The sequence below is a fragment of the Wyeomyia smithii genome, chromosome 1 (genome assembly GCF_029784165.1).
Source record: "Wyeomyia smithii strain HCP4-BCI-WySm-NY-G18 chromosome 1, ASM2978416v1, whole genome shotgun sequence".
In the NCBI taxonomy this organism is placed as follows: Eukaryota; Metazoa; Arthropoda; class Insecta; order Diptera; family Culicidae; genus Wyeomyia; species Wyeomyia smithii.
In genome coordinates this window covers 163,097,950-163,242,128 of record NC_073694.1, presented here as the reverse complement: position 1 = coordinate 163,242,128, position 144,179 = coordinate 163,097,950, and the positions used below count along the sequence as shown (strand labels likewise).

The 144,179-nt window shown below is 38.1% G+C and overlaps 5 protein-coding genes and 1 non-coding gene across 7 annotated transcripts in view; 3 read left to right on the top strand and 3 right to left on the bottom strand.

Moving 5' to 3' along the window:
- LOC129717624 (neprilysin-4) overlaps nucleotides 1-1,797 on the top strand; it is a 3,628-nt gene extending 1,831 nt beyond the window's left edge. Inside the window, exon 1 of the mRNA XM_055667655.1 lies at nucleotides 1-1,797. This exon is cut by the window's left edge and continues 1,831 nt beyond it. Coding sequence (XP_055523630.1) covers nucleotides 1-1,635 — 1,635 coding nt within the window. The 3' untranslated portion in view covers nucleotides 1,636-1,797.
- Nucleotides 1,798-9,547: 7,750 nt separating this feature from the next.
- On the bottom strand, nucleotides 9,548-10,443 carry LOC129730918 (uncharacterized). The gene is made up of 2 exons (XM_055690539.1): nucleotides 10,397-10,443; nucleotides 9,548-10,311 (listed from the first exon to the last, which is right to left on the bottom strand). The coding sequence occupies exon 2, from the start codon at nucleotides 10,277-10,279 to the stop codon at nucleotides 9,548-9,550; it is 732 nt and encodes a 243-aa protein (XP_055546514.1). The 5' UTR covers nucleotides 10,280-10,311; nucleotides 10,397-10,443.
- Nucleotides 10,444-16,536: 6,093 nt separating this feature from the next.
- On the bottom strand, nucleotides 16,537-16,609 carry Trnaf-gaa (transfer RNA phenylalanine (anticodon GAA)). The gene has a single exon. It is a non-coding gene; the product is annotated as a tRNA-Phe (tRNA).
- A 24,957-nt stretch (nucleotides 16,610-41,566) lies between these two features.
- LOC129734094 (chymotrypsin-2-like) lies at nucleotides 41,567-42,608 on the top strand. The gene is made up of 3 exons (XM_055695821.1): nucleotides 41,567-41,707; nucleotides 41,763-42,187; nucleotides 42,244-42,608. The coding sequence occupies exons 1-3, from the start codon at nucleotides 41,635-41,637 to the stop codon at nucleotides 42,541-42,543; spliced, it is 798 nt and encodes a 265-aa protein (XP_055551796.1). The 5' UTR covers nucleotides 41,567-41,634; the 3' UTR covers nucleotides 42,544-42,608.
- Nucleotides 42,609-65,817: 23,209 nt separating this feature from the next.
- Nucleotides 65,818-143,805, top strand: LOC129733870 (fibroblast growth factor receptor homolog 1-like). 2 transcript variants are annotated; one of them, XM_055695445.1, is made up of 11 exons: nucleotides 65,818-66,433; nucleotides 88,457-88,782; nucleotides 130,602-130,728; nucleotides 139,074-140,185; nucleotides 140,276-140,460; nucleotides 140,988-141,368; nucleotides 141,616-141,856; nucleotides 141,918-142,219; nucleotides 142,282-142,475; nucleotides 142,539-142,679; nucleotides 142,742-143,805. In XM_055695445.1, exons 2-11 carry the CDS (start codon nucleotides 88,653-88,655, stop codon nucleotides 142,989-142,991), a joined length of 3,063 nt encoding a protein of 1,020 aa, XP_055551420.1. In that variant the 5' UTR covers nucleotides 65,818-66,433; nucleotides 88,457-88,652; the 3' UTR covers nucleotides 142,992-143,805. The 2 variants fall into 2 exon arrangements, with proteins under 2 accessions (XP_055551420.1, XP_055551421.1); XM_055695446.1 differs by lacking the exon at nucleotides 140,276-140,460 and adding an exon at nucleotides 140,608-140,777 and having other exon boundaries at nucleotides 65,819-66,433.
- Nucleotides 114,074-117,211, bottom strand: LOC129733871 (zinc finger BED domain-containing protein 4-like). Its single transcript, XM_055695447.1, has 5 exons — nucleotides 117,052-117,211; nucleotides 115,495-115,791; nucleotides 114,926-115,439; nucleotides 114,554-114,871; nucleotides 114,074-114,493 (listed from the first exon to the last, which is right to left on the bottom strand). Exons 3-5 carry the CDS (start codon nucleotides 115,361-115,363, stop codon nucleotides 114,173-114,175), a joined length of 1,077 nt encoding a protein of 358 aa, XP_055551422.1. The 5' UTR covers nucleotides 115,364-115,439; nucleotides 115,495-115,791; nucleotides 117,052-117,211; the 3' UTR covers nucleotides 114,074-114,172.
- Nucleotides 143,806-144,179: the final 374 nt, after the last annotated feature.

Below are 144,179 nucleotides of genomic sequence, written 5' to 3'. Positions count from 1 at the left end.
AGGTACAACAATGACATATTGATAGTTGAATGGGTCGGTCCGGATATCAAGAATTCGGATGAAAATATTATTCAATTCGATCAAACATCTCTGGGTTTGCCAACACGTGACTACTTTCTTCAAGCAAGTAATAAAAAATATCTGGATGGATATAAACAGTTCATGGTTGACATTCTTATTTTATTGAACGTTCACCCCGATGTCGCCAATGAAACTGCCAATGATACTATAGAGTTCGAGGTGCAACTAGCGAATATTACAAGCTCGGTGGAGGAACGCAACAATGTGTCCGTTTTGTACAAAAAGATTATCCTTGAGAATCTCCACGATGAAGTCCCCGAGATAGATTGGACGCGTTATCTAACGATTGTAATGAACCGACCCATGAACAGCTCGGAATTTGTGGTGATGTTTGCGCTCAACTATATGAAAGATTTGGTTCAACTAATCGCTCAGACCGAACCGCGAACGGTTGCCAATTACATTCTGTGGCGGTTTGTGAGGCATCGCATCAATAATCTGGATGATAGATTTTTGCAAGCGAAGCAAAAGTTTTCCAATGTACTATTTGGACGGGAGAAAAATCCTCCACGTTGGAAAAACTGTGTGAATCAGGTTAACGCCAACATGGGAATGGCCGTCGGTGCGATGTTTGTTCGGAAGTACTTCGATGAGAACAGTAAACGTGATACGCTAGCAATGACACATGAATTGCAGCAGGCATTTCGAGAAATTCTGAATGAAACGAAATGGTTGGATGGACAGACAAAGCGTCTAGCTGAAATGAAGGTGAATGCAATGTCTCTAAGGATTGGATATCCAGATTTTATCCTATCCCATAAGGAGCTGAATGATAAATATTCCGATCTGCAAATTCGTCCAGATAAATACTTTGAGAATACACTGAATGTTTTGAGCCACATCCGACGAACCGATCAGGATAAAATCGGTCAAACGGTAAACAAAACAGCTTGGAATACAGCGCCAGCGGTCGTGAATGCGTATTACAGTCGAAACAAAAATCAGATAATGTTTCCCGCTGGGATACTGCAGCCTCCTTTCTATCATCGATACTTTCCCAAGTCGATGAATTATGGTGGAATTGGTGTCGTTATAGGGCATGAGCTGACGCATGGTTTCGACGATAAAGGACGACTATTTGATAGGGAAGGAAATTTGTATCGATGGTGGAGTGATCATGCAATTGAAGCATTCCATGAACGTGCCTCCTGTTTAGTACAGCAGTACGGAAAATACACAATCGACGAAGTAGGTGTTCAGATTGATGGTGAAAGTACTCAGGGCGAGAACATTGCTGACAATGGAGGTATAAAGCAAGCATTTCGAGCCTACACCAAGTGGTTATCAGAGCAAACAAGTACAGAAGTGCTGGAGAACGAAACTCTACCGGGATTGAATGTTACTAACAAGCAATTGTTTTTCCTCAATTTTGCACAAGTTTGGTGTGGAGCAATGCGACCAGAAGCCACTAGAAATAAACTCAAAACTGCCGTTCACAGTCCCGGGAAGTTCCGAGTCATCGGAACACTGTCCAACTCGGAGGATTTTGCGCGGGTTTACGATTGCGCTCCGGGAACACCCATGAATCCGGCTGACAAATGTAGCGTTTGGTAGGATCAACCCTCAAGGAACCCAATCAGGAGACTGCTATGTGTTATGTAATGTTAGATGATAACTCTAGTTCACACAAAACCATCAAACTGTTCCAGTAAAAGTCATTCCACACCGTGTATGAACGTTATAGCTGCAATAAATATATGTTATTACTAGTCGTAACCGCATGCCTAGTTTCTGCTTCGAACAAGACAAATTCCCGGTTTGTGGTTTTCTAATTAGCTGCTATAAATAGGTTCGTGTATCATAACAATCGTCGTTATGTTCGTCCTTGGGGGAGAATTGAATGTTCAATGTGTAATTCGATCTTCATTAGTCTATGCAGTGCATTAGACAGAAACCTTGAATCATCTGTTTGCGGATGCGTTTCAATAAAATTTGTTCTTGCACTTAGTACTATTGTTTTTGTAAGAACTGTCTATCGTCACTCTTTGATAGAGATTCTACTTTATGTTCCGTAGTAAATGAAAAGTCTTACTAGTTGAAACACTTTTGCTTATTTTTCAGATCATTTTGAATGTTTTGGTTTGTAATAATTTCCATTCATCATTGAACATCTTTCAAAGTCACGGAAAAATAAAAAAATACCATGCAAAATATTACGTGTTGGTTGACAACGTTAAGGTCTCGATTCGACAAAACTCTTTTGCTTTTTACAGTAGGTACCTATTAGCAGACATGTTGACGTCAATTATTAAACAAGTTGGAATTGATTCAAGATTAAGCACAATTTTTAAATTTATACGTTATATGCTTTATATTGTTATCAATCACGATCTAAATTTTTTTAAATCATTCTGGAGTCTTTTTAAAGTAAAAATTGAAAAATAGATTTAGGCAATTAGGGTATGTGATTTTTTGAGAATGCGGAAAATGAAGACGGACTGAGGATGTGATTTAGACTTGCAAAAAAAATTCCTCGTTCCGTCTACAATTTAAAATATAAGTCATAGGGCAAAAAATGTAATTAGTTCATGAAGAGGAAAATAGAGTATATATAATTTTATTTTTCAATTTGTTCAAAAGCTTTTTTTGAAACATCACTGGAAACTTATTGAATGATATTTAAAACCCCTCTAAATGAAGCAAATTATTTTTCTTCGAAATCACAATCGAAATGACGTATGTAAGAAAAAAATTCAAATTTTCGTCAAAGTACTAAATTTTTTCTTCACTAAATCATCAAAAACACATCTAGGGATCTAGTAGCATTATTAAAATCTTCAAAAATTCCATAATGTAAATTTCAAATTAACGACAACACTTTTCTATAAGCCAGGGAAGTCCAAATAAAATATAATTTTGAATTGTGTTCATAAAATTGCTTTTTGAAGCCCTAAAAAACCAAAGTAGTAAGTTACCCCAAGTTGAAATGGAGCTTGAAATGGAGAAAAAAATCTTTCGAAAGCCATTGGAAGAATCAAAAAAAGATGATAGAAAACTATGAAACTGTTTTTAAGGTTGAAAATAAAACTCCCGAATTTACCGCAAAATGACGAAGAAATACACTTCTAAAGTCAGCCGAAAAAGAAAATTATCCAAAATTTAGCTCAGGTTTGAGAAAAATTGTCAAATTTATTGGGGGTTAAATCGCATTTTTCAGCAGAATCCTCTAAGATATTTTTTGAAAAAGAAGTCGATTTAATGCTACAATTTCATTTTTAATCATGATCCCGAACTGAGTTTATATTGGCAAGAAAACAGTTTTTAAACAAACGGCAACAGAAAACAAACTTGAATTTCGCGCAGAATATTTTAAATAAATTTGATTTGATTTTAAAATAAGCTCAGAAAAAATGCTTTTTAGGGCCAAATAGGCAAAAAAATCTCAAATTGAGTTCACATTGATGAAATGACGGTTCAAAAGGTCATAAAAGGCCAAAACAGGAAATGATTATGAATTGTGCTCAGAATTGCGAATTAACGCTTTTAAAAACGTTAAAGTTTTTTTATTCATTTATTTGTTTATTAGCATAGCATAGCATATTTTATCGTCCGTGTGTTGCCCGCGATTGACCAGAATCAGCTGAAATTGCACAAAGAACCGTCAAAATGGTGCTTAGGAGTAGCAAGCTATTTTGGTGTACAATTTCTGGTGATCTTTCTTTTCACTGGCCAATTACGTAGCTGACCACGCTACTAGAGACCGAGAAATTCTCTGCATCATCCACATCCACACTAATTCGCGCACGATATGGTTACTTTTCGGTCTCTGGGCAACTGGTCACCAATAGACAAGACAGTAGATGAATAATGCGCTCAAATAACCGATAGAGCGAGCAAGGAAAAAAAAACTGCGAGCGGAGTTTCTGATCAGAGAGCCACCACGAGGTACACTCGAGCATTATACGATGTAATGGTCATTGATGCGTGGTCATTTAACTTCGAAACGGCTGTATTAGGATAGTCACACTAAACGCAGTTAAAATACCGCGCGCGAAACTGTGCTGCTCTCTCTTCGTTTATTTATTTATTGTATTTTAACTGACAAATGTCTGGTTAAATGTTGTGCTGCCAAAATTATAAAATAGAGGTGTTATTTAGTCTTCTTATAATGATGATGGTTCACCAAATTGAAGGAGAAGAAGAGAAGGTAAGAATACATGCAGTCATTGGTCCTTTGCACTCAAATGTAGTACGATGAAAGTTTCGTTGCAGCAGTCCATAAGAGCAAAGTGTTCGTTGTGGAGCCCGAAAGTTTAATAAAGACAGCGGTTTTGGAGAGTCAATTTCGTTATTTATTTTCTTGGCGATAAATACAGCCTGATAAATTTTCCTTTGACGTTCCAGAGTGTTTCAAGGCCGAGTAGACGACAGCGATCAGGATACGGTGAAAGATTTACAGGATCCCGCCAAGGTAAATTTCTCAGTGCAAATCGTAGAAAACTTTTCTGCAGACGTTCGATACGTAAACTTCATACTAGCAGATGAGGGCACCAAATTAGAGAAACTTTCTCGTTTAGAGCCCTTACCAACGAGCAATAAAGCGATTTCAAACAGTAGGGATCTTTGAATCAAAGCCGAAGAGTAGCTTTCGAGATAACAACCGAACGATGTTGATTAGAACATGAGCTTAGCATCAAGTAAAATGCCAAGGTCGTTAACATGGTCTACTCTCCTGCCACAATTGGAAACATTAAGAACAAGCCAATTTCGTCGACACCAATCAACAGACGTCCAACAGTGCTTATAAATATATAAATGTGTCGTTAACAGACTGAACTACTAAATATAAGTTCAGATCATCGGCATATACTAATTTGCAGTCAACTCTAAGCAGCAAGACAATGTCTTTGAAATATAATATGAACAGCAGAGGTCCAAAATTGCTGCCTTGAGGAACACCGGAAAAGTTTACGAACTGTGACGAGAAGCAGGACTTAATCTGCACTTAAAGAACTCTGTCGTAAGAATATGAACGGAGCCTTTTTTTGAAAAGCGCCAAGCCGTGCAAATTTTCGTTAAAGAATTTTGTGGTCAATACGGTCAAATGCAGCTTTCAAAAGACGACTTGCGCCTTCTGTTCGATTTGTCGATGTGTCCAGCGACCTGTAAACGACTCCAGTTGCCATTTTGGATTTCAAAATTGCGAAATTGCAAATTTCAAAATGGCATATGGTGTTGGTTGTTTTCTGGTCTCTAGGTATCATCCCGGTTCTAAAAACACCAATATTGGATGGTAAATCCACGATGAAATCTGTTCCAGAAGAATTATTTTGGGGACATATCACCATGATTGAATGTTCTGGTGACATGTCCCCAAAACAATTCCATAAGCCATAAAAAAGGTTGTGGAAGTAATTTTATGAACTTTGAAACAATAGTTGCAAGATTCTGTTCAAATATTCATCAAATTCTTCAGCTTTGGAACCCCTGAACCCCTGAAAAATCGGACTTCTGGTGATGGGAAAATTCTTCAGGAACATCTTTGACACTGCTTTCAAAGTAGAGAAAGTAGACAAACCTATCGCAATCGGATGAAAATTGTAAGTTACAAGAATTTTTATTTATGGGTAAAACAATTCAAGTCTCATTTAGCTCCCCCCCTCCCTTTCGCTATATAAAATGATAATATTATACATTCTACACCGTTGACAGCAAAAACCCAAAACATGAAAACATGGCCGAAGGAAAGAGAATTATGAAAACTAGCCTACATCGTGGTGAAAACTACTCAAAATGCAACTAATTTTAGCAAAAATCTAACAATGTTGGTTGCATTATTTTAAATTCGTGTTGTTAACGTTTTACGGGCCTTCAGTGGACTCGGCGCTTCATAGTTTCACTTTCAGATTGCATCCTTATCGTATTGTAAATAATGCATGAGCGCCGGGGCGGTGACATGGATGGCACCTGCAATATTTATGATCAATTGTTTTTCAAAGGGTTTGCTAGTGATGATATTGCAGTGATATACGGGGTGCTAGCGACTAGCAGGTTACACGACAGGACCACTGCAGCAGTGCAGCAGTAGCCGATCACGTTCGATTATGCTAGGCTAGGAAACAGGTACACTGAAACAGCACAAAGTAGGCGTAAAGCACATTAAGTAATCTGCACACGCAATGAGGTTGTGTTCTACTGCACATTTAATTTGCGTAAGATAGTTATCTGTGGTATGTTATGTTATGTTGTTATGTTATGTTATGTTATATTTACAAATTCCATCTGACAATTTTTATCTTAATGAATAAAATTAACAACTAGAGACGATTAACAATAAATAATTAGCGAATCCGCAGGCGACGTAAAAAAGTGTTGATGGGTTCGTTGAAGTCGAACAGTTCTGCAACCTCGTTGAACCTCGTAGACATAAACCTAATTGCATCATGCTGGCCGTACCGACTATACCTTGCCTCCAAGTTCAAAAGCTGACGTCTCCGCAGATTCCTTTCTGGAGCGTAGAGATTTAATTCTGCGAGAATAGCGGGTGAATCGATTTCATTATTCAGGACCTTCGCAACAAAGATAATTTGTGCGTTAGATCTTCTTCTCTCCAACGTCTCCATCCCCAATAACATGCAGCGGTGCTCATAGGGGGGCAACCTCGTAGCGTCATGCCAAGGAAGATGCCTTAGTGCCATACGCACGAATTTTTTCTGAACAGCTTCCATGCGATCGATCCAGACCTTGTTGAACGGACACCAAGCGACAACCGCTGATTCGAGCATCGATCTTACCAGGGCGCAGTACAAAGCTTTCATGCACAGTGGATCGCGGAATCCATCGGCAATTCTAAAAATAAATCCTAGTTGCTTGTTGGCTCTTAAAATGACATCTTCGTAGTGTGCCCGGAATGTAAGCTGACTATCCAAAATTACGCCAAGATCTTTAACTTGGCTTACTCGCTGAAGAGCTTGCCCAGACAAGCTGTATGGAAAGCTAATTGATTGAAGCTTTCTGCTGAAGGTAATCACATGACATTTTTCTACACACAGGGTAAGAAGATTACGGTTGCTCCAATCACTGAAGGCATCAAGCAACTTTTGTAGTTCCAAACAGTCTTCGAGACAGGCTATAATCCGAAAGATTTTTACATCGTCTGCGAAAAGGAGTCGTGTACCTCGCGGTAAAATTGTAGCAACGTCGTTAATAAACAGTGAGAATAAAAGTGGACCCAGGTTGCTTCCTTGCGGCACTCCAGAAGACGTTGTAAATGGCTCGGAATGTGACGACCCAAGACTGACACATACAACTCTGCCGGTCAGGTACGAACGAAACCATTTCACGAGCATAGCGGAGAGCCCCAGTTTATCCAGCTTTCGTAGAAGGATGTCATGATTAACACGATCGAACGCAGCCTTGAAGTCCGTGTACACAGCATCCACTTGCATTCCCGCGTCCATTGAGCGAGAACACAACGAAGAGAACTGCGACAGATTGGTTGTGACGGATCTCTTAGGATAAAAACCATGTTGGTCACTAGAAATATAGTTTTTGCACGATGAAAACAGCACTGATCTGACGACTATTTCGAAAACTTTGGAACAAGCACATAATGATGTAATTCCTCGGTAATTAGCTATGTTGCACTTGTCCCCTTTTTTGTGTATCGGTGTGAGCAATGAATTTTTCCAACTAGTAGGAAACAATCCTTGCTGCAGAGAAAGATTAAACATCTTTACAAGAGGCGCCACAAGGTTGTTAGAGCAGTTTTTCAACAATGATGGCGGGATCCCGTCTGGCCCAGGACAAGTGGAATGTTTTAGCTCTCGAGTTGCACTCAAAACGTGCGCTTCTGTCACTTGGAAAACTCCACAATCGAAACTCTCCTGCGTAGTATCGCGTATTGCAGCATCAATCTGATCTGGCGTAGCAACTGAAGACGAAAAAGCGGCTTTAAAATGCTCAGCAAATAATTCGCATTTAGTATAAGCTGTGCCAGCAGACAAATCACCGAGGAACATGGAAGCTGGTAATCCATTTTCCTTTCGTTTAGACCGAACAAAAGACCAGAACTTTTTTGGATGTCGACGTAAGCTTTTTTGAGTTCGCTCAATGTAACGAGAGTACAGGAATTGATTGTAAAATTTGTATGTGTTGCTTGCGAGTTTAAACCGTTGCTTTGCTAGAAACGTGCGATTTGTTTGATAGTTTCGTTGAGCAGCTCGTCTACGGCGCTTCAGCTCACGAAGATGTCGATTAGCCCAAGCAGGTTTCATCGGCGGTCGTTGCAGTGGAACATGAGCTTCAATTACTGTTCGAATCGTTGCGGTAAACATGTCGACAATGTCCGTCAGATCCTCTTGCGAATCGATGAATTGCCAGTCAATTGCTGATAACGCTTCGTTCAACACATCGTAATCAACATGCTTAAAATTTAATCCCCGATTTTGTGGAGCTAATTCAAGTGCAATAGGCACTACTTCCGTCACAGTCACATCCAGAGCGGGATGATCCGGGTCAATTCTCACCATAGGATCGTCGGCCTCCATCACAGAAAGGTTTTGAAGCGCTGGCTCGTTCACCAGCACTAGGTCGAGAGTTCTAGCACGAGCGTTTTTGACTGGATTTGTTTGCGTCAAACCGTTGAAACAGAATGCGTCGTACAGAGCACTTCCAGCTGCGGTTAAACGTGATCTACTTGTATCAACAACAAGGCCACTGCTTTCCGAAGGTACCCAATGTAGCTCTCGGTGGTTATAATCCCCAAAAAGAACAGCAATGTCGAGGGGATTCAGACGGGATAGAACGGATCCAATTGAGTTAGCATGTTTCTGAATAGCATCAAGATCATTTCGACGATCAGGGGGCAGATACAACACTCCAATGCTTACGGATGACCTATCCAGTTGGATTTTTACCCACAGTTGCTCAAGCGTGTTACTAATCGGTGCTGGGTCTATGCAGCAGCAGTGCCTGGAGGAAACGGCAATCAAGACTCCACCACCACGCGATTTTCGACTATTCACCCTACTGCGATCCATTCGAAATACAGTGAATGAACTGCCAAAAAGCTGCGGCGATAAAATGCAATCGTCCAGCCATGTTTCAGTGAGAACGATAACATCGTACTCAGAGTCGGAAGCAGCAAGAAAGAAAGTGTCGATTTTTGTCCGGAGTCCACGAACATTTTGGTAAAAGATGCGTAACTTTCGTTCGTTTCGTACATTGACCAAAGGACGTCTTAGCTCGGTCGTAACAGATAGTGGATGAGATATGGTAGGCGGTAACGAGGAAATGCTGGAAGCGATAGGCAGATCAGATCTTGTCAAGTGTGAAATAGAATCATACTTGCCTGCGTTAGATATTTGGAAGACCCCTTCACCACGCCCACACGCAGGCCTGGGACGGCTGCTGGTCGCTGGCTGGAATGGCACGACTGCGGAGGGGGGATTAGGGGCTTCCATATTACTATTATCATTGCGTCCCAGTTGTTGGAAGACAGGAAGGATGGTGTTTTGAATACAATTTATTCCGTCATTACTACTTCGTCCTGGGGTCCTAGGGAGTGAGTTGACATCGGATCCATGATTGAAGATTGTTGAGGGTCTGCATTCAGTGATCGAATAGGATTCCAAAAATTTTCAGCAGCATTATTGTCTCTAAACTCGCGGAACAACATTCCTCTAGGCCACGTTGAAGTCGAAAGTGCCTTAGATTTTAGGTCAGCACTAATGCCAACTTTAAACGAAATGAATGACAGCGATTTGATATCCTTTCCCTTGGCTACCAGCCTAACAGCTTCAACGTCATTTGTGCCCAATCTTTGCTTTGCCAACTCGCAAACTTGTTCAGCAGTGACGTCACGAGAGATACGGGACAAGTAGATCCAGAATTTTTGACTAGGAGGTGGTACGGTGAATGTTCCATCCGAAGGCGACAGCGAATTTCCAGTTCCACACATTAGATCAGATTGACGACGTTCCACAATTTCAGACTTTTGAAACAGCCTTCGGCTACGCACAGATCGCATCGGATAGATCGGCCGGGTCGATGATTTTGGCGTGTGTGAGCTAGAGTTGATCAAAGCAGTAAAATTCGAACGAATTTCATTTTTCAGCTCAACCATGATCTCTGTCTTCAAACTTTTCGCAATTTCACCATGTGCGCTGAAAGCATTATTAAGTCCAAATTCGAAAGCAGTACCAACAGCAGCCCGAAAACGAATATCGCCCATCAGTGAAGTGCAAGATTGACACATCCAGAAAAGTTGCTTATTCCGGTGTATCTCTTCTGCAATAGCAGGTGATATCTTGCAACATTTCAGGTGAAACACGGCCTTACAAAAACCACAGCATTGCACCGAAGCATCAGTTACCTCTTTTTTACAGGTGTGACAAGCTGCAGTCATGTTGTCAGTAGAGCTTTCTAATTGACGAAGCGAAATCACACTGTGGATATGCGCCTGTAGATTATGCAACAAGTGTACAGTAAACTTGCAAGCAAGGAGTAGTATCGGGAGAATCTGGTAGATGGCGCTTTGGAAAAAAAAATCGAGCGTAGCGGTAGGTAGACAGTGTGTAGCAAGATGCGAATTGCAGAATGTCACTTTAAGCTGCACAATTCACTACCGATAAACTAATCACAACACGCACATATAAATTATTCTCCAATAACAGAATGTACCGAGAGAAGTCACAAACGTAACGTAACGTGTTGAACGCGAAACGGAATCGAAATTACACGAAAAATCGAAAATTTAAAAGCACTGAAATATCAACAACCAAAACATAAGCAGTGATGCTAGTATGTAGTGGTTTCAAATTGCAATGGTGGCGAATAACAAAAACAAATTATATTTTAAGCCGTAAAAAGAAACAGCTTGAAATAATCAGTTGATATTCACAAAGCTCTCTTCTAATGCAGTTTTACTTCGTAAATCCATTCACCATTACTATGGGTGAGTGATCAGCTGTAAATAATTTTAAATGACTAAAATGTCATAGTCACACGTGTCAAAAAAATATAGATTAGATCGTGTAGTAAATATGCAGAAACTGTTTTATTTGAACTTTGATACGAGCTGAGCATCGCCTGCGGAATCGAATTGCGGAATGGTCAATCTTGCGATTCGTCAGTTTGGATTGTGCAGAGGTGTTGAAAGGTGGAAACAAATATGCGAGCTAAGTAAATATCACCCTTATATGTGGGAGATAAAAGTCACAACTCGCTATATCACTTCCATGATAAAGTGGTTACGGGTTTGCTTTCGTATGTCCTGCATAAATTTCTTCTTAATCCTTCGTCTTTGCTGTTTTCGCTTCATTATCTTTTCAAATGATAAACAATGTTAAACTGCATCGCAAGCTGACAGTGAATGTAAGGGTAATTGTTCAAACTTTTAACTATGTCTGTGTATTTTGAATACCAACTGACATTCATTAATACCAGCAGGAAAAAAACTTGTTTATTATGTAGTCAACGTTAATAGTTATTCACGATTATAAATTTTAATTTAGGCCATTACAAATTTTATTTTAATTTTATGTCACCCCCTCCCTTCAAAAATTTTGAATATTGGAAGGGGAAGAAAAAAAAAGCTCATACCGTTTTATTCATTTTATTTGTTTTCCGACAGCATTAATGCTTAATTTAGCAATGAACAAGTCCAGTGATAGAGAGAGTGTCGACAAACGGCAAGCGAAATAGATAATAATAATAATAATAATAAAGTGTCATTTTTCAACATTTATTTGAGTGCAAGTTACAAACGTCATAACTTGCACGCAAACTTTTATCAAAGATATTTCTTTTTTTTCGTCTCGGTGTTACTTATTTTTTGCCACCCCTTTGCTAAGTTTGATAACCTTGGACATACAAAGAATTCGAAATTTGTATCAGCCTTATTATGAATTGTTTGATTGATCGAACAGTTTTATCCAACAATGGTAGCAAAATTTTGAACTAAACGTTGAAACAATGAAAAGCATTACAAAAACGAAAATTAAGTACGCAGACAGGAAAGCACGTCATAGAAAAAATGTTCCATCCAAACCACGTTCAAGATTCGAAGTGATGTATTAATTAAATTTACGTGAAATTTTCTGCCAAGTCCACCATGTAATAAGAACGACACAACCTCGTTGGTTTGATAGGATCGAGGTTCTGCTATATTATGCGGCTTCGAAGCTTTTTTCAAAGGAATGAATAGATGGATTTTCTAAAAAATGGTTAACTATTTACACACTGTTCTCAATTGCAACTCATAAAACGATCTTGGGCAGTTACAAAACGGTATCTGAATAATCAGGCTGATGCACGTGTTAACTCTGTTTACAATTTCAAAAACATAGTGAAGATTGAACTCGATTATCCGGAGTATCGAAAAAAAATTCACTCCGGCTAATCGAATCACAAAAAAATTTGCTAATTTGCTAATAAAGACCCTAAAACAATGTTTTGCCTTTCTCCTAGAAAGGTATAGCAATCACTTGCAAAACCGAAAGTATAAAAGTGCTCCAAAGGCCCGAATGCCAATATCACTCAACTCGATTCTCGGATCCCGGGAATAGAAATCTTGATTCCCGGGATTCCTGAGCCCCTCGAAAAATTCCTCATACAATATTGCAATAAAACTAAATATCGTAACCAAACGCGAAACTCACGTAGTAAAAGTGTAAAGCAGCTTCAAAGTGTGCATTATACAAAGTAAATATTTGTTTGAAATGACAATCAACATTTGCTTGCCGTGTAATATTAAATTATTTGCTTGAACTATTTGTCAAAAATATACAAATGCTGTCTTATTAAGTAAACGAAAAATTAAGCAAACATTTGCTTCGTCTAATGCCTTTTTTTGCTAGTTAGGGGCCGTTCAATAATTACGAAAGCATATTTTTCCACTTTTTCAACCCCCCTCCCCCCATTGTAAGACATCGTAAGATTTTTTGATTTTTTTTCTTTGTTTATCGACAACAAATTTTGAAATCTGTAAATTGATAAATTACTTACGTAGGCATTCAAAAGCTCCAAACCCTAACACTCAGCTTTATCTTCAACAAACTAAAAGTATTAGACACTTAAGTTTCTAATGAAATGTAGCAAGAGCTGATATCGGTGATTTAGAAGTATTTTAGAAATCAGACACCAGCGATGATTCAGCGATCTTGAGCAAAGTTTTACATAAAGAAATTACATTATTTGGGCTTGACGAAAAATTGTCAGCGGATCTGAAGCGATTGTTTGACGGCATAAAAACCCTGAAACCTACTCTTCTGCTAACACTTGGGATAAAAATCTAACATGAATTTCTGAACTTGAACTTGATTAAGTTTTGTTTTGAATTCGTTTTTCATGTGAATTGATAATGAAATTGTAAACGATTGTTTGATACCTTTTTATAATAAACTTTATTTGATATCTCATTTTTTGCTAAGAATTTTTTCCTTTCCCGGTTCCCGGGAATTCCCGGGAAATCAGTTCCCGGGAATATTGCAAACCATAACTTGTACGGAAAGCGTAGCCAGAAATTATTCCCATGGGAAAAAGAGATAAAATCTTTAGAAGTAAAAAAAATGATCTAGGCATTAATTGATTTAACTTTTTTTCGGAAATGTCCCAAACATGCCGGAAGGAACAGAAATGGTAACAAATATCCTGGGAGGGATAGAAAAGGTAGAATATCAAAATCAAAATAAAGCGAGATTCTGTAGAAGCCCAAAATTTATAAGCCCAGATGTTCTAGTTTTTTTTTAATTTTGAACCATTTTTTTGGAGGTTGACATCGCTGCTGTACGATACACCGACTAGAGCAGCGGTTCTCAACCTGGGATACGCGAGAGCCTTCAGGGGATACGCGAAAGAAAAATCAGTAATGGCGGACAAAGCAATTTTTCTTGATAGTACTTCATTTGTTGTTCGAACTTGCTATAAAAACATGACCGTAGCAATCAAATAACCCATACTTTAATTTTGAACCTGAACAAGACTACCGCAACATGATCTACCAATACTCTGTCCCACTCTGCGAGAACATGCCAAGTCAGCGGGTAAAATTGATTTGGAAAATTTCGCCAAGGGGTACACGGACAAAAAAAGGTTAAGAAACGCTGGACTAGAGTTTCAACGTACAATAACACTATTCAGTGGAACTCTAGCACCGACCAGATATGGTGAATCATGCAAATTAGCACACTTAAAATTAATTGCCGAGAGCTAAACAGGTGATAAATTCAGCAAATATTTGACAGGTTTTCGGCAGAATTATCAAAACTCCGGCAAACGAAATGTCAATATTTACTGGTTTACGGTAGAACGGCATTTTTGCAGCATATTTGTTGAAATATATTGCTCACTTTTGCCGAGAGAAACTGAATGTAAGTGGAAAATGTAACCAGAAAAAAAGTTTGTTATTGATTTACTAGAATTATTTTATTCACACATTATCCGAAACAAACAATCCACAAAAGTTCTTTTGTATGAACTCATGTGTAATGAATTAAACCTCGATTTTCACATTTCAGTTCGATTTAGGTGGGTCGAAAGTTAATAATCAAAACAATCGGTAGCTTGATTTTATATTTGATACTTGAAAGTTTAGTTTATTACTCTGGCGGCTGTTTGTCCATGGAATTTATAATGCATCGCCTAAAAACAAAAACACGGATATTGCCGTCACTTATTTACCACTTTCCGGAAGATGCAGGTGGATGTTCTTTTCCATAAATCTAATGCCGTTAACATCCGGCATAATAACTTTCTTGTTTGTAAACATTGCGTGGCATCACAATGACTTCGAAAATTGATGCTCAACTTCCCATTTGCTTTTTTTGTTGCTTGACATCTAGCCCATAGATTATACAAAAATATGTCTTCTTCTCTCGTTTGGCTATACGATCATCATAAAAACCGTCATCACTACCATTCTCATTTTCTCAACATGTTTGCCGAAGCAAATAAATTAAAAATAAAACACCTTCCCATAGGTAGCTTCGTCCCTTGCGCGTACCGCTGTACTCAATGGTGATGATGAAAATCGAACTCCACTCAATAGCGCTTTCTCTTTCACGGTAAGGGATCGGTCCTGAACGATCAGCTCCTAAGAAGACATAACCTACTGCCGTGTGCAGAGCGGGTGGGGTTCTTTTCCGTGCCGTATTGTTCTATGTGACGATGCTGCTCACGCGTGATTAAGTTGTCATGTGCTACAAACGAAATTTGTCGTCAACCGAGTGATTGGTACTTCTTTTTCGGAGCTCATTCTCTCTGACGAAACGGAAAAATGAAACCGGAAATTTGGTTCGGCATTTACCGACTCAAAGAAAAAATTCACCTCGCCAGAAAACATTGACGAAGTTGCAAGGCCCTAGCATAACTAGTAAGGTATGAAGAAAAAAACGTCTCGTGTTTGGTGCAATATCCGCGCAATCGGCTGAGAAGCTAACGCCCGGGTGCCGGCTTCCGGTGCGATAGACTAAGACAGTAAAAAATGCGTCGTTGGAAACGCGGAAGCGATATCGAAACAGCGACTCAGCGACTCTCTAGACGTGGCAAATAATGAGGTGTCGAATGGTATGTTAACGGAGGTCTGGTATAATATGATAGCTTCGCTTAAATGTGTATCAAAACTTTAATTATTCAGGTTTGGGCGGAGAATTGAATTATGACATTTAAAATTGCAATTATGACATTTAAAAGCCGCACCAGCTGGCCGTGGGATTATAGTTTGTTTGTTTAATCGTGTCCTGGAGGTCAATCTTATTTGACAAACATAGGTATGTAATAAACTAAATTCTGGACTATTGCTATTTCCTTTTCAACTTTTGAAGTGAATTGTACTAGTTGGAATACATTTTCGGTTGAAATAAAAACTGGCATGTATACGATCTAACAAAGTCGTCAAATATTTCGTTTAAAATACATTTGTTTTACGTTTGACGTGTGTGCTTAAATATTAATACGGGCGGAAACATGAATTGTCTTATAGAAGTAAATTTATTGGGTGTCTCCACCTGAGAAACAATAAATCAAAAGATAAGAATCACAAGAATGGATTACAAATAAGCGAATAAGCACTTACCTGAACTATTAACACTTATCTAGAAAGAAGCTGCCACTTTTTTGGCATGAATGAAGTTTAAATACATTTAAATACATTTATTACATTATTCATAAAAAAATTAATCTTTCGTTATGTTAAACATATACGTTACATTTTTAGACCAGATGACACAATAGTTGTTTGCGACTGTCTCCGATCCGAGTGAAACTTTGCATATTGACTGCTACACATTTATTATTAATCCCATAATATTTCATTTAACTGACATCAAGTGCGAAGTAACTGAATCTGCTCTATACTCATGAAAAATTAAGCGACTTTCACGTTGACAAGAGAGATTCTATATTACAGGGCCGACAAGATTCTCATCACTGTTGCTGCTTACACTAAAGTCAAACCTGAAAGACACATCACAGAAACAAAAAAAGTCACAACTCGCTGGAGGAGGAGGAGGAGCTTGCCGAAACCCGGGATTGAACCGGGGACATTTAGATCTTCAGTCTAACGCTCTCCCAACTGAGCTATTTCGGCTGATAACTTATTAGCATCTGGATACGGACTACATAGTTTAGCTTCAAGCTGGAGCACTTCTGTTCCTGATAACCTGATAACGAATTGTTTATAATGTATGCTTGACATTTGCTTAAGCGTGTATACTTGTGTTACCTATCTTTAATACCCATTGAATTGAAAGCTATTGAATTTCAAATGAGTTTTCAATTTTTTGGTCTTAGTTTGCAGAAATGCAGAGATAACTAGAAAAATACCGGTCAAAGCTAGTAGAACAGAGAGCGGCTATGAACAGGTGATCACGTGTTCCAACTCGTGCTCAGTTCTTCTCCAACAATTTATTGGATCTTTTTGCTAGTCATATCAATCACTCCAAAGTTAAACGAAGCCTTTTTGTATTACGTTACATTGATTTGAGCGAATAAAACAATCGCTTAATCGTGAAAATCCCATACCTACCGCATTCGAAAGACGTAAATAAGCTTTATGAAACTAAATTTATTCATTTTACGCAACCGAAATCAAACGTGTTCATCTTATCATCTAACACCATCATTGTTGACGTCTTTATTCAACACTTTCAACTGATGGGAGGATGTCCGATGTCGAAATTTATTGCATCTGCTACTGAACGGCCTAAAGCTGCATTTATGTACGAACACGGTTAAGCTGATTAGGATCTAGGAACATAAATTTTCCAACGTTTTGCTCCGCCCCTGCATCCTTACTACATACTGCTCATGCTTTCTAGAGAGCTTATTCATGTTTTCGGAAATATTTCTTTCGAAGCAAAATTGATCCACGGAGAGGCGCCCTGCATGCAGCGCAATCGGTTCTTGTCGGTACCTGATCTGCGGGTAGAAATATAGCGGTAACCGCATTTAGTGTCACGTTACTTTTTAAGCCTTTCCAGCAGCTGGTGAATTCACCGCCATCTGCGAAACATTTGTCCGCCTGCCTTTGATTGGAGGACAGATGATTTTCTGCTTAAAGGTACATTTGTTAAGAAGCATCATGCTTAACAGTTAAATTGCTTTGCACCACACAGGCTAATAGATAGGTAACGAGGCAAGAACAACGGATTCGTATCAATAACGAGCTAGAAGTAAATTGTAGCTCTCGCCTTCAAGTTGTCTTCCATCATTTAAGCGACGTTCTCTGGAGCGAAGGGTCAAGTTAATCAAATTCAATTGTTTGTTTACTTGATTTGAGCAAATGGAAGAAGCGGGAGTCAATTCGAAGCAACATAACTGCACGTACTTCTTCTATGGATCAGCAGCGCAAATAATACCCCGAGAGGGAGACGCGTTTTCTTATGCTAGTAGTGCATGCGGTGCTACATGACGTATTGTAGCCGGTGGGTGAATAATCTTGTTGCATGCTCTCAATTGGAAATGATTTGTATGATGCTCGAAGTATACTGCAATGAATGCACGAATTCGTAGACTTATGTTATATTTTAGAACTGTTGTTGTGTATCACTACAAAATTCAAATCTACTATATTTTGTGAAATAGTCATAAACGTTTTAAACTCAGTAACTGGATAAGAAAAACTAAAACTAAAAGCAAAAATTCAGGGCAGGTATAATATAAACCATGCCAGTAAATGGATTTCATAAAATTTGTTTTGAGATAAGATGCATTATAAAACTGATAATTTATTTCAATTTATAAACAAAATAAATATTCACCAAAATTATACCATATATACATTTTGCGCACTATTCTCGGCTTACAGCATAGAAGACTGTTCTTCCGAGTTGCAGCTATTGTTAACGTTATAACAAGCAAATATTCAACGCAGCACTGTTTTGACTGTTTTGGATTACAGCTTATCCAGTTCATTGGTTATTAATGTTTTTCTCTTTCAATTTCTTTTAGTATTTTGATAAACACAAGTAAATCATCATTTAGATATCAAATGATCACAATTTTTTATTGATTCATCTTGTTTGGTTTTACCTTACCTTACGTTGGCTCGTGCTGTATCAAGAAATCGTCTCCATTCCACTCGGTTCTGGGCTGTATGGCGCAATGCTCCCAGGCATCTTATCACTCGTAGGTCACTTTCAATCTGATCAAGCCATCGTGCACGCAGTGTTTCTCTGTTTCTGGTGCCGAAGGGGTTACTGAATAGAACCGTTTTGACCGGGCTGTCGTCCGGCATCCTTGTGACGTAAAAATGGTATGCATGGATGCGTTGTACTCACGACATTTTTGCAAAATTTATCGGATTGAAAATATCTGGTCCGTGGTTGCACTTGGTACTGCCCCACGAACTTTCTGGTTGAAGGTGTTGGACGTTGGAATAGGATTTGAGAGAGTATTTTATAATCAGCGTTGATGAGCGTTATGCAACGACAGTTGCAACACTCCAGCTTGTTGCCCTTCTTATAGATGGGTCAGACGACTCCCTCCAACCACTCTTCCGGTAGTTTTCCTTCTTCCCAGATCTTGAAAATGACCCAGCGCAGTAATTTAGCAAGTGTTTCTTTACCATGTTTGTGAAGCTCCTCCGGCAGGCCGTCTTTGACGGTGGCTTTGTTGTTCTTGCATTCGTGGAGATCGGGGGCTGATACTCGGGCATCTACTGCTGGCACTTCCAGGTCCGTTCTAGTTTCGCTTCTGTTTGTTGCATCGCCATTCAGATGTTCATCGAAGTACTGCTTTCACCTGTCGACCACCTCGCTATCGCTCGTGATGAGATTACCTTCCACATCGTTGCAAAAGTCGGCTCGCGCCACATAACTTTGACGATATTGGTTTTCGTAGACCTTTCGCGTGTCATTAGCTTCACGGTCACGATCCTCTTGCTGATGATTTTCACGTCTCAGGATCGTGGTCATATCGTTCTTGCCTGTCTGTACTAGGTTCTCTCTCGTCCTTACCCACAGGTAACTTAACCAAGTCCGACTTTTCTCTGTCGCCGCTGCCTCGCATTCCCCATCATACCAGTCGTTTCCGCCACTCGGCGCCTCTGCTCCTAGTGCCGTCGTCGCGGATTCCCTGATGACCGTGTGGATCGTGATCCAGTCATTCTCGAGAGAAGCTGCGCCGAACTCCTCTAGCGTGGGTAGTGCCGTTTTAAGCTGTTGCGCGTAGACTTCGGCAACTTGCGGGTTCCGTAGCTGCTTGATGTTGAGCCGTGGGGATCAATTCTGCCGTGACAGATAGACAGTTGATAGTTTTGAGCGCATACAAACCGCCAGTAAGTAGTGGTCTAAGTCAATGTCCGCACCTCGGTAGATGCGTATGTTGGTGATGCCCAAGAAAACCCGTCTTTCGATGAGCACATAGTTAATTTGGTTTGTTGTTCGCCGGTCAGGTGATTTCCAAATGGTTTTGTGGATATCCTTGCGGGGGAAGAATGTACTTCGGACTACCAATCCTCGGAAAGCTGCAACGCATCTTTGACCGTTGGCTTCCCTAATCAGGGCAGTGCACATTGATAATGGAGTAATTGTAGAACCAGCCTCTAATACTCAATTTCACACATCCTGTCGCTGATCACCTGCCACTTGATCACAAGACTTTGCATCCTGCCCAACACAATAAAGCCGGTACCCCGCTCATTTGTTGTGCTGCCGCTCTACTGGGCCTAGTACTGGGCCCTGCGGCCTGTCTGTTCCTGCAGCGCTACGATGCCATAGTGACGGGGTTCCAGCTGATCCAGTAGGATCCTGTTGCCACCCGGAATGTTTAGCGATCTACAGTTCCATGTTTCGAGCTTCCAATCGGTGTCCTTTATTCGTCGCCTAGGTCGTTGCCGGTTTTTCCTATCCGTGTCTTCTTCTTGAATATTCGTAGTAAAGTGTTTTTGTCCTGTCACATTTCTAGGGTGCATGCATTACCGAGCCCCATTCTTAAGTGTGCAAAAGTTTTATTGACAATCGAGCTAGTAGTTTGGAATTATTATTAACTGAGTCAACGCAGTCCCGGTTTTCTCTAAACAATTCACGTTTAAACTGTATAAATATATAAAATAAAAACCCTTGGGCCAGTGGTACAGATTTTGGTACAGATTTTTCCCGGAAATAGTACAGATGAAAAAGATTTTTGCAGCTCCCTGTACAGATGAAAATGTGGCAACACTGCGGTGTAGCTGACGAGACACCGCATTGTTTGGGCCGCTCCTCCTGAAAAACAGGCGCACAGGGTTTTTGGGCTAAGACGCTTATGGCGGCGTTGACTCGCCTTTTAGAAGTCGTTAGGACAGATTATGTAGAGCCCACTACGCATCTCTCGGCCCTAGCTAACTTCTGCTGCTTGTTCGGGGTTACTTAGGGACCATCCATTAATGATGTCACACACGTAGGGGGGGGGGAGGGGGGAGCTTAGATTATTGTGACATTTTGTGACATATGGGGGAGGGGGGGTTGGCTTGAGTGTGACATTTCAACTCAAAAAAAAAATAGGACACTTAGCCACACCTCATATGATACTTACTTGCATTATTTATTTCTAGTTCAACGATCATTTTTTTCCTAAGATTTGCTGAAGATAAAACATGTTTAAAAAGCATAATATTCGTTAGTTCTATTTTGCCGTGCATGTTTATTTATAAATGACAGCGCAATTTCATACATTTTTAGTCTCTCTTAATCCTACAAAAATTGTGACAAAACGTGAATAAGGATGCTTGACTATTGTAACATGAGGAGAAGATTTGGATTGCGAATTGATTGAAGAAGAGGAACTAAATATGGATGATCTACCTCGGCTTTCTATGTCGTCAATTTACGACTCCATCAATAAAATACTTGGATAATTAAACGCCTTTTCTAGTTATCTTCTTTAATCTTCTCTTCCTAATTTTCTAATTTAGAAAAAATGCATTTTTTACAAATTTCTCAATTATTAATCAATTATAATCAAAGAAGGGGGAAGGGGTATAAAAACATGACGTAATTTAGGGGGTGGGGTCAAGGAAGTTGTGACAGTTTGTGACAAGGGGGAGGGTGAGTTATTTTTTTCCAAATTTTGCGTGACATCATTAATGGATGGTCCCTTATTCATTCTATCCACAACCTGCGACCCGTCCGATTCCTTCCAACTAGGCTGTGCGTATTGGAACTCATATTGAAGATGTGAGAAGTGTTTTATGTGCCCTGTGAGAATCACTACGACACGCGGATCTTTTGGTTTTATAATACTCTTATAACTATAAGACTCCTCCCAGTTGGTCCCGAGGTACAATGCTGGCCTAACAAGTCGGTCGTCGTCGATTGTCCTGTACACTTAACAGTTGGCTGTGTATAATAGAACAGAAGGTCGAGTTCCGATACGGGATGTAGCACCAAGGCTTTGCTTTGCTTTAAATATTAGGTTTGCAACTCACTGTTTGTCAATAAAGGATACGACCAGTAAGTGCTGGTCGATTTTGGCTGAGGCTGGGATACATGGAAACCAATTCGTGATCTTTTTTCTGGCGTCATGTACCATTATTTGTGTGAAATAAAAATGTCTGATTGTGCTACGAAATCGTACAAAGAAATCAACGGCTGAAGCGTATCGAGAGTTAAAAAATTTTACGGAAATCTTGTCTCAACTGAAATGTGAAGGAAGGCCAAACACCTGCGAAGATGCTGAATTGGAGAAATTACTCGATGAGGATTTATACTAAACGCGGGCACAGGGTGCTTCGGTATTAGAAGTTAGCCACCAAGAGAACATTCATAAATGACGTAGAATTTGAGGGGGGAGGGAGGGGTTTGCAGTTTTGTGACGAAATGTGGGGGTTCAAGCCAAGCTACGTAGCAAACAAGAAACTAAGAAAAAAAATTGGATTTTTTGTAATTGTTCTTTTTTATCACTGTTCTGTCTGTTTAGGGTCATTTATATAACTTCCTTGTCTTTTCTTGTTCATTTATGACTCAAGGTATGTTTTGAATATTAAAATTTGCAAAAAAATTATCATGCACGATGAGGGAAGAGGGGGTCAAAAAAACCTAAAAAGCTACGTCATTTATGGATGTTCCCCAAGCCATTATCAAGCGATTGTATGTCTTTTTTTAAATGATGTTGCATATTTATGAAAAAAGACGAGAATTTAGATGCGCACCTAATGTGTATCAATAACATTGTTAACAATAACAAGTGATGATTTTTTCTAAAACTTTTCCATTTCAGGTAGGTATGTTTTACTATGTTCCTCTTCTGTTTTTTTATTGTTTGACTTTTGGACTTTTTGGTTTTATAAATTTTAACATATTGGCACGGTGCTCCCACAGACCGTTATTATAAAAAAATGCACCAAAGAATTTGAGTGGAAAGATTTTTTTAAAAATCCCACAGTGCACAGATTCGAAAAATCGTGATCGTACTAGATTTGACTATGAAAAATTGATTTTATGTACTCAATGTCTTCAGCAAAATTATTTCATAGAACAAGGCCTTACTTTTGGCGTTTTTGGTTTTTCGATCAATCCACCTAACAGTTAAATAAAAGAAATATTTTTTTAAATTTTCAATATACCAGATTGCTTCCTTCAGCAAAGTTATGAAAAATTTCAAAAGAAAAACAATTGCTGAATACTGTGATGTCCTATCTGTACGTTGAACACGACAAAATAGAGTTTTTTGTGGAACACCTCTTCTTGAAATCAGTTTTTTGTCTTTAATTTCGTCTGTAATGGTCAAAACAATGCAGAATGTTCAAAGAATTCATGCACTCAACTAAGCATTACTCAAGAATTTGTAAAATTTATTGTTTTAACAATCACAGAAAAAATTATAGAGAAAAAATTGAAAACAAAACTCTATTTTGTCGTGTTCAACGTACAGATAGGACATCGCAGTATTCAGCAATTGTTTTTCTTTTAAAATTTTCCACAACTTTGCTAAAAAAAGCATCTGGTATATTGAAAATTGAAAAAAAAATTCTTTTATCTAACTGTTAGGTGGATTGATCTAAAAACCAAAAACGCCAAAAGTAAGGCCCTGTTCTATGAAATAATTTTGCTGAAGACATTGAGTACATAAAATCAATTTTTCATAGTCAAATCTAGGACGATCACGATTTTTCGAATTTAGACCACTGTGCACTGTGGGATTTTCAAATAAATCCTTTCACCAATTGTAAATGTCTTGAAATATTATACTTGGAATGTGTAGAAACTATTTTGGAAGTTGTTTCATAAAATGGTGGCTGAAAAACGAGCTTTACATTGAGTATTTCGTCGTTTTAATATCACTTTTTTGTAGTTTACGACCTTCAAAAGGGCATTAGTCAAAAATGTATCGTTCGATGATTTTAAAATTTTGACCAGAGATTCTGGACGTCATAACGAATCGAATGGTGTACTCAGATTCTTTGGTGCATTTTTTTTATAACGGTCTGTGGGAGCACCGTGATTGGCTCTTTGACTTTGGAACTTGGCCATTTTCATTTTTCGCCTTTCGATTTTTTTAACTTTTTAAGTTTGTACTGTTTAATTTTTCTTACTCACATCTGTCCACCAACTCCAAACCTTCAGGAGGTGCCGACCGGGATACGAGTAACCTCAGCGAAGATTGGGTAACCAACCCCCGGTGCGCAGTGGTTCAAATTGTATGGCAAGGGTATTTTTGTACAGTATCATTTTTGTACAGTATTGTTCTTGAAAACTACTGAAATCGACAGAATTTGGTATTTTTCGTCTATAACAAGCTTTTCTGAGACTGTCATTATCCAACTTCTTTTAATTTTCTGGCATTCCCATTATTATTTTAACATAATAGGGTGCCCATAGAATACGGGGAATAGTTTGACCATTGAATTTTAAAATGCGACAACTTTCAAAAGTTTTGCCTCCTTGCCTCCTTGAAAAAAGTCCCTATGCATAATGTATGCTCAATCGGTTTTCGTTAAGTGAACCCTCAAAGCGATCAAAGTTAGACTTCTCTACCCTTGAAAAAACTTCAAACAAATTTTATATTGTCTCAGAAACCTCCCGCATTTCAATCAAATATCAAATTGCGAGTATAGACAAATATTTAAGATCAAATTTCAAAAATTTGAGCTGAATGTACCACAACTCTTCTTGGGATATTATGTAAAAGCATGAAATTCAAACCACTTGGATGCAAATATATGCAACTGGAACCTTTAACAAATATTTTTTCCTAAATTGTCCTTTTGTCTTAAATCTTCGTTTGGTGGTGTTTTGATGATATTATCTCGCGCGGAACACATTTAAAAGTTAACATGATTTTTTGTATGAGTGGCGCTCTCTGGTTTTATTACTACGTTCCCTCTTACGACTAATTATGCTTACAGTTTAGCATATACCTATTCAAACAACACCACAATAACAAAACATATCTGTTTTCTGAAGGTTCATGATGAAAATGGGCAGATAAAACAATTGAACTTTTTCCACAGCGGATTTATACACAATGTAAAAAAACATGTACTGCTAAAGCTGATTTTGCAAGTATCAAACACGTTAACTTATCTCGTGCTCAAAAGTAAACTGTTCATAAAATAGTCTAACAAAAACAGCTTTTCTTCATTCTCTGGTTCATAACCGATCCATTTAATCGATAATAACCAAAAAACAAAAAAAATCCTATTTTTGGCCTATGGGCGAACCACTGTGCGGTGGAAACTTTGGTCGAATGCTGACTAGGAAGGAGGACTGTACGCGGCAGTGTCCCCATGTTAGGGGCGGCGCACGACAGCGTCTGACCTGGAGCGGGTGGCTGAGACGTGAAATGCTGTACCCCGCCAGCTAAACCTAAGAAAGCAACCCCATCAGCAGGATGTAGGCATACCGAAACTTTTTCTAACCACGAACAAGGAAATTAGAAATACAGAACGGAATAATCGAGATGCTAAACATTTCTAATTCGTTCGACCTTAAAAGTAAGTAAGTCTGTGAACCACTTATCTTAATATGTATTCATTGTTTAGTTCTGAATTTATTCAAGTTTGACAAATAACAGAAATGACATATTTTGTGACAGATAATGGGATTCGATTTTTGTTGATATTATTTTAGATCGTAAATTCTTCTCCAAGTAATATCAGCAAAAATGTGAGCAAAAACCTTTAAGGTATGTCGGTCAGAATACTTTGCATATTCTGTCAGACATACCCGAGCCCAAAACACGAACACACAACTGCAGTCCGTCGGAAATGCACATGCGATTAATTTAAACACATCTGGAAGCTGGTTTCCTATACTCGCATTCCTGTTACGTGTACACAGTCACCATCCGATTTCTTAATGAATGAAGCAATCCTCTGGATTGCAACAGAGACAGTGTAACTGCATTTTGCGTATATGTGTTCTAAATAAAAGTGGGAAATATCAAGTGAATGCAATAACGGATTTGCACCGTCACCAAGCAAACTCCGGGTCTGGACGAATTCGGAACGGCTGCACGGAAATATATGCGCTAATTATAACTCCAAAGCGTTGGTCCGTTGCGGCAAGGAACTTGCTGGCGGAATATGCCAGGCTTCCCGAAAAAGCGACAGCAAATGTCGGTTGTGCGAAAATAGCTCCTAATATGAAGTGATCGTGTTTGCTTTTTAGAAACTATCTAATAATTATCAACGTTGTCCCATCCTCAATCCTTCTAACCGGTTTGCCTTTCATGTTCAATCTCAGTCTCGGTTTAAGTACGTTTTTGCCGCGGAAGATAGATTTACGTTGCGTTTCATGAAGTCACCCGTTGGTAAACTATGAAGTTTGCGATGTTTCAGCTATGGTTTTGATGAGACTCAGATTGTTCGGTTGAGAATTCACCATAATGGACCGATAAGGTGGATATCTCGGGAAGATCGCACGATGGAGCGTAACATCAAACGGCCAGCTCCGTTCCGTTCAAGTTGATACGTCGCCGGAGGCACACGCGATCACGAGATTTTAATATTCTGTTTATATACTTAAGCCGTTTCAATCGTTTTCCGACTCGTAAGCAACCGGTATATTGACACAGCCACGGGCTGCACGTGGCCAGTCGTATGCATTACCCCTTGGGGGAGGAAATCGAGAGGTGTGAGATTTTTCCGGCTGCTTTGATCTTTCGCGAGCGGCACTCAAACGGAAAGTTGGATGGAAGCCACGCCAAAGGGAAACACTCCTACGGGTGTGGTCACAAGCGCACGCTGGTTGTTTATACAAAATGAAATTATGACAACAACCACTGGGACATAATTATGACGGATGCTGGTGTAATGACACACAAAAGGGAACTGTACTGAAGGTTATTGCTGCTCGCATATCTATCGCGAAAAAGTTTGGATCATTATTATAGCTAAGCAGAAATCTCTTTAACGCTTTTTGCCTTTCTCCTAGAAAGGTATAGCAATCACTGGAAAAACCAAAGGTATAAAAGTGGTCCCAATGGCCGAATGTCATATATCACTCGACCCCTTTCGACGAACTGAGCATTTTCTGTATGTATGTATGTATGTGTGTATGTGTGTGTGTGTATGTGCAACTTTTTTTTCTCACTCACTTTTCACAGAGATGGCTGGACCGATTTTCATAAAATTAATTGCAAATGAAAGGTCTAGTTGCGCCATAGGCTGCTATTGAATTTCATTGTAATCGGATTTTTAGTTTAGAGGTTATGTATCAAAATGTAAAAATCACGAAACATCAATATCTCAGAAACCACGCAACCGATTTCAATAAAACTGGTTTCAAATGATCGAGCTGTCTCCAAAACCTTTAATTTTAAAATTTTGTTATGATTGAACTTATGGTTCAAAAGTTATGTAAGGAAAAGTTATCTTGAGGTTGTTTAAACTCACTCATTTTTCTCAGAGATGGCTGAGCCGATTTTCACAAAATTAGTGTCAAATGAAAGGTCTAGTTGCCCCATAGGTTGCTATTCAATTTCATTGCAATCGGATTGTAACTTTGTCCGTTGTTCATAAAAATGTAAAATCATTTAATGAAAGTAAACATATTGACTTTCTCCTAACGATCACTGGCTAATTAAAAGATAGAAAAGTGATCCAAATGGCCGAATGTCATATACTACTCGACTCAGTTCAACGAATCGAGCATTTTCTGCATATATGCATGTATAGGTGTATATGTTTGTGTGTGGGTGTGTACGTGTGTATGTGCACCTTTTTTTCGCGCTCACTTTTCTCAGAGATGGTCTGACCGATTCTTTCTATCTTGGTGTCGAATGAAGGGTCTATTTGCCGCTGAGGTTGCTATTGAATTTCATTGTAATCAAACTTTTAGTTTTGGCGCTGCGTCAGAATGTGAAAATCGCTCTTATATCTCAGAAGCTATGAACATAGTTGTATTCAAATTAATAGGCTTTTCAACCCTTAAACAATGAATTTCATAATGTTTAAACATGTGGTTTGAAAGTTATAGAAAGAAACGTAACCCGCAGACTGTTTAAAACTATAGCTACGATCAAAATATGTGGCCTCAACATCATTTAAATTCGATATTGTACTATTTCAATGTTTGTGGCCTTGCTCGGGATTGAAGTTGAAATTAAAAGTCATTTCTATCATTTCACTTTTTGCCTATCTCCTAGAAAGGTATAGCAATCACTGCAAAAACTAAAGGTTTAAAAGTACTCAAAAGAGCCGAATGTCGTTAATCACTCGACTCAGTTCGACGAACTGAGCATTTTCTGCATGTGTGTGTGTAACGCTCTCCCAATCTCACTCGATTTTCTCAGAGATGGCTGAACCGATTTCAATGAAATTAATTGCAAATGAAAGGTCTAGTTGCCTATAAGACCCTATTGAATTTTATTGTAATCTGATTTCTAGTTTAGAGGTTATGTATCAAAATGTAAAAATCACGAAACATCAATATCTCAGAAACTATACAGCCGATTTGTACAAAATTAGTTTCGAGTGAACGGGCTACCTAAACAACCCTTAACTTTTGCATTTTATGGAGATTGAACATGTGGTTCAGAAGTTATGGAAAGAATCGTGTTCTGGAGACTATTTTATGAACGGGCTAGTTGAGGGTTAACTGATGAATTATGATTGAACACGTGGTTTCAAAGTTTGGCTGCCCCATACGTTACCTTTTTATTTGATTGTAATCAGACTTAAGCAACCGTTATGTTTTAATTTGTAAAACAACGAAAGTCTAATATCTCAAGTATTGCACGACTTATTTGAAGATAACTAGTGTCATACAAACGAGTCATTTCTCAAATTTACAAATAACAACTTCATAACAATTTGATATGCTGTTCAAAAGTTTTGGAAAGAAAAGAAATTCAAAGACTATTTAAAACTATACCTGCTTCGATCGATATATGTGGCTTCAACATAATTTAAATGTGGTATCGTACTATCTGATCATTCCCGGTGTCGCTCGTGATTAAATTGTTCGAGATTGAGAGTCATTTCTTTTATTTCGCTATTACTTAAGCACTAACATTACGTCAAATTTCATATTTTGTACTTCAATTACAACGTCAATATTTTAGAACCCAAAAAGTGAATATACCTTTGTAGGATTTAAGCATTCATGTAAATCTATTTGTATTAATAATAAGTTTGAATGAGAAAGGCTGAGTCTGACCGCTAGGTGGATTAATTTAGGTTTTACCTTTGTTATACTAAACAAAGGTTATAAAATCGGTCGAAAAACCCAAAATAGATCCATGATCCGGAGGGCCGAATCGTATATACCATTCGACTCAGCTCGACGAACTGAGCAATGTCAGTTCGTGTGTATGTGTGTATGTGTGTGTGTATGTGTGTATGTGTGTGTGTATGTATGTTGTCTGTATGTATGTGCCGCAAAATACTAACGCACCTTTCTTACAGAGCGCAATATCCGATTTTGTTGATCTTAGACGCAAACGAAAGCTACTGTGCTCCTCCAGAATGCTACCGAGTGGATTTTTGATTAGTGGCTTAGATTTTAAAATATTGATCAAAGAGTATTTTTTATATAAGAAATTTAACTTTTAAGGCAAAATAAATGACACGGAGAGCCATGTGTTGTGTATCAATTTACTCAGATCGACGAATTGAACAATTTATGTATGTTTGTGTATGTGTGCCTGTACGTATGTATGTGTAAATATGTTGTTTATATGTGTATACCAAAAAAGAAAAATAACAAAAAAAACTCTCTTTACAGAACGCATATTCCGATTTTGATGTTCGCATGCTCAAATGAAAGCCCCAGAGATTTTTGAAAATCATACTGAGTGCGATCTTTTATTGGTTGCTTGAACTGTAGAGTTTTGACCAAAGTATATTTTAGACATGGGATATTTTACTTTCTGGATAATTTTTCTCTCTCACTGCTCTTTCCTCTTCTCTATCCCTCTATTTTCATATCGCGATTTATTTCTCAAAGGAAATCAACAATCATGGACAACTTTTCATAATCTTTACACTCTTCGTAGTGCGTCTTAACTGGTGTAAATAAATTACCCTTAAGCTTTTTCTTGGAAATTTGAACCAGATTTTAGAAGAAACTGCAATGCTTACTTAGCTCCTTTTCTTCCGAAGCTCCCGTCCTCACTTCTTATAAAATATATACTAAATTGTATGTTTAACCTAGATTTGCGAAGAGTAAGAAACATTTACAGCTATCGGGAGCCAAGCATTGTAGTAAAATCTGATCCCACAGTTTGCACATGTAACACAATTAGCGATGCAGACATTTTGAAAAGCTTTACCAAAGATGTATAGACCTATTTACGTACGAATGTGTTAGTGCCACCCGTTGAGAAAAACACAAATAAATCGCTGTTTTGTTTGCAATGCTACGTTTTGAACAGCTGGAAAATTTTTCAGTTGAATACTTATTTTATGTATTAAATTTGTGACCAGGAATCTAAAGTAGCTGGTGAACGTTATCGGCAAAATTAGGAAAAAGTGTTGAAGCAACTCTACATACACGTTTACTAGTGTGCGCAGGTGCAAAGTCGCTTATCTCTATGAATGATGAATGAAACAATATGCTCATGTAAGATATAAATATTGCTTTTTAATTTAAGACTAGTGCAAACAGAGTATCCATGTTATTCCACTTCTCGTTATCGAAGCAAGATTTAAAAAATCTTTATTTCGGATTTTTTCATACAGCCTAGGCCTTCGAAAAGAATAATGTTCTCGCCTACACTCTGAAAATCTAAAATTTTAAACGATCGTGGAGAACCTTCATTTTCAGATAATGCATTTGAGACAATTTTCATCAATAGCTATATTTTTTTCCTGTATACTTCTAAACTATTTTTCGAGAGCAGGTTTGTAGAAGTTTGCTTCAACTCGTAAAAAAAACTTGATGCTGATTCATAAATTCAAGCGATTTCTGAAAATAAAGCGAATAAGTAGAACCGCATTAAACTAACATACATGTTTGCTGTTCTAGTGTGAAATCAGCATCATTGTTATCTATTACTGTTTCCCCACGTTCGATTATCTAAAAAAAAAAATCAATTACTTCTAGCCAGCATTCACAAATTGGTTTGTGATCGAAAAAATAAGACTCATGTACTCCAGTGATAACATTCATAATATTTGCAAAAACCACGTCAAGCTTTCATTCAATGATCGTCGTTGGTTAGCTCTCGGAAAACTATCTTTCAAATTCATTTCTTTCATTATTGAAATTGTAATTATGATGGTATACGATTTGTAAGTGACTGGCCAAATATGTTTAAAGTAATAGTTAGTATAACAAAGGTTTCTGCACCACTAGGTGGATTAATTTAGGTTTTTTAAAAACTTAACTTTTACATCGCCTTATTTGTACTTTAACATTGTGATAGTTCCTTAATGTAGAATTCTCTTCTTTTTTTCAATCAAAGCAAATAATACGTCTTCCCCAAGTATCTCTTGCCATTTGGCAGACTAGGGATTAGGTTTGTCTTATGATTAACGTGTTTCAATCAGGATACTGAGTATTCTCCGCGGGTGGGAGAATCGGTTTTCAAAGCTCATAGTGATTTTCAAAACAGGTTTTTGTATATTAAATAGGATTTTTCAATTGTGTTTCGTGTTGTACCACAAAAAAAGGCGACTATACTTAAGGATGTGTTCACTAAAAGCATATTTAATTTAAATATAGGTATCAAAAATTGGTACATATATGCTATCAAAACATATAATTTACATGAAATTATATAAATTTCGCAAACGTACAAAAATATTTTTTTCCAGAAAAGTTTTGATCCATCTTGCGACAAGTATGGCGTTTTTTTTTTCAGTTTACATTCTATTTAGAAATTAATTCTCTACAACTCGTTCATAAACAACATTTCAGAAGAGATTAATGTTATTTAAATATGTGTGGGAAAGCCCTCTAGTCTTCTAATCGCGTGGAAATGCACTATCGAGATTCAGAAATAAAACCTATCGAGGTTAGCAAAATGCACGCACCTACCGATGAAAAGATGAATCCGCAGAACGCATCGCAATGTTCAAGTAGGAAAAGAACATTAACATTCTTCGAAGTAAATTCTCCAGAGTTTTATGTCCGCAATAAATGAAAAAGTCCGTATACCGATCGAGCTACGTAGAATTGCGATCCCGAATCCAGATGGTATGCAACGGTTATGCTGACGGTGCGTAGGATGTTGCGATCTACAGGAACCAAAGTCGAAAGGTGCACGTGTTCCGCAGATCATACATTCCTTGCGAAGTATGTCTGGTAGGCACGTAGCGGAGGTTGCAAAACATAGCGGAAAAGCATCTCGTTATCCGCGAGGTACCATATTCAACTGTAGTCTATTGTTTAAAACACTAATTTGTATATGAGCTAAATAATTAGTTTCTATTCAGCTTTTTTATAAATGGTAAAATAGAGCCACATACCCTACAGTAAAAGAGAGCTGGTTTAGTTGTATTCTCTTGAAACCATGAGTGTAGCATATGAACATTATTGGATTATACGTTTATTGCGATGCGCGAGCAAATCGACGCAGGTGCAACGAGAAGCAGTAGTAGGAATAGTTGCAGCTAATGTTTAGCAGTTGATCTCCCGAGAAAGCTACATTTTTTCGAACGAGAAAATCGTTTCAAGGCTACCTCACTTGAGTGAGTTTAATATGGTAATGGCAGATCAAAGTGGTGATGGTGGCTTCTTAGTTTCTTGCGCACACGAGACGTTTGCGATGTGATGTGAGAATTACGTCAAATGGGGACTTATTTGCAATTCTCGCGGTAATCTGAAAATAACGTAAATTGGCACTGGAGTTGAACTGACCACACAAGTTTGGATGTAGATTATTTCGAAAAAAGTTTTGGTGTCGACGCGTTTAGAAAGCTTCATTTTGAGATCGCAAACTACACTGCATCGAGAAGTTTTCTGGTACAACTCAAAATCGATAGTTTTAAGAAAATCGTGTTGGAAAATTACCGCCAATTTTTTTATCATTTCGACGAAAATTTTAAGTTTCAGGATATTTGAGCTATGAAGACACATTTATTTATAACTATGGTTTTCTTGTGAATTTTGAAACGGGTCGTTGCGGGATGAAACTTAGAAATATTGAGCATCGTTTGCCATCAAAAACAAATGGCGCACTCTAATTGTTATTGCTTCACTATTGCCTCAGGATTTTGCGGATCCAATGCAGTGCTACATTTGTGTCACACGCGCATTAGACCGTTAGATCCAAAAACTTTGAATTTGTATTCTAGCCGCTTCTTCTTTTGGCAGATATAAACGGTTTCCTTCACGCAAGACAACTTCGATATTATTTAGGTTGAAGAGTTCGCTTGGATTTTTTATGGCCGAGTGTCCAAAATTTACTACACGTGAATCATCGGGTATCAACAAACCTTAACATGAGTTTATTCAATCTTGAACTAGTCTTCTCCAATCATCCATAATACCCACCGGGTGTCCTCATCAACACATACAACGAGTACGGGGTCTACCATGGAGTCGCCGACCACTGTCGGGGTCTCTGCTGAATTATATTTTTCGCTTCTCCGACATTCGTTCCACATGGCTAGCCCACTGTAGCCTGCCGTATTTTATCAGCTTGATGATATCCGCATGTTGCTATGCTTGGTACACCTCGTGGTTTATGCGCCTTTGCCACACGCCATTCTCCAGTTTTCCAACAAGTATTGAACGCCGGATCCTAGCCTCGGAGACTCAAAGTGGTCACCACTCGGCCTTCTTCTTCGACCAACACTCATGGTCGTAAAATTCCACCAGGAGAATCAGCATCTCGTATCGCGCAAATTTCGTGCAGACATGCATGCTGCAGGATCTTAGCTAGCTACGTAAACCGTAAAAGGTGTGTGAGACAGATAACATCACTTCAATTCACATCTATCACAATCTTAGTACCAAGACTTAACCCTCTAGTGCCCAAGTTAATTTTTAGACGGACTTCGTAAAAATCACTAAGAGTCTAAGTATTGATTGAAGCTTTTTAGAGGTCCAATTCTCGTTGCTTCCCTGTTACCTACTTACTATACTTGCTGGCGACAGATCGTTGAAATCCTATGCCAAATCCAGAAAACCACTCCACAAAATTCGGTCTAGGGCGGCTCCTCTCCAGTCTCTCCTCACACCTGCTGCTCTGGCATCATCATCGACAGCACACATCCAGCGCGTGCGAGGTCTGCCTCGAAGTCGTCGACCTCTATCCGGTTCGCTACTCAATATCATCTTCGGCCGGTCATTCATCCGCCATCCGTGTTACGTGGCCAGCCCACTGTAACCTGCCGTGTTTCATCAGCTCAACAATATCATCGTGATTCATGCGCCTGCGCTTAAGCTTGTTTTCTAGTTTGTCTTCGAGTATTGACATAGGATTCTACGCTCCAAGACCCCAAGCTTCATGTTTGTAGAGCGCCGCCGGGAGGATCAGAGTCCAATAGAACGCAAATTTCGTACGGATCTGTAGGCTACCGAACCTAAGCTGGCTACGCAATCCATTATAAGCCCTTTTCGCTGCCGCATTCCGTCTCTTCACCTCGTTGTCACATGTCACGAGAGTATCAAGATAAATTAATTCGTCGACCTCTTCGAAAGTATCTCCACCGCAGCACCAACACCCGCAGGACTACAACGCTCTCTACCAGCCACCATGTACTTCGTTTTGGCAGTGTTTACGGTGAGTTCGATTCTCGCAGCTTCCCTTCTGAGAGCCGTAAAGGCCTCCACAACAACTCTACGGTTAACACCAATTATATCAGTGTCGTTCGCGAAGCCCAGAAGCATGTGAGACTTCGTGATAATTGTGCCGCTCCTCGGCAAACCTGCCCTTCGTATTGCAACTCCTAGAGCAATGTTGAACAGCAAGTTCAAGAGCCTTGTTTCAGACCACCTAACGTCACAAATGCGTATTCTCCAACAAAGGCTTCCTGCAACGGCCTCAATCGCTGGAATAGGATACGGCAGAAAATTTTATAAGCGGAATTGAGGAAGTTTATGTTATGTTGGTTATGAGAAAGGTCGATAATTACTACAGTCGAGTCTCTGTCCCTTCTTGTAGATACCAACTAGTCCGTAGGTAGTGGTTCCTCAGACCATACCCTCAGGATAATCTGGTGCAATGCACTACACAGTCGCTCGCTTCCGACTTGAAAAGTTCGGCCGGTAAACCGTCCTTCCCAGCGGCTTTGTGGTTCTTCAGCTCTTTGGAAGCAATCTCCACCTCGTCCAATATTGGTGGGTCCACAGCTTGTCCGTCCTCCCTAATTTCTATCCTGTTTCTCTCGACGACTCTCTTCCTTTCTCACCATTCAACACCACTTCAAGATGTTGCTTTTAACTTGCTCTCTGATGCTGACCGCATCATGGATCGATGCTGATCGCATCATGGATCGATGCTGACCGCATCATGGATGTGCTTCCACTGCTCGTTCAGGTCCACTCCAACTGGTTCACCGATCGGTCTATCAGCTTTCCGAGTTTACTCTGACGCAACTTCTTCCGCTGATCACCTCTGGATGTTCCGATGTATCTTCCTCGCCGATCTCGATTTAAATACGTTAAACAACCGTTATCGTTGGTGGTAGAGTGAAGGCTTTCCCTACCAATAATGGGACGAAATAAATTTTCTCGTTCGAATTTTGCGTTCATATCTCCAATGACGATCTTCATGTCTTGTTGTGGGCACTCTCCATACATTTTCTCAAAGAGCTCATAGAACTCTTCCTTCACGTCGTCGATTTTATTGTTTGTCGGCACATACACGTTGAAAAGGGTGTAATTGAAGAATCTCCCCTTGATCCTCCATTGACATAGACGGTCTTTAATAGGTTTTCACCTAATGACATGCTTCATTTGGTTTTAGCAGTACGAAACCGATGCCTCGTTCCGCTCTGTCGCCGCAACTGTAGTAGATGGTACTTGAAGGAAGGTCGGTCTATACCAAATCAATCATGTCAAAAACAAACAAAATGCATATTTAGACCTATTATTCACAAACTGCACTGAAGACTTCTGTGTAGATGCATCATTGACTCCCATCTGGAAAAATGAAGCATTTCACACAGCAATTGAATATTCAATAGTAATGAACAACAGTTCGAACCCTAGCGACTGCGAGTACGAGGATGTACCGGAATACCACAAAACTGACTTCGAACAAGTCAAATGTAGAATACGCATAATAAATTGGCGTAGTATTATTTGTAAAGAAGGAAATGTCAACGAAGAAGTATTAAAATTTTATGAAATAATTAATCAAATTATATCAGAAAATGTACCACTAATAAAAAGAAGACGAACGAACACCAACAAATATCCAGTGTGGTTTAATCCACAATTGAAGAACCTAAAAAATAGAAAACAAAAAGCACATAAAATATACAAAAAAGACAACAATAGCGAAAATCTTCAAAATTACCAAGAAATTTGCCGTCATCTTGACGCAGCCATTAAAATTGCGCATGAAGAGCATAACCGTAAAGTCGAACATCAAATCAAGTCCTGCCCTAAGAACTTCTTCAATTACGTAAAAACCAAACTAAAAAGTAGCAACTTTCCATCACGAATGCATCTTGACAGTAAATTAGGACAAATTAATAATGAAATATGTAGTCTTTTTGCCACTTTTTTTCAAGAAATATACACCACATTTGAAGAAACAGATCGCGACCGCGAATATTTCTCGTATTTTCCTGAATTTTCGAATTTATCTGTCCATCAAATATCTGAATTCGAAATTCAGAACGCACTTAAAAACTTAGACGCTACGAAAGGTCCTGGACCTGACAGAATAGCTCCAACTTTTCTCAAAAACTTGGCAGAAGAACTATCTACACCTTTACTACACCTCTTTAATATGTCTCTGAAGAATGGAATTTTTCCAGAACTCTGGAAAACCTCATATTTAGTGCCAATTTTCAAATCTGGCGCTAAATCTGACATTCGTAATTATCGCGGAATTGCCATTATTTCATGCATTCCAAAATTATTTGAATCAATGATTAATGAAAAAATCTTTCAGCAAGTAAACTTCACTTTGACTGTAATGGACAACGGCAACCACGTAGAAGCTCTTTATACGGACTTTAGCAAGGCATTTGACAGAATCGACATACCTTTATTGCTCTTCAAGCTCGAAAAATACGGAATGGAAACAAAATTCTTGGAATGGCTGCAGTCATACTTAACAAAGAGAACACAAATAGTTCGCTTTCAAAATTCCTTCTCAAACCCCATAGAAGTAACTTCCGGGGTTCCTCAAGGTTCTAACCTGGGCCCTCTTCTTTTTATATTATACGTGAATGACATTTCCTTTCTTCTCTAATCAATACGTGTGCTTGTATATGCTGACGACATGAAGCTCTTTATAGAAATAATCAATGCAAAAGACCTCGAAATATTCCAGAATGAAATTAATGTATTCTACACTTGGTGCAACAAGAGTCTATTGCAACTCAACATTAAAAAATGTAATTCAATAGCATTCAGCAGAAAAACAGTAACACCACCTACAAACATTTTCTTAGGAAACCAACCAGTAGAAAAATGCAAAATCGTAAGGGACCTAGGCGTAATCTTAGACTCCAAACTTACATTCATAGAACATTGTAATACAATTATCAACAAAGCAAATAGTATGCTGGCCTTTATAAAACGCTTCGGCCACAATTTTCAAGACCCATATACAATCAAACTATTATATATTACATACGTCCGACCAATTCTGGAATACTGTAGCATTGTATGGAATCCCTATATTGTAACACATGAAGAACGCAATGAATCTGTCCAAAAACAATTTCTTTTGTACGCGCTTCGTAAGCTAAATTGGCCAACATTTCCCTTACCATCATATGAAGCACGCTGCATGCTTATAGACATACAAGCACTTGAAGAACGCCGCGAACTTTCAATGCTTTATTTTATCAATGACATTATTTTTCAACGCGTGCAATCTTCTAAATTATTATCGCAACTAAATTTTTATGCACCCAGTCGTCAATTAAGAAATCGTAAAATATTTTCGAAAAACTCTCACAGAACTAACTACTCAAAAAATAGCCCAAAAAAATCGCATGATGCGTCACTATAATCAGCACTGCGAAAATACCGACATCACTATGGGCAGAAATCAAATTAAAAAACGACTAACTACTGGAAATAATGTATAGAGTATAAGTAAACATTGTATTATTATAACATAGTCTACATTTCTTGACGAAAATAGATAAATAAATAAATAAAATGGAAGGGCCTGCGGTTGGATTAACCGCCTGGCATTCACGTTCTCCTGTTTTAGACCAATGGCTGCTATCTCCACTTTTGTCTTCAGTAGCTCTCTGGCTAAGATGCCCGCGCGTGCCGGTTCGAGCGGGGTCCTTACATTCCAGGTGCCTAGTTTCCAATCGTTGTCTTTTTTCGTTTGCCTAGGTCTATACCGATTGTTTCGATTTGTATCATCCTCTGGATTGTTCGCAGTATGTTTGTTTCAGCATGCTGCCTTACGAGGGCTGCGTTGCCTAGTCTCGCGACGGGGCTGCCATTTTGGATGTACCTGGCGAGTCATTGCATTTCATAGTTCAGCCGTCCGCTCCGGATCAGTCGCTATTTGCACCGTCCTAAGCTGGGGAATAGACGCTCGGGCAAGCTGCTGTCCAAGGAGAACATCTCCCTCTTTCCTGTCAGCATACGACAAAGTTCCACCGGTTCACCGATCTTCCTTTGGTTGCTCGTATCCCAGTTGGTACCACGTAGGTAGGGATAGAAAATTTCATTTTCAATTTCATGCCAACTAGTACGGGTGTACTGCTGGTACGCACTGCCCAGCCGTTTACCAACTGTTGCTTCCCTGTTATAAGGCACGAATGCAGACGACATCAATATCAACCGCAAAGTCAAAAGTATATGAGACTACGAGATAATGGTACCGCTTCTTAGCACGTCAGATTCGAGAACCTTGCTTTACCATCACGAATGAGTTTTGTCAAATCAATCTGCCATAACTCTTTACGCTTAACTGAATCGTATGCTGCCTTAAAGTCTATTAAGAGATGATGAGTCTGCAAATATACTTCTTTGAACTTGTCAAGGATTCGACGCAAGGTGAACATTTGATCTGTTATAGATCACCTTTTCGGGAAACTGCTCTGGTAATTCCAATAAAGGCTTTTCGCAACGGCTTTGGTCTATAAAACAGGATGCGGAAGAGAAATTGGTAGACCCACAGCTTGGCCATTCTCCTCTAGTTCTCTCCTGTATCTTTCGATGGCTCTATCCTCTCCTCTGTTCAACAAAACCTCGAAATATTGTTTCCAATGCATGGCCACCAGTATTTTATCGGTTATCAGGTTTCCTTCTCTGTCGTTGCAATTGGCAGGGATTGCCACAGTCCGGTTCCTGATTCCGTTCACCAGTTCATAGAAACTTCTCGTGTCGTACCAGGCCTCCGGAAAATATTGTTCGCAGAGCTCGCATTTCTTGCCTTGATGAAGTATCTTTTCGGCCGCTCTAGCTTCTTCTCATGAGAACACGGGCTAGGTTTTCACGTCCATCACCTCTTAACACCCCGCATCGAACCACGTGTTACGTGTGGTTCCTGTGATCATATTCAACACTTCTCTCGCAGCATTTTTGTTCGTATCGCTGATGTGCCTCCACTATTATTTCAGGTCTCCAACCGGTTCACCAATCCGCTCGTCAACTTCGCGAGTGTAATCAGCAACAACTTCGTCAGCTGAAAACCTCTGGATGTTTAACCGTATCTTCCTTGAAGTGCTGGACTTGTATATGTTGGCCAGCCGTGCGCGAATTGTTCCTACCACGAGATGGTGATCTGATTCGACGTTTTGGCATCGGAAAGACCACACATCGATAACGTCTGAGAAATGCCGACCGTCATATGGTCGATTTGAGAGCACCTCACCAGATGAACCACTAGATCTGTTTTCCTAACCTCCCTGACACCGTAATCTCATTACCTATAGTTTGACAGTACCCCCATTATGACGGACTCCTCGATGCCGAGCTCCAAACAACAATGGCCGCAATGAAGGACAGTTGACGTGCTCTTCACTCCTGTTCAGTGTTGTCTTATCTATCGATGCCGCTGTTTGCCATTTCATTCCCACGTATACAAAAGAGCAGACTACGAACGTGTGAGGGAGGTGGTTTTTCTTGTATGACGAAACCGACGCTTCGCTCACCTCCGTAAAATCGCCACTGTGGTAAATGTGGATAAAAAGTCGTGTCGCGATAGGATCTTTCGATCAGATCTCACGTTTACCCCTCCTCGGCTACCGCACTTCCTGGATGGCTGCGACCAGTGCTGATAAAAGTCATTTTCACCAGCAAAATTCTTCGAAAATTACAGCCAATCATTTTCAATTTTCACTTCCAATGATCGCAGCACTCTTTCAGATACACTAGATTTTCGTCCTAGTAACGTGCTGTTATACTCAGATGAAATAGATCGCGCGCATTGTTCACGGTTACGGAATAAAATTTGACGACAAATCCAACCAAATGATCTTTACTTCAAAGCGAAAAAGAAAAACAAACAGTCCACTCAACCAAAATAAACCTCACCGAAACACTTTTTAACTGACACTGACCGATGCTTTGACAATCTTCGTTAACTGATAAACTGATTTTGTTGTCTTGCTTTCATCGCATGAAATATAATGAGGTGTTCTGACAGTTCATTTCCATGCAAAAAGCGGGAAAGGAGAACTCTGAAAGGATTGTAAAAAAATTACGTTTATGGATGCTTTTTTTTTCACTTTCACTCAAGAGTGTCAACAAATATCAACCCTGGCTGCGACTTCCACGTTTACTTTTCGCAGTTTCCGGGCGTGCTAGTTCGAGTAAAGCTCTGACGTTCCAAATACAGAGTTTCCCATCATTATCCCTCTTCGTTCGTTTGGGTCGATACCGATTGTTTCGATTCGTGTTGACTTTTGGATTGTGAGATTGTGACCTCACTAGGGTCATTTCTGGCGATATTTCATAGTTCAGCCGTCCGCTTCGGATCAATCGCTGTTTGAGTCGGCCCTGACTAGAGGAATAGCTTGCCCTTCCCTGTCAGTACACGACCAAGCCCTCATCAGTTCACTGATATTTTCTTGGTTGCTCTTTGCTATTCCAGGCGGTACCTCGTGGAGGTTGGGATAAGAGTTGCTGGAATGGGGGAACTTTGCTGAAAGACACAGAAAAATGAATAATGTCATGAGCGTGAAAAAAATCTAACTTCCAAGTTAGCGAAACTATTTCAGGAAGGAAATTTGACAACAGTTTGTTTGCCTAATTTTCAATTCGTTAGACGTTATGTAAAGGGTACCAATACAAAAAAAACTAGATTTAGTTTCACGAGTTTGGTAGTCTTGTGAACGTGGCTTCAAAAAACCTACATTGTTACTGTGGTTTCGCTCTTATATTTGGGTTGTAATATTTGGGCTAGTGCTGTACAGACAATTGATTAAAACAGCTTTGAATCGTTTCGCATAATCGATAAGGCTAATCATCACACGCAAGGCGCCGGGATCTGGTGAACAATGTCGATTGGTGTGGTATCAATCGGTCTCCGATCTAATCATATCCGAATTAGCCCACAGGTGTTTACTGGCTTCCGTTCACATGTGGTATAAAGAGTGCCGCTAGTAAGCCCTTCAGTTTTGTGTTGTGCTCACATCGATAGCGGATGACAATGTTTCGATTCACCGGATTGCTGTTGGTAACTTGTGCGGCCCTAGCATCGGCTGCCACCTTGAATCGTGAGTTGACAAAGTGAGAAAAAATAGTGCTTTCTCTATAGTGTCTGTTTTGCAGATGGTTTGCGGAAACCGGTGAGTAATGATAGGAGCGGTCGAATTGCCGGAGGTCAAGTAGCGACTGCGAACCAATTTCCCTATCAAGCAGCTTTGCTGACACCTGCACGATTCTACTTCTGTGGGGCAACGATACTGAATCAGCGCTGGGTTGTCACTGCAGGAGCATGCGTTATGGGACTAACCACTCAGGATTTGCTAGTATTTGTTGGAAGCAATCGTTTGACCGAGGGAGGTATTACGAGCCCAGTGAGCAGGATTGTCATGCATCCGAATTTCAACGTCAACGTGTACGCGAATGACGTTGCTGTTGTACAAGTAGTCAACACTCTTCTGTTCTCCGAATCCATCCAGCCGATCGCGATGCGGCAAGCGTATGTCGAAGCCGAACGTAATGCTACAATTGCTGGTTTCGGTCGTCAATCGGTAGTGATTTATAACTAGTTTCGTACCATTTTAAATTGACCGAAGTTGAATTTCAGATCTCCGATAGTAGCACAGCCGATCAACTGCGATTCCTTACAGTTGAGATAATCACCCAGAGTCAGTGCCAGGATACATTCAGTGATCCCTACACGGAACGATTGGCTGATAATACAATGTGTTCGCTCAGTCCCGCCGGTCAGGGAAGCTGTCTTGGCGATGCTGGTGGTCCACTAATTTACAACGATGAACTAGTGGGAATCCTTTCCTGGGGAATCCCTTGCGGTGAGGGCATGCCGGATGTATTCGCTCGAATTTCCAACCACAGGGCCTGGATCAGAGTGCACACTATGGTTTGATTGTGGTGAGGAGATATGTTATCACTAGTATACTAAATACAGAATAGCTTAAGACGATTGATAAAGTATCTCTTTGATTCGGAATCACTGAAAAAAATCCGTCTTTATACGTCTCCGCTGTAAGGTTTCCGGTTTTTCGGAGCAATTCCCAGCAATCATTCATATTCACATTGTCGGTTACCAAAAAACGACTGCCGAATCGTGTTAGGTAGAAAACCAAAAGGCACGATGCAGCATGAATAATTTATCGCATACTTTATCCGTTCCCAGCTTAAGAATTCCAGATAAAACCGTGCGACTGAAAATGCATACGGCAAGTTGCGAGATGCACCAAACTGTTGAGTATTGACAAAAATTAGCATTATATTGTAATTCGGCTGAGAATCAAAGTTTTGTTTCTTTTTTTTATTTTCGTGGGAAGTTGAATGAATAAAAACAAAAATTAGACAACAATTTTTTACTACCTAACTGCTGATTTATTACAAAACGACGTTGAATCAATTAATTCAGTATGACATATACGAACGACAATCGCAAAACCTTTTTCAATTTCCGTTGAATATTTCATATAGGTACCAGAATTTGACCAATTTAAAAGCCATCAAGTGATTTGGTATTGAACCCTGGTTAATATTATTTTCATACGCGCGACAACATTAAATAGCCATATGGCCTTCAAAATAAGTGGGTTGACTCGAGAATAAGAGAAGAACCGGAAAATCTATCTTTCAAAATATCACTGACAAGTAAACTTGTGAAATTGACGATCCTTGCCAAAGTATAAAATCTGCAAAACCTATCAGTTTGTAAGACTCAGATCCGGACTATCTGTATTACGTCAGTGGGTCCGATTTGAATAAAACTTTGCTCGAGCAATTTTCTAGAAGGGCATGTACTTTTTGGTATACACTTTATTTGAAGCGTTGAAGTTCGGCAACCTTTGGTTGTGTACATGGGTACATTTATCAATAAATATTCATACTGAGAGTTTTCTAAAATATATTTCCAGTGTTTTTAAAAGTCAAAAATTGAATAATTCATGGAAATACAGGGTGACAATGTGAGACTGATACACTTTATGTCATAAAACTCAAACCAGTTTTTTTCTCTTCGGAATCAATAATTACAATGTACTTAGTTGAGTTTAAATCTTCCACCTTTTGTTTGATAACGGCCTGTAGATGCTTTTAGAAGTCATTGCAAGCCGCACGCTCAACTTCGTTCGGCATTTCGTCACAAATCTTCATCAAACGTTTTTTAAATATGCCCAAACTCAAATGCCTAACGTCGTCCAACTTTCCTAGCATCTATCCCCAGATACTGAAGTTTAGCGGGTTCAAATCCGGTTATGATACTGGCAGGGCCGGCGGTTCATGTGGGTAGTTTGGGTAGTAGTATCCACTTGGAAAAATATTCCTGTGGGTACTTACCCACGCGGAACTATCGGACAAAACCAAAAAAAATGTAATGTCGCTTTTTTATGGATATCGTTGAGCGAGAGCAAAGATGACTAGAACAAGATACCTGACTCTTGCAGTATGTTGCGTACACGATTGTCACTGCGCGTGAACGAAAGTCGAACTAATTTGTACACTGGTAATTTGATGGCAAGATGGCGAAAGGTGAAGATTCTTTCTGCAATATCCTTGCATGGTCCTGCCGTCTAATTTTCAATATCTTGATGTGGTGCTGCCATCTGGTTATCATTTTCATGTGGCGAATTATGCACGACAAATCAATTTTGCTAATAACCAGTTTTATGCGCATTTAAATCATCAGATGGCAGCACTAATCGTTGTAAAGGTGTCGTGGGCAAAATGTATGAAAAAACTGTAAGTCAGGCACTTGTTCTAGTCATCTCTGACCTGAGGTTACAGGGTTATTCACAGTTGTAAAGTTTTTCAGGGAAAAGGAATATTTTTTTGATTGTTCCCGAATTTGTTTGTTTTCTCTGATCAATCAGTACCAGGATTGTTGTAACGAAAGAATTGTTTTTCTGATTTGTGTCGAATCAAAACATGTTTAAAAACTGCAATCGTTTAGGATCGGCTCAATTACGTGGCGATTTTATAATTATACCCAGCTTTTCAAAGCAGTAGCCGCAAAATGGAATTTAAAATTGAAATAAATTACAAATATCCGCGTTTATTTTGAAACCCAAATTTTCAATCATCCCTGCTAAATACTTTTATAAAAGACTTTCGGTTATTCTTGCTCCGGTATCTACAACATCTTGGTACTGTTGGAACACCATCAGAGCATCGAAAGAAAAACCGGTTCCGGACGGCCGATGACCCTGAGCGACAAGAAGCTCCAAAGAATGCTGAAGAGTCAGTCCGAAGGAAAAGTGACAACAGCGCTGCGTACGCTCGATCGTCGATGCAACAGGCCAATCAGTGAAAAAGTACCTGGCGAGCATGGACATACATGTCAGGAAGCGATAGTCCCGTCTATTGGTCTCGGTGCTGCTGGCAGTGACACATGGCAGCGGCTGAATAAAATGATTAAGTCGACTTTCCGACGAATCGCGACGTGGTGGTCGATGCCGAGACCTATCTCACCCTGGATGGCAACGACTGGCAGGGCACTTCGTATTTTACTTTCCTCGTGAATGAAGTGAGCTCTGAGGTGAAGTTCATTTCACACACCAAGTTGCCATAGATGGTGTTGCTGTGGCTGACAATCAGCGAGAAGCTTCGTATTGGCCGTGAACGGGGAAATTTATGGTACGAAATGCCTGCCGGAAGTTGCATCGTTCATTAAGAAATACCATAAGGGCCGGCACTGGTGTCCGCCCACTACTCGAAGCAATCGTTGAAGGAGATGGAGCAGCTGAAAATCGATGTGGTACCCAGGTCGGCCAACCCACCCAACGTCCCCCAGCTGCGTCCCATCCAGACTTTCTGGGCAAACCAAAGCGTAAGACCTACTCCAACAATTTTGTCGCGAAAATTGAGGAGGAATTGATAGATAAAAAGAAGAAAGAACTCAAAAACATGCCTACACGCGTGTTTTCGTCCTCCATGGCGAATGCTCCAGTAAACTGCTTTCGCTAGTAAGCTTCTATAATCACTTTCCATGGGAAATCTGTCTTGATTTTTTTTCTATCACCATCCGAAGAATTTATTTTTTAATGCAAACATTATTACTTAACGTAATTTGAAAATTTTATTCATTTACACATTCCATTGGCACCCTATTGTTGATGCACTCTCGATTTTCCGTACAATTATTTTCAGGTACCGGTAGGTCGCCCCCCCAGCGATTTATTATGTTGAATTTTGGTCTCTAGATTAACCACTATCATATTCAAACGAGGTTCAAACATTTGAAAACAGTTTTCTTCGTATATTCGCGACTCAAAAAAGTCTCTTTTCACGCGATCCCATACAAATTTGGAACGCATCCTTCGTATAAAAGAAGACCTTACTGTAGTTTTTTGGTAATCGTGATCTTGGTACAGTTATATTTAGCAAAAAAAAACACCATTACGAGATAATTGCGTTTAAAGTTTCAAGATTATCCTATGTTTGAAGAGGTGTGATCTAAAACACTTTAATTTCTCCCTGCTGCTTAAATCTGTATAAAATGTGAAAAGGGGAGTTACAGTCTACAATGATGGGTCAGTCAACGTGTTGTCTGAATGTTCAAAAATGGATATAAAATCGGAATAATTATCAACTACGAATGTTACACTATCTATCTCTGTGTTCTGATGTGTACTTTCGATCAACAATTAGTTTCACTGCAGTTGATGCGTGTGAATCGGTTGGGAAGAAAAATATCACTTACATAGCCAAAGTCACAATTATGGGTCGCTTTTGGCATTCAAAATCATTAAAACTATAAAATCATCAAAATATATAACGCAAGTTATTTTGTTGTTATAAAAGCTTGATAATAAGTTACTTTGATTTGTGAAGAAAAAAAATCACAAGAAGGTTGTATGCAAAGCCACGACCGCAAGGTTGAAGTAGAATACTTTTACAAGAAAGATAACCTGGCTGCTTGCGTGTCAGTCATTTTTTCTAGTAAATAAACGTTGACCGTTCATTGGCAGTATTGTAATTTCTTTTTGTCTGATATTTTGAATGAAGTTCATTGGATATTTTTAAATTTTGTGCAAATGAGAAGTTGAAGTGCTGCCGAATTGTAATATGCACATTTAATACGACATCATTAAACATTAATGTACAGCTCTTTTTAAGGCGAAGTAGAGCTATACATTTCAACAGATTTCGTCTTGCCGAATCGCATCGCGCCGTTATTTGCGTTCTGCATGACCGTAGCCAAACACTAAGCGACGCAAACACGTAATAATAGTCAGAGTATGCATGTAGATGAAGATAATTAACTTTGGATTATAGCGCAAAACGAGAAAATATTAACTCTTCAAATCAGTGCGTCTTGAACTGTCCTACAGATCAGACGTTTTTTCGGTTGCTTGTGGACTGGTCTTTGACTGCCTATAGCTTCAAAGTTTGTGTTTTGTCAGTGTGTCTTTTAAAGATTACCTGAAAGTTATTTCCCATCAGTCTTTCTCAAGACTACCTACTTTTGAATTTAACATTTGTTTTAACTTTTTTCGTATCACCTGAAATGGCTGGACGGAAAAAGAAACCTCGCATCGCTGCGGGGAGGAAAAGAGAGGCATCTCTTTCTGACACATCGAGTGTCTGTAGTGACAATCCTTTTGATATTTTGCCTGAGCAAGAAGCTGGTGAAATGGAAGTTATTAATAACGGAACTATACAAAATATAAAATCTTTAAAAAAGGAGAAAGTTCCACCTATTGTGGTAACTATTTCTTCTGAATTTAATATATTCAAAAAGGAACTTTCAACGTTTGTTTCTGACGTTAAAGTTACCTATCAAATTGGCCGTAGAGGTGAATGCCGCTTATTAGCCGACTCAGTAAAGGGTCGTGATCGTCTTGTTCAGTATTTAACTGACAAGATGTACAAATTTTGAAGTAGAATACTTCTCTCAGGAAGTTCGGCTACATAGGGATGTGAAATGAAAATCTAAAACCGAAAAAAGTGAAAAATATGTCCAATTTCAAATGCTAATAAATCGGTTAGTATTTGATGGATTTCCTTCGTTCTTGCAGCAATAGATTGGAAAATCTTCTAAGATTCTTCCCGAAATAAGATAATTGTAATTTTATTATTCACACTATTGTACTATGGAAAATAGTCAAGCCTTGTCAGAACAAAAAATTCGACCTCTGATTGGTCGTCATATGCTTGCTTCCCAAGCACGGTCGACAGGATCATATACCTTGCAATTGAAAACATGCTATTTGGCCTATATAAGAGCCTGTTTCAGCCGGAGCCGCTCATAATAGTTTTAGACAGCGACAACAGCAGTCGTCCTTCCTTAGCAGCAGCACTAGCCCTGTGGTTGGTCACCACGTCTCAGGAGCAGCGCGGTTTTTCTCAACGTGTGTCGCCAGACTGCCATTATTCCCCCACTGTCAGGGCGACATGAAGATTGCCATCAGGAAATCCAATTTTGGAAATCATAATGCCTTTTTCAAGGCAAATAAATAAGTCATTGAAAGTTAATAATTTTTGTCAACGCAAGCAAGCATTCTGTGTTGCATCCTAGCAATTTAAATTTGTCGCACCCGTCTAATTTACTGAATGTGAAATAGCTTCCACAGTGCATGTTGTCCGTGTATCTTAATTCCCCCAATGTTAGGGTAGCTCAAAGGTTGTAATTAGCAACCGATTTTGAACAGCAAAATGCTTTTTTGAAGGCAAATAAAAAAAATTGAAGGTTAATAGTTTTCTGGCATCAACACAAGCAGACATTCTGTGCGGGATGCAATCAAATTCTGTTGTAGTTGTCTAATTCTTACTTTATTTAGTAAACTCCCCACTGTAGGGGCAGCGCAAACGCTGCGATTAGCATAACCGACATTGAATAATAAACTGCCCTGTTAGAACGCGTTCACAAAAGCAGTTAGTTCGACTATGCAGAGCTAATATGAAGACGATTCAATCAATCAGCGTAAACAGGATTTCGTCGTCTCCCAGCTGCCAAGTTGCAACATGATGCAACACGCAACAGCGAGCAAACGAACTCGCTTGATGTTACAAACCGCAATAAGATACGGGTTAAAACCGTTGCGTGTGTGAGAGCACCATCGGTGTTTATTCGCTGGATACACTATCTACTGTCTACTGAACGCAATAATCTGCTTACATGCGACATGGGGACGGGAACATTTTCTTCAACCAAGCTGCACAACACGACACAAAACATGTTATTTTGTTGCTTCAATGAGAGTGCTATCGGTCGGTTCGACAAGAAATCGTTTTTGTGCATCCGTGCTACGAAACTGAGGAAAAACCTTAGAAACTGAAAAAGAGGTGGAGCTTATCAAATGATCGCTCTGAACCAGAATGAAGTCACACATATTTTTCAAGTTATATCATTCCACCACGTACGTAAAATAATTCATTCCTATTTTCATCCCTATTAAAGAGCCTGTTTTAGTCGAAGCCGCTCATAGTAGTTCTGAACAGCGACGATAGCAGTCCTCCCTTAGCAACAGCGGGAGCGAGCAGTGGGTACCATCGATAGCGGATAGCGGCCACAACAGTGGCATGGCTGCGAATAAGCGTAGCAGTTTCAGCGGATCTCACCATCGATAGCAGCAGGGCCAGCAGATGTAGGTACAGCAGATACCAATGGCGGCCACAACTGTGGCATGGCTACGGATAGCGTTGCAGTTGCTCAGCAGTTGGGCCAGCATATAGCGGCCACAACTGTGGCATGGCTATGCATAGCGTAGCTGTTGCAGCGGGTATATCAGCATCGATAGTAGCAGGGTCAGCTGATGCAACGACACTCCCTTCACTAAAATGCTGTTTCAGTGTGGTAGCGGGAAGCATCAGCAACAGGCTTGCATGAAGTGAATACAGCAGCCAGCAACTTTCTCTAAGGCCTCTGCCATAGTAGACGCGAAAAGCGGCGCGGACCGATTCGCTCGGCCGTAGGTTGATGTACAGCTCTACTGATGGCTGTACATTAACCTACAGCTGAGCGAATCGGTTCGCGTCGCTTTTCGCGTCTATTATGGCAGAGGCCTAATGGGAAAGTTGTATCAGTTTGTTCAGAAGAATATTATTGTCGGTAATATTACAGAGATGCGATTGCGTAAATCCGATTTTGAATTGAACAAGTGTTCTTTTGAGAACAAATAACACACTTATTTGAAGAGTTAATAGCTTTTGGTACCAATAGCAGTATAGTGACAGCCTCAGCGGTAGATGCAGATGCAGCCGGTGCTTCCCTGAGGCCGATGTAAAGGTAAATGGGAGCAGCACGGCGAAACAGTTCGGGTTATGCTTAGACGCGCGTCATTTTTCGTTGTTGATATTCCCCACATGTAACGACGCGCTTTCGTATGATAGCGGTGGTATTAGCGGTAGATGCATTTGCCAACACTTCCTCCAGTAAAGCCGTTTCTAGATTTCAATGTGAAAACACCTTCCTCATTGTGTTGACCGTGCGCCTTAGTCCTCACTATCAATGATAAATTGAACAATTGTCCTTATAAGGACAACAAATGAATTAATGAAGATTTAATTTTGAATTAGAATACTTCTCTCAGGAAGTTCGGCTGCATAGGAATGTAAAATGAAAATCTAAAACTGAAAAAAGTGAGAAATATTTCAAATGCTAATAAATCCGTTAGTTTTCGATGGATTTCCTTCGTTTTTGCAGCAATCGATTAGAAAATCTTCTAAGATTCCTACCAAATGCATGAAATTGCAATTTTATCATTCGAACTATTGTACTATTGAAAACTCTTAAGCCTTGTCAAAACACAAAGTTCGACCTCTGATTGGTCGTTATACCGCGCTTTCCCAAGCACGGTCGGCAGAGTTATGGACCTAGTAAATTGGGAATGCATCATTTGGCCTATATAAGAGCTTCATCAGATAATAAACAAACATTTCATCGGATATTAAATTGAACAACTGAAATTTGAAGAACACAAATGATTATTTGAAGAGTTCTCCAAGACAGCGATATTCTTTTGATTGAGTACGATTTAGTAGAAATTAACCTTCCTTCTATATATTTTTTTTTTTTAAGGGGGGATTTGTAAGTAGCTTAAGTATTTATGATAGATATTAGTAAATAATGAGTATGTGTGTCCAATCACAAATGGTGACTTCTCAACACTGTTAGAAATTTGTAATTTTAATTGTTTGGATTTGTTTGCTTTCGCAATTAGGACTTATCATTCGTAGGGATTTAAACCTACTTGTCAGAAAAGGGGAAGTAAACTTACAACTAACTTAATTGCTAACTTATTGGCTATAAAGAGAGCTTATCGTAGCAATTGAGGATTGCAACGATTTTTGTCGAAATAGTTAATAATTTTATTTGACATAGCTTCTAATGGTTCAACACCAGTAAGTCTATGTAATTCGAGTGTACCAAACCAAGGAGGACGCTTCAAAATCATTTTCAGAATTTTATTCTGAATCCTTTGAAGCGTTTTCTTCCTTGTTGAACAGCAACTTGACCAGATCGGTACAGCATAAAGCATTGCTGGTCTAAAAATTTGTTTGTAAATCAAAAGTTTGTTCTTTAAACAAAGTTTAGAATTCCTGTTAATGAGAGGATATAAACATCTCGTATATTTGATGCACTTGGCTTGTATACTCTCAATGTGCTCTTTGAAAATAAGTTTTTTATCATAAATTAGTCCCAAGTACTTAACCTTGTCGGACCAACTTAAAATAACCCCATTCATCTTGACAACGTGATTATTGTTTGGCTTGAGGAAAGAAGCCCTAGGCTTATGCGGAAAAATTATCATTTGAGTTTTAGAAGCATTGGGAGAGATTTTCCACTTTTGCAAGTAGGAAGAAAAAATATCTAAACTTTTCTGCAATCGACTGCATATGACACGAAGGCTTTTTCCTTTTACGGAAATGCTTGTGTCATCGCAGAACAATGACTTTGTGCATCCTGGAGGCAAATCAGGAAGATCTGAAGTGAATATGTTGTACAGGACTGGCCCCATGACTGAACCTTGAGGTACACCTGCTCTGACAGGAAATCTATCAGATTTTGAATTCTGATAGACAACCTGCAGAGTTCGATCAGTAAGATAATTTTTTAAAATTTTGATTAGGAAAATTGGAAAATTAAAAGTTTGCAATTTCGCAATCAAACCTTTATGCCAAACACTGTCGAATGCTTTTTCTATGTCTAAAAGAGCAGCTCCAGTGGAATAACCTTCAGATTTGTTAGCTCGTATCATATTAGTAACTCTGAGCAATTGATGAGTTGTGGAATGCCCATGGCGAAATCCAAACTGTTCATTTGCAAAAATTGAATTTTCGTTGATGTGTGACATCATTCTGTTAAGAATAATTCTCTCAAACAGTTTACTTATTGAAGAAAGCAAACTGATTGGTCGATAACTTGAAACTTCAGCTGGGTTTTTATCCGGTTTTAAAATGGGAGTAATTTTTGCATTTTTCCATAATTTGGGAAAATATGCAATTTTGAAGCAGCAATTGAAAATTTTTACTAAAAATTCCATTGTGCTCTCAGGGAGATGTTTGATTAGTATATTAAAGATTCCATCGTCACCAGGCGCTTTCATATTTTTGAAATTTTTAATAATTGATTTAATCTCATTCAAGTTAGTTTCAATTATTTCTGCAGGTAAAAAATTCTGGGAAGAAATTAAATCAAATTGACGTGTGACTTCATTTTCAATTGGACTCACAAAATTCAAATTTGAGTTATGAACACTCTCAAACTGCTGAGCAAGTCTTTGAGCCTTTTGTTCATTGGATACAAGAAAACGTTCACCATCTTTTAAAACTGGAATAGGCTTTGAAGGTTTCTTAAGAATCTTCGACAGCTTCCAAAATGGTTTTGAATATGGTTTCAATTTTTCAACTTTAGTCTCAAAATTTTGATTTCTCAGAAGAGTAAATCTATGTTTAATCTCTTTCTGTGAATCTTTATAAATAGTTTTAAAAACAGGGTCACGAGAACGTTGATATTGACGTCTGCGGACATTTTTCAAACGAATTAGAAGTTGAAGATTTTCGTCAATTATTGGTGAATCAAATTTCACTTGAGCCTTTGGAACAGAATAATTCCTGGCATCAACAATTGCACATTTTAATGCGTCCAAAGCGGAATCAATATTCACTTCGTTTTGCAAATCAAGCTCATTATTGAAATTTCTCTCAATATGAGTTTTGTATCTTTCCCAATTAGCCTTGTTATAATTAAAAACAGAGCTCATAGGGTTTAAAACTGATTCATGTGATAAAGAAAAAGTTATTGGAAGATGATCAGAATCAAAGTCAGCATGTGTGATCAAATCACTACATACATGACTTTGATCTGTAAGCACCAAATCAATTGTTGAAGGGTTTCTTACAGAAGAAAAGCATGTAGGACTATTCGGAGACAAAATAGAATAGTATCCTGAAGAACAATCGTTGAATAAAATTTTGCCATTGGAATTACTTTGAGAATTATTCCATGAACGATGTTTAGCGTTAAAATCGCCGATTATGAAAAATTTCGAACGATTTCTGGTGAGTTTTTGTAAATCACCTTTAAAATAATTTTTGAGCTCGCGTGTGCATTGAAATGGTAAATATGCTGCGGCAATAAATAAAATCCCAAGTTCAGTTTGAACTTCAATTCCCAAAGTTTCAATAACTTTCGTCTCAAGATCAATAACTTTCGTCTCAAGATGGGGAAGAGCACGATGTTTGATTCGGCGATGAATAACAATTGCAACTCCACCGCCGGAACCCTGAATCCTATCATATCTATGAACCACGTAATTGGGATCATATTTTAATTTTATGTTAGGTTTCAAAAATGTTTCAGTAATAATTGCAATATGCACATTATTTACTGTTAAAAAGTTAAAAAGCTCATTCTCATTGGCCTTCAATGAGCGAGCATTCCAATTTAATATTTTAATTGTTTTATTTAAAATCATTGCTAAATTTTAAATTAGAAACAATTTTAATAGTAAAATTTGTGCCTATTTGAATGGCTTCAAACATTGATTTTGCCTGCAACATGGCGTTTATAAGATCGAACATTGCCTGTTGCAAAAAAGAAAGTTTACCTGCCGTAATAGGCCCCAGGCAGTTGACATTAGAAAAAATATTTTCGGCAGCAATATTAGCTGAAGTAATAGGTGTACAATTATTTTCTAGCGTGTTTTGCTTACCCATATTAACGGTCATTTTCGAACTACCAACACTAGGCGGTATAATGTTCGAACTACCTGTAACCTGTGCATAAGTTAAACGGGTATGCAAAGGAGTAGGTAGACTATGCGTCACTGGTACGCTTGGAGAATTTTGTTTTGAAGTTGGTTTTAATTGAGAAATTGAATTTTGTTTACCTTGCCTTGCCTTAACAATTGCTAAACGGACTGGGCATTGATAAAAATTTGACATATGGTTGCCGTTACAATTCGCACAGCGAAAATTTTTACTCTCTTTCACAGGACATGTGTCCTTTTTGTGAGAAGAGTCTCCACAATTAAGACATTTTTGGTCCATGTTACAGAATTTGGAACCATGGCCATAACGTTGGCAAGTACGGCATTGGGTGACATGCTTTTCACCTCCGCCATACTTCCTATAAATTTCCCACTTTACACGCACATTATACAAAGCATGTGCTTTTTCAAAAAATTTTAAGTTGTTAACCTCATTGCGGTTAAAATGAATTAAATAATTAACAAGGGAAATTCCAGTTCTCTGACTGTTTTCGCCTCGTGATTTTTGTTTCATTAGAATTACTTGGGTAGGGGCTATGCCAAGTAATTCTGTTAAAGTAAGTTTGATCTCATCAACGGTTTGATCGTTGGTGAGACCTTTCAAGACAACCTTGAACGGCTTGGCGTTCTTGGTGTCATATGTAAAAAAAAAATCACAAGAAGGTTGTATGCAAAGCCACGACCGCAAGGTTGAAGTAGAATACTTTTACAAGAAAGATAACCTGGCTGCTTGCGTGTCAGTCATTTTTTCTAGTAAATAAACGTTGACCGTTCATTGGCAGTATTGTAATTTCTTTTTGTCTGATATTTTGAATGAAGTTCATTGGATATTTTTAAATTTTGTGCAAATTAGAAGTTGAAGTGCTGCCGAATTGTAATATGCACATTTAATACGACATCATTAAACATTAATGTACAGCTCTTTTTAAGGCGAAGTAGAGCTATACATTTCAACAGATTTCGTCTTGCCGAATCGCATCGCGCCGTTATTTGCGTTCTGCATGACCGTAGCCAAACACTAAGCGACGCAAACACGCAATAATAGTCATAGTATGCATGTAGATGAAGATAATTAACTTTGGATTATAGCGCAAAACGAGAAAATATTAACTCTTCAAATAATCATTTGTGTTCTTCAAATTTCAGTTGTTCAATTTAATATCCGATGAAATATTTGTTTATTATCTGATGAAGCTCTTATATAGGCCAAATGATGCATTCCCAATTTACTAGGTCCATAACTCTGCCGACCGTGCTTGGGAAAGCGCGGTATAACGATCAATCAGAGGTCGAACTTTGTGTTTTGACAAGGCTTAAGAGTTTTCAATAGTACAATAGTTCGAATGATAAAATTGCAATTTCATGCATTTGGTAGGAATCTTAGAAGATTTTCTAATCGACTGCTGCAAAAACGAAGGAAATCCATCGAAAACTAACGGATTTATTAGCATTTGAAATTTTTCTCACTTTTTTCAGTTTTAGATTTTCATTTTACATTCCTATGCAGCCGAACTTCCTGAGAGAAGTATTCTAATTCAAAATTAAATCTTCATTAATTCATTTGTTGTCCTTATAAGGACAATTGTTCAATTTATCATTGATAGTGAGGACTAAGGCGCACGGTCAACACAATGAGAAAGGTGTTTTCACATTGAAAACTAGACACGGCTTTACTGGAGGAAGTGTTGGCAAATGCATCTACCGCTAATACCACCGTTATCATACGAAAGCGCGTCGTTTCATGTGGGGAATATCAACAACGAAAAATGACGCGCGTCTAAGCATAACCCGAACTGTTTCGCCGTGCTGCTCCCATTTACCTTTACATCGGCCTCAGGGAAGTACCGGCTGCATCTGCATCTACCGCTGAGGCTGTCACTATACTGCTATTGGTACCAAAAGCTATTAACTCTTCAAATAAGTGTGTTATTTGTTCTCAAAAGAACGATTGTTCAATTCAAAATCGGATTTACGCAATCGCATCTCTGTAATATTACCGACAATAATATTCTTCTGAACAAACTGATACAACTTTCTCATTAGGCCTCTGCCATAATAGACGCGAAAAGCGACGCGAACCGATTCGCTCAGCTGTAGGTTAATGTACAGCCATCAGTAGAGCTGTACATCAACCTACGGCCGAGCGAATCGGTTCGCGCCGCTTTTCGCGTCTACTATGGCAGAGGCCTTAGAGAAAGTTGCTGGCTGCTGTATTCACTTCATGCAAGCCTGTTGCTGATGCTTCCCGCTACCACACTGAAACAGCATTTTAGTGAAGGGAGTGTCGTTGCATAAGCTGACCCTGCTACTATCGATGCTGATATACCCGCTGCAACAGCTACGCTATGCATAGCCATGCCACAGTTGTGGCCGCTATATGCTGGCCCAACTGCTGAGCAACTGCAACGCTATCCGTAGCCATGCCACAGTTGTGGCCGCCATTGGTATCCGCTGTACCTGCATCTGCTGGCCCTGCTGCTATCGATGGTGAGATCCGCTGAAACTGCTACGCTTATTCGCAGCAATGCCACAGTTGTGGCCGCTATCCGCTATCGATGGTACCCACTGCTCGCTCCCGCTGCTGCTAAGGGAGGACTGCTATCGTCGCTGTTCAGAACTACTATGAGCGGCTTCGACTAAAACAGGCTCTTATATAGGGATGAAAATAGGAATGAATTATTTTACGTACGTGGTGGAATGATATAACTTGAAAAATATGTGTGACTTCATTCTGGTTCAGAGCGATCATTTGATAAGCTCCACCTCTTTTTCAGTTTCTAAGGTTTTTCCTCAGTTTCGTAGCACGGATGCACAAAAACGATTTCTTGTCGAACCGACCGATAGCACTCTCATTGAAGCAACAAAATAACATGTTTTGTGTCGTGTTGTGCAGCTTGGTTGAAGAAAATGTTCCCGTCCCCATGTCGCATGTAAGCAGATTATTGCGTTCAGTAGACAGTAGATAGTGTATCCAGCGAATAAACACCGATGGTGCTCTCACACACGCAACGGTTTTAACCCGTATCTTATTGCGGTTTGTAACATCAAGCGAGTTCGTTTGCTCGCTGTTGCGTGTTGCATCATGTTGCAACTTGGCAGCTGGGAGACGACGAAATCCTGTTTACGCTGATTGATTGAATCGTCTTCATATTAGCTCTGCATAGTCGAACTAACTGCTTTTGTGAACGCGTTCTAACAGGGCAGTTTATTATTCAATGTCGGTTATGCTAATCGCAGCGTTTGCGCTGCCCCTACAGTGGGGAGTTTACTAAATAAAGTAAGAATTAGACAACTACAACAGAATTTGATTGCATCCCGCACAGAATGTCTGCTTGTGTTGATGCCAGAAAACTATTAACCTTCAATTTTTTTTTATTTGCCTTCAAAAAAGCATTTTGCTGTTCAAAATCGGTTGCTAATTACAACCTTTGAGCTACCCTAACATTGGGGGAATTAAGATACACGGACAACATGCACTGTGGAAGCTATTTCACATTCAGTAAATTAGACGGGTGCGACAAATTTAAATTGCTAGGATGCAACACAGAATGCTTGCTTGCGTTGACAAAAATTATTAACTTTCAATGACTTATTTATTTGCCTTGAAAAAGGCATTATGATTTCCAAAATTGGATTTCCTGATGGCAATCTTCATGTTGCCCTGACAGTGGGGGAATAATGGCAGTCTGGCGACACACGTTGAGAAAAACCGCGCTGCTCCTGAGACGTGGTGACCAACCACAGGGCTAGTGCTGCTGCTAAGGAAGGACGACTGCTGTTGTCGCTGTCTAAAACTATTATGAGCGGCTCCGGCTGAAACAGGCTCTTATATAGGCCAATTAGCATGTTTTCAATTGCAAGGTATATGATCCTGTCGACCGTGCTTGGGAAGCAAGCATATGACGACCAATCAGAGGTCGAATTTTTTGTTCTGACAAGGCTTGACTATTTTCAATAGTACAATAGTGTGAATAATAAAATTACAATTATCTTATTTCGGGAAGAATCTTAGAAGATTTTCCAATCTATTGCTGCAAGAACGAAGGAAATCCATCAAATACTAACCGATTTATTAGCATTTGAAATTGGACATATTTTTCACTTTTTTCGGTTTTAGATTTTCATTTCACATCCCTATGTAGCCGAACTTCCTGAGAGAAGTATTCTACTTCAAAAAATAAGTTACTTTATTCAGTCTTGTCGCATATCATGTAAAAGTAATAAAAAAAGCCAAAATATGGACTGACCTACAATTGTGTACCGCATGTTGTAACATTACTACAATTATAGGTCACTTCACTTACTGCACCGAGCAGAATTATAGTTTTTCGTGACATTTTCAACTTAAAATAATTTTAATTATATGAATGAGGTCACGAGTGAGTTACAAAAAATACTACTGCTAATGAAAATTGTTCAGTTTCGTGAGATTAGACGTATTTGCGTGAAAGTGACCCATAATTTAGCTGACCCATAACTGTGGAGGCACTGTATAATTTAATCAAATGCCATAACGACCATGTGGTTCAGAAATGACCCCAGCTTCTTTGTGCAATTCTAATTGTGACCCATTTTTATAAAATTACCGATATTTGTTTTTGGATTTGTTTGATTACGTTGGCATCCTTATCTGGTTTTCGCTTTCCTGTTGGATTTTTGAAACTACGGAGTGCGGTTTATCAAGAGGTTTCTACATATATCTATCGAAAAGGGAAAAATCATTATTAAATATCCAATAGAGCCTCTGATTTACTATCCTTGTTGTACACATAATATGACGAATTCATCTTGTCAATATAAACATCTAAGCTTTATGCTAATATTAAGTAGCGTTTGGCAAGATGTGACATCGATACACACCAGTAAACAAGCCCCGTGACATGTGATTTTACTGTGCAGCGCTGTCTAGCGCTATTCGATGATGAATTGCTACGTAGATGTCACTGTCGTGATTTTGGAAATTTAATTTACGGCGACATGTGTTCCGCCAGGCTGGAAGCGGCATCGCGTGCCAAGTAGCATTTACTAGATCTCTCTGCTTCCCTTGCTCTCTCTTTCTGGATCTTTGCCTCTTTCAGATTAACATCTCTTTTATTATTTATATTTGTGCGAGATGCCTACCGACCGAGTGGCGAGGTTGTTTGCCTTTTCTTCCTCCATTCGCAGTTGCAGGCAGCACTGCTTTCGATATAGATAGGGTTAAATTGGATAAACAACAATAAACGAAAGTCGTGTCAGCCGCACACATAATCGGAAGGATTAGGGACTATGCTTCAGGAAACAGCAAAAAGTAAAATTATTTTAATTTTGTTTTGAATATTGTTTACACTGGGGTTTAAGTTTACCACGCTTAGATTTTTTGACATATGTATGGGATCGTCGATGAGTTACGGAATCAATTGAAAATTATCTTTACTGCTGCTAAGCCAACAGACAGGTTTTTGAGTAATTCAATGTTGATAACCTCACATAACGCACGGGAAACAGTAACTAATTAGAAATTCTCTGTGCTGTTTGAAACAAAAGGGAAGAGTCTCGACGCCAATTAATAATGATCGACGTAATCGACACCCTGTTATAAATTAGTAGTTTGTTCAGAATTTCACTACAAACCCTGATTTCCGTCTGCCCTATAGTGAACCAGTGATTGATACAGATCTTTGCTTAAATTCAATCTACACACTATGCAGACAGATTGTCGCGCCTTGTTCGGTTGAAACACCGAGACCTAGAAAAATTGAAATGAATCATATGGGTCTAGGCTGTTCATCACATATATCCGCAGTCGTTAGCTGAGGTTGTTGAAAGCATGAAAGCATCCAGTAGCTGCACGTGACGAGGGGAACGCGTCCTCCTGCGGGCGGTTGCTATATGAGGGCGCAGGCGGTTTCTGTGCACTTCAGTCTGGCCCATCGCTAGACATCATCGCCCTTCAAGGGCGTTCTCTCAATCACAGCGGATCTAGGAATCTAGCCCGAAAATATTGTAGATGCTCATCGTTGAGCCCCGCTCGCGGTGCATTGTTTTCCATTTAAATTTAATTATATTTTTATTTCTGACACTTTATGATATGGGAAAATTCCCCCAGTTAGTATCGGTGAAACGGGGTTTCCAGTTTCGAGTAGACTCTTCTCAGTTTTGTGACAGATTTAATTATAGCGGACACAGTTTTCAATTTGTCAAACGATTGCCTTTCCGGTAGGTCGGCCGATTCTCGCTTTACTCAGTGGGTGTAACATTGAGAACTTCCGTTGCACCGTGAGTGGGTCGCATTACGTGCTACCGACGGTTGTTTGTTGTTCCGTTTCAATACGTGTCGAACGTAAATTTCTCGCTCAGGGGCAATAGAACAGAATCGAAACGGTATTGCTAAGGTGATTTTTCTATGGTAGAGTAATATCACTTCGTTGCAGCTAATTAAATATTGAATTGTTTTAAATTTTAGATTTGAATCTGTGGTCGAACTGATATTTTTTAAAAATAATTCCCAAAATAATAAAATAGGTTATATTGAAACAAAGATTTTTTTCTGCTGGTACAGTTTAAAAGCTTTAAAAGCTTTTATAAATTTTACTTTTTTTTTCACTATCCGAAATTCGACAGGTAACGAATGATTCGAAATCCCAATCAGTTTCCGAAGATTTAAAAAATTTGAAAAATTTCAAAGTTTTGAATTATTTTAAAGATATTAAGGATTTTAATGATTTTAAAGATTTCAAAGATTTTAAAAATTCTTAGGATTTGAAAGATATTGAAAATTTTGAAGATTTTAAAAATTTTGAAGATTTTGAGGATTTTAAAGATTTTATAGATTTTAAGGATTTTAAAGATTTTAAAAATATTAAAGATTTTAACCCTTTCCCGCTCATGGGGACTCTAAAGTACCAAGAATTATAATCATCATATCTTGACATAAACTAGTTTGTTGTACTTACGATTGTTCCATAAACTTTTATATGCTGCCTCAGAGCATCACTGGGCATTTTCTTCAAAATACTACACTTGACAGTAATTTTAGTTAGTCTACAAAGTGTTCAGTTTGAGTTTTCTCGTGAAGCTATAAATTTCAAAGATAAACCTTGTGAGCGGGAGAGGGTTAAAGATTGTAATAATTTTAAAGATTTCAAAGATTTTAAAGATTTTAAAGATTGTAAAGATTCTAAAGATTTCAAAGATTTTAAAGATTTTAAAGATTTTAAAGATTTTAAAGATTTTAATGATCTGAAAGATTTTAAAGATTTTAAAGATTTTGGAGATTTTAAAGGTTTTGAAGAGTTTAAAAATTTTAAAGATTTTAAAGATTTTAAAGATTTTAGAGATTTTAAAGATTTTAAAGATTTTAAAGATTTTAAAGATTTTAAAGATTTTAAAGATTTTAAAGATTTTAAAGATTTTAAAGATTTTAAAGATTTTAAAGATTTTAAAGATTTTAAAGATTTTAAAGATTTTAAAGATTTTAAAGATTTTAAAGATTTTAAAGATTTTAAAGATTTTAAAGATTTTAAAGATTTCAAAGATTTTAAAGATTTTAAAGATTTTAAAGATTTTAAAGATTTTAAAGATTTTAAAGATTTTAAAGATTTTAAAGATTTTAAAGATTTTAAAGATTTTAAAGATTTTAAAGGTTTTAAAGATTTTAAAGATTTTAAAGATTTTAAAGATTTTAAAGATTTTAAAGATTTTAAAGATTTTAAAGATTTTAAAGATTTTAAAGATTTTAAAGATTTTAAAGATTTTAAAGATTTTAAAGATTTTAAAGATTTTAAAGATTTTAAAGATTTTAAAGATTTTAAAGATTTTAAAGATTTTAAAGATTTTAAAGATTTTAAAGATTTTAAAGATTTTAAAGATTTTAAAGATTTTAAAGATTTTAAAGATTTTAAAGATTTTAAAGATTTTAAAGATTTTAAAGATTTTAAAGATTTTAAAGATTTTAAAGATTTTAAAGATTTTAAAGATTTTAAAGATTTTAAAAAGATTTTAAAGATTTTAAAGATTTTAAAGATTTTAAAGATTTTAAAGATTTTAAAAAGATTTTAAAGATTTTAAAGATTTTAAAGATTTTAAAGATTTTAAAGATTTTAAAGATTTTAAAGATTTTAAAGATTTTAAAGATTTTAAAGATTTTAAAGATTTTAAAGATTTTAAAGATTTTAAAGATTTTAAAGATTTTAAAGATTTTGAAGATTTGTAAAATCTTAAAGATTTCAAAGATTTTAAACATTCTAAAGTTTTTAGGATTTTAAAGATTTTAAATACTTTAAAGATTTCAAGGATATTTTTGGTTTATCATTAAATATGGTTTTTAGAACAAATTTAGAATCCCCAAGGTTTTCATTGGCTAACATAAACTAACTTGTGAATTAATTAAGTTTTGTAAAGAGGTCAGAATTTATATGAAATATGTTTGAAAAACAATATGTGAAGAGATGATATTTTATAAGTTTAGTTCTCAAGAACAGAGACACGATTTCTAGCTCAATACGCAGAAAAACACTATATTTGTCCGGAATTCTCCCGTTCTCCATCGTCTACGAATAACAACATTCGGCGCCACTGTTGCCCCTTAAGGTGAAATGTGTTCAAACTCGGGTAAATTTGTTCTTACGTCAAAATACATGAAAAAATCATACATTGAAGCTAGGCCAAAATTTTTTTTGCATTGTGTAAACAACGAAAGTGTGTTATTGACGTCCTTCTCGAAATCTTCAATTTTTTCCTTGTTTTTGACTTAGAGGAAATATTTGTGGCCAACATCGAAGCATAATTTCCATCGTTAAAACCAAAAAATAAAATAAATAAAATTCTACTTCTTAATTCTACAATGGCACTCTTGATGTCAAATATTATTTCAAATACCGTAAACTGAGGTAACTTTGATCATCGGTGTGATTTTGATCACTCTACCTCTTTTTTGAAATTGCGATAGAAAAGCGCTCGTAGTCCTTGAGATTTGTCGTAATCTCCACTAATTGTGTTTATATATTGCTACTTCCATGCATTTCCTGCTATTTAAACAGTGTTTTTCTTGCGCAAATAGTGATTGAGAATAAAGTGTAGTTTTGGCGATTTTTGTTACATACAAACAATCGGTTGAAGCAGATTCAAAACAACAAGCTACAATACGTAAAGTTATTTTATTTCGTTCCCAGTTTAGTTCTTGTGAAAGGAAAATATTATAAGAACGATTTTCATAATTATTTTTGCAAGTTTTTCCTCGAAGGTAACGTTGAGTCTCCACAGCGTATCAATCTTTTCTTCTTAACAACAACCCAAGACGTAACGCAACATGTGTATTCCACGTGGACTAGTATTTGATGATTTTAGATCACCTTCCTTTTCCGTGGATATTCATTCATATATATGGGTCATTCCATACGAAGTGACCACGAAAAAGCACAAACTTGGACACGACCATCACAGATTTTGCTCAAAGTTGGGAGAATTATTCATCTACTGTCACTTTGGAAAAGTCCTAAATTTGGTGTCGGTTGGAATACCCCCGCTCTGTGGGACCACCCTGTTTATTGCAAAGTCACGCATTTTATGTTCAAAATCTCTCAAGAAACAACTATCATCCCTAGATAATATGAGCCAATCTCGAAATATAACAATTTTACGAAAAAAGTTGTAAACTTCGTTATTAATTTTTTCCAATTTATAGATGTAAGACACCCGAGAAATAGTGATAGATGAATTTTGAAGGAAATAAACCAAGGAATCAAGAAAAAATATTATTTTTGACCGGAAGTGTTGCCAGATGGATTATTTTTTTAGTTTAAAACTAAATTTACATTTTTCGGCAGATGAAGCAATTTTTATTTCAAATTTGATCATTTCATCGTGTTACTTGGAAAATTTCACATAAGAAACAACTATTATCCCGAGGTAATATGAGCCAATCTCGAGGTATAGCATTTTTACGAAAATAGTTCTGGATTCGTAATTAATTTTTCGTGAAAAATGTTATATCTCAAGATTGGCTCATATTACCACGGGGTGGTAAGTGCTTCTTACGTGAAGTTTTCCAAGAAATACGATGAAACCATCAAATTTAAAATAAAATTAGCTGCATTGGCCGTAGAATGCAAATTTAATTTCAAAATACAAAAATAATCTATCTGGCAACACTTCTGGTCAAAAACAATACTTTTTCTGGATTCCTTGGTTTATTTTCTTCAAAATTCAGCTATCACTATTTTTCGCGTGTCTTACGTCTATAAATTATAAAATAAAATAATTAGGAAGTTTACAACTTTTTTCGTAAAAATGTTATATCTCGAGATTGGCTCATATTACCTCAGAATGATAGTTGTTTCTTATGTGAAATTTTCCAAGGAACACGATGAAATTATCAAATTTAAAAGAAAAATGGCTGCATTTGCCGAAAAATGTAAATTTAATTTTCAAATACAAAAACAATTTATCTGGCAACACTTCCGGCCAAAACTTATATTTTTTCTGGATTCCTTGGTTTATTTTCTTTGAAAATCACCTATCAGTTTTTTTCAGACATTTTACGTCTAGGAATTGTAAGAAAAAGGAAAAAGAGATTTTTGACAAAAATTGCGTGACTTTGCAATAAAGAGGGGGGTCTTAGAGAGCGGGGGGTATTCCAATCGATACCAAAATTGGGATTTTTCCAAAGAGACAGTAGATGAATAATTCCCCCAACTTTGAGCGAAATCTGTGATGGTCGTGTCCAAGTGGCACATACACCTCATATGGAATGACCCATATTCTACAAATTTTGTATAAATCTTGGACATTCGCCACCATAAACTGTTCACGTAGAATGTGAATGGCCTCCAAATTACTTTCCATATAACTAATCTTATTTAGGTCGTTTTTGGCTGTTTAATTTTGTTAAAGCACCAAAGTTTTACTCCAAATTCATCCAAATAATAAAGTGATCAAAGTCACCCCGGAATAACAATCGGTGTAAGTATTTTAGAGCACGTTTTAAAACAGCAGTATTGTTGCTAAACTTTTGAAGTAGTGACTAGATCTTGCTCAATGCATGCCAGTACTTATATTAAAAATAAAAAACAATATTGTATTCAGTATATTTTCAAAATATTTAAGATACATTCAAAAAAAGCGATCAAAGTCAAAAATCAATGTAACTTACACTCTTTGGTAACGATTCTCGGTAACTTTCAACTTCGCTTAGTGCATCTGTGGCCTTTTTGGTCAAAAAGTAAAATGTACAACCCAAATAGTAATTTCAGTCCCAACAGATATTATTGGAATTTTTTTGAGGAAAATATATGAATGCATACCCTGAGGAGGTTAACCTGGAGGCGCTGATACGTTGCTTGATTGGTCGTTTGATTATTATGGTCTTAGATAGAGCCCAAGAGTGTCAATGGTTGGCATAATAGTTTCGGTAATGATTTCGATGGAAAATTACTATAATTTCAGAAAATAACCCGGTAATGACTTATCGAGTAGTAGAACAAAATCAGTGGTAGCGCCGTGTCGGTGGCGTGGCACAGGTCTATGCAAAATCGTACAGTGAAGATTAAACACGGACTTATTTTAAAAGACAAGAAGGCCCCAGTCGTAAGGGATACACCCTGTGTTAATTCAGAGTAAACAGTGAGTGAGAGAAAAAATCAGAGAATTGCTCACAGCGCTTTCAGAATAGCGGCGCTTCCGCTGGAAGGATCTCCCACCTCGGAATTGACGATCGCGATCGCTTGAACAGTTCATGCTCTGTTTACGTTTGAAGAAAATGCACCAGGCGAAGAGTAAAGAGAGAACGCTTGTGCAGTTGACATTGCACTGTTGCGCTTCAAGTGTTTAGGAAAACATATGTTTGTACCATACCGGCTTTTCCTTTTAATCCGTACAGTCTGAGAGTGTAGACGTTATTCTCTCTCCTTAGAAATAGCATATTTTAGATAGAAACGTAGATCGTGAGCGTGGCCTGGCCGGGTTGCGCGATAAGCGAAAAAACGAAGACGCTTCTGTTGATCGGAGAATCCCGCGCCGCAAGCAGCTTGTTCAGAATCAGCATTTTTCCTAGTTGTACTTCTGTCGTCATTTTCGAGCGAAGGATTTTCACCGCAGTGACGCGGTCGGACCGTTCAGTACGCTATCGACATTCGATGCTAGCGGACGCGGATATTTCTTTCCTCTAGACTCGGGAAAGAAAAACTTCGACTTGGAGTGTGGTTTGGATTTAGTGGCACGAATGAGATTTTATTCGATGTACTTTAGTCAAAATTCTTATAAACAGTGATTAAGGTGTATTGTGTAAAGTTTTGTTTTTCGGAATAAAAACAAATTAATATCAGTTCTAGCGAAGAATTCCCGACAAAACCAAAAGTGATCATATGTGACATGAATTCTATGAATGGTGATTGAATGAAGTGATATTCGATCTTCTAGAAGAAGAGAAACAAAAGATTCAAATAGAGCAGTTTAGTGTCATTCAAGGATATTTATAGCGCATTCATCCGATTTGTCCCGAGCGCAAAGTTTGCCATTGAAACCATCGATTGGATTGAGCGATACGGAGCGGGTCAACAATTTCGTATTGTGTCCTTCGATCGGATAATCCCGAAAAGGTTGCAACAGGTAAGTGGTTTCGCGTTTGCGCGCGTCAATTCATCGCATCAACAATAAAACCATACAAAACCGAACCGAATGCGAACATACGCCGGGTTTTGCCGGCGGATCTGATTTCAAAGCGTTTTCATCGGCATGTTTTAGTGCTTTTCCCACCTTCAATCAATGTATATCATCACGGTGTTAACGGGTAGAAAAGAAATTTATGGCAGAGTTGGATTTTTTTGAAATTTAATGTGAGATGTGGTAGCGATGTTCGAATACTTATTATTAAAATGGTAGATAGAGGTTGAAAGTAACCTCGCAGTTTCATTCTCCACAGTAACACGATACGAATGAAATAAAATCGGTGCTCATTTTAACAAAACATTGAAAATATTTATTGTCCAACAGTCCTGACACATTACTCACAGTTGCAAAATCTACAGAGTGCATATCGAAAATGTTTGGCACTCAATGGTTGGCACTTAGTTTTCCCATTACATCAGAATACAAACAACAACGACCGTAATCTACGAGGGAAACACTTGCTAAAATCACTAAAATCTATTAATATTGGTTCCGCTGTCTGCTCCGACGTTACTGGGTATGAAATATGGAGAAGCTTTACCGTTGGTTGATGGATCGTTCGGAACGAAACACGGAATCAACTACCGTCATGTCGCTTCCTGTGGTGAAAACGATGATGTTAAAGTAAAATTTATGAGTCTAAATTTTTCAACGCATTTCCTATTTCTGGTAGGGATTTTGACAACGTCTCCATATTGAGGACCGTTATGCAGGAAAGTGACCAAAGCGAATGACACTTTCTTGGGCAACAATCGATTCGTCATGCCATTCGTCGTAATTGCTAAGAATCTACGTTCTGTGCTAGACGTTTCCACCCCAAATCAGGTCAAGCCTAATTTACACTAATAAACGGTGTGGTTGGGTTGATTCGTGCCAGAAAATCGTTACACAATAACGTTGAATTATTTGCCGGTCTCAAGTCTCGATTACCCGGGCAGGAGAGCATAACAAAATAATAACTCATCAATAACATATTTAGCTATGAGAACTTATCGTGTTATTTTAAAGATATTCAGGTTTGAAACATGCATATGAAAATATCATAAAATTTTAATATCATATCTCGCTATGCCTTCAATAGGATATTTGTGTTGATTTTATTATATCTAATTAAATGTAAGTTTTCAAGTGAAAATTGTTCGTTATTGATTATTTATAATATACTCAGTTATGCATTCAAGGTTCAATAGGTTGAAAATATCTTAGTTGGTCATTTTCGTGATTTTTAATTCAAATTATTAATTTGTTATTAAAATATCAAGCTTTGTTATTCATATAGTCTTGGAGGAATAATATTTTGGTATTATTTTTTGTTATTTTACCAACTATGTAAACCATATTAAGATCGAAATGAGGTGTATTTTCAATATCTGGTTGTGATATTATTATGATATTTTCTCCTGCTCGGGTAGACTGTAGCGATTGAGCTGTACACATGATCAACGCAGTTGACAGACAAGTCACAAGGCTAAGCAATGGATACGACTGATACTCAGTATCGTCACACAAATAATCTGCTAAATAATTGTACGGTTGCCGATCACTTGGCCCTTTCCCTGCATAGCATGGTGGTGATTGAAAACGGCAGCTATTCGGCAAACACTGATGCCAATAAAAGCTATTTTTAACCAATCCGCTTTTCCGACCAATGGGCGCCACTATAGCACTAGGGAAATCACACAATGCGCTACGGTTTCTGCCAGACGCCCCGTTCGCAAAATATCCGTTCTTACTCCACGGACAGGTTCGTAACTGGACGACGCCTATTAAACGTTTACTAATTAGTATCATGGCAGATTTTCCATAGGGGTGTTTTAATATATCCCTCTTCCGAGATGGAAGTTGGGTTTCGGCCGGAGGAAAAACCGATCGCGTCTGTCGGTGAGTTTTTCGATTGTATTGCCAGCAACCGTCTTCTGATGTTCACGGAATGACGTTGGCTGAGGGAAGTTTATTCGCTCTTTCCAAGAAATAGCACGGTGAAAAACTTGGCTCCTTTCCTCGGCGAATCAAACACTCGAACGAGATGTAAACACATTCTTCTCATATGTTCTTTAACTTGTGCATATTTTTTGGACGATTAGATTTTTTTCTAATAGTGTTACGTAATTTATGGATGCCTCCTAACAGATGACAATGTTTTTGTATCATTTATTAATGTTTTGCAAGCAAATTTATTTTACGCTTGGGCTCACTGTAGTGTAAAGTAACCAGCTCTGTTGTGGATAGTTGAACAAATTTTTTTTTTTCATAATTTCTTTTTTTGATTACAACAATACAAGTCCGCATCATGAAAATCGCGTTGAAGGGGGGTTGATCATAAAGCACTTGGTGACTAACTTTCGAAATGGATCCGTTTTTGAGATATTTCAATATTCAATTTGGAAAACAAAAAAACAGTTTTAATGAAAATACGCTTTTTTGTGAGTTATTCGTAGTAATTTAACAAAACCCATCTGATCTGATTTCTTTTATTTTCATGTACAAAACATGTTTGAATTAATGTAAATAGATTTATTACAATACAACAAAAATATAATAGCACAGATGCTTAACCTTTATGATCGACGAGAAAATTCATTTTCCGTTGGTTTTTTAGTACAAAAAGTACTAAAAATTCAAACTGAGCTGGTCAAAACATAAACATTTTTTTTAATTGTCTATTTTGATTTAATTGAAACTTTGCACAGATGTTCCTGTGGGCTAATAATGACATTTTGTGCTATTGGCAAGTTTTTTTTATTCACGACTAATTTGTGAAAAGGGTTTATGTAAATGGTTTATTTGAATTAATTGAGCATTTTTCTTTCCGGAACAAATATACACCTTAAAATTTTTTTTTCGAGATCCAAAAAAAATTATTTTAAATTTATTGTCTCAAAAATCTAATTTTTTGAAATTTTTGTTTTTAAAAAAACGTTAGCTAAACAATGATAGTTAACTGAACTTGGGGAAGAAAAGCCAAAACGGTTTGTTTGATCGGTGTAGTGTCTTCGGGAAATTTGTAGATAATTTTTTTCCTTATTTTTTCTAAAAGGAAAAAATCTCTGTCTACAACTTTGCCTAAAACATTACACCAAATCAAACAAACCGTTCTGGTTTCATTTTATTTTTTATAAAATTTTACCTTTTTTGTTTCTCGCTTCTCCATTATCAGATAACCATCATTGTTTAGATAACCTTACCTAGGTTATAGGATAACCTAGGTTTTCGATTTTTTTTCGAATAAAGCTCTTTGAGATAATAAATCTTAATTTGTTTTTGATTTTTTTGTTGAAAAGATTTTTTTCGCGGTGTATATTTTTTTCAGAAATATAAAATTATTAAACCATATGGATTATCAAGGAACCGGAGGAGTTGCTCGAGAACTACGTTTCATACAAATTATTTAAAATGTGTGACTGGTTTGATCCGGAAGGTAGGGGGAGTTTATGTGATTGTGAGATGAGTTGAATTTCATGTAACATTTGTTGGTACCGTTCTACGAGTTTTCGGCAGAATTTTCAAGAACATCGGCAAACGAAATTTAATACCTGCTGGTTTACGGTAGATCGATATATTTGCTGAATGTTCGTCGAAATATATTGCTGACATTTGTTAAAAATTTCGCCGAGCTCCACCAGCTGTTGGGAAGTTTGCCGAGATAAATTAAGTGTGCAGCAGACGGTACCACAGACTCACTTACAGGGTGGCAACAAAGAAGTGATACACATATTCGAGTGCCCCTTTGTTTTATTTTTTGTCACAGCATGCCAAACATTTAAGCATGTTTAAAAAGAGTAACGTGCTTACTGTTTATTCGGAATAAATACAGTCAGTTTTCAGTTCCACTTTCAAGAAAATAGCAATGAATTCAAATAAAGAAGAATTAGGGGTTTTGCACCTACGAAGATTGACTAACATTGAGATCAGGAGGAAGCTGTCACATCTGAATTGAAGCAGATTATTCGTCTACAGGACCATCAAGCGTTTAAATGATAAAGATGGTAAAGAATGGAGTGTTCGGACTCCAGCGCCAGCAGTCAACGAAGCAGTGAAGTAACATTTCCGGCGAAATCCCTCCCGGTCGGCAAGAAAAATTACGTGTGAAATGAACATGAGCCACACTTCCATGCAAAATGTTATCAAAAAGGACCTTGGATATTCAGCTTTTAAAAAGCAGAAAATTCACGGATTAACTCGTAAAAATATTGCCGACAGGGTTGCTGCTGAAGACGCACGCAGGTCACAACATTGTTTTTTTCGGGCGAAAAAATTTTGAACAAGCAAAATTACCGTGTTTATGTAGCATGTCTTCGTGATATACCTATAAGCCTATAAAAAAGCAGTCAAGCGATATCAAAACTTCGCCTTGTTTCATCAGTTCATCTGAATGGCCTACGTCACCGGATTGGAACCCGCTGGACTTCAGTATCTGGGGATTTTTTTTCCGTGTTGGGTATTTTATCACTGCGACCAATTTTTTGATCTTTTGTGACATATGCCCTTTTTAATTTTGCTAAGTCAGGATAACGTACCACTATTGGAAGTGGCCGTCATGATATGCCCAATAGCATTAGTCCAGTCTGGTATTACACTTCGCATGAAGCGAATAACCGTACTGGGAGTTGTTCTCCAGATTTCAGAGGGTTCTAACAGCCCCCTATTGAAGAACTTATGTCTTTTATTAATATTTGCCGGACATTGGCATAACTGGTGTTCCGAGTCTTCTTTTTCCATGCCACATAAGCGACACGTATCATCTTGAAGTTTTTTCATAAGCTTCAAGTGATAACGGTGCAATGTCCTGTTATTAGACCAGTATATGTGCTTAGATCTTTCTTTGAAAGCTCCAGTGTTTTGCGGGTCATAGGACCGTTCGGTGTTATAAACCTCTTTGACTGCCTACCAATGGAAGTGTTTGTCCAGCTGGACTCCACCTTCGAAATTTCCCATCCTTTCAGCTCCATTTTAAGTGAAGAAGCGGATAAGCCACAGAAAGGTTCTGGTCCTATAAACTGATGAGACGATTCAAGTCTTGCAAGTTCATCGGCTTTTTCGTTCCCATCGATTCCACAGTGACCAGGAACCCAATATAAATAAACTTGATTATTACAACCCAGTGTTTGAAGTGATTGAAAACACTCCCAAACAAGTTTTGATGTGTATCTGGGGATACATGCTAGGAAATTTGGACGACGTTGGGAATTTGAGTTTGGAAACATTTAAAAACTGTTTGGTGAAAATTTGGGACGAAATGCGAAGTTGTGCGTGCGGCTTGCAATGACTTCGAAAAGCAAAAAAAAGCCGTTTTCAAATACAAAGGTGAAAGATTTGAACTCAACTAAGTACTTTGTAATTTTACTACCTATAGATGTTATTGAAATAGAAAGAAATAACAACTGGTTTTAGTTTTATGACATAAATAAAGTGTATCACTTTCACGTTGCCACCCTGTAGATATTATCACCGAGTACGGAAAATGAATAACCGAGATTTCTCGTTCAAAATCTTGGTAATACACTTGAAAATGCCGAGATTCTGCAACACCAGAAATTGAAACCTGTAAAACTCTAACGAGATTTTTGGTAATATTTTATCGAGATACTCATGAAATAATTCCAAAACTCGATTTAATATGCTGAACACTCAAAAATTTTACCTGCTGTAAAATTTAACGGAGTGCGTATTTTGCGATTTTTCAGATAAACTCAGAAAATTTTCAAAACGACTGAATATACGAATAAATTTACAATATATAAGGTCAACTTATTCAACTAATCGCAGCGTTGAGTAAAACGAAAAAATTGTGTTGCTTTCAAGAAAGAAAATCATTCTACAGCTAAGTAAGTCAATAACACAGTGCAACAAAAATTGACTTTTTTTCTGCCTTGGCTTCTATATATAGTTTTTTTTGTGTATTTTTATGCAAAACTGAATTTCCCCGAGTTTGAACATATTTCAACTTAAGGAGCAACAATGGCGCCATTTTGTTTATGAAGAAAAAAGAATGGCGCCATTTTGAATTTTTGAGAAACCGGTAATTTTTGTGGTTTTTTCGACGCCATTTTGTTTTGAGGCCAATTATCAAAATTCTAAGAGTTTGTCCACATATTAGCATCTTTTTACCCATCTTTAAAAAAAAACAGATCTTAAATCGGACAAAAACTGAGCTCAAAACGGTGATTCTACGAAACCGGGTTTGACTTAGTTTCAGTATATTTTTCACAAAGCAAAATAATATCGATTATTTTTGAGCATTAATGGTAATTCGCTAATATCTTAAAGTGGTAGTCAAATTATATCTTATTTTGAGTAAAAAGTCTCAGAAATCGAATGGTAGGTGTCTGATCTACGTAAAATGTCAGCAGATAAACCTATTTTAGTATTATAGGGGAATTGGGGCAAAATCGACATTTTGCTGACATTTTACGTTGATCAGACACCTACCATTCGATTTCTGAGACTTTTTTACTCAAAATAAGATATAATTTGACTACCGTTTTAAGATATTAGCGAATTACCATTAATACTCAGAAATAATCGATATTATTTTGCTTTGTGAAATATACTAAAACTATGCCAAAACCGGTTTCGTAGAATCACCGTTTTGAGCTCAGTTTTTGTCCGATTTAAGATCTCTTTTTTTTTTTCAAAAGATGGGTAAAAGGATGCTAATATGTGGACAAACTCTTAGAATTTTGATATTTGGCCTCAAAACAAAATGGTGTCGAAAAAAACACAAAAATTACCGGTTTCTCAAAAATTCAAAATGGCGCCATTGTTGCCCCTTAAGTTGAAATATGTTCAAACTCAGGGAAATTTATTTTCGCATCAAACTTCATCAAAAAATCATACATAGGAGCCAAGGCAAAAAAAATTGTTGCACTGTGTAATCTACCAATTTCTCATTAAAAGATTTACGGGACGACAGTAAACTAAAAAGTTTTTAAATAGTTTAGTATTTTACTTTACCGACGTAACATTATGCAGTTAAGAGTGTACGATAAGTAGTTTTCCAAAAAATTCTTAATTTCTTGTACCGAATATTGATTTTTAGACATTGTTTTTGGACTGCTACGGTATCAATGTTGACAAAAAGGGCCCTTTAACTTACTTGCCTTACCTGTTTACAGTCCATTGGTTGACAGATTGTTAACAAACAAACAATCACATCATCGCAATCCATCATTTAGATACATTTCAATTGTAGTTTTGACCTACTTTGCTATGAATATTAATGCATCGAAAAGCTAAGATACGTAAACAAACACGGAATACTTTCTAGCTGTGGCTTCGTCTCTAAAACCGAAAAAAGTTTTTCATCGCGCCTACTTTTTAATCAAACCGCCTTAGCATGTTTTATGGATTTTTTCGAACCAGCCCTTTGTTGTCTGCTTTTTGCTATCCTCCATTATCCCTCGTGTAAAGTAGGATATTAACGAATTAAGTATATGAATATGCTAGATTTCTAATCTTGTGATATTTCACGTAAGAAAGATACTTCCGGTGCGAGTTACTACTTTTATAGGTTTATCAATGTTACATTATAATTTATACAAAATTTTGATCATAATGCGAACAACTGTAAGAATATCTTAATCCTATTTCATGATTCGTCTAATAGTGTAATGATAGATTCTTCTTTATAAAGTAATCGTGGAATTACACAACAAAAATAAATGATAGAATGAATTGTTACAAAAATTGTCAATCATGTTGAAAACTTTATTAAAAGTCACTTTGATGGTAATTTTGTGTCAAAAAAACATGCTACGGGACAGTAGCGTAGCTAGGGGGGTGCGGTTGGTGCGGTCCGCCCCAGGCCCACCACTCAAGGGGGCCCCAAAATCTTGCGAACACCTAACCGGTCAACATGCCCATCTGAACTTAATCTCATGTATCTGTGCTCGCCACTCTGCTCTCGTGATCCACACGGACAAAGTATACGTGATAAAGATGTTCATTTTTACCATGATTCGTGATTCGACTGACGCCGAAGTTGATTGTTTTGCGATCGCAGAAAACATTCGATGCAACGTGGAAACACGCAACGAAGGAGCGATTTTCTGCAATTCTGAAAACCAGACTTGGTAAAGCACGCACCGCACTAGAAGCGAAACAAAAATTGAGCTCTTGCTTGCTAGGTATCACGCACTTGAGCTGGGTGCTTCGGTCGATGATTCGACACGCGAAGAATGAAGAATACCACCACAGAGCGGATATCTCTTCGTTGGTGTTTTTCTAAATTTACATAGAGCGCACGGTGCAGCCCCGAATCATTTTGCTTGCTTTTTTGCTTCGTGGCATCTCCGTCTTCTTGTACTCTGCTTTTCTTTGCTATGTATATTACACGTTACAGCTAGTGCAGAGGGTGAGCGCTGACGACCTATGCGGGAAATTAAATGTCATGAACTCAATGAAATGAAATTTAATGTAATGAAGCAGCAAAATAATGCTCTGTTTCATAGTTTCAAAAGAACATGCCGTGAAAAATTTTTACAATTTTTGCAACAGTTGCAATTACTTGAATTGGTTTGTTTCGTTTAAAGAAAGCATGCGTTTTAGTAAATATTCCCTGTAATATGAGGTTTAAATTGCTTTATATGTTTGAGCCATCAACCAGAAAATACAGTGGAATATAATCAAGACACTATTTTGATACTTTCCGTCGTTTCAGGAAGCATAATCATCAATCTTCATTCAAAAAACCAAGTTTATATTTAAAAAAATATTACAAAATTCCTAGTCAAACTTGGTAAAGTACGCACAGCATCTCAAGCAGAGCTTGATTGTAGCTCTAGCTCCATAACCCACACGAACTCGGGCTAGGTGCTTTGGTATTCAGCTTGGTGCGCAACAAATTAGGAAAAGCATCACACAGCAAATATCTCTTCACGGATCAAAACAAAACGAAAAAAAAAAAACGCTCAACGTGCCTCCAGGTGACGAACACATAATTCTCGCACTGCATTCGTAGCTTTTTTAGCTCTTGCGCCGCGCCGAGCTGGTGCTTGCTACGAATGTCACATAAGACGATAACACGCTCGTGGTGCTTGGTGTCTATAATTTAGCGATGTCACCGAGCGGCTCGGAGCGGTGCTGTCTATCTGTGTTGCTGTGTGGTTAACTTGTAAACATGAAACAGAGCAAGAAAAATAATCTGCGTTCACGCGAGACTATATGCACCCGAAAACAGTTGGCTCTAAGTTAAAGTTGATCAAGTTTCTCTAAGTTAAAGTTGATCAAGAACTATTTAAGGTCAACGACGAGTAACTTGAGATTACCAAACCTTGCCATTTTATCAATCGAACGTGAAATCACTGATTCTATTGATTTTGAATTTGTAATTTGTGATTGTTCCAACCAAACAGCTCGGAAAGTGAGTATCTAAATGTCTTATTACTGATTTTGCGAACAACGGAATAAATAAGTAGAAAAATTTAAGTTTTTTGTTTGTCTCAATTCCTTTTATGGAAGAAAAAACTGCCCAGTCATTTTCATTGGGGGCCCACATTTTTGTTACCGCACCAGGCCCACCAAACCGTAGCTACGCCACTGCTACGGGATAAACTGAGTTCCACAACATGTCAAGAATAGACAAAAAAGTTACATTATAACGAGGAATGCCTGTATTTTTCGATTCCAAGTAGTGTAATTTTGAACTACATATTCAATGACTAACGAGTTTCCTGAGCGCGGATCGTGAACAATGTAATTCGAGAGTCAAACTCTTGATTTTATCGAGACTAGCGATATCCATAAAATATACCTATGTCAGCAAGTCATAGGTATATTTTATGAAAATCGCTAGTCATTTTCTCTTATTGTATGATCTGATTGCTAATTACTAATATATGAACAATAATAAAAAACAGTATGCAATTATGTAACCATATGAGATGTACAATAAAAACAGGTACTTTCTGAAGCTTGTCTTTGACCATTTCTTAGAATAAAGAAAAGTCACCATTTATATTTCTCTGTATCGTTTCTTCGGCCGTTTTGGTGTGTTGATTTCTGCAACACTTTAGAAACAGATAATAGTGTTTATTTGATTTATGGCAATAGTTAGCGGGCATGATGACTGTTTATAGGCATAGTCACTACATAAATACAACTCACATTTCCATCTAATCCATAAATTAGTATAATCGCAGGCCGATCAAATGATTAAACATTGTTTATTTATAAATTTACCGCAGGCGTGCTGGCCGATTACGGTGAGAACTAACAAACGGTTGTAAAAAAACAGTCCAACAAACGGTGGTCGCTTCTCCAGGAGCACACATTTTGGCCATTTTTTCCACTCAATATCGTTGATTCTATTTTGTGTCAGCTCTCGCGTGCCTTAAATGGCCGCCGTTCGTCGGCGGTCATTCCGCACAAATTAAAATACGCATTCTAACGTGTCCAACATGGTCGTAAAAATGTTCGCTTTTTTGCCGTTTTTACGCCCTCTGCTGAGCGGCATACTTGACGAACTGGATGACCAATGCGTAGCAAGGGGGGGGGGGGGAGAGATGGTATGGTGCGTTGGCGAGGCACTAGAAGCTGGGACTTTACATTTTAAACTGACAAATTGAGAACGGCTTGCGGCTGCGGTTAAACCGATATTCTGACTTCAAGGAAAATAATTCGATTTCTGCTTATACCCTTGTTTTTTTTTAATGTACCTCGTTCGGAGAAGGTTCGTGGTTTTGGCAATGCCCGAGTTTGGGGAAGCAGGTCCTCGCAAGAGCTAGTCTAAATGGTTGATTGTTTTATCAACAAGTCGCGACCGCGATTTTCACGCTTAAACAAATTGTAATTATCGGGTAAATTTTGGGGCTTCATGGATTGGTACAAATTTAACTCGAGCTGGTTAACGACGATTTTTGTTTTCGCCGGTTTTGTCCCGACGTTCGTCCCTCCGTTCGGGTGATTTGTGCGTAAGTTTATGGGATGTTTTGAGTTATACTAAACGTGACCCGGTCGGCTGGTTGACGTGCGACTGTCGTGTGTTTCCACATAAGAATCAACTGTTTTGACAGCTCCCAACCGGAGCGGAGTCTACGCGCCGTAAGTTATGGCGTAGATCGGGAGGCCTACACAAAATAACAGCCGGCCACGGCAGGGTACGGCTCGAATTGGCCAAAGAGATGAATTGATGATGTATGATCAACAGATGAGTGCGGTTGCTTTGGCCCAGTAACAGTTGATGAGGTTGCGTTGTAGGTGCGGCCTGTGCGGTGAATGCACGAATAACATCCATTGCATCTAGTAGAAAAGCACAGTGCGAACTGACGGCTGAGTGCAATGGTCTGTAAAAATGCATCGATTTCAAGGTTCTTGTGGCCGCGAGAGTGGTACTTTGCATGGCATGTTGTCGGGGTTGTTTACTGAAATTATTGGCAATCTCATTTCGCCCCGTATCAACAAGTTATTAATGAGAAAATGTTGTATACTTGTTAGCCGGAAGCGAATCGCGAATCAAGGCACCGCGGCAGGGCGAGTAATGCGTCGGCATGAAATAACTCATACGGTTCATTCTGTTTATTACGAAGGACAATTACTCTGGGAAACACAGGTTTTGCCCTAGAGTTCAAGCTGAACAAAAATAAAAGATTTTTAACCATTCCTGTGAATTTTGGTGCCCCTATTGAAGATAACTTTTTAAAGGCTAAACGTGATTTGTCCCAAGCTAACGTGATATAATTTTTAGAGCAAGTATTTTGAGCGTTGAGGCAACATTTTTTACCCTTTTGTTGAGTGTTATTAGTATGTTTTATTTCGTGCAAATTTTAGTTGGAATTTGAAGAAGTGAAATGAAAGATTGCAAAAATGCCATTACTGATGGAAAGTAACTAAAATGACATGAAAGACAAATGTGATAATAATGACCAGAATTATAACAATGACCAGAAATGACGAGAAATATGCTAAAAATGATCAATAATATGAATAAAATGAAAAAAAAAAATGACAAAATATAAAAAAAGAAATGAAATATAATTAAAAAAATTATAGAATGAGGAAATTGATATAAATAACAAAATTGGTAGAAATTTAAAAAAATGACATGACAAAATAACGAAAGTATTTAAAAATGGTCAACTTATCGAGGATGATGAAAATGAGCTTTTTTGTAGCTAGACAAGATCAAAAACTGAAAACAATGATTTTTTTCCTAGCCTTCAAGTAACTATCCCAAACACCTGCAATTGGACTTTAAAGTGCGGCATTTCATCTGCTATCTCACGGAAGACCCTCCACTCGATTGCGGCTGTGATTCTTCCTTGGGCCCTTGTACTGGAAATCCACTCGAGCTGGGTCCCTTTCGTATTAAATTTTCCTCCAACCATGAGAAGGAAAGAGCACAAGCATTGAATAATCGGAAGCCATCATAAAATAATCCACTCACCACTTATTATTCTAATAAACCTCGCCTTAGCGAGAAACCCGACGAGCATTCGTTAGTTAGTTCTTATCATAATCAATTTGTCTGTCTGGTGATGGACGTTGTTCTTCTGGCACTGCGTCGTCTCTTAGTATACTTCCTGCCCTGCGCAACGCATTATTAAACATGTACTTTCGAAGCCCACTGATGAACCGAGCGAGGTAGATCATCCGGCGAATTGCCTGCTTGTTTTTTTTCCTCTGGTGAAAGAAATCGAAAACAAATTTTTACATTTTGCCGCAACAGGTTCCGTGACGTGGATTTTTGATTGGAACATTGGCCGTTGCGTTCGTATGTATAAACCAATGCTGCAGATCCTTCGAAAGTGTCCATTGTTTACCGCGGCAAGCAGCGATCGGTTCGGAAAGGGGGTGGGACACTCGGCGAAGAGTGAAGCAACGAGAACCGTTTACTGAATACCAAATTGGACTCCCGCACCGGTAACAGCGGCAGCCGGACGAAGACCGAATGTTTAGGAATAAAATGTTTTATAGTTTCCTTTAATGCGTCGTCGCTGTTGGTTTAGTTCATGAATTAATTAAGCTACCGTACATTTAGCTGCTTCGGATTACTCCGATCCGATCTATAAGTGAAGCTTTGGAGTGAAGAACGCACACAAACGAAACGGCTACTGCATGAACTAATAGGGCATCTTCAACGGTGGTCTATTTTTGAAACAACTTTATACTAGATTTACACCAGCGAAACCTAAATAGAACCAGCTAATATAGACCAACTTTTCGTTCTCCGCACCGGTGTTGTATATCTTGTTGTTTTAAACCACTGACATCTGTCACACTGTCAAAAATTCAATACCCCATGCTATTAGTTAATGAGACTTGTTATAATCAAAAACACTCAATATTTAATAAACAGAAATTCGATAATTTTTACGCACATTAAACGATTACTTTGGCAAGACACTTTATATCCACAAGACTTCATGGATTCGACGGTTTGACCCGAGCGTCAGTGACATTTCTCAGCATAGATTGGTATGAATGCTACAAATAGGGTTACGGAGGATAGCGAAAAATATTTGATCGCGTAGGTGTTCATCTTCCGTTTCCGTCTCATCAATCTTTCAAAATCTTGCAGTTCCTAAAACTTGGTTTGGGTTTTGAGGATATTGGGTGGCATTGCGCAGCTTGATTCGAACAATTTTCGCTATTTTCGAGTAGGTCACTTGTCATTTGTCCTGCGGCTAATCTAACCCGCAGAGTCAAAAAATACGAAAAACGAAACATAACGCCCCCCAGCGATCATTTGGTTTTGTTCGAGTTGCTCGAAACAAAATGCTCAATGTCACCCCAGCATTTTGAACGTTTTCAGTTCAGTGTCTTGGAGGAACATTTTTCTGGCCTCTTAAGTTCTCCTCTAGTCCCAATACAATTAAGGCGAATAGCCAACATATTTGTCATCCTGGTGGTTGCAAACCAAGTAGTTGAGCCTACGGTTATGGTCTTCCAGAATTCCCCCTTTTGCTGCTCGGTTTCCTTGAAGCCAAAAACGACAAACCTGTTCATTTTCTTCTTCAGAAAAGCCACAAAAATGAATTGGGAATTGTCATAAAAAATCTTTGTTTTGTTTATTCCCCAACACTCGCTTTTGCTTGTATGAAAATAGCTAGAAATGAGGTATTCAATTGAAATATGAAATTTTACCCACCTATTGGTAGCGTACAAAGGGTTTTAGAACGTTCTATTTCATGTTCCAAAAAGTGACAAAAATAGACCAAAACATATACCAGTTTCAAATTTTTTCAATTTAGATCTGGTATAAAACAAAATTTACACCACCGGTGCAGCAGTGAATTTGAGTTTGTTCCAAAAAAATAGAACAAAACAACGATTTGGACCACCGCTGAAGATGCCCTTAGAGGTGAAGTGATTAGAAGCGCATACCTGATCAACAACGGTCAGGTGTGGCGGGTTGCTTTGACGAAGTAAACGGGCGGTCATGTCTTTCCGTAGCTTTGTGATGGCGACCGTGAGATACCAACGCAAAACCTTCGCGTTTTATGCTGGTTTTGAGCGGATCATCGCCGCCGCTGCTGTGTATGTACACTTCAAATGTGTCGTCAAGTCGCAGATAGCTTATCCGCTTAAGTAATGCTCAATTGAGGTTTATTGCTGGAACGTTCTCCTGATGGTCAGTATTTTCTGCCCGAGGGGTGCACAAATCCGTTACTGTGGTTAGTAGAGCAAATGGCGCGGCTTTCTTTTTGTTTATAAGGAATTAGTTGTGAAATGATCTGTGTTTGGTTCAGTTAGGCAGATGGAATGACTAAGAGGAATCATACTTCAGCAGATGAAGAAGGGACCCCCCTACGGAATGAGGATAATGATACGCAGAATAAGATCGGTACGGCGGTCGCTGGAGAAAGATTCTCCCATGTTAACCATTCGTATCAGTATTGTAATTATGTTATTAATCAAATTGAGCTTTATCTTGGTTCCAGGGCTCTTGATATATACACCAATCTAGCAACGCGTCTTGTCCGACCGTGCACCGCAAAGTTGAGTGTCGTGTGGATGCACGGGGGAAAACAAACAACAAATTGAATTAAGCCAAGAGCAGCAATGTTCAGATACAGATCAGAAAATCAAAGCCAATCCAAGTGGTGAACCGTTCCCTCCATTGACCATATCTTCGAAGCTGGAATCGTCTGAGTTAAAACGGGTGGAGTAGTGCGGGGCAAAAGTTTGCATTGACCTTTTTGAGTTGAATATTCTGGCAACACTGTATTAATTTGTTACAATAATAAACATATGTTGACGTGAAAAAAAAACTTCTTGGAGTCATCTTTAACCTGTTGCGTCGTGCTGTTTTGATTTGATTTTCATAGTTTTCGGTATTACCATTAAATTGTACATACATTTGAAAATAACCTTCAAAACTCTTTTGTAATTGTGGGCTTAGTTTTAGGCTCTTTTTTATATATTTTCTAAGGACAAAATTATTATCTACAACTTTGCTGAAGACACTATACTGGTCAAATCAGTTGTTCTGTCTCTAAAAGTATTTGGCATCATCAATACCATTTCAACATAAGCCCTTTTCACAAATTAGTCGTGAAATAAAGAAATGCTAATAGCACAAAGCAACATCTTTAGTTCATAAGAACAACTGTGCAAAAATTTAACCAATTTTTTTAAATGACAATTAATAATAACAATAAAATTAAAACGTTTTTTATAGAATTGCTCAATTCGGAAAGTAGGGCAAAAGATCACACGCAGCTTTGCAGACTTTCATCCGTTCATGTCGCATATTAGACTTGTTCAAATTTCTGCAAGGTGGTTATGAGTGGCGTTATGGGCTAACTATAGGGCACCACGGAAGAGGGCGTGTAATGTCATAAATCCTCTGCAGGTACAAACACTCGCTTCAGGTTTACCTACAGATAAACAAACGTATCTCTTCCTGCGGAAACAAACTTGTTGAACGCATCAGTCGAACAACTATCATGTCTGTTCGTCTATGCTTCACAAAACCGTCTGCAAGAAGTCATCGAAACAAGCGAAGATTATATAAATTGTCAACGTTGTCAGTTTGTCGCTTTGATTTATTCGATTCTCTTGCAAGCGAATGTGGGTTTCATTTTTCGATTTATGCATTTAGCCAAGAGTATATGATTTAACGAGTATGAAATTGTTTTCGTTTCCTTAAACATATCGCAGCATAAGTCAAACTCCAAAAGCAAAATGAGCAACGAGTTTACCTTGTCATTCTGAGTACTTTTCGAAATCGAGCTTCGAACAGATCAGCGCATGAAAAACTTTGTATCGTCCTCTTGCAAAGCAAAACAAAGCCTTGGTGCTACATTCCGATTCGAAAATTGACCTTCTGTTTTACTATACACAGACTTTGCAGCCAACCGTTAAGTGTACAGGACAATTGCGGGACTAACGCTACGATCCTACTGACAAGTTCCTCTTGATGTCTTTCAATTTTTGAAACTGATTCTCATTTAATTTGTTTTTCTTTGGGCGGGAAAGATTCCCTCGTGCAGGCAAAAGTCTGCAATAATCTGCACACATTTTGAGAAAGGGTGTACACGTTTTATTCAATTTCATCCCCATATTGAAATGCACGAACTTTCCTCTTAACACTGCTCATAAGGTCTTGTACAACGTTTGGACACATTGTTTTTGTGTGGAAACCCATTTCCTCTTCATATTCTCCTCCCATTTCACTTCCTTAGGATGTTTCCGAAGTGCCTGCTTCATAATGGTTCAGTACTTCTAAATTGGTTGCTATTCAGGTGCGTTTGGGGCATTGAGATGCTTCGGTACGTAATTTAATTCCTTAGTCTCGTACCACTCCAGAACATCTTTTGAGGCTAAATCCGGCCAGAAAGTTGTAGAACCATCGTGTGTCCTTAGAATGGAAATAAACGCTGTTGGAGGCATTCCTTCAAGTATACTTGCCCATCGCCCGTCCCGGTTGTCACGAATGGGGTGCTCCGCTTTGCCCACAAGCAAATTACTTGCCAAACCATGTACTTTTTGGCAAACTTTGACACCTTCTGCTTCCGAACGTCCTCAGGAACTGTGAATTCATGATGAGCGGTGAAGTACTGGAGACCCTGGTAGTCTGCTTTTACATATGTATTGTATCCATATAGAGGCAATGTGGCTTCGTCAACATCTGGGTGTAGAGCTTCCGTGCACGTGTTTTTGCCACCGTATTCTGCCGTTCATTACGATTTGGCGCCTTCTGAACCTTGTACGTGTGTAATCCTTCACGTTTTTTGCATCTTAAACGAAAGGTTTACTCAAAGTGCATTTTAGTAAAACTTTCTTTCAAGAGCCACATCTCAAACTGAACTTTTCGGATTCCCTTTTAAAAGCTTAACACTATACGGAGATCCATTCTGGCCACTTTTTTCTTTCCGGTCGTTGGTCAAACGTTCGTTGTACCGATATAAAACGCGTTACCGTAGATTGAACCATTCCCAGCTTCCTGCTGATTGCACGATGAGAAAGACTCGGATTTCCGAGGTATGCGCGCAAAATTTCTTCACGCCTCTTCTGTTCTTTCGACTCCATCTTCACAACGATTGAACTAGCGGCTAAGTGCAATTTACACAGTGTCAACAATACACATTGAACAAATTTCACCCAAATGTTCAAGAGACAATACTCCATTAGTAAAAAGATACAGCCATTTGAAAATGATGCAGTTTGATTCCGTACATTCTTTATAAGGCGACTCTGACAAAAATCTGCAGAAACTATTTATAAAAAAACTGCAAATATCTGAGAATAAGTAAAAATCTACATATGTACTACAAGAGAAACCGAATGGCTTAGAATTTGTATCTAGAGTTCGAGAGCAATATTCTAGGAAAAAAAAACATTCCTCTGAAAAGTTGTTAAATTTGGTGAGGCGCTAATTTTCATGTTATCAAAAAATAGAGTGACCAAAATTTTCTATGAAATTGGAAGTTTATTATTTTATTTCTGCAGATAGAGATAAGGAATATTCTATTATGTTAGAGCCCGATAAATTTTAAGCAATTTGCTAAAAAAGTTTATTTTTCTATTCTTTAAAATAATCGATTTACAGTATGCAAAATAAAATTATCCAATATAATATTTTGGTGACAATTAAGTTAATTTAATAAGTGTTCCTCCATGTTTTATCGTTTTATGTTTATTTATCAAATTGTCACTGAAAACACAGCGTTTATATCTTTTCTTAAGGTTTTAAGTGATGAATTATAAAGGGGGACTCAGGGCATAGTGAGCACACGGGGCGAAATGAGCACCTTCTTTTTTGCGAAAATACGCATATTATAATACAATATGGAATGTGGAACGCTTCCATAGTTACTACTTCCATAGTTATCAACTATTTATCAACTATTCGATTTGAGCTAAAATTAGTATAAAAATCTCATTTTAACTTTACCTAATTCGATAGGGGCGAATTGGTCACCACCTGGGGTGAAAAGAGCACACTTTGTCACATAAACTTACCTGAAATTCATCTCAGTAGACTTGTCAGTTTGCCTGTTGGTGATGTTGGTGATGGTGCGAACATATGTATACATATTAGAAAATTATTAAGGCCCAATTTGTCAGAAAAAGGTCCTGCAGGTCGAATTGACCCCTATAAGGCCTCACGGAACATCCACTAATCAAATCGCCAAGTACCATAGCATCCTGTGGTAAACGTTGGCACGCTTGTTGTACTTATATACCCCTTCAAAATATGTTTTATAACGATGCTCATTACACCCCACCTTCGAACGGATAGTACGATTTAAGTGTGTTTTATAGTGGCTCAGTGTGTATTCTGCAAGCTTTTGCAAATGTAAATATTGTGTATGGCTGCTATTTAGTGCTCTTGAAGTTTTTATGCTCAAAATTTCAGTTTCGTGTTCAAAATTGGAAGTTATTTGTTACAAAATGCCTAAAAAAGCACAAACTTTGATCAGCATCCGAAATTTGATTATTCACAAAAGCTACCGTAATATTTCTGATACTGTAGCACTGTACAGATGTACAAAAAGCGTGGTTCTAGCTCGCCAACTAAGCTATCGGGGCGTCCTTCAAAGAAAACTGGCCGAATTGACAGAGCTCTCGTGAAGTAGGCGGAGCTGGATCGGAGACTATCAGCTTAGAAATTTAATTGACTCAAATTTGTAAGAAATCGTCTTCTTTAGAAAGGTTTTAATGGTACAGTAGCACAGAAATCATGGTTGTCCACCAAAAATATAAAAAAAAAGATTCAAGGGCCGTGGACCACATTTCATGGACCAGTGATAATTAGAATAAGGTGATTTGGTCAGACGATACGAAAGTAATGTTATTTGGGTCCAATGGTATTACAAGAAAATGGCGGCGATACGGTGAAAGCCTGAAAAAGGAGTGTTTGCGGCCTACGGTCAAGCATGGCAGTGGTGAGTTAGTTTTACTTACATTGATTTTTCAACCAACTAATTATGATTTTGGGTTTTGGGATGGTGTGGTGATCTTGACGAAAAATTATTAGGAGAATGTCTAACGCTAAAAATAACTCCCAGTTTCAAAAGTAGCTATATTGGATGGTATTCGGTCTATTTTTGCTTTGATTGGCCGAAATCTAGGTTCCAAACAAGGTTTACAACATAGAATCATAATTTTCCGTATTTTGGTGGATGCTTTTCTAATTATACAATCGATTGCTGCAGGAACGAAGTAAATTCGTTGAGAACTGACCGAGTTATAAGCATTTGAAATTGGACGATTGTCGTGACATTCGGGATGTTTTTGGGCGTTTCAATACTCACCAAGAATGATGCCATTAGACGTGATTCTCCGTGAAAGGAAGGTATGGTTTGACGAAAAACCTTTATTGCTTTAATTATGTTAAAAACTGGTTTTAAATTCATATTTTTAGCATTCTAATGCAAATTTTTTTTACAAAATGGTAGTCTTCAAAATTTCACGCATGTGTTGTGTTGTTAGCATATCTTGCTTTCGACTTCCAACGAATGATTGACTGTTGTTGCCAGTATCGTTGTCGTAATTCAATTCCTATCATAAAATTCATTCGTCCGAAAGCCAAAAATCGGGAAGAGTTACGTTAGGAAGGTTTTGACATTCGTTGCGAGCACGCGTCGATTAATTAGTATCCGCCGTCGCGTGCGCCCCTTATTGGCAGTTGTCGTCAACGTCGCTGGATTGATCCAAACGGGAGCAGGAACCGTATGTGACGGCAAACAATTGGCCGATTGTTTACGGCGTGCACAAACGTGACGGAATGTCGCTCCACAATGTAACACGCTGCCAGTTTGCGATTACATCGAAAGGCTGAGGCCGTCATGTTTTGTAGACGCAGGCAGACAAGGCTGGAATCTTAGCCGTTGTCATCATCAGAGGAGAGATTTATGCGTTTCGATTAGCGCGACTGTTGGCTTACTTCGATCGATGATATAAAACTTTAACATTCGCTGTCTTGTGTGCGTAACGTACGTAGGAGGCTGATCAATGGTTTCGCTGTATGCTAGAGAAAAAGAAAAAAAGAAACTATCAAATTATTGAAAATGGTTGTTGAACCTAAAAGCCATAATGCCAATGATATCATACATTCGCTTTGCGTCACTCTGACAAAATTCTGGTCAGTCTAGAAATACACATCGTCACGAAAGGAACACATTAGGGGTCTTCACATCGAGCTCGTATACGAATACCCAGCCGTAAACTGTGTATCTTCCATTACTCGTCAATGGAGGTGAGTATTTTTACGGCTGGGTATTTGTTTACGAGCTCGACATGAATACCCATATTGAGTTTCAACATTTATTCCACGTGCAATGAGACTGCCTATTGTAGGCGCAATAAAGGAACAAACAAACGACAGACGTAAATTTACGATGTGCGATTTAGACCATGCAATCGTTACATTTGTGTACTCTCGAATGGTTGACACTTCCCTCCGTACCACATTAAAGATGCAGAAAACTCAAGTGACAGCACAATCCGCTTTTTTATCTCAAGAGATTCACCGTTTAATTGCGTCGAAAAAAAATAAAATAACAACAACATATTCTCTTCAAACCATTTCACTACCAGTCGGAACAACGATGTCCATTTAAAAAGATCGCAGTGCATTGCCCGCGTGGGTAACGAAAATTGTGAATCCTGCAGGAAAGTTTACTGTATACTGTACTGCACAAGAACGATTCCACATGTGAGCCATTCATTTTGGGATAATTCTCCATTCATTCAAATGAAATTCTCCTTTCCATATTGCACCGAACAGGGGCCCTGAGTTATCGGTGCGCGTAGGACAGGACGGCTGCATTAACAGCACGTACTGTTGAAACTTCCCCCGCACTGTCAAGAAAAACAAGGGTAGAAGTTGTATTTTTTCGGGTCCATCGTATTCCGGAGCAGGCAGATGGATTTGAAGTACAACAAGCGAAGACACATGGGAGATGAATCCAGCCACCAAAAACCTAACTTGACTTTCGACACCATTTATCCGCACTGGCCACATGTTGATCCTTGCATTTGCTGAAAAGAAAAAAAAGAGAAAAGAATTATACAGTTTAATTTATGTTAGCATATCGCGGCTGGTGTCTAAACAAATCCGATTTCGATTCAGGGATACAGTAAACAATTCAATCTAAGCCAAAAGCTGAATCACGTGAATAAACGCGCAACACGATCTACTCCTCGGAATCTCCGATTACCCGGTATCGTATTATATAGGTTTTCGCCGACCCGAACACATGTTCTGTCTGTGGAACCGCGGCTACTTTCTTGTGCCCTGAATCATCGCGGGTCGCGGGAACGCTTTAATGAGCGCCTTTTTTTATCCTTGTCTCTCAGTCGGCGATTTTAAACCCTTTTAATGGTTTATGGTTCACACAGAAATTGTCGTCCGGGCCAAACGGGATGTTGCGATCATAAAAACCTACAAGTTGGATCTTTGTAACCTGACTATCCTTGACGGTTCGCACCACAAATGAGTTAAGCCTTTTCTTTATTTACTAACTAACTGCATGTACCGAATAAGTAATGAATTTTCTTTTCTTTTCTTTTCAGGATACAACCCGATCAACAATGTGTCAACGTTATCAACAAGCTGCAGAAATTTTCCGGCGATGTTGATTAGAAAATCCAGCTCTAGTCGTAATCTGCATCGAGAAAACTGAATCCAAAGCTGCCTGCAAATGGAAAAGTGCAATTAATACAAGTCTGATGAGTCTAACTCTAAGTGTAGTGATCAAAGTTTAGTAACATGGCGGGCGAAGTTTGCCAATTGTTTGCGTTTGTGACATTGACAGTCCTTCTGCTGTTTTTATTTATCGAAATGAGCTGCGCCTACAAGATTTCAACGGCCGACCCGGAAGTGATACGAATAAATTTGGGTAGGTACTACATTCAACCTTCGCGTATTTTGTTCACTCTATTATACTAAATCATATTAGATTACACTTCATTCTGTTTTTTTTCCTGCGTTTTAGTAGTACATAGTTTTTAATAATACAGGTCGGACTCGATTATATATAGTCTCTGATTTTTTTCCACTATATATAATCGAATTTTATATATAATCGAATCAGAGAAAAAATGTTTTTTACTTATTTTACATGAATGATTTGCTAATTTCAACTAAATAAGAAGAATTTTATATCTGACTTATCCCCCTAAAAGTCATAAAACACATTTTTTACAAAAAATATATATCTTTTAGCTATTCCTTATGTTTGCAGTAAAAAGTAAAGATTTGTCAGCACGTTCGTATTTAATTTCTCAAATTTCTAAATAAATAAAAAATTTTAAATATTTTTATAATTTTTTTTCATGTTTCGGAAATTGTTTTATTTGGGTATTTTACTTAGGTATTTTTGTTTAATTTTATTTTCAAATTTTTTGAAAAATTTTGAATTTTTTTTTATTTTTTCGATTTTTTTCCTTTCCATCAAGCGTTACGTATTTTATGGATGTTATCTTACGACATTATCTCTAGATAAGTCATATTTAAAATTCGAACAAAAAAAAAACGCTCTCTATATATAATCGAGTCTAAAATTATATATAACCGAATCATATATAATCGAGTCAATATATAATCGAGTCTCTATATAACCGAGTCCGACCTGTACTATATATCGTTATAATGGTATATATCCCACTTCATTCTCCGTAAAAAAAATTTAGCTTTTCCCTTAAAATTACATTCACACTCTCTTTACTTGTTAAATGCAAGCACAATTTGCTTAACAGCTATTATAATTGCTGACGGTAAGCGCTTTTCTTTTTACATTTTTTTAACTCATATTTAAAAGGCTGTTTGTAGTTAACAACTTCTGTTATATTACCTCACTTAACTTCATTATAGTCCATTGCATTCCATCCATAACACCTGCTATTCAGTTCTATCATTTGAACCAACATGTTTTTGTTTTGTAATCATTTTCTGTGGGATGCATATAAGTTAAAAATTCCTGAAAAAAAATTATTTCTAGAGTGTTTTTTTCTCGTGGTATAGATTACGCGTAGTTTTGTGTGGGCTGGGCCTACATGTAGAGTTGTATGTATTCGTTGTACATATGCACTCATTAATAAGTTCTGATCCCCTCGGAAATTGGAATGTGTTTTTAGCAACATAATCTGTGTTTTCACAATTGGAATGTCTGCTTTCCACCCGCATTACCGAGGCAAAAATTTCCATCTCACCATGCAAGAAATTCTCGTTTTAAACTCGAGCCCTACCGCTTCCGAAACACAAGAGAGCTCTCACCGCCAGTGTCCCTAGAGGATGCACTCGAGGTGGCACGCACCATAATCGTTAATTAAATACCGCTTGTTTGGGCCGTTATTGTAGAAAAATAAGTCAACCGGCAGGCGAAATTCGATCGTCCGTTTTCGGAAAACCGCAACAACGGCAGGGGAAATATAAAGTCGTGAAACTCGATAGCGACGGACACGAAGAGCGTTGCTGAAAAACGGCGATTTTCTTGGCCGATGAACCAATTTCCCGGCAGTGCGTCTTGAACTGTCCTACAGATCAGACGTTTTTTCGGTTGCTTGTGGACTGGTCTTTGACTGCCTATAGCTTCAAAGTTTGTGTTTTGTCAGTGTGTCTTTTAAAGATTACCTGAAAGTTATTTCCCATCAGTCTTTCTCAAGACTACCTACTTTTGAATTTAACATTTGTTTTAACTTTTTTCGTATCACCTGAAATGGCTGGACGGAAAAAGAAACCTCGCATCGCTGCGGGGAGGAAAAGAGAGGCATCTCTTTCTGACACATCGAGTGTCTGTAGTGACAATCCTTTTGATATTTTGCCTGAGCAAGAAGCTGGTGAAATGGAAGTTATTAATAATGAAACTACAAAATATAAAATCTTTAAAAAAGGAGAAAGTTCCACCTATTGTGGTAACTATTTCTTCTGAATTTATTATATTCAAAAAGGAACTTTCAACGTTTGTTTCTGACGTTAAAGTTACCTATCAAATTGGCCGTAGAGGTGAATGCCGCTTATTAGCCGACTCAGTAAAGGGTCGTGATCGTCTTGTTCAGTATTTAACTGACAAGATGTACAAATTTTTTACATATGACACCAAGAACGCCAAGCCGTTCAAGGTTGTCTTGAAAGGTCTCACCAACGATCAAACCGTTGATGAGATCAAACTTACTTTAACAGAATTACTTGGCATAGCCCCTACCCAAGTAATTCTAATGAAACAAAAATCACGAGGCGAAAACAGTCAGAGAACTGGAATTTCCCTTGTTAATTATTTAATTCATTTTAACCGCAATGAGGTTAACAACTTAAAATTTTTTGAAAAAGGACATGCTTTGTATAATGTGCGTGTAAAGTGGGAAATTTATAGGAAGTATGGCGGAGGTGAAAAGCATATCACCCAATGCCGTACTTGCCAACGTTATGGCCATGGTTCCAAATTCTGTAACATGGACCAAAAATGTCTTAATTGTGGAGACTCTTCTCACAAAAAGGACACATGTCCTGTGAAAGAGAGTAAAAATTTTCGCTGTGCGAATTGTAACGGCAACCATATGTCAAATTTTTATCAATGCCCAGTCCGTTTAGCAATTGTTAAGGCAAGGCAAGGTAAACAAAATTCAATTTCTCAATTAAAACCAACTTCAAAACAAAATTCTCCAAGCGTACCAGTGACGCATAGTTTACCTACTCCTTTGCATACCCGTTTAACTTATGCACAGGTTACAGGTAGTTCGAACATTATACCGCCTAGTGTTGGTAGTTCGAAAATGACCGTTAATATGGGTAAGCTAAACAGGCTAGAAAATAATTGTACACCTATCACTCCAGCTAATATTGCTGCCGAAAATATTTTTTCTAATGTCAACTGCCTGGGGCCTATTACGGCAGGTAAACTTTCTTTTTTGCAACAGGCAATGTTCGATCTTATGAACGCCATGTTGCAGGCAAAATCAATGTTTGAAGCCATTCAAATAGGCACAAATTTTACTATTAAAATTGTTTCTAATTTAAAATTTAGCAATGATTTTAAATAAAACAATTAAAATATTAAATTGGAATGCTCGCTCATTGAAGGTCAATGAGAATGAGCTTTTTAACTTTTTAACAGTAAATAATGTGCATATTGCAATTATTACTGAAACATTTTTGAAACCTAACATAAAATTAAAATATGATCCCAATTACGTGGTTCATAGATATGATAGGATTCAGGGTTCCGGCGGTGGAGTTGCAATTGTTATTCATCGCCGAATCAAACATCGTGCTCTTCCCCATCTTGAGACGAAAGTTATTGAAACTTTGGGAATTGAAGTTCAAACTGAACTTGGGATTTTATTTATTGCCGCAGCATATTTACCATTTCAATGCACACGCGAGCTCAAAAATTATTTTAAAGGTGATTTACAAAAACTCACCAGAAATCGTTCGAAATTTTTCATAATCGGCGATTTTTAACGCTAAACATCGTTCATGGAATAATTCTCAAAGTAATTCCAATGGCAAAATTTTATTCAACGATTGTTCTTCAGGATACTATTCTATTTTGTCTCCGAATAGTCCTACATGCTTTTCTTCTGTAAGAAACCCTTCAACAATTGATTTGGTGCTTACAGATCAAAGTCATGTATGTAGTGATTTGATCACACATGCTGACTTTGATTCTGATCATCTTCCAATAACTTTTTCTTTATCACATGAATCAGTTTTAAACCCTATGAGCTCTGTTTTTAATTATAACAAGGCTAATTGGGAAAGATACAAAACTCATATTGAGAGAAATTTCAATAATGAGCTTGATTTGCAAAACGAAGTGAATATTGATTCCGCTTTGGACGCATTAAAATGTGCAATTGTTGATGCCAGGAATTATTCTGTTCCAAAGGCTCAAGTGAAATTTGATTCACCAATAATTGACGAAAATCTTCAACTTCTAATTCGTTTGAAAAATGTCCGCAGACGTCAATATCAACGTTCTCGTGACCCTGTTTTTAAAACTATTTATAAAGATTTACAGAAAGAGATTCAACATAGATTTACTCTTCTGAGAAATCAAAATTTTGAGACTAAAGTTGAAAAATTGAAACCATATTCAAAACCATTTTTGAAGCTGTCGAAGATTCTTAAGAAACCTTCAAAGCCTATTCCAGTTTTAAAAGATGGTGAACGTTTTCTTGTATCCAATGAACAAAAGGCTCAAAGACTTGCTCAGCAGTTTGAGAGTGTTCATAACTCAAATTTGAATTTTGTGAGTCCAATTGAAAATGAAGTCACACGTCAATTTGATTTAATTTCTTCCCAGAATTTTTCACCTGCAGAAATAATTGAAACTAACTTGAATGAGATTAAATCAATTATTAAAAATTTCAAAAATATGAAAGCACCTGGTGACGATGGAATCTTTAATATACTAATCAAACATCTCCCTGAGAGCACAATGGAATTTTTAGTGAAAATTTTCAATTGTTGCTTCAAAATCGCATATTTTCCCAAATTATGGAAAAATGCAAAAATTACTCCCATTTTAAAACCGGATAAGAACCCAGCTGAAGTTTCAAGTTATCGACCAATCAGTTTGCTTTCTTCAATAAGTAAACTGTTTGAGAGAATTATTCTTAACAGAATGATGTCACACATCAACGAAAATTCAATTTTTGCAAATGAACAGTTTGGATTTCGCCATGGGCATTCCACAACTCATCAATTGCTCAGAGTTACTAATATGATACGAGCTAACAAATCTGAAGGTTATTCCACTGGAGCTGCTCTTTTAGACATAGAAAAAGCATTCGACAGTGTTTGGCATAAAGGTTTGATTGCGAAATTGCAAACTTTTAATTTTCCAATTTTCCTAATCAAAATTTTAAAAAATTATCTTACTGATCGAACTCTGCAGGTTGTCTATCAGAATTCAAAATCTGATAAATTTCCTGTCAGAGCAGGTGTACCTCAAGGTTCAGTCTTGGGTCCAGTCCTGTACAACATATTCACTTCAGATCTTCCTGATTTGCCTCCAGGATGCACAAAGTCATTGTTCTGCGATGACACAAGCATTTCCGTAAAAGGAAAAAGTCTTCGTGTCATATGCAGTCGATTGCAGAAAAGTTTAGATATTTTTTCTTCCTACTTGCAAAAGTGGAAAATCTCTCCCAATGCTTCTAAATCTCAAATGATAATTTTTCCGCATAAGCCTAGGGCTTCTTTCCTCAAGCCAAACAACAATCACGTTGTCAAGATGAATGGGGTTATTTTAAGTTGGTCCGACAAGGTTAAGTACTTGGGACTAATTTATGATAAAAAACTTATTTTCAAAGAGCACATTGAGAGTATACAAGCCAAGTGCATCAAATATACGAGATGTTTATATCCTCTCATTAACAGGAATTCTAAACTTTGTTTAAAGAACAAACTTTTGATTTACAAACAAATTTTTAGACCAGCAATGCTTCATGCTGTACCGATCTGGTCAAGTTGCTGTTCAACAAGGAAGAAAACGCTTCAAAGGATTCAGAATAAAATTCTGAAAATGATTTTGAAGCGTCCTCCTTGGTTTGGTACACTCGAATTACATAGACTTACTGGTGTTGAACCATTAGAAGCTATGTCAAATAAAATTATTAACAATTTTCGACAAAAATCGTTGCAATCCTCAATTGCTACGATAAGCTCTCTTTATAGCCAATAAGTTAGCAATTAAGTTAGTTGTAAGTTTACTTCCCCTTTTCTGACAAGTAGGTTTAAATCCCTACGAATGATAAGTCCTAATTGCGAAAGCAAACAAATCCTAACAATTAAAATTACAAATTTCTAACAGTGTTGAGAAGTCACCATTTGTGATTGGACACACATACTCATTATTTACTAATATTTATCATAAATACTTAAGCTACTAACAAATCCCCCCTTTAAAAAAAAAAAAAAAAAAAAACCAATTTCCCCGGCTTCTAATGCGCACGTAAAAACAACATCGAAACTGCACGTGTTTTCTGGGAACCTCTTGAATAAACCGTACCAAAAAGCCTTGAGTTTCAAAAATGGACTCTGAAAAAAACAAACCATAAAGTATAATCGACATTCGCGGAGATCGTAAAATGATGGTTATACTTTGCCTCACGCTTGTTTTTACACGGAAGTTCGCACACAAGTCGATCGCGGTATGGGTGGGAAAATTGAAAAACAGTACAGCTACGGTGGGGAGTTTTCTTCTACGTCACTGCGCTCTCGCGCACTGATGGTCACGAAAAACTCGGTCTAGAGCACGTACGCTTTGGGAATGTTGGGTGAGCCATGTTAGGGGTGCTTCAATGATTTAAGAATGGTTTGATTAAAACAAGGAGAAATTTAAACCACTAGTGATGATGAGTTTTCTCTTTCAAACATGTTATCAGCAATTTTCTTTTTCAAAAACGTCTAAGTCTGCAATTGTAGCATCCCTGGTGCTGCAATTTTCGCCTATTTTTAACGTCATGAACGCGAACTTACAGCCAATAATGTTTTACATGTAGAATGAATCGTCCACAGGAATTTTCTCAAAATATTAAGGTACACAGTGTTTACAGATGTTGTCGAGTTTGTAGTCAACTATGGAGGCTGAAGAAAACTACTTTGGTGTTGGACGGAAACTATTGTTGACATTATAAAATAACATTCTTAGATGTGAAAGTTTCAAAAGTATTTTTCAACCCTAAACATGTCCTGTCACTAACTGTGAAAATTTCGGAAGCACTTGTTGATCACACTGACGCAGGTTTCAACTCATTTTGGCAGCGAGACTTTCCTTGGAACCAATCCACGGGCACCTCAATAGCTCTTAGGAATGTAGGTCAGTGTGTTCGGTATTTTCAGGTTTCAATAATCAGTCTAACCTTGAAATTGTGATTTGTGGAATGAACATCGTTTGTGGAGTGCTGCCAACATACTAATGCTCGCGGTTTGCGATTTTGTAATTGATGGGACTTATACCGTCAATGGCGGTAATGTCCAATAAAATGGATAAAATTATGGAAGATTCAAAGAGTAGATGCATTAATTAACTACGTATTTACCATTTAATGCAATAGTTTTAATTGTAATATTAATCAGAATTAAAGAGTTAATCCTTTTGGGAACGAAATAGCAACTGCATGATACTTATCATGTTCACTTTTTTGTCGAATACATTATCGATTATCGTGGGGGTATACATTCAGCTACATACCGTTCAAAAATACGTATTGATGAAAAATGTAGTTTAGGAGCATTTAATTCGTATTTTTAGCAAGAATGATCAAATGATCAAAATCAAAAAGTACGTGCAGGATGGGGAAGTTTCTTGTGTTAGGCGGCATCCATAAAGTGCATCACGCATATAGGAGAGAGGGGGTTGAGAAAATTGTGACGATTTGTGACATAGGGGAGAGAGGGGTATACCGTTGCGTGACGTCACATCAAAAATATTTAAAAATAAAAAAATGACTGGAAGATTGTTTAGTTTACCTCCTTTCTATTTACTAATTATTGATTAATAATCAAACTAAAACTAATTAGACAAAAACAATAACAGCAAAGAAAATTGTTCCGAAACTGGTTGCTTCAAGGCATCAGCTGATAGTCCTGATTCCCCAAGTGGGTCTGACGCAGTGTTGCCACATTTTCATCTGTATTGGGAGCTGCAAAAATCCTGTTCATTTGTACTATTTTCTCCAAAATTTTGTTCTATTGGAACATAGTTGTTTATTTTGTAAATTTGTAAACGTTTGTTCATTGTTTTGAGAAAACTAAAGTACCAGCTCGTCTGTCAATGAAACTTTTAGATTGCGAAATCGCGTTCATTGTAATTACTGTTACTGAGTCTGTTACAAAGTTTAGTCTAATCTTCTCTAGCCTTTAAAAAAATCTCTACTCTTCAACAAAAATCTGCAAACTGTACAGTACAGAATCTGTACCAAAAAACGAAAAAAATCTGTACGTTTCCAGAAAAAAATGTACAATTGGCTACAATGGTGTGACGAGCTCGAGTTGATGCATAAAAATTACATGGATATGAAAGAAGTTTCCATTTCAATATTTCTTGTAACATTAGTAAAGCACTCCGATTCGTAATTTGACCAATTTGAGACTTATTCTGAAGACATACAAGAAGCACCGTATGCCGAAAAGAGGTCTAAAACAAGCAGCATCGGTCAAACCGGGAGCCAGAAACTTTTACGACGACAGTTTTTTGCAAAAATTATGCTTATATTATGATGGAGGGTGAGGCCTGCGTAAAACTGGATTATAAAACTTTGCCAGGACCACAGTTTTACGCGGTACGGGAAGGAAAAACCCTTGAGAAAGAGAAGACGTCTATTTGCACCGAACAATTTGGGAAAAAATGCCATGGTATAGCAAGCAATACGCGAGTGTTATAAATTTTCTCAGCCCTTCATTACAACTGATACTATGAACACTGAAACATACATTAAAAAAAATGCTTGCAAAAGAGATTGATTGCCCATGATTTTGGGCTGATTTGAGATCCTGCCACTATGAGAAAGCCACTCAGAAGTGGTTTGAAAACAACGAGGTTATTTTCGTGAATCTGCCAAATTGCCCGGAAATAGGCCCAATTGAGATATTTCGGGCATACCTAATTGAAAGCAAACCTCAGGAAACATGTCAGAGCAGCAGATACAGTGAAAAAATTCAAAAAAGACTGGATCAAAGTGGCAACATCCGTTGGAAGAGCGTCTGTGCAGAACCTTATGAAGACGGATAGAGGAAAAGGTCGCCATTTTGGATACGGTAAATGATGAGAAACAGCATAAAGCAGTACCTATTTGTAAGTGAATAAATTATAGTTAATGTTTGCATATTTAAAAGTTGAACTCAGGAATCAAAATACCCATTATACAGTTATTTCTATGTGTGCCCATACTTTCTGGTGCGGTCTATAAGAGATATTTGTTATCGGGAACGACGCTTGACTTTTTGTTGAATCCCCATTAAAGCTTCATTCATCTTTCCCCAGGTTTAGTAGAGTTTTGTTTGAATTTTTTCAACTTTGAGTCGATTCTTCTTGGATTTTAAGTAGATGTTTGTTAGTTTTCCGGCAGTTACAAACATTTTTCGAATGCTTACATCTATGCAAGAAAGAAATTTTTTTATTGGTCTTTTCACATATTTTTGAAGGTTGACACCAAGTTTAAGCTTGTAAATTCAGTTTTTCTTTACTAAAAATAAATGAAATTTCACATCAAATTGCATCACGGAAAAACGCTGTAGAGAAATACCCGTTTAGAGTTTATGGTTTAAATTGTATTTTTTTTCCTCAACTCTCTCATCGGGACATCGAAAAACAACTTGGAATCGTGTAGTTGCTTCATCATGAATGATGAGCCTCACGTCAAGGGGGACTTTCGGGGTTGATGTTATCCTTTGCCCAACACAAGTTTGATGTTCCGGAGGAAGTAAGAAAGCAGAAACTTTCAAAGTTTGCCAAGAAGCACATGGTTAGGCTTATGGAGCAAACGGAGTGCGCCGTTCGTGACCTCCGGGACTGTAAACAGGATCTACCTCAAGGAGTGTGTACAGCAGTGTCGGCTTCCTTTATTAAAGCAACACGAAAATCTTACAACCTTCTGGTCAGATCCAGCTTCGAGCCACTATTCAAATTATGTCCTGAAGTGGTACGAAGCCAATAAGTTTATTTCCATAATCAAAAACATACCCCCTCCCCCTCCCCAACACATCGGAACTAAGACCCATCGGAAAATATGTACTGGGTTTTTATTAGGCAGGCGCTACGGAAGCGTCCGAGGAATACATGAAGAGAAAGTGCGTTTCCGTACAAAAGAAGTTGCAGCCAGATGTTGTACAGAACCCAATGCGTGGAGTTAAGCCTAAGGTTCGAGCGTACGGTTATGGTATTAAAGTTGAATGAAATAAATATGTCAAAACCTTATTAATGAGTTACATTTTTTGTATGAAAGGTTGAAAAAAGTCGGTCAACTAGGTGATTTTCTACAGTGTTTTTTCTGTGATTTGGATGCTTTATGCTTGTTTTTTCTATTCGATTATTTATGTTCAATTAATCAATTATCCTTTCACATTTCAATGCTTTATGTCCAGCTTGAGTCACGCCATTTAACACTTGAAACTACTCTCGGTAAATTGAAATTTTATTACTGCTGACAGCGTTACGAAGTCAAGGTTCATGGTCTCGAACGAAAAGAATACAAAATGCAACCGGTTCGAGGGTCCCTGTGCGTGGAACACTCCGACAGTTAGTTGGCTTCCGGAGCATCCAGAGCAGAAAAGAACCTTTCTGTGTCTGCACACTAGTGCATAATTTGTTCCGTTTTTTTTTAATTTCAGTACTCCCACTATTTTTGCTACTTTTCGGCTGTCTGCGAGTGTCGTGTTCTTCCTGGGTGAAGCTTTTCGTCTCTGTCAGTCATTTCTAATTCATCAGTTTAATGGTAGCGTCTTCCACTATTTTTCTCCCGTTTGACGCTTTGTCACCGGCGACGGCCCAGATGGAAGACATGTGTCGTTGCTCCGGGCGTCCTACTCATCTTTCGCCTTGTTTCACGTGTTTTTTTAAGAGATCGGTTTGTAACCGAAAAAAAAACTGCCAAACATCAGGCAAACCAAGTATTATAATAGCAGCACGCGAAATTCATTAAGTCTAATTTTTTGTTATTACCGACGTCCCGTTTGCAAAAAAAAAAACAGAGAAGTTTCTATTTCTTGTTTTGTGTCACCTCATCAGATTTCTAAGCATGTCGCACAACATGCCGGATCGGAATCGTCACGCAATAACTCGGAGGCATTGTCGTCGACGCGTTTTTCGGTCCATTCTTCTTCTGTGTCGGAATTGCAACTGCACCGCTGTCGCCACTCATTGTCCACCGACATGGCGGACGATAATCCGTGATAATTAGCTCTTGAAAAACGTGTTCTCAGATTTCAGCCGTCCGGTGTTCACGTTCAGATTCGGGATATTTTAATCGCGGCTTTGTCATGAGATGAGCGGTGCACTTTTTGTCCGCATTGATAGATTACGTGACATAATCACATAGTTGGGACGTTTACATGAGGTACGTTCGCCAGCAGTGCTGATATATCAGAACAACCGGTAGGTACATGTTCCGATGACAGTATTTGACGACGAACTTTACGTGTTACGTGTTTCATATGGTTGCTTCTGATTGAGCAGATTCTGCATATGAATCTTGATTCATTCTTGTTTTTGTAATGTTTATTTTCACGTTTAAACTGGTATAATAGCATCGATTTTAAGACACCACTGTTTAAAAAAAATTAACTTTTCCGTAACACTCATTGCTCGATGACAGTCTACATGTTGGGTTTCTCTATTCCGCTTGGTTTGTATACGTATTTTAACATCACAGCTATTTGTTTCTCTAAATTCAGCCGGAAACTGATTATCTGTACACCGTCGTAGACTTCGCTAGAGCGTTTTTGGCGTCGGTCGTGCTGCCAGTGAGTGGCGATCATCAGCATGTATTCATCATTTTGGCAGTGTTTCACCCCCGCGCTTGGCACTTCTTACTATGCCGCCTCGAACCGCACCCGAGAAACGCGCTAATCCGTCAAACCTACGCGTAAGCAACATAGTTGAGCGGAGCCATTTGTTTTCGTTGGCCCTAATTGTTGAAATACTCGCAAAACCAGATAGAAATGTTTTCACACGTTTCACGGGATGTCGCAGAAAGCGCGAAAGATGTTATTGACCGCATGCCACCCGAGACGGTGGATGTGCTAAACCACTGTTGACATGAAATATTACTACTGGTTAGGTCCACTACCTAAGGTAGTGGATTTATGCAAGCGATTTAAGAAAATTGTTTATTTTTGTGAGAGATTACTTGATTTTTCACAAATGAAAAGCAAAAAAAGTTGTGTGAATCGAGTTATGGAGTCTTGTCTATCGTCTATCGAGCCAGACAGTTGATTCTAGGCAGCATATTCAAAACAATATCATTAATGGAAATGGTTCTCATCACAAACATAACAGTAAACATTCAATAAAATTATAGCAAGAGAAGTATCACATCAACTTGTGCTGAGTTCTCACCAGCTTCCAATGTTCTCGTTGGGTGGTCTTTTCGATACAGCGAAAGTATGCACTTCTTGGTGTCATCGTACAACAGTTCACCAGTGTTGCCAATGCAATTGCTTCCGTTTACGGTGGCGCCAAGGCAGCGGCAAAGGTGACAGCCAGCTGTCAAAAGCACAAAGATGAAATGATTCACCTCAGAAGCGTACACAATGCTGCAGGGTATTCTTCGCCATCGTTCGACGGTGCAGATCATCAGCGAAGGGAATTTTATTAATAGACGTCTTTATTAAACAGTGAACGATCATAAAAAGCTGTTAGGACTGCGTCGCTAAGTCGCTAGACGTGAAGCAGGCATAATTTATCGTCACAATTATGCGGCGATGTCTGCCGTGCATTTTGCGGCTTCAGTCGAGAAAAAAACATTCCCTCTTTTCGCTCCATGAAACATAATCAGATGAAGCGTCTGCGAAATTAAAAAAAAAGGTTCAGGAACCGAAAATGGCGATCAATATGCGTGCGCACATGATAAGGTCTGTGCCAAAATATGTTTATAATGATCTGCATTGTTCTGACGAGATTTGCTCGAAATAGCATTCCGCTATGACGTAACAACGTAGAAGTAATCATCGCAATAATTTAATTAAAACTAAACATAATTTCGAGGAGAAGATTATGATTCATTGTTTCTCTTCATAAATGATTAATCTTATCCCCAGCACAGTGGTGATGAAGGATGAGTAAATCACGTAGTAAAGGTCTATGATTGACACTTGTTGCTCTATACCAACGGGGATGAAGTTAAAAGGAAGTTCTATCCACTCATTGCTCCGTACCGTCGTTTTGATTTTTTTACGAAGTTCCAGCAATTCTGTGTAAAATACTTTTCTGAATGTGTAAGTAATTTTATTCAAGTGTACAGGCCTAGAAGGAAAAGCCAAGCAAAAATGGCAGTTCCGATCCAACGGGACACATGAACGAAAGGCTCTGTTTTGTGTTAGAACAGCTGCGCGGATTGGGGATATCGATGTTTGTTCAGAAATTAGCATTACTTGAAAGCGAGAAGAATTTGGCATAATTTTGTGGGATGTGTTTTTTTTTCTCGCAGTGCCACTCTGTAAGACATCAACCACCGTTTCTTTCAGTAGCCTCTAGAATGAAGTGGAGTTCTATATGGATATATCTGATTTATTTCATTTTACGGTCTTTCTGTTGCTAAGGGCAACTCGTCGCGCTGCGCAACACTACTATTTAGGAATATCAATTTCGGAAAGTTCTGGGAAACCCGACATAAAAGGGAAAATATGCATCATAGAACAAAAAAGTTCTGTTTAGAGTTGAATAGAACAAAAAAGATTCACAAATCACAAATTCGCTAGTTTGGGTAAAATATGAAGAAGGTTTTGTTTATGCACTTGATATCATGAGATACTTGAGTCATATGCTTATGACTGAGCATGGAAATTTTCACTCACTAGCAATATTGCATGCAAATGTGTTCTTTGATTAATCATGTATCGTTCAATTGTTTCCACTCGCATACAAGTTTTCCATAGAAACGCTGCTGATTGTTTTTCGCTTCTAAGAGTTCCGAATGCCATAGAAGGAGACTGAATGATTCAAACACGAAAGTATTTATTGTATCCAAGTTCACTTGCATTCAACGGTATCGCGAAAATCTTTGAGATATTATCGCCAGTGATACAAAATTATGAATCCAAATAAACGTTAGATTGCGTTCAACTGTTTGTTTACCGGAGCAAGTAGGTATCATCAATGCTTACGGAAATGGTAGCATGGTGCGGTAGCATGTGATATTTGAAATCACTAAGAACCATCGCGGTATATCACGGTAAAAGCACGACGTGGAGTAACCGAATTACGCCTGCAAGTAACCAACATTTGAAACAACCGTTGCGATCGCTCGAGTGCAATCGTTTGCGATTCTTTTGTGAAACACTCGCTATATGTTACTCGCTCCACCTCAAGCAGGCAGTACTGAAATAAAATCATCAAAGAAAGCTACCATATATTTCTTTGCTATAAGTTGTCTCTTGCCGCATGGATGAGAATTTGTAACTTTTAACAGCGATAGTTTGCTAGGATTGAAAGCTTATGAATAGCAAGTTCAGAAATGATACCCGAATGATTGTTATGCGACACGATGTTTTCCATCCTTGGTCATAAGCAACAACAAAAAAATAAAAATAAAACATTCGTAACCTCTTCATCACTATGAGGACATGAAACAGTGTGAAAATTACCCTAACTGCTCACAACTTTGAAGGTGAACTAATATTAACTATACTAATTAAAAGAAAATGCGAAAAAATAGAGTATATTCAAGATCCGAGCTTCATTAATCAAGGAAACATTTAATTTATCATTTCGCTTAGCTGCACCTTAATGCTTCTCCCGGATTTTTTACACACTCATTTTAAAAGAGACGTAAGAGACCATCTTGTGATAAAATATGGCAAACAAAACCACTATTGGTGCAAATATTGAGACTACACCTAACACGCACACACTCAATTCTTTCACACAAAAAATTGAAGGATATAGTTTCGTGCAAAGAGTAAATTTTATCAACTTTGTGTTTAATAGACATGTCTTATGTTATTGCCCCTTCAAATTTTAAGATTTTATGATAAATTTCGTGATTAATCTAACGACTACGCAGTGTATACTTTTTACTGAACCGCGTCTACCGAAACGTGTTCGTTTTTATAAGTACTCGGGAAACTTGTCTATTACAAATACCTAAACGCTTGCGGACTTCGAGCAGTGGATGGTTTACGTGCGCGATGCTCGCATAGGTTCACGGTGTTTGATAAATAAAATGATACTCATCGTCCACCCTCGTAATGAGTTAGCTTCGCGTGCAACATCGTTCGATTCTGTCATTTACCACGATGACGCAACCCTTACTTTCCGTCGCAGTCGTGGAGATGCAGAGGTAAGCTCGGTCTCCAACAACAACGACTGTCACACCTCCTTCTTTACAATCTTCTTCTTTATCCTAACGACCGTAAGGACGTGGCCGGCGCCGTTATGGATCTTTACAAAGCGGAAGCTACTGAATTGTTGTACATTGAAGATGGTAAACTAATCCCAAGCTGCCATATACGTGGTTTCACTAAAACATCCAACTCAAATTCACTCACTCATGACTAGGGACAGTGGAAAACCGCGATTTCGCGAATTCCGCGAAATTCAGCATTGGCCGCGAAATTCACAAAATCCCGCGAAATGCCACGAAATTGAGGAAAAAAGCAACATTTTGTGTTATTCATTTAATTTTATCACTCTGGATTGACATTTCTTCGAGTGGTTCGGTTGCTGGATCCATTTTAAGCATAGGTTTTGGCTAGTGATGACCTGCAAGATGGAATTCCAGAGTGTACAGCCATAAATCTAAGTTGCAAGATGAACTCAGGGCGTACAAGCAAGTAATTTTGGTGTGACGCCATTAGCATTTTAAAAATCAAATCGCAGACATTTTTCTTTTCTGGGCTCGCAATCAAATATTTATCGATTCCTGAAAATTCGGTAGATGTGAAACGCAGTTTGAACCAGTATAACTTGATTATTACGTGTTGACACCAGAATATGACTGATCACAATTTGACATAAGCAAATCAATAGGCTGACCAGATTTTATGCGAGAAAAACGGAACAAATGGGTTTAAAAATGGAGCACTAGGGGAGAATAATTTTTAACAATTGTTACTAACTACAGTAAATAATATGGGAAATCAAAATTTTGCGTAGCAATTATCATGGCTCTCATGGCCTCAACTTGGAATCGCGATTTTTCGTCAGCCCCGAAACGTTTACCATATAGTAAGTCTTTTCCATTGACGTGGTACTACCAGTAAGGCACAAAATGTACTCAGTATTTTAACAAATTCTTGATAGCTTTGATACTTATTTTCTATTTCGGAAAATAAATTCAGCCCAACGGTTTGCGACTGTTACGGCTCTGTGTTTATTGAAGCTTAATTCGAAAATTGTTCAAGGAGTTGGCGAAAAAAAAGTCGTATACTATCCCGTTCAAAACTTAAAAAGAAACCATGGTTATATTACTGTATATTCACTAAATAAAACAGTTGTTTTTTTCATCAACGTAATCACTATGTAATATTTTATGAACAAAAACAATTTGCCGCGAAATTTGAATATTTTCTGGTTTGCCACTCGCGAATTTTCAACTTTTTTTCCGTGAATTACCACTGTCTCTACTCATGACAGTGGTTTATGAAACAATTTGTTTAAAGCAGTACACATTTAAGTTCTTTCATATCCTCCCCTCTCCCCCTAAACTTTCTGCTAAGTTTCAAACCACCACTTCGGACTAATTTTTGTCCTAATTCTATTCCAACGATGTCTTCGCTAAGTTATATATTTTTTTAATCTTCGAAAGCTCATCTTAATACTTTGTATTCCATTGACACATTTATTCCAGTCATACCTATTTATATAATTGTATTAGTGTATTTTTTATACATAAAATAAATGACAAATTCTTAATTTCGGTAATTTGCCAACAGCTTTTAATAAAAAAAACAAAGAATTTTCTTCAGCAGAATTTGCGTCTCATACTTTACAGAAAAGACGTTATTAGTGCTGGTATGGTTCTGCCAATAACAGAATTAGAACCTTACAGTTCAATTGTTCTGTTCAACTTTTCGTAACTTTTTCCAATGAAATAATGATAAGATGCGACTGCGTATACAGCATTTTATAGATTGTTTCACTTTTCCGCCGCGCGGGGAATCTCGAATGACTCTAATATGTAAGTTTTTTTTTCTCATCATACAAACGACGTCAGCCATCCGAGTGGAGTTGACCGCATTCTTTACCGTCCATTTGTCATTCGTCAGGTTTTCAACTACTCGCCCTGACTGCAGCAGAGGTAAACGAAACAAACACATGTGTCATGTCTAGCGCGGCACCAGTTCATCACGTCTGGGAAAGAACGCACTTCGTAGATGTGAAAATCACGCCCGCTCACAATGCAGCGATCGGGATGGGGATCGTAAATCTGTAACTCTATGCCTTTTGTTTCTGACGGACACTTTTCCGTTTTTCGAAGCGGAGAAAAATGCCAGGAAGGGTTTTTCCTCGTTTCGCTTTTTCCGCCGATGCTCACCCATGGCGTGACTGTGGAGGAGTCACTTGTCAGTTCTCTGCCACGCTGTACCGTGACGTTACCCGCAAGCGGACCACGGCAGCCGCTGTGGAAACAGGGGTTGTACCAGGGAACGAAACCGTACACTAAAGATATGAGCAAAATGCAACGATGCGGATATTAAGTCTACCAGTGGATTTTTATTGCCCTGAAAAAACAGACTAATGAAGTTCATAAAAATATCATTTGATACGGAAGACTTTTCGGAATCGTGCGACCGATTTTTAGGTGCGTTCCTTTTTTAAAGCCATCAGGATGTGAGCGCTATATTTTGACAGATGCGCGCAATTCTTTGTCGCAACCGTGATCGTGGTGATGAGATCACGTGATGGTGATTTTTTTTTCTGATTAGTCGTCATCGCAAGTTGTGTGAGTGAGAATTAAGAATCAAAGAGCGAACAAGAAGCACCGGCAGACGACGGTGTAGACGAATCATTTTTGGAGTTAATTAAATATTACGCATCGTAAACGCTCACTACCATCATGTTCCGCAATGCAACAGCTAGACATGGTGTTGACGTTCGTTCAAAGCCGATGCAGATGCAATTTGAATTTTGAGTTTGATGGACACTCTTTGGGTAATTTGCATTTGGTACGGGTTTGATTATGACATGTGTGCCAGTTGTTTGACAAGCGCAACACCCAACGCCAATTACCGCGACAGCTGCAACGGCTCTGGCCATCCTACCCCAACCTCCTCTCGTTGAGCGTGGTGGTTGATGAGAAACCAACGTACCGCTTCCTATGCATTACGGTTGTACATGGCTCGTGTCAAGAGGTATGTCACCGTTCCATGCATGTATGTTCAATTTAGCAATCATTATAAAACTTTTGCCCCTTTTCCTGACCGAACGGTCGGCTCGGTGTCCATCTAAGTGTGGCCGCGCTCGGGCCTCAAAGACGAATCGCGCAAGAAGCATTTCTCCAAGCTAGTTTCTATTTATCGTCAAGCATGCCGCTCCTGTCAACGAATATGTCTGTCATAATTTTGGTGAGGAAGCCTTCAAGTTGCATCTATTATGCACCACAACCAGCTTTCGAACTATACAATAAATGGAATGCTAGTGCATATATTTGGGTGCACATTGGCTCATTAGAACTAGCATTTACGCTAATTAGCGTTCAACACACATGACAATGTTTAACCTAAACACCAACCAAAGGTTATTGTACACTAACCAAAATTGTAAGGTTCATGCGTCATTACTGTCAAGACCACCGAGATATATGGCGGAAAGACTATGACTCTATCAAAATGATAGCCATTTGTTAATAAACGCTAATAAGCCCCGTAATGTTCAATGCTACTAAGTATTCTAGCAGTGTTTCTAATTTATTATGTGTTGTCATTAACAGATCCCCAATAATAAAAACTTTCGACTCCGTACGTTACCACCACATACATAAGACATACGTAACACTCAGGAACTACTCGAATGGTACCACGCTCTGAATAAAATCACTGTTTAAGTTGTTTTTGAAGGCAGTGTACCTGCGCAGCCCTGCCTCGTTCCTACTCAAAAAATGCTGCATTGATTTTGTAAATAACTTTTTGACAGTTTCTTATGGGATTTTCTTTGGGGCTCGATAAGGCCGAGAAAAAGAAAATTCATTTTGTTCATTATCTGTCGAGCAGTTGGACAGGACAAGGTACGGAGTACAATGCACAGTGGGGAATCGCTGGCCATCAGCCAAAAAAAAATTTTTTTCGTTAGCTGTTTCATAATATTTTTCCTTTATTGCTATAACATTCAAGTGTCTGAATCCAAAATTTGGGCGCAATATCATAAAATCTGAATTTTTTATGACATTTCAAAGCTTGGCGAACTGACGGTTTTTGTCTTTTTCTTAAAAAAAAGTACATTACTTTGAAACGCTCTGTAGCTTCAATGATAGCTTGGATTTTTTTGACGTCAAAGGAAAAGTTGTTGTAAATATTGTGCAAAACAAACCCTTTTCATTAGATATTGTAAAATTTGGTCATTTGGTTATTTGGTCATTTGGTCAAAAAAACGTGATTTTTTTTTGTAGAAAAGTAGCTTAAAAGTTTAGTTGCCGCAGTTTGCCACGGTTGTGACTACATTCAAAATTTTGGTAAAAACGTAAGCTTTCAAATGCATACTGTCCGCTGCTGCGCAAAACTGCGCAAATTGTCACTTTAGTGAAAAAAGCGATAGCAGATTTTTTTTAGTTTTTATTTTTGAAGTTGAAATTTCATCCAGGATTAATTTTAATCATAACCATGATACCCCATTAATGAAAATTTATGATATCGTACCTAATCCGTAAGGATAAAATATAACTTTGGGCAAAAATCACAAAATTTATCAATGAAAAGTTATAAAATGAGTGTTAAACAAGAAAACAGTAAACAAATCTGAAATTTTAATTATCTCAAACTTTATCACTTTCTGCAAATTTGAAACAATACTAAAACATTCAACCCTTTTCAACTTATGATCATGAAATTCGTTAAACTGATTGAAGTGTCAAATATTAGCAGCAAATTCATACCATCAAACTCCGGCCAACAATAGCCCGTTTGAAGGTTGCTTTTGCTTCGCACTCGTTTGCATACAAAAGTAAAGCACACATTTTGCTTTATGAGAAAAAAACAAAGAACAGTCGTCGCCCTCCGCATCTTTTCGTTTTCATTTAGAACATTGTGTCATTCCAGTGTCTTAGTTTTCAAATTCAAAAATTCGTTGAATTTTATTAGGGAGCCTTCAACTTCAGCGGCACCACCTAATTCAATGTCTAGTAAGTTGTCAATTCATGGTGTTATACATGTATTAAAATGTCCTCTTTCAACCATAGAAACCGGATTAGGAAGATAACATATACATGAAACAATGGAACATCGAAAATTACTAGAAGAAATGAAAATTGCAGCGAAAGACATTTTTCCTGCTGATAAGTATAATGAACTTCAAATTTTCTGGAAACAATTCTACACGAGATTTAGGCGATCACAGCGGAAGATGATAATGCTGTTGATGATTTTTTCAATTTGTTATTAGTTTGTATTACTTATGTTATTTTAGTTTATTAAAAAAATATACATATTTAGGCAAAATTTGTTTAGTTTGAGGGGTCGTCCATAAATTACGTTTTTTTTTTTCAATGGGAAGGACGCCCTGTGGCACTACTTGTGGTCAAAGATTACATAATTCTATAAAAAAGGAAAAAAGGGCCAAAAAATATTGAAATTGGTTTTCGTGCTTTATGGACGGCCCCAAACCAAAAATGGATGCCAAATTCGTGTTCAGCGCCCCAAAAATATGTAATTTTTTTGCTTGGCCAGCCTTTGTATGGAGTCGCCCCACTGTGCTATGGGGCAACGTGTACCAGTAAAAAACGCTAGTGTTACGTATATCTTATGTATGTGGGAGAACTGTCATCTAAGACATTTCGAACAGTTTTTATTCTTCATTTAAAAATCGAAGAAAAACGATAAACATTTTTTAAAAATAACGTTTTGCTCAGAAAATTGCACTCTTTTAACTGATATATAATAATCAGCAAACCGTGTACAACTTTAGGACCCAATTATAAATATAGTGTATTAACTTTCGACTACCTTATCGTGTGAAAGATTTTTTTATATTGCTTGAATGTTTAGTTGGCACTCACGGAACGCGACGTGAGACAGGACACAACACTTATTGTTCTTACAAAACATTGTGTTTTGTAAGAACCAGAAGTGTTGTGTCCTGTTTCTCGTCGCGTTCCGTGAGTGTTATCGGGGTTCTTACGTTGGCACAAACTAATGAATATTGTTTAGTTGGCATTAGCAAAGTGTTAACTTCCGAATGATAACCAACTTTACTCTGTTCTTTTGAAATTATTGACATAACAAGAGAAAAGCGTGATTCACGGTGATAACTATGCATTTCAAGGAGCAAAATGGATAATCCTTTAAAATTTATTTTGGTCTGGCCAGTCTGTCAAGTCAGCATTAAAACCATTTCCACTTCGTTTCCTCCCGGTCACCATTTCACGAGATCCGTTGAATTAGTTCGAACAGTTTTTAAAACATCCAATAACTAACGTTTCCATCCGGACTCATTGCCCTTTCCGTTGCCCGTCGGCGAAATTGTTTCAGCGGAGCAGACATCCGCAGCGAGAATCGAACTAGATTTTCGCCAGATTAACTGGTATAGTGCAGGCCTCGCTAGGGGATCGATATACGAAAGCGCCTAGCTCAGAGGTCTGCTTATGCGATCAAATTGATTGGTTGTTTATTAAGACAGCGCAGTTAATTTAGGTTAATTGAACCGCGGGTCGTCAGGGTTCGTGAAAACAAGGAACGTCTCCGGTCTGCACCCGTGCCGGTCTACCTAGAGCGTGAACGTAGACCGACAGCTGAGATTTTTCCGGTGCGCTTCTAGCTTGGGTACGCCTCGTTCGGTAAATCATCCAGAAACCAGGCAATTTTTCTAAGGTGAATTACGAGCTCTTCCAGGACGGGACATTCCACTCCTACTCGGAAACGTCTGCCCTCACGCATGGCAGGAAATGTGTGCAGATTGACAGATATAATGTTTATACAAAGTTATTCTTTATTGCCGCAATTTTGTCCAATCAAGTGGATGAGGCCGACTAGCTTCGTAAGGGAAAAGAAACGAATCATGAATTGGAAGATAATCGAAAAGGAACTTCTATAAAAGGGAACCTTTCGGCCGGTTGCATATTCATTTATTTTTATTAGGAATTGCCTCTCTCGCTAGCAGTTCTGGAACATGACTTCCTCGTTGCGCTGGCCGATTGTAAAACACAAAGAAGTAGCGCTTTGAAGTTTGGGCCGACTTCCGTCGGTAGTTTTCCCGTGTTTCCGGATAAACAGTGTATGTTGTAAATATTCACGAAGTCGCAAAGGCTGCGAAACCAGCGGCACTAATTGTTGGGATTCCAAAATGTCTGGTCTGCCATAAGCAAAGAGCGAGCTCTTCGTGTGTAAATATCGGTCGAACAGCACACGAGGCGAAAGGTGGTGGTAGCGATGGGCGGAATATGTAGCTGACAATTTTAGAACTGCCATAAATTATAACTTTTACCAGAACGAAAACCCGAGCACACACCCGCAGAACATGCCTAATGGCTACGAGAGTAATTGAATGTCATTTCCGTTCCGCGAATCTCGGATTAGATTCATATATGCTACCACGCATTGCTGCGCTGATCTGTCGCAGTTATGTAGTGTTGCCCGGAGCGAAAGCGAACAGTACACGGAAAGCTAATGAGAAGAAGATGTGTTCCGTGATCTAACTCATGAATGAACGTCAAAATCCTATACGATATTGGGAGCATATGGGAGGTATGATTTCGGGTTGAATTCCGACGGATTCGGGCATCTTGGTCTCTCACACGCAACGAAAATAGAGCAGGTGCAGCAACCTTTCAATGGAGCAATTATTTAAACGGTACAGAGAAACCTTGTTGCAGGGAATCCCTGGGACTGAGCAGAGCAGTGCTCTAGCAACGAAGCATGCAAACGGAATGACAAATGAGTCCAGTTAAGCGGGCGTGTGTCTGTTTCTGGGCCCTTGGGTTTACACACTGTTTACCCGACATTCAATCATAAAAGAAATTTCCAACGAATTTAAAAGAATGTCAAATGTGACCTTCTGGACGGTTACGGTGCAACCGTGACACTGCCACCGTTGAAGGTGAAAACGGGTACGCAGTAGCATTGGGCGATACTGCATAAAATATCGATACTGCGGTATCGATACAGGAAACATAGATGTATAGATATGCGTGAAAAATCGGGGGTTGAGTATTGATACTGCCAGTATCGATACCCGATACTCTACTAGAACCAGGCTTGCCAGACCTACGGATTTCCTCGTAGATCTACGTATTTGTTACACTTCTACGGATACACGGATCCGCAGACAAAATTTACGGATTTTTCAAAATATCTACAAAAATCTACGGAGTTTTGAAAATATATACGGAAATCCACGGATTTTTTAGTTTGCTATCCCTATGAATATAAAAATATATAATGAATTTAAAGCGAATTTTCCCACGATTCAATCCCATTTAAAAATATGGTTGTTAGTAGTTAGTGACACAGAAATTATGTACTTCCGTCGTTTGATTATTGACATACATTTTCGCTCTTTTTCGAAATTTTACCAAAAAGTAAATCCGTAGAATCTATGGATTTACCCGAAATAGTTCTGGCATCTCTGACTAGAACATAACTTTATACATATGTCACATAAACAGTAGTTTTGGTCTGTTTTTCATTTTTGTAGCTGTCGTTGATCGACAAAAAATCACATTAAAAGTCAGTTAGTAATAACCTTTATCTCGGGATCTAAAATCAAACGCAGGACTTGCTGGTAAATCGGTAGAAAATGGCTGTGAAGTGCTAGTTAAATTCATTAAATTGGAAAAAGAAATGGCAAAAAGTTAATTGCTATTGGTGAAACATCGCTGGAGTGATTCAATAAAATTTACAAATTAAGTCGTATGAGGAATATTAAAATAAAGCTGGACTCAAGACACGATAATTTATTTTGATGCTGACAAAATCTGTCATTCGTTTGTTGGGGGTAGCACTGCTGGCGGCATAAATGATAGCTTCTGCAGACAAGAAGGATGCAGAAGCGAGCCAAACGACGAATGCAACCATTTGTAGATAACGTGGTGATGATTCAATCAATTAGCAGTCCAAGATTTTTAAACAAAAGTGAAGAAGTTATGATTTTATCTGCAATAAAGAAAAAGTCATCAACTGTCTGTGCGGCTACGAAAAAGTGGATCGTTAGATGGCACAGCGTGAATTATGTTTGTAATACCAGCACGGTATCTGTAACAAAATCGCTACATATGTCGCAACCCGCAAAATGGTAGTGAGTCAAGATTGGTTGTATGAGGGCGACCAACCAGGTATCAAAACTGAAACATTCTACTAGCTTAAAAACAAATCACATTATAGCGGGTAACTAGCTGGAATTGAAATGGTTCGTGCATAGTTCGATCGTCAGAATCAACATCGCAGATAACAAAGACAATCCGGAAATTAAACTGTCGTCAGAGAAATGGGGAAAGAGTCCTCTGCAAGGCGGTAATGATCATCCATCAAGAATCGTATCTCCTAACCGTACGTAATGTATTTCAAAAAACAACACTCCATTAAATAAAATAATATTTGTTGTAGAACCTGTTACATCTGCCAACAGTTATCTTCGTTCGGAACCATTCCAATACTTCCGATATGATGAAGACTGAGTTTCTTGTCGCGGGCGAATAGGCTACTCGCAGTTCGGATTGTTTCGGATTCATCCAGGATGATGAAATAATCATAGGCAGTTCCTGTGGCAGGAACATTTTCAAAAGTTGTATGCCAAACGTTATGATTCCTCCATGGCCGAGAAAAACTTCACTTGAAAATTTTTTGTTTGTATTGATACTTGAAATATATGGAATAAAAAATATGTTTTTGCTATGATCGCATTGGGGCTCATTAATTTTTAATTGTACTGTATTTTCAATATATACTCCATCAAAATTTGCAGACCGCCAGTTACCAGTAACCCAGTTTAAGTTCGAATTATCCGACAAGAAAAAACAACCGGGTGCGCCCGCGGATGGTCGCCACAAAGGTGATAAACTAACATCGACCAGTTCCAAAAGCATCAATCAGTAAACCTCGCTGACATCCTTCATCGATCTTACCAGCGCCCTGGAGGCATCGACTCGCATAGATTTGGCTGAAGGTTTGTAAATCGCAATATGGAAGAGTCACAACGGTGACCACAAACAAGCATATGCAACGGATGCTCCAAACGGATTTTTTCTCTAGATTTTGCAACTTGATCAGTGTCGCCAATCAGTTGTTAGTCCATCGGAATTTTTTTCTAGTTCATTACTGAGCGTAAGATGTTTATTGTAAAATTATTATTAAACTAATTGAAACAAAAAAATAGAGTCACTTAAGTTTATATTTTTCTTACTTCTCTTTCAAGGAAGATTATCTCCACTTGAGTTTATAATATTTACATTAATTTGAAGGTGATAGCAGATAAGGAATCTTGATTAAGTGTCTAGGAACCAATCTGTGTCTTGCAGCGAACTTAGAAATGTTAATTTAGCCATTCTTGTAGCGTTAAGTCTATATCTGTTTTCACAAGTCCTGCCAGTCCGTGAGAACATCCTTTCTGCCGGAACCGACGTCACCATTCGTGAAAGGAAGTCTTTGGCAATTGGATGCAGATGCGGATACTCGCTTTTAATCGCACTCCATGCTTCGAGTGGGTCGGATGATCTGGGAATCACTTTTTGGTGAAGAAAATTTCTCAATTCGCCTGATACTCCGCCTGGTCGATCAGGTTCCAATTGTGCCGTTTGTTCCACCACCTTGTGAATATAATTTTAATTTAATGCTTAATGTAAAACAAAATAGTATATAAAATTTACCATACGATCATGTATGTCCCATATATTTTGGATATGAGTTTGATTCGATTTCGATTGACTGCTGGTGTTTTCAGTATTTGAAGCTAACTGTCCTCGCTCTTTCTTCTCTGACTCTTTCATCATGTCCGACACCACTTGTACAACCCTTGCATACGCCAGCGGTTTCAGGTGGAGTGCTTTAAACCGAGGGTCTAATAAGGTGGCAATGGCGATTCCGTCCACAAACGCGATGTGCTCGAAACGACTATCAAACTGCTCTAAAAGTGCAGATCTAAATCCTTTTACGCATTCGCTTTTAGGTTTGAATGATTTCAACATCTGAAATTTGGGGTGAATTGTAATTTTATCAAAGACAACGGTAACGAAACTTACCGTTCTCACCATACTCATGAGAGGAATGACTTTTCCCGCCAAAGAAATCTTCTCCGCTTCGAGCTCGGTTATTGCATGCATTACAGGCTGGAAATTATCGCGACCTTCTATGGCTGCTGTCATATCTGATCCAGATAGCATTTCAACATGAGCGTATCTTGAAAGGATAACTCCAACAAACTCCGCCAACCGAATAAAGCTTTCTAACATTTCAAAGTTGCTGGTCCATCTGGTTGGTTCGTCTTTTTTTAATTTTCTGATTTCCCCTTCTGTTTTGCCACCACTCTTCTGTAAACTTCTCAGATCATCCGCTGCTTTCGTTGATCTCTTGAAGAAAGTGACTATGTTACGTATTTTTGCCAACAGATCTGCAAACTGTTTCGATTTTTCAATAGCCACTGTCACCATTCGACTGAGAGAGTGATCGAAGCAAATCATGTGGTGTTTTTTTTCCAACTAGTTCGTTAGCAGCAGCAACCATGTTGGCCCCACCATCTGTAACCAGAACACTTATCTAAAAAACAAGAGGCATTATACTGGAAGCGTTTACTATTATGAAAAATTAATACCTTTTTTATGTCAATATTCCACTCGGCGAATGATGCTCTAAGCTCACATACCAAATATTCTTTTGTATGAGATCTCTCCAATGGCCGTGCCACCAGTGCGATGGATTTCATTAATGTTTGATTTTCTTCTAGGTAATGAAGCGTTTCCCCCAGGTAGCTTTTATTGCTACCTGTGTCAGTCCAGACATCTGCTGTTATACTATATCTCTCACATAATTTAATTTGAAGCATGATTTTCTCACTCAGTGTCTCATATTTTTCGTCTAGCATTTTGGTTATTGTTTTGCGAGTTGGTATCTGTGCAATTTCACGAAATATAGAGAAACCATTTTAAACGAACATTTTTTATCTTGTTGAAACTTTGCACAGATGTTCTTATGGGCTAAGGATGTCATTATGTGCTGTTAGTGTTTTTAATCACTAATTTTTGAAAAGGGTTAATGTAAAAATGATATTCATGATTACAAATATTTTTAGAGCCAGAACGGTTTATTTGATCGGTGTGAGGTCTATTTTTATATTATATCTTTTATTGATGCTAACAGCCAAAAGTGACCTAATAGCACCTAATATGAGCAGTTTTGTAATCAGGATGATGTCTAGAGACCAGAAAACTACTCCAGAGGCCATTTTTAGTTCCAAAATGGTGACTTCTGGTTCGTCTGGTATCGTTTTCAGGTCTTTGGCACGTAAGGGGTAAAAAAATCAAGTCCCCTCTTTGACCGTCCCTTGTTACTATATAAAAACTAATATTATCAAAAGTTGTCTTTTAATGAGTTTTGAGATGTCACTGATTTTTATCACTATTGATTGAGGTGAACTATGAAATACCCCGTCGAGCAAATAACGGTTAAAAAGCTATACTCATTTTAGGGCAACTAGTTTGAGCTTTAGGGTAACATTTTTTTCGCTTTTGTCGACCAGTGTAATATATTTGTCTTTCCCAACAAAATTTACACCCTAAAAAATTTAAAGCCAGAACGATTTGTTTAATGGGTATTCTTCGGTAAAGTTGTTACCAGTCCCTCCAGAAAAAATATACATAATATTTTTAGGAAAAACAAAAACAAAAATATATTATAAATTAAACATCTCAAAAAACCCGCTTTTTGAACATCTGAACACAATGTTAGCTGAATATTCATAACTGTTTGAACTTAGAAAAATAAAAGATGAGTTAAAATTCTGAAAAAAAAAATCTTTTCTGAATTTTTTTACAGTGCATATTGTTTTTGGTAGGACACAATTACTATCTACAGCTTTACCGAAGATATTATACCAATCAAACAAACCGTTCTGGCTTTTAATTTTTTGTAGTTTTCATAATATAATAGGTTTTAAAAAAATTAGCTTTTTGGGATATGTAATTTATTTCTACAATTTTTCCGAAGACTGATAAAAAAACCGTCTGGCTCTAAAAATATTATCAATCATTAACACCTCTGTTACATAAACCATTTTCAAAAATTAGTCGTGATTCAAAAAAAATGACATCTTTAGCCCATAGGAACATCTGTGCAATAATATAATGGGGACATTTTTTATGGAATTGCTCACCTTGTATAGAGGTACTGCTGTTTTCGTAAATCGCAAAAAACCTCTTTTTTCAACTGTTCGTAGCGGAAGATTATCCGTCGCAATCATATACATTAAGGCTTCGTTCAACTGCTCCGTCTTGTAACCTTTAACTGAAATAGAAATTAGTGGTCGATTTCACTAATACATGTTTTTTTTTGGTTGCAAATAATTAACACGCAAAAAATGTGTGATCTCACAGCTGCCAGAATGAAAGTTATTACGTAGTGAACTAGCAGTTGCTGAATGTAAGTTAAAGAAAGCGAGCTCGTGATAGGTTGGATTGTTGGTGCAATACGCTCAACTTTTTACTAGTGTACCATTTCATTTTGCACCAAAAAATAAATTGCCGGAAGCTCATTTTAAAATTATTTAAGATCTTTTTTTTTTTGTTATTTTTGTTGTTGTTGATAGGAAGATAAGCTCCTTAAATCTTAGTATGTATGTAGTATGCGTTACATCATTTTGCTTCCCAACACCGGAAGATTTCTCTATTTCCTACGTAAATGTTTTAATTATTTTTTGTGTTTACTATATATATATATATATATATATATATATATATATATATATATATATATATATATATATATATATATATATATATATATATATATATATATATATATATATATATATATATATATATCCATTTTACTTACTGAACTCATCGCTGTCTTTGAAACGGTAGCTTGAACTGTACTTTTAACATTCATTAACTTGGGATGGTGCCGCTCTAAATGCTTCCATAGGTTCACTGTGTTCTCTGAAGTTTTCACAATTATGCCACATTGCTTACAATCTGCATAAGATAAACTCGATTTTATAAAAAAAAACGCCAAATATCACTCGTTTTGGGCATTTTGAATTTTTGTTTTCGCAACGAAATTAAACACGCTTACTACCGGTGCCAACTTCACTTTAAACTTGCAAGCATGTCGCGAGCAGAAACGCCAGATTGGTTTAAAAGGTCTGCTTGAAACCTGAAAATAAAAATCTGCCCGAAATTCGCCAAAACTATGCACAAAAGTCTGTAGAAACCTGTACACATTTTGAGAAAGTCTGCGCAAATATACGGAGACTCGGAAAAAAAATCTGCAGTAACTCTGAGAAAACTGCAACTATTTGTAAATTAATAAAAATATGAACACGGATTCCAAAAACCTGCACATCTGGTATTCCTGGACGCAAGAAGCATGACGATGCAACTGCTCTATGTCTACTATATGTGTGTGGTTCGGAAAGGGGCACTAGCCATCTATCTAATTCTTAGTTGTTTTCATGCAACAATAAAGGTTAGAATAAAAGATATCAGTTTCCTTAAACCTGTTTAGAGCAAGCCCGCCAGTGGCTAAATTGAAGTTTCTAAAGCTAGTTTGGCAACTCCCACCATAACGCGGCAACCGCACCGGGCGTTGCTATGTTGGTTTGGGAAATAACAATCCGCACCTCGGGTAGTAGCGAGTTATTAAATTTGGCAACGCGATAGCAACGAGCCGAATCGTTGCTATTTGATTAAATGTCAAACTGTTGTTTTTTTTTTGTGCTCGATAGTGAATGTTCGTAATAATATTACGAAGATGATGAGTGTTTTGAATGCGGACTCAATTGGTCGGCCTCGGAAGACGAAGTGTTTTGCCTCGCTTGTTAAACACGTCGTAGGACGCAAGTGTCGACGTGAACCACTACTCAATTTTATTTCCGATTGAGCTGAAATTTTGCACAGGGTGTTTTTTCGGGCAGATAAACATTTTGTATAGGTTTTTTATTGAGATGACAATTTTGGTTGGCATTTTGGTCTGCAACCTACACGATGCGGAAAGCTCAAATCCTCACAAGATTGGCCAATATTATTCAATAAACCTGGAAGGTTTAAGCAAATCTGCTCTGGAGTATTACCAACTATTTTACCGTTTCGTTCGGTCGTTGTATAAAAAACCATTTTTCTCCTTTACCGCTGTTTCAATCTTCAAAAACAACCTAAAATACGTTCGAAAGCGGCGTTGGAAATGGTCATCGGTATAGACCGTTGTTAAAACGCTGGATGGCACCTTCCTCCGTATGGCGGACAATATTTGGCTATTTACTAGGCTGAGAGTCGCCCCGAATCTTTCCAAAAATCATTTTCTTAATAGCGTATAAGGAAATTTGTTCTGCGAAATCACTTTCTTCATCACAAGAATCAATCAAGTAATCAAAAACAATTTACGCGTTCTATATTTAAGTTCTTTTTGGCGGCAAATTTTCAAATATTGATAGCAAACTGTGGGAACCGAGACAGCATGAAATACAGAATACAACTAATGACAGTTCGCCAGCTTTCAGTAGAATAGTCATTTAAGCCAACGTTGCGGGACGTGCCCAGTTAGGATGAAAAAATTTATGTACGCAAAAGTACAAAAATCTGCAAAAGAATTATGTTATCGATAACTTAGGAGAACGAAAACAAAGTTACGTGAAATGGAGGGAACATTTTATGAAGTAGAAAGAACGTAGATCATTCCGGAAACGATTGACTGACGGATAAGTTGGTTATTACTAGATCCGCAAAAAAAAGCAAAATACATCACAAACAAACATTTTGTCAACGTTGGCTAGTGACGGTCTTCAGAAATTGGCAACTGCCGGTGTGAAAAAGAAATAGTGGAAATGGTAATCCCCATTAGCAACGACCGGTGCGAAAATCGGTTGCTATCCAAAATAGCAATGGCCAGCGTTGTGAAAATAGCAACTCAAATGGCAACTCACCGGTGCGCTTGCTCTTAATTAAAATCGAAGGAGTGGCATGGCACCGTGGGTTCAGGCTTACATCTCGAGGTGTGTGTAAATCGTGTAAATTTTCTTAAATATAAAAATATTTCGGTATCGATACGAATATCGAGGTTTTTAGATCGATACTACACTATATCGGACTGCCGAGTATCGATTCAAAAAATCGAATAATAGACCCTAAAGTATCGATTTTTAGTATATCGATACAATATCGCCCAATGCTGGTACGCAGAGATATAAAATAAGGATAAAATATTTCGTTTATTGATGAATACTTAGTTATTCGGTAATCCGGTTATCCGGTAAGCCTATTCAAATTTTATACTCTTGTGTAAAAATTTCTTCTTTACAACGTTTCGGTGCGGTGTGGAAACCTGTTAGGTCACTCCGCTAGAGCACCTTGATTATTTTACCATATATAAGGTGCCAAAGTATAGCAAATTCTGTTATAATGAGGAATTCGTGCAATGATACATTGACAGGATTAAAAAAAAAGTTCAGTAGAAAAATTATACTGCCTTCGGGTATTGTTTTAGTTCCTATTTATTTAATTAAATAATGTTCGACGTTCCATCCCTTAAAGACGTCTTTGATAAGGGACCAAACGTAAAACAGTATTAAATAACGCCTGTCTATAATTTTTGAGGCTGCTCAGTCGAAAATACACCCTTACTTACTCTACTTTAACGTCGACAGACCGATTTATCGATAATGCCGAATATAGAATACGTCGCCATGTCACTCGGTCTTGGGCGGCTATCTTCCAATCTCCCTTAAGGTGAAACGGTATTCAATCCAAAAATGGCCGATTTCGAGCCACCACTTCGAATTTTCAAAGGCACAAGACTCGATAAAAGTTAATGCGTCACCTGTGCAAACGCTACTTTATGTTTGCTGTGTTGAAACAAACATAAAATGGTGTTTTCACAGGGAACGCATTATCTGTTTCCGAGTCTTGTGGTTCTGAAAATTCGAAGTGGTGGCTCGAAGTCGGCCATTTTTGGATTCAATACCGTTTCACCTTAACATCTATTTTGCGGGCATCCTCGTCGACAGCACACATCCAACGAGTGCGGGGCGACCTCGAAGTCGACGGCCTCTATCGAGATTTCACCTCGCTGGTCGTTCTTCCGGCATTTCAGCCACATGCCCAGTCCACTGCAATCTGAATCTGATTGAAATCCAAATACCATTTTCTAGTTTGCCGCAAAGGATGGAACGCAAAATCCTACGCTCAAAAACACCAAGAGTTCGCCGATCGGCCTCTTTTAACGTCCATGCTTTATGGCCGTAGGGAGCCACGGGAAGGACTAGTGTTTTGTAAAACGCAAGTTCAGTACGGGTTTGCAGACTGCGTGACCTCAGCTTATTACAAAATCCGTAGAAGGTCCTGTTTGCAGCTGCTATCCGCCTTTTTATCTCACGGTTAACCTCGTTGTCACATGTTACTAATGTACCCAGGTAAATAAATTCGTCGACTACTTCAGAAGTTTCCCCATCTAACACCACCTTAGCACCAACATCCGTCGTACTACCACACTATCTACCAGCCACCATGTGTTTCGTTTTAGCAGATTTAATGGTGAGCCCAATTCTCGCAGCTTCCCTACTGAGAGGCCTCTCCCACTGCTGTACCGCTGATACCAATGATGTAGATATCGTCCGCAAAACCTAGAAGCATGTAATACTTCGTAATGATGGTGCCGCTTCTTTGCACGCCAGCCCTCTGTATAGCACCCACCAATGCGATTTTGAACAATAAGTATGATAGCCCGTCTCCCTGCTTCAAACCATCTAGCGTCTGATATCCCACCAGCTATCCTGACGCATTCAAGGGTGGCATATATCAGCCCAATTAATTTTGTTGGAAAACAATGTTCGAGCATAATTCGCCATAACTCATTTCTCTTAACTGTATCGTACGCTGCCCTAAAGTCTAAGAAAAGATGGTGAGTCTGCAAGTTGAAATCTCGAAATTTATCGAGGATCTGCCGTAGGGTGAACATTTGGTCCGTAGTGGAGCGTCCCCCTCGAAAACCACATTGTTAATCGCCAACAAAGGTCCCCGACAACGGCCTCAGTCTATGGAACCGAATACGGGAGATAATTTTGTAAACGGTGTTGAGAAGAGTTATGCCTCGATAATTGCTACAGTCCATATGGTGGCCTTTCTCGGACTCGGATCGGGCATATGAGATCCTCCAACCAGTCCGAGGGCAATTCTTCATCGGACCACACTGATGATCCGGTGTAAAGCACGATACAGCTGTTCGCTCCCGACTATAAAAAAGTTCAGCTAGAATGCCGTCCTTACCAGTTGTCTTGCTGTTACTCAGATCTTTCACTGCTTTCTTAACCTCGTAACCTCGTCGGTGGGCATGACAGCTTTGCCATTATCCTCAATCAACATCTTGCTTTTTTCGACTACGCTGTTTTCTTCACCATTCAACAGCACATTGAAACGCCTGGCCACCTCCGTTTTATCGGTAATCAGGTTCTTCTCCCTATTATTGCACATGACAGGACCTGACACGTTTCGGTTCCTGATTCCATTTATATTCTTGTACAAGCTGCTCGCATCGTGCCTGGAGAAGCAAATTTCCGCCTTCGCAAGAATATGCTCCCAATGCTGTCGTTTCTTTCGGCGATGGAGACTTTTTTCAGCAGCTCTAGCTTCCTGGTATCTTTCTACGCTCTGACGAGTCACAGCCGTGACTAAAATGTGAACTCTGGCGCGGTTCTTTTCATCCGTCGCTCGTTGACACTCAGCGTCAAATCACTCATTGGACGTGGCTGTCGCAGATGTACCCAACACTTCTTCCGCTGTGGTGCTGATTGTACCGTGAATATGCCTCCACTGTTCATTCAGGCTACCTCCAACTTGTTTCTCGATCCGCTCATCAACCTTCTGCAGGTACTCTGTAGGCACTTCTCCAGTTGATAGCCGCTGGATGTTCAACTGCATCCTCCTTGTCGTCCTGGATTTTAACACGTTGGACAACCGGGCGCGAATCTTGGATACCACGAGATAATTATCCGAGTCAAGGTTTGGTACTCTAAACGATCTTCTACATCTAAGGGCAGGCCCCTCCATTCGGGTGCATCCAGGTGTGCTTACGTATATTCCGGCGCGCAAAATAGGTGCTAGGGATAGCCATATTTCTGGCAGCAGCGAAATTTACAAGCCTCAGGTCGTTGTCGTTCGTAGTAACGGGTGACAACTAAAACTTTGGAAATTTTTTCTACAGCTGTCAATAAAATGGAAGAACTTCAGAAAAAACTGATTTAGTTCTCATGAAAATACATTCGTTGTGAACTAACAAACAATATTGAACATTTGAGAAAGGTCCGTTACCGGCCTTCCGACGAAGTTTGCTTATGATGCCACAACGAGAACGTCAAGTCCGCTTTGCGAATGCATCCCTTGATTCTACCGATCAACTGTTCGCAGTTAGTTGATCTCCAGGTATTTTTGCACCGAAAGAACTCAAAATCCCAATGAAATCTCCGATTGGACGACATTGGGGTGGATTTGTTTCATTTTCATCTGTATGGTGTTTTGAAAGAAATGGAATCATTATGTTGTTAAAACATTCGTTCTGGTATATATTTTGATCGATAGCCAAACCACTAGTAATCATGGTTCAATGATTTGACAAAAAAGAAAAAGTCCACTTTAATGTCCACTACTCTGGCCGGTCTTCCACTACCTTCCTGGCGGATTATAGTTGAGGTTCGCAGGAAGCCATACATAATAGAAACCGGAAGATCTACGCTTTTAAAATGGTTTACCATGACATTTTTGCCAAAATTGTTGTGCAGTTCATAGCGAACTGTACAATGCACTTGCGGATTGCTGCTTGTTTGGACGCCATTTCAAACCGAACTAAGCATGCATAAACAAAACAAACAATACTGGCATAAAGAGGAAAAACAGAGCTTCCATATACATATTCTCATTCCTCTCTGAGCGTGTTTGTTGTGGAGTGAAAGAGCCCCAAAAAAATTCCAAATTTTTAATTGTCACCCGTTAGAGTGGAGGCTTTCTCTTTCAATCACGAGGCGAAAGAAGTTCTTCTACCCGACCTGCGCATTCGCATCCCCAATGACGATCTTGATGTCGTGTGCCTGGGTACTCATTATACGTCTTTTCCAGAAGCTCATAAAATTCCTCCTCTCCATCGGGTTTATCGTTGGTCGGTGCGTACATATTTACCAGGCTGTAGTTGAAAAATTTGTCCTTAATTTTCAACACGCATATACGGCCACTGATCGGCCTCCATCCAGTTTAGTAGATGTGGTACTTAAATGAAATGCCCGCAATAGGATCTACTACCCGGAATCCGCGTTCTCCCGTTTCCGGCCGCCTCACCTCTTGTATGGCAGCAACTTCCACATTCACCTTCTGCAGCTCTCTAGCAAGTGCCGGTTCGAGTAGAGTCTTGATATTCCATGTACCGAGTTTCCATTAATCGTTGTCCTTTTCCGTTCGCCTAGGTCCTTGCCGATTATTCCGTTTCGAATTAATATCTGGATTGTTCGTAGTAATCAATATTCGGTGTGCTACCTTACTAGGGCTGCGACACCTAGTCTCACAAAGGGACTTCCGTATATAGTTGGCAAGGCACCGTGTTTCGTAAATCAGCCGCCCACTCCGAGTCAGACGCTGTTGTACGCCGCCCCTAACATCGGGATACAGCCGCGTACGATCCCCCTTCCCAGTCACCATACGACCATAGCTTCTAAGGTTACTCGTATCCTAATCGGCACATCGTGGAGGTTGGGATAGGAGTTGCTGGACAGAAGTGGATGACCACAATAGGGTCTCAAGTGACACTTGCCCAACCATTTACCAACCGAGAATACACCCACAATATGTAAGCAGTTTCTTGAACATGATAAGGAAGATTACAGTAAGTCGTCTAAAAAAACACTTCCAAAAAATTTTTCAATAAACTTATCGTTCATAGTTGAGACAGTTACGTAACTGTGGTGATCGGTAGAAATTGAAAATTTGGAGGGGGCAGGTTGCTCAGCGTTAAGTAATTTTTTGGGGGGAGAGGGGAGTCATATCGAACGTTACATATTGTTACATTGAAATTTTTAGCAGTTATTATATTTTAGCGCTAATTACATTGTGTACGACGCCCAACACTAGACCTTCGACAACTGAAGAGAGATCAGAGTACCAACACTAGACTTATATTTCGCTGTGTTTGCTTCGCGTCTTTTATTTCGACAGCACCGCTGGAGTCCGTGCATATGTCAAATTAGAAATTACAAAAATGCATGAGTTTTTTTGGGACGAATGAGTTCCAGTGTTACGTCTGTTAGTATGTGTCATTACCTGAAATTACTAAAACAGGGTCAATCTAGATTTTAACCAATTATTAATTAGCATAGAAATAGGCTGACCACATTTTTCACGGGAAGAGAACGAGACAAATGGGCTCAGTGTTGTATGAATTTTTCATATTAGAGCATGATATTTGGTCGTGAAATTTATCGCACTGGCAGTGGTGGGCACCGCTAATCGAAAATTTAGCGACGCTAATCGCTAAGCCGCTAACCGGAAAATTTAGCTCGATAATCGCTAAACACTAAACGCTAAACCCATATTAGCGGAACTTTCGCTAATCGCTAATCGCTAACTTTTTAATATGTAAATAGTCATATAGCCATATTTATTGCACGTGTTTTGTAAGATTTGGACCACTGTTTTTTTTTTTTTTTTGGTTAAACAAACGAAAACAATTACTTTTTAAAGCTATTTACAATAAGAGGTTCACGGAACGGTATTCATATTTGGTTTTGTAAAAACAAGAATAACAAAAGTTATTCAGCTTGCATTGAAAATTGATACTCTTAGGAATGTTTTCATAAAAATTCAATTATTATCTGAATCGAAAAAGTAGAACCAAAGTCGTCATAATTTCAAGCGCATTGCAATTTACCAAAGTTCTTGGTGTGCCGAAAATTCAATCTAGACCTTGTGCTTGTTCTTCAAAATGCTCCTGTGGCTTGTACGATAACTCCATTCTAGAGTAAAAGAACTGACAAAAGTAAATTTCGCAGTAAAGTATGTTCATCTTTTGAAGCAATTTACGTACGCCATCAGCAATTCCCAGTTTTTCTAAATATTTCTATTGTCGCTTCTCTACAAAATTTAGCGAATTAACGATTAGCGTTTCGAAGGCCAAAATTTTAGCGACGCTAACAGTTTCGCTAACCAGCTCAAAAAATAGCGAAATCGCTAAATCGCTAACTGAATTTTAGCGTCGCTGATTAGCGAATTAGCGGAATGGTGCCCACCACTGCGCATTGGAAATCGCAATTTCGCCTAACAATTATCATGTTTCTAATGGTCTCAACTTACAACTGCGACGTAGTCGTAATTTCAGAATTTTTTAATGATTATCCAAAAAACGCTACAAGATGGTAACAAAATGAGACGGTTAAAAATGGTCGGCAAAACGGTATTGTACCGTTCAAAACGATGCGTCTGGTCAGTCCACATATAAAGCACCCTGTACCCTATATTCTTCAGCCAAATAAACAGTCTAAATATCGGAATAAATGCACGAAAAGTTCAATTATCAGATTAAAGCGGCAAACGTACAATCGCGTCCTTCAACTCGACCCACATCTAATCAGCTTGCGTCCACCGAATGCTCATATATCCTCATTAGGTGACAAATTGAGCAAAATCATTTCAAATCGACTGGAACTACGCGAAAATTTAATCGACCATTTTTGATTTGAAGGAAACTTTGCACACTTATTTGGCTTAGCAAACTGAGCATTTTTCACAGGTGGAGAGATTTTTCACACCCATGAGTTACATTCTAAAAGGGCGTATGCCTTTTGGCATAGGTTTTATTCGGAGCATTCTAGCCCAGAAACCGTTGGTTGTATAGAAAAACTGTCTGAGAATGAGTTGTAGCGAATCGAAAATTCATCAGAAAAAAATATACACTATACAATAAAAAAAAAGATTAAAGATTAAAAATTAATTAAAAAAAGAGTTGAATTTTTTTTTTATTTTTTTTAAAGAAACTTGATGTTAATACGCAACTTTTAAAAAAAAGTCTAGGATGGAGAAATGAAAAATAATTTTTTTATGGTAGATTAATTTTTTTATGAAAATTCTAATTCAAACATTTTTCAAAATATTTGTATTCTGATGATTTTAAAAGATGCAGAGAGTCATTTTGAATCAAAAAGCTCTTGGTAGTAAACATTCTAAAGGCATTGGTTTTCGAGTTATTTCTAATTTAAGCTCGAAAAATTATAATTATTAAGGAAAATACACGTTTTTCATAATTTGTCTATGGTTCTCCAGCAAAAACCATACGTTCATTGGAATGCTTGATCAAAAATATACAATTCATTTTTTGACAACAAAACGATTGGGCGAACGGTTCTCAAGAAAAGAGTTCAATGTTCTAAGTGATATAAAGATATATAAGAATCAAATATTTATTTTCGAGTTTTATTATCTTAAGAACATATTTTTTTATGACATAGATACTCTACAGTTTCACCTTTTATTTTATATACATCATAAGTAAAAGATTCGTCATCTTTTGAAAACAGCTTCGTTTGTATCTTATTTTCTGAAATCGGAACAAAAGAGTAATACTTTTGTTTGGCAGCTATTATTATAGATTTTTTGAAAATATTGCTCCATTCTGTTACTCCTTGTTTTATTCTTCATATGATACCCAACTTAATGACATTTTTGATGAATTTTTATTACTTTTCTGATTAGACCAATCATACAATTTTTTTGCGCTTGTAATGAGATATTCATGTTCTTTAGCTGAACTTGCATTTCCTGTCATTCGTTTTAATATGCCACCAATTGCATCGCATAGGCCTTTACCATGAGAAGTCGCAAAAAATGCCACTCTGCATCGACGTTATATTTTGTACCCAGTAGTCATTGGTTGCGTACTTTACAAACAGTTATTATTAGTGAAAAACAAGTAGGTAGTGTTGCACGACAAACAATTTTTTTATAAAACTTTCGGCAAGGGGGAACGTGTAGGTAGGCTAAGTTTTAGCGCTTGAGCTATTTATCCAATTGTCTTGTTGTCAAATAATGAATTGTATATTTTCAATCAAGCATTCCAATGAACGTATGGTTTTTGCTGGAGAACCATGGACATATTAAGAAAAACGTGTATTTTCCTAAATAACAATAATTTTTCGAGCTTAAATTTAAAATAACTCGAAAACCAATGCCTTTAGAATGTTTACTACCAAGAGCTTTTTGATTTAAAATGACTCTCTGCATCTTTTAAAATCATCAGAATACAAATATTTTGAAAAATGTTTGAATTAGAATTTTCATAAAAAAATTAATCTACCATAAAAAAATTATTTTTCATTTCTCATCCTGGACTTTTTTTTAAAAGTTGCGTATTAACGTCAAGTTTTTTAAAAAAAAATAAAAAAAAACAACTCTTTATTTTTTAAATTGAAATTTAATGTTTATTTTTAATTGTTTTTGGTCAAAAAAAATTTTTTTTTGTACAGTGTATATTTTTTTCAAGATGCATTTTCAATTCCCTACAACTCATTCTCAAACAGTTTTTCTATACAACCAACGATTTCTGGACTACAATAAAACCTATGTCAAAAGACATACGCCCTTTTAGAATGTAACTCATGGGTGTAAAAAATCTCTCCACCTGTGAAAAATGCTCAGTTTGCTAAGCCAAATACGTGTGCAAAGTTTCATTCAAATCAAAAATGGTCGATAATCGACCATAGGTCATTTGGCGCGATCTTGCTCAGTTACAAAATAAAATAGTTCCCCCCCCCCCCCGTGACTAGCATAATTCAATGTAAATAATTTGAAAGTGATTTTTTCCTCGTGGATTATGGAAGCAGTGAGATCAGATGGACGAATAAAATTAATACCACCAGAAATTCTAGTAGATACTATTTTGCGCACAAGCTCTGAGTTAGATGTTCACCCTGGTCACTTGGCTAGTACTATTCAATCGCCGGCTGTACCTTGGACACAATGGTACCGAGACTGACCAAAAGCAAGAACGTCACTTGAAACATTTTTAACACCTGCGATTGCGCGCACATTCCAGAATGAGACAGAAAAAAAAGCGTCTGACCGTGACTTGAATTAATAAGACGACGATTTGTCTACTGTCGCGCCAGAGACTGATCTGAGCGGTTGGCGAGTGACGGGCTGATGGCAACACTGAACCATTGGTCGGTTGTGCAAATATGATGGGCCTCATAATGCACGCAGGGTCGCTCAGTGAAAGGAATATACAAACACCCACACTAAGGCGGGAACGGAATGGGATTATGGATCCGAAACTGATGAAAGCAACCATTTCAGTTTAATGTTTCAATCTGGTTGCTGTCTGCTAGCGCAGACTGTCTTTCTCGTTTGCTCTGCTGCTGACCGGGTCTACTAAGGAGGAAAATACCCTGGACTGTAAACAGTGCAAATTGATCATCTCCAGATAAACAGCTTCAATGAGTCATATATTCTCACTGTGATAGATGGAAGCTTTAGCGTCGATTTCTCGCTTTTTTCTAACATTTCATTCGACCCTCATGGTAACAACTTGTATGTGGCCTCCCAAACTTCATTCTAATTATTTAGAATGTAAACTAAACGGGAGTAATATTTACAGACTCGTAGACCACACGCACGAGATTATTCACACCGGCCTCATCCAAAGCGAATCGCACACTACAACTTTAGAAGTGTTTATTTGTTTTCGGGTTGGACTTCAGAAAACTTTACCCTGGGGGTGAACTTGCGATCGCCACTGCTGGAAATGCTGTACATCGGATCGGAATGACCGATGGTTGAATGGAGTGAAAATAATAGGCCTCAGTGCTGTGTTTGGACGTCCGCACAGTGTCAAACCTTTTCCGGAACGAAATGCAATTGGCAGCGGGTGCTGTAATAGTTTCCATATTCATCTTCATCGCACTTTAGCCTGTTCGTCCGAAATGGAAAACAATTAGACATATTATTCAAACGACTAGCGCTTCCTGTTTCTGGCTTCCCGGGCGGTAGTGAGCTTGACAGGTCGGAATGAGCACGCGCGTCCTCTCGATTGACACCTGGCGGTTGAGGTTAGTCGATTTTGAGGGCTTCCCTTTGATGTTATGATGTGAAATGTAAACATATTTAATTGAAAATTATTCGTGAAGGTATATAACGCATTAACCTCAAAGAAGTAGACGAAAATTTCTCGGAAGCTTTCCGCTCTAAAGACATCTTTCGCATTTAAATGGGCCATCGCATATGTGCACTTGACATTAACCAGACCACCTTACCGTTTGTTGTCTGCTACCGATCTTTCCTTTCGGGTATAACGAAATGCACTTCAAAGGAGTGCGGCTCATTGAAATGTCCTCACAGAGAGTTGTTTTGAATTCCGATGCAGTTAATTTTTCAATTTTTCAATAGTATAGAATCTAGAGCACGGACTAACAGACGTAGCTTCTTAAACAACCGTTCAATAAGCTCATCGTTTTGATGATAACAGCACTTTAAGCAGGTAACATCATCTCGTATCATGAGGCGTAGTCTTCGCGAGAAGTTTTTTTTATTTCGACAGCAGCGCCAGCGTTTTACATAGCAAACTCTCTATTAAAATACGATACAGGTGAAAAATAAATGAGTGATTTGAATAACCATTTTCTAATCACCCTTCAATTGAAAAATATTGTATCTATTTATTATTATTTTTTTTTATCTCCAATTGCAGGAAATAAGAAGCTCGTGAAGGAAACGGTTCCACTACACTCTAAGCTGCTAATAAAGTGCAACTTTGACACTCCATCGTGGTACAAAAATGGCAAACCCATCACATCGGATACCAGGAGAGCTAAGTCGTAAGTTTGAACAATTTAATCCTTTGACTAGGAGATTTTAATGATAATGCTCCGTATTTCAATTTTGAGCAGCTCAATTATTTGATGAATTATTGAGTACACGGCCTAATTGCTGAATACCTACTATAATAATCGAAACCTGAAAGGTTAAAACAAAATTCGTAATGCAAAGTCAACAGAAAAGGTTTTATCATCAAGGAATATCATTTAATTCTTGCAATACCTCGCAATTGTTGTTAAATAAAGCGTCATTGTACAGAAACCCTATATTCGTGAGAGTATACTAATTATGGTGGTTTCTCATGACGCTACAGACACAACATTCAAAAAAAAAATTGTATAGCAACATTATTGAAACTTATTTCACACATAAATAACGTGAAGCACGAAGATTGAAAACATAATGTTTACACCTATATATTTACAACGGTAACCCCGAAACAAAAACCAATAACGGAAACATGGCATTATCTGAACGACTTTCCATCAACATAAGTGTCAATATGTCCATCAGCTCCTAGTTAGTTTCAATGCACCCTCTTCCAGTCGGGATGGAAAGTCTGCGCTATTGATCAACAGGCAGACGGTACGTTTCCCGCGCAATAAATTGCAACTTTATAGTAAGTACCACCAAGCCGATCATCTTTCCGGCCGGTCTTTGAGCCTGAAGCATCACAAACTTTTGATCCAGTCGCTCAGCAGATCATTTGTCTGGAATCCCTCGTAACATCAGATCATAGATGTAAAGGTTTAGTTTCGACTAGTGCGACCGGATAGTGTTTCCAGGAGGGAAGTGGCACGTGGATATTGGTGGCTGTTCCTACTGAGAGCAATAGGGTAAAAGAAGATATTATCGGTCCATTAAGAATCTTTATGGACCATTCAGTCAACACGCGCAATGTTAATCTATAAGTTATCGAACGAAAACGGTTCAAGGTTAGTGCATAAGTCACTTCGCCGGTTTATTATTTCACCATTCTACCATTGAACGGAAAGCATGGTAGACTGTTGCTTTTCTTTCACTTTTCCTGTAATTCATGCGTGAACTACGGAGCACCGCGGGAATTGAGAAAAGCAGATGTACCATTCAGCATAATTGTGTGCAAAGCTGACTCAAACTACAGTAGATTGAACTGCTCAAGGTTTTCTGAAACGTATATTGACATCAGAGAATTTTATTTTCATCCATCGATGGGATTGAGCCGTCAGCTTCTTACGCTGAGTAGTGCAATTGTTCAAAAAAATATATTAAAAAAATCTATTTACTTACCAAACAAACCAAAACTTGTACCGGTTTTCTTTCCTCGAATCTGTTGATGGAGAATTTGTAAACATTTCAGAAAGTGTTATGCCCTCCTCTTTATTTTTAGACTGCCAGCGCAGTCGACTATGCGGGAATTATTTTTACTGCTCCGTTTACCAGCCGTACAGTTACGGGGGAGTAATTTCATGGAGCTGTTGAAATTGCACGCAGCGTGAAATAGGTACCCTTCTGACAGCTGAAATGTACTTAAGCCCACTTCTCCGCCGATTCGAACAAATTAAGCAGTATTTCTTCATATCCATCTGCTCGTCTGGCGAATCAAAATTCACCATCGAACCGCCAGAATGTTTCTTATTCAAGTTGGTCATCGATCAGGCGAGCACAAACCAGACGAAAAAAATATTCGAATTTAAGATCCCCTAAGTATGCAGGACCAGTCCTGAATGCTAATGCCACACAATACATGACAATCGAACAGAAGCAACATAAAGATATGTAACAATCGAATTAGCTTACGGGGAAAACATTCGGCTCACTCCGAGTCGGAATGTTTGACAGGCTGATTATCTGCGTCCCGCGTACTCGGAATTGGGCGTAACATTGTTATTAATACTATAAATTAACAGGCTTTTAACGAACTGGCGTTCGGTTAGGGTCGAATGCTACTCAATATTTTGACTGTTTTCTTTTGAAGCCTAGATTTGAAGCAAGTGACCTAAAAGACTTACGTTTGTTGGATGGAGATTAAAAGTTTTTTTTTTAATTAGCGCAATTGACAATCAAATCGCGTGCTTCTGTTTGACAGTTTCGAACTTTGTACACAAACGAATGACTGTTTGCTGTCCTCCTAGCTGACTCGGTTCTGCTTCCTGGCTGGTTGGTATTATTATTTCAGTTGTTTTTGTTACTACATTGATGCGATTGTTGTATAAGTCTAGACATTTGCCGAGATTCGTTGCCTTAGGGCATGCAGTAGTGGTAATTGCTTTTAATGGATTACAAATTGATGGTTCGCTGCTGCAGCGAAATGCATTCTGCGCAAAGAGGCTGACAGTTCTCGTTCCACTGGTCTATAGTGAGCAATGCCGTACGTTAGCATTCAGCTCTCCCTGTGTAATTATCCGCTTCTCGCCCTAGATGCATCGAATGACAGCGAACATCAGCAGTATGTCCGTTCGGGGTTGGCCGGTGTAAAACTCTCAGTTCCTACTGACGAAATTAGTTAACATAAACTGTTTATTTGGCCTTTCAGTGAAATTAAACAGTTTTAGATAACTTTTACTCTTCGGTAAAAAAATAACACACGAACTCGTAAACATAGTGCACATCTGGCATTGTGATACAGATTTGTTTTATGATTTACGGTTGAACCCAACTTGATAGCATGTGCTGGTCACGTGAAGCAGATGGAATGGTTTATGGAACAGAAATCGAACAAGGAGCGGTAGAAGGCAGTACCTGATAAAAACATTTATTGAAATTTGTTATACATCTTAGAATTTTACATTTTTTGCAGGCACAGATTGTTTCTCAATTGAACAAAAACATGATGATTATCACTAAATTTTAATACTTACACCACATTCGTTTCAGATGGCACCAGGCCTTAGACGCGCCTATGCTTTTGCACTGGGTTGTATGTGACTTTTTTGTGGCTCCATTTCCATTTCGAACCCACCGTGGTTCCAATATTTCGCTTGTTATTTTTCGGTCATATAAAAATGGCGTCTTTTCATAGGCCTGGATGGCACAGAGTGCCCAATCTCAATAATATTTTTGCATAGAAAAGTGTTTTGGGAACAAGGAAAATTTTTGTTTTCTATTTTTGGGTCAAGTTTCAGAAGTGTCCTACCTTCTAAACTTTCAACCCTTTGTGCTGTAAGCAAAATAAGCCTTTTTTATTTCACCTAGATTCGTTTGGAATTACCATAAGGGTATATACACAGTAGGCTGTCCCAAAAAAAAATCGATGTTGAAAAAATCAAGTTGCTCAGCCCTAAATTGAAAGTTAATGTTATTTATAACATTTTTGTAGAACATTTCGACTTTCTGAAAAATCGTTTTCAGGTTGCCCAAACGTGATTTATGAAAAAATGACTTTTTCAAGCTATTAAACCACTCTTCAGCACTTTTTTCAAATTTGTTCGATTTCTAAATTTTTCCATATATTTTTTAATTTTTGTATTTGAATATTTGCATGGTTCAGTTCAGCATTGCTTTCAGTTTTTTGACTCACAGAGCCCATTGAACATCACAAAAAAGTGAATTTTTCTAATAATTTTCAGATAAAACCCTTCAAAACACATAAAAAAAATTTTTTTGGTCAAGAACTGAAATCTTTACTGCAAAGCGGGATTCAAGACAAAAAATTACATGAAAAAAGATCCTTGATATCCTATCGGGAGGCTGAGATATTGGCGTTTTTACATGTGATGGAAAACTATGCATTTTGTCAAAAATGCCACTAAAGCTCAATATCTCCATTGCACAGTATTTTTATTGCCGTTTGTCTGTTTAATTTCCAAAATAGTGATTCAAATGTTGATTATAGCCATAAGGTATGTTCGGAGAAGTTTCAGGATATTCAAAAATGCATCTTTTAGTGTCGAAAAATAGGTGATCAATCCACCAATGAGTGAGATAAAAAATTTACTTTTTAATCAGAACAAGATAGACGCAAGGTGTCTTTGACAAAGTTTTAGGTTATCTCAAAACAAGAAACTTTACCGGAGACATTATGTTTCTATCTCTTACATATTACGAGCAACATTGAGTTTTCTATTAGAAGGCACTAAAAATCACTATTTTCGTTCTAACTTTTTTCGCAGATTTTTCCGAATTTTTAAACCTTCTACTGAGTTATCAGCCATCCAAAAATGGATTTGTTTTCTGAACATTGTAGTTTTTTATCTCCTAAAATATAACGGTTATTAAACATATTTGTTAAAATGCATAGTTTTCCATCACATAGAAAAATGCTAATATCTCAGCTCCCCGATAAGATATCAATCATGTAAATTTTCGACGTAAATCCCCCTTTGCAATGAAAATTTCAGTTCTTGATCCAAATTTTTTTTTTAATTTGTGTTTTGAAGGGTTTTATCTAAAAATTATTAGAAAAATTAATTTTCTTGTGATGTTCAATGGGCTCTGGGAGTCAAATTGCTGAACTGAACCATGCAAAATATTTGAAAAAAAAAAAATCCCACAAAAATAAAAAAATATATAGAAAAACTTAGGAATCGAACGAAATTGAAAAAGTGCAGGAGACTGGTTTAATAGCTCATTTTTTCATAAATCATGTTTGGGCAACCTGAAAACGATTTTTTAGAAATTCGAAATGTTCTACAAAAATGCTATAAATAACATTATCTTTCAATTTAGGGCTGAGCACCTTAACTTTTTCAACATCGTTTTTTTTTTTGGGACACCCTAATACACAGACTAATAGACCGCATACGTGGAATCTTGTCCCATTTCCACAAAAATAATCATCTAAAATTTTCGTCCGAATCGAGTTGCAAAATGCCACCCCTAGTTGCCAAATTGACGCCAAATTTTTTTCATCACTTATGTCTCTGAGTATCCCTAGTATACAGCTGTGCTCTGTGAAATACTAAACTTGCAGTAAAAATGGAACTTAAACAATGGGACGATCAAAAGGTGATGACCAATTGGTTGCCTATCAAAAAGTGTGCCCAATCTAAAAGATTCATAACATCAAATGTAAGTCACTACAAAAAGCTCTTAGAGCTTACTGAAGGTGCTCTTTGTACATATATAAGTCGGAACAGATATCATTTAAAAACATATTCCAGAAGGGATGGTAAAAGTAAGATTTCGAAATAAATATTAAAAACGAACACCAAAAAAATCAAATTCCGGATAATCGAGTCCGACCTGTACCTAGCTGCGAAAAATAAATATATTTTTTTTACTCATTGAAAATTTTATACATTTACTGCATTTACTAAAATCAGTGCACTTTGTAGAAATGAAAACTTGAAAAAATCGTTGCGAAGTTGCCAAACATGTTACTTTTTAGAATAAACACCATGTCAATGATTAATTGAACCTTCTATTTTTTACTCTCACGTAGTTGACGGGGAGTCATGATTTTTTGAAATGGATGATCTCCTGAATGAAAAATGAAAAAGACTTAAATAAAAACATAATTTACGCAAGTTTGAGAATACAGGTCTGACTCGATTATCCGGAGTTTTGTATTATAATATATTGTACACATGAATGAACAGAACGGGGCACTGTTGTTACAATTTCGAACAACCCCGAAATTCCCAATGACTCGGAAGACAAAATTACGTTTTAGAAATACAGAAGAAAAAAAAAAAACTCCGGATAATCGAGCCATTTTTTTCGGATAATCGAGCCCCGGATAATCGAGTCCGACCTGTGTTACATATTAGGCCTCGGTTGTCCAAAAAACGTCCCAGAAGGTCCATTTTTAACCAAAAATATTTTTTCGAGATCACACACTAGATCTCGACGATATAAGTATTTTTGAGACATTTGGAATTGAAAAAAGTTTCGATTTCCCCAATTTTATGTGCTCCTTCTCCCTTGGTAGATTTTCGAGAATCGAATAATTACAACTTTGAGCGCTTTGAGGCACTCCTGAATCATGTCCGATTGAGCTGAAATTTTGCATAGATGGTTTTTGGGCCAATAAACAAAATATACATACGGGTCATTCCATACGAAGTGACCACGAAAAAGCACAAACTTGGACACGACCATCACAGATTTTGCTCAAAGTTGGGAGAATTATTCATCTACTGTTACTTTGGAAAAATCCCAAATTTGGTGTCGATTGGAATACCCCCCGCTCTGTGGGACCCCCTGGTTATTGCAGTCACGAATTTTTTGTTCAAAATCTCTTTCCTCTTCTTCTTACAATTCATAGACGTTAGATGCCCGAAAAATGCTGATAGATGATTTTTGAAGAAAATAAACCAAGGAATCCAGAAAAAATATAAGTTTTGACCGGAAGTGTTGCCAGATAAATTATTTTTGTATTTGAAAATTATATTCACATTTATCGGCAAATGCAGCCATTTTTATCTTAAATTTGATAATTTCATCGTGTTCCTTGGAAAATTTCACATAAGAAACAACTATCATCCCGAGGTAATATGAGCCAATCTCAGGATATAACATTTTTACGAAAAAAGTTGTTAACTTCGTAATTATTTTTTTTACAATTTATAGACGTAAGACACCCCGAAAATAGTGATAGGTGAATTTTAAAGAAAATACACCAAGGAATTCAGAAAAATATTATTTTCGGCTAGAAGTTTTGCCAGATAGATTATTTTTGTATTTTAAAACTAAATTTGCAATTTTCGGCAAATGCAGCTAATTTTATTTTAAATTTGATGGTTTCATCGTATTTCTTGGAAAATTTTACGTAAGAAACACTTATCACCCCGTGGTATTATGAGCCAATCTCGAGATATAGCATTTTTACGAGAATAGTTCTGAATTTCGTGATTAATTTTTCGTAAAAATGTTATATTTCAAGATTGGCTCATATTACCACAGAGTGGTAAGTGCTTCTTACGTCAAATTTTCTGAGAAACACGATGAAACCATCAAAATCAAAATTAAATTAGCAGCATTGGCCGAAAAATGCAAATTTAATTTTAAAATACAAAAATAATCTATCTGGTAACACTTCCGGGTAAAAACAATATTTTTTCTGGATTCCTTGGATTATTTTCTTTAAAATTCACTTATCACTATTTTCCGGGTGGCTCACGTCTATAAATTATAAAATAAAATAATTATTAAGTTTACAACTTTTTTCGTAAAAATGTTATATTTCGAGATAGGCTCGTATTACCTCGGGATAATAATTGTTTCTTATGTGAAAATTTCCAAGGAACACGATGAAATTATCAAATTTAAAATAATAATGGCTGCATTTGCCGAAAAATGTAAATATAATTTTTAAATACAAAAATAATTTATCTGGCAACACTTCCGGTCAAAACTTATATTTTTTCTGAATTCCTTGGTTTATTTTCTTCAAAAATCATCTATCAGTATGTTTCGGACATCTTACGTCTGTGAATTGTAAGAAAATGAAAAAAGGAATTTTTGACAAAAAATGCGCGACTTTACAATAAAGAGGGGGCTCTAGAGAGCGGGGGGTATTCAAATCGACACCAAAGTTGGGATTTTTCCAAAGAGACAGTAGATGAAAAATTCCCCCAACTTTGAACAAAATCTGTGATGGTCGTGTCCAAAGGGCATGCACACTTCGTATGGAATGACCCATACGGTTTTTGAAATTCTATGATGAATTTTCTTCCATACAATCATTGCCACCCTAACATATAACAAAAAAAATCGCACGCTAGCCTGGAGGGGCTTATAACGACCTCGATTAACTAGATTAGTTATGAGAATTAGTTATCGATATTGTTTTTGACACATTCTGCATATTGTCGGATAAGTACAACGATACACCGTGTCCCAGTACTGAGTCGAGAAAATTTCCAGCTCGAAAAGATCCTCGACCTGATCGGGAATCGAACATCACAACCGTGTATGGGAGAGCTAGCCGACCGACATCGCTAACCACAGAACCACGAGGACCACCTATTTGTTTTAAAATATGTTATTTGGATTGAAATAACGCACATTCATAGAAATGCAAATGAAGAAACCTGTAGGTACAGTTTTCGCGCGACAACGCCGCTTGGGGCGCTGTCATGCAATCTCATACATATTTTGTGGTTCCCCATTAGACACATGCCGTAACGCTAGCGCTGATGACGGAATACATGACGCAGCAGATGGTGCTAGTGTTTCTAACGTAAAGTACTGGAATCGTCCGGACGATGATTTTATTAAAAACATGTTCGAAGTGTTATGTCTGTTAGACTGTGGTTCTAGTGTTACAAACGTAAAGTATTGATATAAGTCGAACGATGATTTTATTTGAAATTTGTTCATAGTGTTTTGTCTGTTAGTCTGTGGTAAAACTACTTCCCAAATTCCAAACAGTCTTTCTGATTTTTTGTTTCTCCTTTTTATCCACATATTTCCATGCCAGATTAAAATTCAGCGCTATCAAAAAGACTGACGCCGGCTACTATTCTTGTGGATCAGAGTTCAGCGAATGGGCCAATCTGACTCTGTCAGTATTCAGCCAGCATGAAACGGTCGACCACTATCAGAGCGATTCGCCCGGTAGTGGCGCTGGGCAGACGAGCGCGGGTCGTACCCGTGTGGCCAACCTGGAAAAGAAAAGTCTCTACTCGTCGGTTGCGGCAGCGGCAGTTGTTTCTACGCCTCAAACTTATACAGCCCGCAGTGCACCGTTGGATATCGTGAACAATGATCTGGTCGAGAGACCTCCGGAGTTCAACGTGGGTAGTAAAAATCACGTGCTGGCTGTCTCGCGTAGAGCTGGTGACAACTACAAGCTCAAGTGTGAAGTTGTCGGTGAGCCCAAGTTTCGAATCAGCTGGTTCAAAAATGACAGAATGTTGAATACCAAAATCGGCAACAAGTCCAGTATTTTGTTACAATCGTTAGATCCCGAGGATAGTGGTATTTATGTGTGTAAAGCATGCAATGTGAATGGAATGCAGTGTGTTAATTCGACAACAAAACTGGATGTGATTGAAAACCAAGAAGAACCCTACGATCAATATAATAAGATGGAAAGCCATTCTCAGCTTTCCGATAGTGAAGAGCCGGATAGTCCAGACTATGTCGTAGACGATCACAACTACACAGAATATGACGATGTGGACGATGAAGAAGAGAATGACGAAGATGCCGGTGTGAGTGACGGTGCGGATCAACAGGGAGGTAATCCTGTGGGAGAAACAACGGAAAACTTACCGGCTGTGGTTGGACCGAGTGCAGAGCTAAGACCGGGGCCACCGTATTTTACTAAACGGGAACACATGGTCGGTCTCATGCCGAAGCCTTCCGGAAATATGGTTCGTCTACGTTGCCCTGCGCACGGCAACCCGATGCCGAACATAACTTGGACGAAGGATAACCAGAAGATTGTTCGAAGCATGGGCTCGGTAAAATACGCCAAATGGTCTATCGTGCTGGAAGACTTGGTACCGAAGGACTCTGGAGCATACACGTGTAAAGTGTGCAACGATCATGGCTGCATTAGCTTCACCACCAAGTTGGAAGTAAAAGGTAAGACTTCTTCTTTGTGATTTGTCATTCTAGTTAGTTCGGAAATGCAATCCATCAATACAAGGTAATGAATACATCGATCCACTCTAGATCGTTTTCCAGCGCGACCATATATCAAAGAAGGGTTTTTGCATAATACAACCGTACTGGTGAATTCATCCGCTACATTCGAATGTCGGACTATCTCAGACCTCGAGCCACATATCGAGTGGATAAAGTTCCACATCGTTAATATGGCGAACCCAGAAATACCGGAAAACATTACCAAGTTGGAGGTACTAGATGGGTTTTTTTTGTGGTGGTGGCCAACTCTTTTGATTCTCCTTTCTCCCGTACTTATTTTTGGTGGCTGGAACAGTTATTAGTTAACGGTGTTGTGTTTCTTCCTATGAATTTGAACAAATCTGTTTTTCCTATTACAGATCGCGTTAATCATAAACCGATTATAACAAAATCGCTAATGAACATAACCGCCATTACCGGCAAAAATGTTTCCATGGAGTGTAAGGTGCTGAGTGATCTCACCAAAATTATTCAGTGGGTCAAGTTCAAGGGATTCTGTGCGGATTGTGCATTCATTAAGAATAAAAAGGTGACGGTTGGTGTGGAAGTAATCTAGCAACTAGTGCATGAATAGAATGAATTTAAATTAAAACAAAAGATTCTAGTTATTTTCTAATACTAACACTCTGTGCATGGAACAGATTTAAATCTGTAAACGAATCAGGTATTCTCAACTAACAAATATAACGAAACAGAATGAGAGTTCCCATTTTAACTAAGGATTTTCTCCGTAATGCAGCGAGATTCCGACAACCCCGAGGTATTAACGCTGGAGAACGTCACTCATGCCGACGAAGGATGGTACACCTGTGTGGCTGCAAACACTCTCGGGGCATCTTACGAAAGCGCCTACCTGCGCGTTGTGGACGAATTTCCGGAAGATGACGCTCCTACGGCACATCCGGTGCGGCCCCATTCCACGCTGATCACAATCATGACTGTGGTGCTGTCGGGTTGCTTCATGGTCCTGGCCATCATCGTAGTGATTGTGTGCAAGAAGCTGAAGCGGGAGAAGATGAAGCACCGGGCAATGGAGCACGTGAACCAGTGGACTAAGAAGGTGATCGTGCTGAAGCAACCAGCGATCGAGAACAGCATTCCGGGGGTGACGGAAGCGATGGTAGGTTCTAAAAATTATGAAATATCTTAACATATTGCATTTTTCAAGAAATATGTTCCTAAGTGGAAGTTCGATAAATCAAACCAAGCATACCCTGATTTTCGAAATACAATTTATCACATTTGGCTCAGCTAAGTAATCGTACGACTCGCCCAATATTGTTGAGTAAATAGTTTACCATTTTTCACTTTTGATAAAACACTATATTCTTATTTCTAAAAACTTTATTTTTTTTGTATCATCGCAGCAAATGCCAATCGTTCGTATCGAAAAGCAGCGCTCGACGCTGGTGCAAAGCGGTTATTACGATCCCGCGTTGATCTCCGAGTACGAGTTTCCAATCGACTTGAACTGGGAGTTTCCTCGCAATAAACTTCTGCTGGGGAAAAATCTCGGCGAAGGTGCTTTCGGTAAGGTGGTCATGGCGGAAGCGCAAGGACTTATTAAGGGTCAAGGTTCCAGCGTAGTTGCAGTGAAAATGTTGAAGGGTAAGTTTGGCTATTCATAGTTTTTTAGAAGGTATATTACACCTTCGTCCTTCCATTCCAGAGGGTCACACTGATGCTGATGTCAAGGATTTGGTTTGTGAGATGGAAGTTATGAAAATGATTGGCAAGCATGTCAACATTATAAACCTGCTCGGGTGTTGTTGTAAAGATGGGCCACTGTATGTCATCGTGGAGTACGCTCCACATGGAAATCTAAAGGACTTCCTGCGATCTCACCGCTTTGGAACGAACAACTACGATTCGGTTTGCGGGGAGAAGGAAAAGAAGATCCTGACATTGAAAGAGTTGATTTCATTCGCATACCAGATCGCACGAGGAATGGAGCATTTGGCATCAAGAAGGGTAAATTTTTTCTATATGGTATAAAATAATGTAAGTTACAAATTTGTATATTTCCCTTGTAGTGCATTCATCGAGACTTGGCAGCACGCAACGTGCTGGTAAGCGAAGGGTATGTAATGAAAATTGCAGATTTTGGGCTTGCGCGGGACATCCACAGTCAGGAGTATTATCGGAAAACAACTACCGGCAAGTTACCGATTCGGTGGATGGCTCCGGAATCTTTAGAGGAAAAGTTCTATGACTCTCAAAGTGATGTGTAAGTTGACTGAGATAAATCTCCATGTTTCCTGAAAAATAATCCATGATTGTTTTCTACCAGATGGTCATTTGGAGTTTTACTTTGGGAGATTATGACGCTCGGTGGTAATCCTTATTCTTCAATTCCTACGTGGGACAACCTGCTGGAACATTTAAAGAAAGGAAAGCGATTGGAACAGCCACCTCTTTGTCCGATCCATATGTAAGTATAAGTTAAGCAAGCTAAAGTCACAACCAATAACAACACTTTCCGTCAACTTACAGTTACGTTCTGATGCGTGAATGTTGGAACGAGAAGCCGAAGGTGAGACCCACCTTCAGTGAATTAGTGCAAAATCTGGATCGACTAGTTTCTATAACATCCAACGAGGAGTATCTAGATCTTGGCCTTCCTACACTGGAAACGCCACCGTCCAGTGACGATGAATCAGACGAAAGCGAAAACGATTTCGGTAGCGAACGGATGCGGATGTATCCATTTAATCATAGTCACACCACCGAAAGTACGTTTTGAAAGGAGTGCGTCAACCGAACTGCATAGATTTGTGCAAATAAAAAAAAGGAAACAAACGTCCAGAGCTCGACAAGTATTTCTAACGTTTAGAGGTAAAATCTGTTGCACTTGTGAATGGACGAATTTAACGCGTATGTATGCCTGAGGTAGATTGTTATTTGTTAAGAACAAAGCACAAGACTGTATTTATTAGAATGTATTATATTTACTATGTAATTAATGTAACCAACCAATGACAAAGTGGGAATGTAAGCAGCTAGTCAGAAATTCCTACGTTCAACGAGCATAAGCCATGAAGAAACGTGTCCATTTTCAGCACTAAATGTAAATAGATCCGCAATATACATTAAGTGTTTAGGCTCTAAGACAACAGTCAAGCAAGACCAAAGCGTATTAATTCGAAAACATGTTAGGGCAGAATAATACTCTAGCCAGTTTTCACGTCAATGTATCATTGTTTAGATTACATCAACGATCTAGTAGAACCAATCAAAAATCTAATCCCTACCTGTTGCAATATTACTTCTAATTGTAAAAGTAATTTTATCTTAAGTAAGCCGTGTTGTAACATATTTAACGTGATCTTATTAAAATAAAATACGATTCTGCATGTTGTTGTGGTGCGGAATAGTGAAAACGAAATGTGTCGAATTAATTAAGTCAGAATTAAGCATCGAAGGCTTAGGATAATCGTCAAACACGTCAGCCTGAAATACCTGCTGCAATACTTTACCCATAACAATTAAGTTAAAATCGTGCGATAATGCTAAATAATGTAAAATTGAAATGATGTGAAATAAAAATGCAAACAACACAGTACAAATTATACCGAATTGTTTTGATTTCACCCCACCACCCATCAAAGTGAACAATCACCAAATCATTGGTACGTTATTAATGCTTAGTACGTTTGTATGAGTTCGGTTATGGGCTCTATTACATGAGTCACCTTACTCGATTGACAAATTTTGGTATAAAAGTAGCCGAGTAGAGTGAATTGCAGTCGAGTAGCTGGACTGAGTCGACATGTTGCTGGTTCGTAACTCAACCAGGTTTTAGTCGACATTCCTAAGTATATTGTATACTGCGTGATTCGACAGTGACTGTAGTAATAGGACACTATATAACCACATTCACACAAAGTTCATTAGGGGCCAATTCAGTAAAAGTCCGGCAAACATAGATGAC

Coding starts and splice junctions, on each gene's coding strand:
- LOC129730918 (XM_055690539.1), bottom strand. CDS start 10,279: ATGTGTCAATCTTGCACTTCACTGATGGGCGATATTCGTTTTCGGGCT.
- LOC129734094 (XM_055695821.1), top strand. CDS start 41,635: ATGACAATGTTTCGATTCACCGGATTGCTGTTGGTAACTTGTGCGGCC. Junction 41,708..41,762: donor ATCGGCTGCCACCTTGAATC/GTGAGTTGACAA, acceptor TCTGTTTTGCAG/ATGGTTTGCGGAAACCGGTG. Junction 42,188..42,243: donor CTGGTTTCGGTCGTCAATCG/GTAGTGATTTAT, acceptor GTTGAATTTCAG/ATCTCCGATAGTAGCACAGC.
- LOC129733870 (XM_055695445.1), top strand. CDS start 88,653: ATGGCGGGCGAAGTTTGCCAATTGTTTGCGTTTGTGACATTGACAGTC. Junction 130,729..139,073: donor GATACCAGGAGAGCTAAGTC/GTAAGTTTGAAC, acceptor TTTCCATGCCAG/ATTAAAATTCAGCGCTATCA. Junction 140,461..140,987: donor AAAACATTACCAAGTTGGAG/GTACTAGATGGG, acceptor TCCGTAATGCAG/CGAGATTCCGACAACCCCGA.
- LOC129733871 (XM_055695447.1), bottom strand. CDS start 115,363: ATGATTTGCTTCGATCACTCTCTCAGTCGAATGGTGACAGTGGCTATT. Junction 114,872..114,925: donor TCATGAGTATGGTGAGAACG/GTAAGTTTCGTT, acceptor CCCAAATTTCAG/ATGTTGAAATCATTCAAACC. Junction 114,494..114,553: donor GGGACATACATGATCGTATG/GTAAATTTTATA, acceptor TATATTCACAAG/GTGGTGGAACAAACGGCACA.